At 46.7% G+C, this 144,179-nt stretch overlaps 2 protein-coding genes across 4 annotated transcripts; one reads left to right on the top strand and one right to left on the bottom strand.

Annotated features, from left to right (window-relative positions):
* Positions 1-27,040: 27,040 nt before the first annotated feature.
* LOC137347218 (prolyl endopeptidase-like) lies at positions 27,041-64,867 on the top strand. Of its 3 annotated transcripts, none has more exons than XM_068011456.1 (15): positions 27,041-27,179; positions 28,318-28,392; positions 28,762-28,895; positions 29,796-29,926; positions 31,600-31,809; positions 33,308-33,429; positions 36,223-36,328; positions 42,631-42,822; positions 42,916-43,113; positions 45,855-45,958; positions 47,312-47,448; positions 49,666-49,760; positions 57,980-58,111; positions 61,461-61,617; positions 63,424-64,867. In XM_068011456.1, the coding sequence occupies exons 1-15, from the start codon at positions 27,138-27,140 to the stop codon at positions 63,713-63,715; spliced, it is 2,127 nt and encodes a 708-aa protein (XP_067867557.1). In that variant the 5' UTR covers positions 27,041-27,137; the 3' UTR covers positions 63,716-64,867. The 3 variants fall into 3 exon arrangements, with proteins under 3 accessions (XP_067867557.1, XP_067867558.1, XP_067867559.1); XM_068011457.1 differs by having other exon boundaries at positions 27,084-27,179; positions 28,257-28,392; XM_068011458.1 differs by having other exon boundaries at positions 27,098-27,179; positions 28,253-28,392.
* A 10,339-nt stretch (positions 64,868-75,206) lies between these two features.
* On the bottom strand, positions 75,207-127,546 carry LOC137346988 (protein lin-28 homolog A-like). Its single transcript, XM_068010970.1, has 4 exons — positions 127,516-127,546; positions 127,157-127,329; positions 82,392-82,576; positions 75,207-75,579 (listed from the first exon to the last, which is right to left on the bottom strand). The coding sequence occupies exons 1-4, from the start codon at positions 127,544-127,546 to the stop codon at positions 75,207-75,209; spliced, it is 762 nt and encodes a 253-aa protein (XP_067867071.1).
* Positions 127,547-144,179: the final 16,633 nt, after the last annotated feature.

Raw genomic sequence — 144,179 nt, 5'->3', positions numbered from 1 at the left:
AACAACTATAAGAAGGCATCTACTCACAGAAACTCGTCCAATGAATCCATACTCACTGTACACACTGACAATTTATTGCAGAAATCTATAACGTTCTTTGAAAAAAACTTTGTGACACCTAACTCTGTTTTCCTGATTCCCTCAGGCCTCCTCTACCTATTAGGCTCAAACAATCGCTCCAAGTGGAATAAATCTAATCCTTTCGCTAATTATAAAGATCTCAATGATATATCTCGATGGCAATGCTTTTCCAGAGTAAATTGCTCCATTCTTCTCAGACTATCCTTAAACAAGACATCCAAGTGACCTTTCTCTAAATCTGCTATTTCCTAATTTATTTCCAATGACAAAGTGTATTGCTGCTTTGAGTTCATGTGTTGATAGACATATTGGTGCCTTATGTACTGGAATACATAATTGATGGGAGCAGAGAATGGCACAGAATTTGAACTGGGCACTAAAGGACCATATCCCACAGCTTGGAACACAGTCTGAGCCCTGCACACACAGCGATACAGACATATACACAGAGACACACATACACCACACAAACAGACACAGATACATGAGGTCTGGGTTTCACCTCTGGAGTGTGCAGAACTAGATATATTTAACATAACACACACTCAAATGCATACACAGACCAAGGCTTCTTATGTTTATAATGACTAGTAGTCAATGAAAAGTGATAATTACAGAAGTTATTGTATTTAGTAAGTGCAATTACATGATCAGAAGTACTATGTTATTCAAAGTTTATGTTATTTTGCTATACTTCAGATGTGAAACCCAGAGGTTATGTGTGTGTATACGTGTGTGTGTGTATACATATGTGGGTGTATACATGTATGGGTGTATACGTGTGTGGGTATATTCGTGTGTGGGTGTATACATGTATGGGTGTGTATGTGCAGATGGGTATATTCGTGGGTGTATATGTGTGTTGTTACGACCTCAATGAGACCATTAACATTAAAATACGAGATATGAACCCCCAGACCAATTAAAAAAATTACACAATAAGATTTCACATTTTAAGACTTTTATTATAACAACTAAACTAAAAGAAATTGCCATTCATTAAATAGTGCTTTGTAAGTAGCTGATACCCCATATTACAAAGAAAGGTATTTTCTCATTAAAATACTGAAAACCTCACACCACACTTATACGTTACACGGTCCTTTTCGATGGTGAAATGTTTTGCAGTCAAAAGTCTCAAACTCCTCCCTGTAGCAATGGGTTGGATCTCCCAGACCTTTTCAAAGATCAATGTTTTCTTCGCTCACTTCTCCAAGCACTTCCGGCCTGAATGTCTGTGAATAAGGTGATTCCTGCTGATCCTGCTGGTCTTCTGCTTCTCCACAAGCTTCAACTTTCAAAATGGGCTCAAGTCTTCACAACCTTTTGCTGTATCTGGCTTCCGAGAACAGGTATTCCCTCCCTCTCTCTCGAGGCCACCGCTGCTGGTTGTCTTCTTTACAGCCTGCTCTGAGGCTGCAACCACTAGGTTCCCTTATACACAACCATACGAATTAGGAGCAGGAGTAGGCCACTCGGCCCCTCGAGCCTGCTCCGCCATTCAACAAGATCATGGCTGACCCAATTGTAGCCTCGACTCCACATTCCCGCCTACCCCCAAAAACCTTTCACCCCCACACACCCTCCCCATGCTTATCAAGAATCTATCTACCTCTGCCTTAAAAATATTTAAAGACTCTGCTTCCACTGCCTTTTGAGGAAGAGAGTTCCAAAGACTCATGACCCTCTGAGAGAAAAAAATACTCCTCATCTCTTATAGCCTGTCTGCCTTCAGAAAATCTGTTAAATTTATTAAATTTATCTGGACTCTAAAGTCAATAGCTTATTGTCCTGTTCCAATATGCAAAGTCTAGAAGTCTGGTTTCACAGAGCCACCTGGGCCTTTCATTGTTCCCAGGTGTTAACAGCTGCTTGGTACATTTGCATCTTCAGAATCACTGACCCCTTGTTTACAACCTAAAGGTCTGGGAGGGTGAAACCCATTGTTCTTCAGATGTTACCCCTGCAGTCTCTGTTTTTTCAAAGAAAGTCTTTGATCTATGTTCTCTGTTGCCTGGTAACCAAGATTTCTGTCTTGTCCTTTAGCAGAGTGAATGTGAGGTCTTTCTGGACTCCACCTTAACCTTTATAAATCACAATTTTTAAACACAATCATGTTACAAAATCCAACGTTCATGACAGTGTGTCTGTATTAGTGCATATATGCATGTATTGCAGGTCTGTGAGTATATGGGTGTGCATGTGTGTGCACAGGTGTGTCTTTGTGTATATATCTCCCTATATGTGCCAAGGCTGTCAGAATGTGTGTGTGGGTGTAGAGGTGGGGAGAGAGGGGGAAGAGAAATCCAGTTTTGTTCCTGGGATTCCCCTAACAGACTCCATTGACTGAAAAGCCCCTACAGTCCCATGGGGAACATTAATTGCAGACACACAACGACCTGTTAAAATCAGTACTCTTAGTGAGTTGTCATGCGCATCTCCCAGAGAGACACCCAGACCTACACACTTGCACAATTAAAGTCACTATGAATAACATGATTGTTCTGATCTTAAGGTGGCACTTACTAAATAAATAACACTTGTAATTATAGCTTGTCATTTTAAATATAGGAGGACCTGGTGTGACTCAGCTCAGCCTGAATGTTGCTGATGATGTTCAACGTTTGTTTGGTGCACTCCAGGTCATGTAAGTGTGTATGTGTGTCTGTGCCTGCGTTTGGGAATGTGTTTGTATGTGTGTGTTTGTATGTGTGTGTCTGTGTGTGTTCCTGTGTCTGTGTGTGTGTTTGGGTATGTGTATGTCTGTGTACATGTGTCTGTTTCTGTGTCTGTGTGTGTGTGTTTGGGTATGTGCTTGTATGTGTGTCTGTGTGTGTGCCTGTGCTTGTGTGTGTGTTTGGGTATGTGTATGTGTGTCTGTGTTTGTGTGTGTGTTTGGGTATGTGTATGTCTGTGTACATGTGTCTGTTTCTGTGTCTGTGTGTGTGTGTTTGGGTATGTGCTTGTATGTGTGTCTGTGTGTGTGCCTGTGCTTGTGTGTGTGTTTGGGTATGTGTATGTGTGTCTGTGTTTGTGTGTGTGTTTGGGTATGTGTATGCATGTGTGTCTGTGTGTGTGTGACTGTGTGTATTTCTCTCTACATAATTACCCGGGCTGTCTGAGTGTGTCTCGCTGTGTCTCTCTCTCGTTCTATGTATATATATACATATATATAGCCAGGGCTATATATGACATATGACAGCCCGGGCTGTCAGTGTGTGTGCGTTTATGTGTGTCTCTGTGTGTATATTATATAAATATATATTTCCCCCTTTATGTGCAAGGGCTGTCAGAGTATGTCTCTCCATGTATCTCTCTCTCTGATGTATGTATATATTTGCCAGAGCTGTCAAAGTGTGTGTGTGTGTTTATGTGTGTGTCCCTCTCTGTGTATATATATCTCTCCCTCTATATGTGCCAGGGCTGTCAGAGTATCAAGCTGTGGATGTGGTTCTGTTAGTGCCCAGTACAAATTTTCTATCAATCTCTGCTTCCAGCAATGAACTGGGTCATTCAATTGACAATCAGATGATGCACAGAAACACTGAGGTTCAGAATCTTCCTCTTTGACAAACTGGTGTTGATCTGTTACCCTCACTGCGGGGAACGCAGTGGTTCACAAAGAAAGGCCATCATCACCTTCTCAGGGCATCGAGGGATGGGCAATAAATGTCAGCCATGCCTACATCCAAATTAACACGTTATAAAAAGCCTGAGAATAGTTTATTGAGAGGACAGAGTGGGAGGTATACTTGGAGAATGAGGTGAATAGTTGTTGCTGCATTTGTTGGTTTCTACCTGATGCAACTTTGATGATTAGTTTAATTTCCTTATTCATCGTTTTGTGTTTTCAAAATGTAAAAGTGTTTCAAACTGCCTGCACAGGCGGAACTGATAATGAAACAAAAGGCCGACAGGTGGAGTCACAGTGACCGTAAGAGAAGCAGCAGAGTTCCTGTAATGAGGAAGTTGTTCACCAATGTTACTGTCAATAAAATTACACCATGTAGAAAATAGACACTGGGAAATTCCAACTGGTGAGAGGGGTCGGTGATTGAAGTGGGGGCGGGGGGGGTGGGTCAGTCAGTCAGGTGGGGTCAATAAGACAGTGAGGAGTAATTCAGTGAGGGGTGTCTGAGGGGGGCTCAGTAAGGAGGCATCAGTGATTGAGATGGAGGGTGGTCAGTGAGGGGAGTCAGTGAAGGGGGAGTCAGTGAGGAGGAGGGTCAGTGAGGGGGGGAGTCAGTGAAGGGGGGGGGTTAGTGAAGGGAGATCACTAAGGTGAGGTCAGCAAGAGGGGGTCAGAGAAGGGCGTCAGAGAGGCTGGGTCAGTGTATATACCCAATTCCCTTTTGAATGCTTCTATTGAATCTGATCCTTTCAGGCCGTGCATTCCAGATCACAATAACCTGTTGTGTGTAAAGATAATTTCCCTCCTGTGGCCTCTGGTTCTTTTGCCAATTCCTTTAAATCCGTGTCCTCTAGTTACCACCCATTCAGCCACTGGGAAAAGTTTCTCCTCATTTACTTTATCAAAACCTTTCAGCATTGGGACACGTCTATCAAATCTCCCCTGAACCTTCTCTGAATCTCCCCGAACTTTCTCTGCGCCAAAGGAAAAAATATTTATTTTTTCGTTGTTAATGAAATGTTGTGTGGAGCGTGAACATCGGTGTTGATCTGCTGACACAAATGGCCAGTTTCTGAGCAATAGATTTTATATTGCCCTATCTCAACGCACACGAATGGGCGGCACTGACACCAGGTGAACTCTGAGGCACCGCTGCCACCTGTAGGCAGGAGGGTAAAGACTTCAACTGGAGCCAGTCCGAATCACCTGTGGGAGTCGCAGCACAACTCCAGTCACAGTCTCCAGGGGAGAGAGAATAGCAACGATGTGGAAGGAAAATCATTTCTTCCCAAACACACACACACAGCAATGCTGTGAGAACGCAATATTGGTCGCATCAAAATCACCGCTTGTTAATTTTAGGCCAATTTAAATCATTTCAGACAACAAAGACTTAAACTGTCTACAGTTAAACCTGGAGCTTTTTTTCTCTAGAAAAGGGAAGGAAAGGTGGCCTGATAGAGGTCTTTAATATTCTGAAAGTGTTTAATGACATAGATATAGAAAATATGTTTCTACTTGTAGGGAAGTCCAGAATGAGGGGCCATACCTATAAAATAATGCATCCAATTGGGAATTCAGGGTAGTAGAATTCAGAGAGTAGTTCAAACACAGAACTTGCTGCCACAAGAATTAGTTGAGGTGAAGAGCACAGATGCATTGATGGGGAAGCTAGAAAAGTATATGAGAGAGAAAGGAATAGAAGGATGTGGTGATAAGGTGAGATGAAGTAGGGTGGGAGGAGGCTTGTGTGGAGCATAAACCCCAGCATAAAGCTGTTGGGCCAAATGGCCTGTTTCTATGCTGTAAATTCTATGTAATTCGATGAACTGGGAGTGATAAATGGTACAACAGCGCCATATATTGGTACAAGTGCATTACTACTTGTTACTGCAAAGTGTCAGACTTCCTGTGCCCATAACGTCGGGATTTTACTGATCTCCCGACGTCAGGAGAGGAAAATCCAGCCCAAGGTGTGCTGGAGAGCACTGCAAACATTGGTGTAGGTTATCGGTGGAGGTAAATCTGGCAGCCAGGTGGAGAAATGAAGTGGCATCACCATCAGTCTGAACCTCTGCCCATTCAGAGCTTCAACTTAATTGCCAGGGAGGTGGCAGCGCAGCAAGAGCCTACCTCAGTTAGACCTCACTTGTGAGCTGGGGCATGTACCTTGGGATTGGGTTGTGCTGGGTGATGTTTCCATAGCAATGTTGCGAGGGAACGAATGTTGTGGGGAACATGATGCAAAGGGATGCCCAGTCAGCAGTCAGGACATTGTATTCAGTTTAAGCACTTGGGTCTCATGATCTTTTGGAGCAATAGTTAAATTTTCCCCAGCTGCCACAAGTGGGAATTCCAATGGGAATTACCCCATCCCAGGTATCTGGAAAGATTTACGGACAGATACCAGGCAGGTCAATGCTGCCCGGAAGTCGCTTTGTGCCCATCCAATGAGATTCGCAGATTTACATATTCAGACATTTGTAAATACTTTCCATAGGGAGATAATTCATGCTTGTGGAACTTTTTCTTCCAATAACAATCTCTGAAACCTCCTCCAGCCCTACACCCCTCCCTATCTCTGAAACCTCGGCCAGGACTACACCCCTCCCTATCTCTGAAACGTCCTCCAGTCCTACACCCCTCCATATCTCTGAAACGTCCTCCAGCCCCTACACCCCTCCCTATCTCTGAAACCTCCTCCAGAACGACACCCCTCCCTATCTCTGAAACCTCCTCCAGCCCCTACACCCCTCCCTATCTCTGAAACCTCCTCCAGCCCTATATCCCTCCCTATCTCTGAAACCTCCTCCAGAACGACACCCCTCCCTATCTCTGAAACCTCCTCCAGTCCCTACAGCCCTCCCTATCTCTGAAACCTCCTCCAGTACTATACCCCTCCCTATCTCTGAAACCTCCTCCAGTACTACGCCCCTCCCTATCTCTGAAACCTCCTCCAGTCCTGCACCCCTCCCTATCTCTGAAACGTCCTCCAGCCCCTACATCCCTCCCTATCTCTGAAACCTCCTCCAGCCCCTACACCCCTCCCTATCTCTGAAACCTCCTCCAGTCCTACACCCCTCCCTATCTCTGAAACCTCCTCCAGCCCCTACACCCCTCCCTATCACTGAAACCTCCTCCAGCCCTACACCCCTCCCTATCTCTGAAACCTCCTCCAGTCCTACACCCCTCCCTATCTCTGAAACTTCCTCCAGCCCTACACCCCTCCCTATCTCTGAAACCTCCTCCAGCCCCTACACCCCTCCCTATCTCTGAAACCTCCTCCAGCCCTACACCCCTCCCTAACTCTGAAACCTCTTCCAGTCCTACACCCCTCCCTAACTCTGAAACCTCCTACAGCCCCGACACCCCTCCCTATCTCTGAAACTTCCTCCAGCCCTGCACCCCTCCCTATCTCTGAAACCTCCTCCAGTCCTGCACCACTCCCTATCTCTGAAACCTCCTCCAGTCCTGCACCCCTCCCTGTCTCTGAAACCTCCTCCAGCCCTGCACCCCTCCCTATCTCTGAAACCTCCTCCAGTCCTACACCCCTCCCTATCTCTGAAACTTGCTCCAGCCCTGCACCCCTCCCTGTCTCTGAACCCTCCTCCAGCCCTGCACCCCTCCATATCTCTGAAACCTCCTCCAGCCCTGCATCCCTCCCTATCTCTGAAACCTCCTCCAGCCCCTACACCCCTCCCTATCTCTGAAACATCCTCCATCCCTGCACCCCTCCCTATCTCTGAAACCTCGGCCAGTACTACACCCCTCCCTATCTCTGAAACTTGCACCAGTACTACACCCCTCCCTATCTCTGAAACTTCCTCCAGTACTACACCCCTCCATATCTCTGAAACCTCCTCCAGTCCTACACCCCTCCCTATCTCTGAAACCTCCTCCAGCCCTTACATCCCTCCCTATCTCTGAAACGTCCTCAAGCCCCTACACCCCTCCCTATCTCTGAAACCTCCTCCAGCCCGACACCCCTCCCTATCTCTGAAGCCTCCTCCAGCCCAACATCCCTCCCTATCTCTGAAACCTCCTCCAGTCCCTACACCCCTCCCTATCTCTGAAACCTCCTCCAGTACTATACCCCTCCCTATCTCTGAAACCTCCTCCAGTACTACACCCCTCCCTATCTCTGAAACCTCCTCCAGTACTACGCCCCTCCCTATCTCTGAAACCTCCTCCAGTACTACGCCCCTCCCGATCTCTGAAACCTCCTCCAGTCCCTACACCCCTCCCTATCTCTGAAACCTCCTCCAGTACTATACCCCTCCCTATCTCTGAAACCTCCTCCAGCACTACACCCCTCCCTATCTCTGAAACCTCCTCCAGTACTACGCCCCTCCCTATCTCTGAAACCTCCTCCAGTACTACGCCCCTCCCTATCTCTGAAACCTCCTCCAGTAATACACCCCTCCCTATCTCTGAAACCTCCTCCAGCCCTACACCCCTCCCTATCTCTGAAACCTCCTCCAGTCGCTACACCCCTCCATATCTCTGAAACCTCCTCCAGCCCCTACACCCCTCCCTATCTCTGAAACCTCCTCCAGCCCTACAGCCATCCCTATCTCTGAAACCTCCTCCAGCACTACACCCCTCCCTATCTCTGAAACCTCCTCCAGTACTACGCCCCTCCCTATCTCTGAAACCTCCTCCAGCCCCTACACCCCTCCCTATCTCTGAAACCTCCTCCAGCCCTAAACCCCTCCCTATCTCTGAAACCTCCTCCAGCCCTACACCCCTCCCTATCTCTGAAACCTCCTCCAGTCGCTACACCCCTCCATATCTCTGAAACCTCCTCCAGCCCCTACACCCCTCCCTATCTCTGAAACCTCCTCCAGCCCTACAGCCCTCCCTATCTCTGAAACCTCCTCCAGCCCTACACCCCGCCCTATCTCTGAAACCTCCTCCAGCCCCACACCCCTCCCTATCTCTGAAACCTCGGCCAGTACTACACCCCTCCCTATCTCTGAAACCTCCTCCAGTCCTACACCCCTCCATATCTCTGAAACGTCCTCCAGCCCCTACACCCCTCCCTATCTCTGAAACCTCCTCCAGCCCTATATCCCTCCCTATCTCTGAAACCTCCTCCAGCCCTGCATCCCTCCCTATCTCTGAAACCTCCTCCAGCCCCTACACCCCTCCCTATCTCTGAAACATCCTCCATCCCTGCACCCCTCCCTATCTCTGAAACCTCGGCCAGTACTACACCCCTCCCTATCTCTGAAACTTCCACCAGTACTACACCCCTCCCTATCTCTGAAACTTCCTCCAGTACTACACCCCTCCATATCTCTGAAACCTCCTCCAGTCCTACACCCCTCCCTATCTCTGAAACCTCCTCCAGCCCTTACATCCCTCCCTATCTCTGAAACGTCCTCAAGCCCCTACACCCCTCCCTATCTCTGAAACTTCCTCCAGCCCGACACCCCTCCCTATCTCTGAAACCTCCTCCAGCCCAACACCCCTCCCTATCTCTGAAACCTCCTCCAGTCCCTACACCCCTCCCTATCTCTGAAACCTCCTCCAGTACTATACCCCTCCCTATCTCTGAAACCTCCTCCAGTACTACGCCCCTCCCTATCTCTGAAACCTCCTCCAGTACTACGCCCCTCCCTATCTCTGAAACCTCCTCCAGTCCCTACACCCCTCCCTATCTCTGAAACCTCCTCCAGTACTATACCCCTCCCTATCTCTGAAACCTCCTCCAGCACTACACCCCTCCCTATCTCTGAAACCTCCTCCAGTACTACGCCCCTCCCTATCTCTGAAACCTCCTCCAGTACTACGCCCCTCCCTATCTCTGAAACCTCCTCCAGTAATACACCCCTCCCTATCTCTGAAACCTCCTCCAGCCCTACACCCCTCCCTATCTCTGAAACCTCCTCCAGTCGCTACACCCCTCCATATCTCTGAAACCTCCTCCAGCCCCTACACCCCTCCCTATCTCTGAAACCTCCTACAGCCCTACAGCCCTCCCTATCTCTGAAACCTCCTCCAGCACTACACCCCTCCCTATCTCTGAAACCTCCTCCAGTACTACGCCCCTCCCTATCTCTGAAACCTCCTCCAGTCCCTACACCCCTCCCTATCTCTGAAACCTCCTCCAGCCCTAAACCCCTCCCTATCTCTGAAACCTCCTCCAGCCCTACACCCCTCCCTATCTCTGAAACCTCCTCCAGTCGCTACACCCCTCCATATCTCTGAAACCTCCTCCAGCCCCTACACCCCTCCCTATCTCTGAAACCTCCTCCAGCCCTACAGCCCTCCCTATCTCTGAAACCTCCTCCAGCCCTACACCCCGCCCTATCTCTGAAACCTCCTCCAGCCCCACACCCCTCCCTATCTCTGAAACCTCGGCCAGTACTACACCCCTCCCTATCTCTGAAACCTCCTCCAGTCCTACACCCCTCCATATCTCTGAAACGTCCTCCAGCCCCTACACCCCTCCCTATCTCTGAAACCTCCTCCAGCCCTATATCCCTCCCTATCTCTGAAACCTCCTCCAGAACGACACCCCTCCCTATCTCTGAAACCTCCTCCAGTCCCTACAGCCCTCCCTATCTCTGAAACCTCCTCCAGTACTATACCCCTCCCTATCTCTGAAACCTCCTCCAGTACTACGCCCCTCCCTATCTCTGAAACCTCCTCCAGTCCTGCACCCCTCCCTATCTCTGAAACCTCCTCCAGCCCCTACATCCCTCCCTATCTCTGAAACGTCCTCCAGCCCCTACACCCCTCCCTATCTCTGAAACCTCCTCCAGCCCTATACCCCTCCCTATCTCTGAAACCTCCTCCAGAACGACACCCCTCCCTATCTCTGAAACCTCCTCCAGTCCCTACACCCCTCCCTATCTCTGAAACCTCCTCCAGCCCCTACACCCCTCCCTATCTCTGAAAAATCCTCCAGCCCTATACCCCTCCGTATCTCTGAAACCTCCTCCAGAACGACACCCCTCCCTATCTCTGAAACCTCCTCCAGTCCCTACACCCCTCCCTATCTCTGAAACCTCCTCCAGCCCCTACACCCCTCCCTATCTCTGAAACATCCTCCAGAACGACACCCCTCCCTATCTCTGAAACCTCCTCCAGCCCTACAGCACTCCCTATCTCTGAAACCTCCTCCAGCCCTACACCCCGCCCTATCTCTGAAACCTCCTCCAGCCCCTACACCCCTCCCTATCTCTGAAACCTCCTCCAGCCCCTACACCCCTCCCTATCTCTGAAACCTCCTCCAGTCCTACACCCCTCCCTATCTCTGAAACCTCCTCCAGCCCCTACACCCCTCCCTATCTCTGAAACCTCTTCCAGCCCTACACCCCTCCCTATCTCTGAAACCTCCTCCAGTCCTACACCCCTCCCTATCTCTGAAACTTCCTCCAGCCCTACACCCCTCCCTATCTCTGAAACCTCCTCCAGCCCCGACACCCCTCCCTATCTCTGAAACCTCTTCCAGCCCTACACCCCTCCCTAACTCTGAAACCTCTTCCAGTCCTACACCCCTCCCTATCTCTGAAACCTCCTACAGCCCCTACACCCCTCCCTATCTCTGAAACTTCCTCCAGCCCTGCACCCCTCCCTATCTCTGAAACCTCCTCCAGTCCTGCACCACTCCCTGTCTCTGAAACCTCCTCCAGTCCTGCACCCCTCCCTGTCTCTGAAACCTCCTCCAGCCATGCACCCCTCCCTATCTCTGAAACCTCCTCCAGTCCTACACCCTTCCCTATCTCTGAAACTTGCTCCAGCCCTGCACCCCTCCCTGTCTCTGAAACCTCCTCCAGCCCTGCACCCCTCCATATCTCTGAAACCTCCTCCAGCCCTGCATCCCTCCCTATCTCTGAAACCTCCTCCAGCCCCGACACCCCTCCCTATCTCTGAAACCTCCTCCAGCCCTACACCCCTCCCTAACTCTGAAACCTCTTCCAGTCCTACACCCCTCCCTATCTCTGAAACCTCCTACAGCCCCTACACCCCTCCCTATCTCTGAAACTTCCTCCAGCCCTGCACCCCTCCCTATCTCTGAAACCTCCTCCAGTCCTGCACCACTCCCTGTCTCTGAAACCTCCTCCAGTCCTGCACCCCTCCCTGTCTCTGAAACCTCCTCCAGCCCTGCACCCCTCCCTATCTCTGAAACCTCCTCCAGTCCTACACCCCTCCCTATCTCTGAAACTTGCTCCAGCCCTGCACCCCTCCCTGTCTCTGAAACCTCCTCCAGCCCTGCACCCCTCCCTATCTCTGAAACCTCCTCCAGCCCTGCACCCCTCCCTGTCTCTGAAACCTCCTCCAGCCCTGCATCCCTCCCTATCTCTGAAACCTCCTCCAGCCCCTACACCCCTCCCTATCTCTGAAACATCCTCCATCCCTGCACCCCTCCCTATCTCTGAAACCTCGGCCAGTACTACACCCCTCCCTATCTCTGAAACCTCCTCCAGTACTACACCCCTCCCTATCTCTGAAACTTCCTCCAGTACTACACCCCTCCCTATCTCTGAAACTTCCTCCAGTCCTACACCACTCCCTATCTCTGAAACCTCCTCCAGCCCTTACATCCCTCCCTATCTCTGAAACGTCCTCAAGCCCCTACACCCCTCCCTATCTCTGAAACCTCCTCCAGCCCGACACCCCTCCCTATCTCTGAAACCTCCTCCAGCCCTGCATCCCTCCCTATCTCTGAAACCTCCTCTAGCCCCTGCACCCCTCCCTATCTCTGAAACATCCTCCATCCCTGCACCCCTCCCTATCTCTGAAACCTCGGCCAGTACTACACCCCTCCCTATCTCTGAAACCTCCTCCAGTACTACACCCCTCCCTATCTCTGAAACTTCCTCCAGTACTACTCCCCTCCATATCTCTGAAACCTCCTCCAGTCCTACACCCCTCCCTGTCTCTGAAACCTCCTCCAGCCCTTACATCCCTCCCTATCTCTGAAACGTCCTCAAGCCCCTACACCCCTCCCTATCTCTGAAACCTCCTCCAGTCGCTACACCCCTCCATATCTCTGAAACCTCCTCCAGCCCCTACACCCCTCCCTATCTCTGAAACCTCCTCCAGCCCTACAGCCCTCCCTATCTCTGAAACCTCCTCCAGCCCTACACCCCGCCCTATCTCTGAAACCTCCTCCAGCCCTACACCCCTCACTATCTGAAACCTCGGCCAGTACTACACCCCTCCCTATCTCTGAAACCTCCTCCAGTCCTACACCCCTCCATATCTCTGAAACGTCCTCCAGCCCCTACACCCCTCCCTATCTCTGAAACCTCCTCCAGCCCTATATCCCTCCCTATCTCTGAAACCTCCTCCAGAACGACACCCCTCCCTATCTCTGAAACCTCCTCCAGTCCCTACAGCCCTCCCTATCTCTGAAACCTCCTCCAGTACTATACCCCTCCCTATCTCTGAAACCTCCTCCAGTACTACGCCCCTCCCTATCTCTGAAACCTCCTCCAGTCCTGCACCCCTCCCTATCTCTGAAACCTCCTCCAGCCCCTACATCCCTCCCTATCTCTGAAACCTCCTCCAGCCCGACACCCCTCCCCTATCTCTGAAACCTCCTCCAGAACGACACCCCTCCCTATCTCTGAAACCTTCTCCAGTCCCTACAGCCCTCCCTATCTCTGAAACCTCCTCCAGCCCCTACACCCCTCCCTATCTCTGAAACATCCTCCAGCCCTACAGCCCTCCCTATCTCTGAAACCTCCTCCAGCCCTACACCACTCCCTATCTCTGAAACCTCCTCCAGCCCTACACCCCGCCCTATCTCTGAAACCTCCTCCAGCCCCTACACCCCTCCCTATCTCTGAAACCTCCTCCAGCCCCTACACCCCTCCCTATCTCTGAAACCTCCTCCAGTCCTACACCCCTCCCTATCTCTGAAACCTCCTCCAGCCCCTACACCCCTCCCTATCTCTGAAACCTCCTCCAGCCCTACACCCCTCCCTATCTCTGAAACCTCCTCCAGTCCTACACCCCTCCCTATCTCTGAAACTTCCTCCAGCCCTACACCCCTCCCTATCTCTGAAACCTCCTCCAACCCCTACACCCCTCCATATCTCTGAAACCTCCTCCAGCCCTACACCCCTCCCTAACTCTGAAGCCTCTTCCAGTCCTACACCCCTCCCTATCTCTGAAACCTCCTACAGCCCCTACACCCCTCCCTATCTCTGAAACTTCCTCCAGCCCTGCACCCCTCCCTATCTCTGAAACCTCCTCCAGTCCTGCACCACTCCCTGTCTCTGAAACCTCCTCCAGTCCTGCACCCCTCCCTGTCTCTGAAACCTCCTCCAGCCCTGCACCCCTCCCTATCTCTGAAACCTCCTCCAGTCCTACACCCCTCCCTATCTCTGAAACTTGCTCCAGCCCTGCACCCCTCCCTGTCTCTGAAACCTCCTCCAGCCCTGCACACCTCCATATCTCTGAAACCTCCTCCAGCCCTGCATCCCTCCCTATCTCTGAAACCTCCTCCAGCCCCTACACCCCTCCCTATCTCTGAAACATCCTCCATCCCTGCACCCCTCCCTATCTCTGAAACCTCGGCCAGTACTACACCCCTCCCTATCTCTGAAACCTCCTCCAGTACTACACCCCTCCCTATCTCTGAAACTTCCTCCAGTACTACACCCCTCCCTATCTCTGAAACTTCCTCCAGTCCTACACCCCTCCCTATCTCTGAAACCTCCTCCAGCCCTTACATCCCTCCCTATCTCTGAAACGTCCTCCAGCCCTTACATCCCTCCCTATCTCTGAAACGTCCTCAAGCCCCTACACCCCTCCCTATCTCTGAAACCTCCTCCAGCCCGACACCCCTCCCTATCTCTGAAACCTCCTCCAGCCCAACACCCCTCCCTATCTCTGAAACCTCCTCCAGTCCCTACACCCCTCCCTATCTCTGAAACCTCCTCCAGTACTATACCCCTCCCTATCTCTGAAACCTCCTCCAGTACTACACCCCTCCCTATCTCTGAAACCTCCTCCAGTACTACGCCCCTCCCTATCTCTGAAACCTCCTCCAGTACTACGCCCCTCCCTATCTCTGAAACCTCCTCCAGCCCAACACCCCTCCCTATCTCTGAAACCTCCTCCAGTCCTACACCCCTCCCTATCTCTGAAACTTGCTCCTGCCCTGCACCCCTCCCTGTCTCTGAAACCACCTCCAGCCCTGCACCCCTCCATATCTCTGAAACCTCCTCCAGCCCTGCATCCCTCCCTATCTCTGAAACCTCCTCCAGCCCCTACACCCCTCCCTTTCTCTGAAACATCCTCCATCCCTGCACCCCTCCCTATCTCTGAAACCTCGGCCAGTACTACACCCCTCCCTATCTCTGAAACCTCCTCCAGTACTACACCCCTCCCTATCTCTGAAACTTCCTCCAGTACTACACCCCTCCCTATCTCTGAAACTTCCTCCAGTCCTACACCCCTCCCTATCTCTGAAACCTCCTCCAGCCCTTACATCCCTCCCTATCTCTGAAACGTCCTCAAGCCCCTACACCCCTCCCTATCTCTGAAACCTCCTCAGCCCGACACCCCTCCCTATCTCTGAAACCTCCTCCAGCCCCTACACCCCTCCCTATCTCTGAAACATCCTCCATCCCTGCACCCCTCCCTATCTCTGAAACCTCGGCCAGTACTACACCCCTCCCTATCTCTGAAACCTCCTCCAGTACTACACCCCTCCCTATCTCTGAAACCTCCTCCAGTACTACGCCCCTCCCTATCTCTGAAACCTCCTCCAGTCCCTACACCCCTCCCTATCTCTGAAACCTCCTCCAGCCCTTACATCCCTCCCTATCTCTGAAACGTCCTCAAGCCACTACACCCCTCCCTATCTCTGAAACCTCCTCCAGTCGCTACACCCCTCCATATCTCTGAAACCTCCTCCAACCCCTACACCCCTCCCTATCTCTGAAACCTCCTCCAGCCCTACAGCCCTCCCTATCTCTGAAACCTCCTCCAGCCCTACACCCCGCCCTATCTCTGAAACCTCCTCCAGCCCTACACCCCTCACTATCTGAAACCTCGGCCAGTACTACACCCCTCCCTATCTCTGAAACCTCCTCCAGTCCTACACCCCTCCATATCTCTGAAACGTCCTCCAGCCCCTACACCCCTCCCTATCTCTGAAACCTCCTCCAGCCCTATATCCCTCCCTATCTCTGAAACCTCCTCCAGAACGACACCCCTCCCTATCTCTGAAACCTCCTCCAGTCCCTCCAGCCCTCCCTATCTCTGAAACCTCCTCCAGTACTATACCCCTCCCTATCTCTGAAACCTCCTCCAGTACTACGCCCCTCCCTTTCTCTGAAACCTCCTCCAGTCCTGCACCCCTCCCGATCTCTGAAACCTCCTCCAGCCCCTACATCCCTCCCTATCTCTGAAACGTCCTCCAGCCCCTACACCCCTCCCTATCTCTGAAACCTCCTCCAGCCCGACACCCCTCCCTATCTCTGAAACCTCCTCCAGAACGACACCCCTCCCTATCTCTGAAACCTCCTCCAGCCCTACACCACTCCCTATCTCTGAAACCTCCTCCAGCCCTACACCCCGCCCTATCTCTGAAACCTCCTCCAGCCCCTACACCCCTCCCTATCTCTGAAACCTCCTCCAGCCCCTACACCCCTCCCTATCTCTGAAACCTCCTCCAGTCCTACACCCCTCCCTATCTCTGAAACCTCCTCCAGCCCCTACACCCCTCCCTATCTCTGAAACCTCCTCCAGCCCTACACCCCTCCCTATCTCTGAAACCTCCTCCAGTCCTACACCCCTCCCTATCTCTGAAACTTCCTCCAGCCCTACACCCCTCCCTATCTCTGAAACCTCCTCCAACCCCTACACCCCTCCATATCTCTGAAACCTCCTCCAGCCCTACACCCCTCCCTAACTCTGAAACCTCTTCCAGTCCTACACCCCTCCCTATCTCTGAAACCTCCTACAGCCCCTACACCCCTCCCTATCTCTGAAACTTCCTCCAGCCCTGCACCCCTCCCTATCTCTGAAACCTCCTCCAGTCCTGCACCACTCCCTGTCTCTGAAACCTCCTCCAGTCCTGCACCCCTCCCTGTCTCTGAAACCTCCTCCAGCCCTGCACCCCTCCCTGTCTCTGAAACCTCCTCCAGTCCTACACCCCTCCCTATCTCTGAAACTTGCTCCAGCCCTGCACCCCTCCCTGTCTCTGAAACCTCCTCCAGCCCTGCACCCCTCCATATCTCTGAAACCTCCTCCAGCCCTGCATCCCTCCCTATCTCTGAAACCTCCTCCAGCCCCTACACCCCTCCCTATCTCTGAAACATCCTCCATCCCTGCACCCCTCCCTATCTCTGAAACCTCGGCCAGTACTACACCCCTCCCTATCTCTGAAACCTCCTCCAGTACTACACCCCTCCCTATCTCTGAAACTTCCTCCAGTACTACACCCCTCCCTATCTCTGAAACTTCCTCCAGTCCTACATCCCTCCCTATCTCTGAAACGTCTTCCAGCCCCTACACCCCTCCCTATCTCTGAAACCTCCTCCAGCCCGACACCCCTCCCTATCTCTGAAACCTCCTCCAGCCCTGCATCCCTCCCTATCTCTGAAACCTCCTCCAGCCCCTACACCCCTCCCTATCTCTGAAACATCCTCCATCCCTGCACCCCTCCCTATCTCTGAAACCTCGGCCAGTACTACACCCCTCCCTATCTCTGAAACCTCCTCCAGTACTACACCCCTCCCTATCTCTGAAACTTCCTCCAGTACTACTCCCCTCCATATCTCTGAAACCTCCTCCAGTCCTACACCCCTCCCTATCTCTGAAACCTCCTCCAGCCCTTACATCCCTCCCTATCTCTGAAACGTCCTCAAGCCCCTACACCCCTCCCTATCTCTGAAACCTCCTCCAGCCCGACACCCCTCCCTATCTCTGAAACCTCCTCCAGCCCAACACCCCTCCCTATCTCTGAAACCTCCTCCAGTCCCTACACCCCTCCCTATCTCTGAAACCTCCTCCAGTACTATACCCCTCCCTATCTCTGAAACCTCCTCCAGTACTACACCCCTCCCTATCTCTGAAACCTCCTCCAGTACTACGCCCCTCCCTATCTCTGAAACCTCCTCCAGTACTACGCCCCTCCCTATCTCTGAAACCTCCTCCAGCCCAACACCCCTCCCTATCTCTGAAACCTCCTCCAGTCCCTACACCCCTCCCTATCTCTGAAACCTCCTCCAGTACTATACCCCTCCCTATCTCTGAAACCTCCTCCAGCCCCTATACCCCTCCCTATCTCTGAAACCTCCTCCAGCCCTACACCCCTCCCTATCTCTGAAACCTCCTCCAGTCGCTACAGCCCTCCCTATCTCTGAAACCTCCTCCAGCCCTACACCCCGCCCTATCTCTGAAACCTCCTCCAGCCCTACACCCCTCCCTATCTCTGAAACCTCCTCCAACCCCTACACACCTCCCTATCTCTGAAACCTCCTCCAGTCCTACACCCCTCCCTATCTCTGAAACCTCCTCCAGCCCCTACACCCCTCCCTATCTCTGAAACCTCCTCCATCCCCGACACCCCTCCCTATCTTTGAAACTTCCTCCATCCCCTACACCCCTCCCTATCTCTGAAACCTCCTCCAGCCCCTACACCCCTCCCTATCTCTGAAACCTCCTCCAGCCCTGCACCCCTCCCTATCTCTGAAACCTTCTCCTGTCCTGCACCCCTCCCTATCTCGGAAACTTCCTCTAGCCCTGCACCCCTCCCTATCTCTGAAACCTCCTCCAGCCCCTACACCCCTCCCTATCTCTGAAACCTCCTACAGCCCCTACACCCCTCCCTATCTCTGAAACTTCCTACAGCCCTGCACCCCTCCCTATCTCTGAAACCTCCTCCAGCCCCTACACCCCTCCCTATCTCTGAAACCTCCTACAGCCCCTACACCCCTCCCTATCTCTGAAACTTCCTCCAGCCCTGCACCCCTCCCTATCTCTGAAACCTCCTCCAGCCCTGCACCCCTCCCTATCTCTGAAACCTCCTCCAGCCCTGCACCCCTCCCTATCTCTGAAACCTCCTCCAGTCCTGCACCCCTCCCTATCTCTGAAACCTCCTCCAGTCCTGCACCCCTCCCTATCTCTGAAACCTCCTCCAGCCCTGCACCCCTCCCTATCTCTGAATCCTCCTCCAGTCCTGCACCCCTCCCTATCTCTGAAACCTCCTCCAGCCCTGCACCCCTCCCTATCTCTGAAACCTCCTCCAGCCCTGCACCCTCCCTATCTCTGAAACCTCCTCCAGTCCTGCACTCCTCCCTATCTCTGAAACCTCCTCCAGTCCTACACCCCTCCCTATCTCTGAAACCTCCTCCAGCCCCTATACCCCTCCCTATCTCTGAAACCTCCTCCATCCCCTACACCCCTTCCTATCTCTGAAACCTCCTCCAGCCCTTACACCCCTCCCTATCTCTGAAACCTCCTCCAGCCCTGCACCCCTCCCTATCTCTGAAACCTCCTCCAGCCCTGCACCCCTCCCTATCTCTGAAACCTCCTCCAGTCCTGCACCCCTCCCTATCTCTGAAACCTCCTCCAGTCCCTACACCCCTCCCTATCTCTGAAACCTCCTCCAACCCCTACACCCCTCCCGATCTCTGAAACCTCCTCCAACCCCTACACCCCTCCCTTTCTCTGAAACCTCCTCCAGCCCCTACAACCCTCCAAGATGTTTGTGCTCCTCTAAATTTGGCTTTCTGCACATCCCCGATTTCAACTGCTCCATCATTGGTGGCAGTACCTCCAGCTGAGGAATCCCTAAGCTCTAGAGCTCCCTCCCTAAACCTCGTCCGCTCTCTACCTCCTTCTTCTCCTTTAAGACACTCCTTAAAACCTGCAACTTTGACCAAATATTTGTCCTCATGTCCTCTTATGTGGCTCAGTGAAACATTTTGTCTGATATTGCTCATGTGATGTGGCTTGGGACGTTGAAGGTGATATATAAATGTTGTTGTTTGTATTTTCAGCCCCACTGTACCCCAATCGTGAACTAATAGCTGTGACGGTCAGAAGCAGCATCACTGATTCAACAAAAAGAGGTTTGGAGGCTGGATTTCCAAGAGACAGCACAACTCCACATCCGCCATAGCTTCAGCTAAGGAGCTGTGCGAATCCTGGGGAAAATGGCATAATCAACATTTATGCCAATTTCCTGTAGTTTTTATGACAACAGAGTGGGCAAAACCACCATCCCCCATGGAACTGCACCCCATAATAGCGCCTGTTACTTTAAATCAATAAAAGCAGCCAAATAACACATCTTGTTCTCAGATATCACAAGTTTCAAAGACCCGCATTTTCGTGATCCTGACTGCAGACTGCTAATTAAGGAGAAAAATTGGAATTCTGAATCCTGAGAGTGAGGATTTTGGGCCTGGTGCGGCTAAAATTACTGTGTGGAATTGTGGAGTCACCTGCTGATCCACATACATCGTGGCAAAGCACACTGACACTCTAGCACATTTGTGAGCGATAGGTGAGGCTTCAAGCTCTGCTGCAGAGACTAGACTGATGCTCCCAGTGCAGGACTGAGAAAGTGCTGAACTGTCAAGAGTGCTGTCTTTTGGATGAGACATTAACCCAAGGCCCCATCTGCCCTCTCAGGTGGATGTAAAAGATCCCATGGCACTATTTCAAATAAGAGCAGGGGAGTTCTCCCTGGTGTCCTGCTAAATATTTATCACTCAATCAAAATCATTAAAATAGATTATCTGGTCATTATCACATTGCTGTTTGCGGGAGCTTGCTGTGGGCAAATTGGCTGCTGTGTTTCCTACATTACAATAGTGACTACTTCAAAAGTACTTCATTGGTTGTAAAGTTTTTGGGTGTCCTGAAGATGTGAAAGGCACTATATAAAGTTTTTCTTTCTGTTTGGTTTGATTTTATTTGCAGTTAATTACATCATCGAAGGACGACTTCTAACAAAGGTGAGGCATTAAATGGGGTGAAAGTAGAGAGCTAGACTGAGCATGTGTACCATTGGGAGACTGTGAAACCAACCGTCTGCAGCTTACAGGCCTGATAATGATCAGCATATTCAGGCAAACTACTGTAATGCAGCTTTCGGCCACTTGATGTTAGCAAATCGCAATAAAATATCTGGCTATTGCAGGTGGGTCGGCATCGGGAATCACTGTTGAGACTGGTCCAGAGCAACTTATCAGGTTCGGCCCCATGGCCTGTACAGAGCTTATTGATCTCTATCACATGGCACCTCTGGTAGTCTCAATGGACAGAATTGAATGAACCGCCCAGAGGCAATTTTGAAGGCAGGCGGGCAGGGAATTTCTCAAATGAACATGTCAGGGCTTTAACCCGACGTGTTCCCGCATCCACGGGATCGTGCTGAAGGCAAGTTCATGCCTGCATCGGCTTTCCACCCAGCAGCCAATTGAGACCAATTAAATATTTAATTAACAGGAAAGCACCAAGTGATTTGAGATCTTATCAGCGATGCATGGGACCCACTTTGTTTCAGTACCTCAGCACCTCCGCTGAGGCAGCTCCACAGCAGGAAGGCATTGTTCATTGAATCGAACAAGCTGGTTGAAGTGTAAAGAGGGGAGGCAGCAGGGCTGATCAATTACATGGGATAAGACCCTGCGATGAGGGGTACCTTGTCTGTAATGGCTGCTGTTGTAGGTGTTGTGGGGTGTTTAAGTTAAGATGCCGTGGCAGAATGATCTGCCTGCTCAGCATGGGCTGAGCAGAGCAGTGCCTTGAAGGGTGTTAGCAGACATGGGATCCACTTACCCAGTGGTTGGCTAGACCTCTGAGGAGGAACAGTGTAGCGACCAGAACTTGCAGCTGCAGTGATCAGAGCGCAGCAGACGTGTTGCCTGAGGGGCAGGAGACTGACGAACATGCACCACTCGCCAGTGGGTACTTTGGCCAAGGGTCAGCTTTCTAGATCTTTCGGAACAACAGTGACGCAGAAGGCTACGCCTCTCTCACCAGTTGGTCACTGACATATGCAAACTACTGCAGGAGGATATCTTGCTCCAAGGAGCAGGTGGCAATCCAGTGCCCATTGCAGTGACGGTCACAGTCGCCTTGAAATTTTATGCCACCGGCTCATTTCAGGGTGTGGCTGCGGACATTTGTAGAATTTCGCAGTCAGCTGTACATTCATTCATAGCGCAGGTGACTGATGTCCATTATGCGAGGGCTTCTAACCATATCACTTCACTGGGCCAGTCAGGCCCAGACTGCCGTGGGTTTTGCTTCTATCACAGGTTTACCTCTGGTGTGGGGGTGGGTAGACTGCACTCATGTGGCCATCAAGACTCGTTGGAGCGATCAAGGGCATTTGTTAATAGGAAGGGCTTCCACTTCCTCAACGTTCAGCTTGTTTGCAACCACCACAAGGAAATCATCCTGGCAGTTGCCACAACTCTCTCATCTTGAGGCAATCTTACCAACCCCAAATACCCTCCATGGGGGCCTCTGGGTGACAAGGGATATCCCTTGAAGGCATAGCTCTTGACACCAGTGCAAAACCCATCTGTGGAATCTGAGGAGAGGTATAATTGCAGCCATGCCTCCACACGGGCAACTATTGAGTGTGTAATAGGGCTCCTAAAGGTGAATTTCCAATGCCTTGATAATCTGGAGGAGCACTGCAATACAGGCCATCATAGGTGTTGTACATTGTGGTGGTTTCCTGCGTGTTGCAAAACATGGCAATGCAGAGAGGTGAGGATCTTGATGCCCATTAAGGCCAAGAGCCATGGCCATCCTCTTGAGGAGGAGGAGGAGAATGAAGAGGGTAAACAGGTAGAGCCGCAGAGGTATCTCAGGTAGATACATAAGGAAAGCCCTCATCCATGCCAGGTTCACATCAGAAGAATTGCATTGGAAGAATTGCATCTTGCCAATTTTTACTTCCCTGTTGGCTGCGGACTTTAAGACATTGTCATGACCGGGTCTGTCTGCCAGACCAATCAAATAAACATGTCCCATTACACGGTCAGACTCTGTCCCTGTCTCTTAATGACACCACAGTGCACGTAACCCCACAAGAAAATGCATCACAAGGAAAGGCACGACACTGATGAATTTTGCTACAAGCAATATTTCATTCATTTGGAGCAGTGAACATGAACACTCCATTACACAATGGCACCCAGGTGAGACCCAGAGTGAGTCTAAAGCCATTTATAACATCTTTTCCTCGAGCTTCTATGTGGTGCTTCCGCTGTGGACGAGGCCAATGTGGAGGCAGCCTGCTGTTGTCCATGCTCGGACCAAAGAGATGCCCGTGGCTGCCATCCTCAGGATCGCGGTAGACAGCCCCTCCTTCATCTGTGCAGGGGCAGCCATAGTCATGAGGCAAAAGGCAGCGTGTGTCTCTGTCAGCGGGGCCAGGGGCTGGCCAATGACAGTGCGGTGCCTTGAGGAAGCCCCCCATCACCCTAGGCCTAACTGTCCCAGCCCTTTCAGGGCACACCAGCACTTGACTGCCAGTGAGGAGCAGGAGAGACTGAATCCATAGCTTCACGTGCCATTATTGCAACGGTATTGACAATGCTCCTGAGTGTTGCAGCCTCATCATTGAGGTCACTTCACGGCTCCTCCATACGATCGTTGGCCTGGCATATATGAGTCTCCATGTGGTTGAAGGTACTCATGCACTCATGTGACTGAGAGATGGCACCTCTCATGGCATGAATGGCCTCCTCTATCTTCTGCCCCAAGAGCACTCACAGCTTCAGAGAACTCTGCAAGATGAATGCACATCTCAAGTTGCTGCTCCGCAAGAACCCACTTAGTACATGACCCCTGGGGCTCTGTACCTCCAGTGAGCTGAATGTGCCTGCTGCTGTCCTCTGCCCTCAGCGGTGGTTTGCCCACAGCTTCAATTTCCTCCGTCACCTGCTCAGATCTGACATGCTCCTCACCTTATGCATAAATTCTTATTAATAATTGTGTATCCTCAGAAGTGCAGTATCTGTGCTGATGGAGGGTGCAGAGGTTTGCAGTGACGGTGAATCCTCAGGGAGGCATTCAACATCCAAGGCTTCCTCGTACATCTCCTCATGGTGCTCCTTTGGCACTGGCCCTGCAGTGATGCGATAACATATGTTAATGAGGATCCCATCTCTCCATGGATCCTTCTCACCATCTGCAGGACTTTAACAAAGATTTAACTCTACAAAAATCAACATAAAAGCTTTTCCTCCTGCTCCACACTCAAATGGTATAACCCATAATGCTTTTACCCTCTGCTGGGCACAGCCCCATCTTGCCCTCAGCTACTGGGAGCCCAGCTGACACTCAGGCCATCAACAGGGCCTTCTCTTCCTTTTGCATGAGCTGTGAGATAATGGCCAGCCCTCACCTGCTGTAACCCCTCTCCCGGGCATTGTGCGCTCTTTTTTCCTGAAAGCAGAAGAACAGGAGTTTCATGATGCTGGGGGTTCCCATTTGTCTCAGAGAAGCCATTGCATCATTTAGCACTTCATCATCTTTTAATGCCATTGTGTCATTCTCATTTATTCCATGAGTGGCAATGATGTTGAGGCATCCTTTGGTCACACAGTGCACTGAGGTGCTCGAGTGTCAGAGCTGGAATGACTTGTGTTTACTGTTTCTGTGGAGTAGAGGCTAACTGTGCTCACCACTCCCCCACTCTTCCCCCATGTACAGTTAAGGCTGGTCATCTTCCCGAACCTCAATCCAGAACCTTACAACCACACTTGGGTTGCTGATGTCCAAGCGTCACCTGCAGCAATACTGAACTCCTCCTCCCGCTGTCAGGGAATAATTTTTAAAAATTCTTTCATGGGATGTGGGCATGGCTCATCCCTAATTGCCCTTGACAACTGAGTGGCTTGCTAGTCCATTTCAGAGGGCAGTTAAGAGTCAACTATAGTGCTGTGGGTCTGGAGTCACACGTAGCCAGACCAGGATTTCCTTCCCTAAAGGACATGAGTGAACCAGTTGGATTCTTAGGATAGTCAACAATTCCAGATTTTCTTTATTAACTGTTTTTTTTTAATTAATTAAATTCAAATTTCACCATCTGCTGTGGTGGGATCTGAACCCATATCCCCAGAGCATTGGCCTGGGCTCTGGATTACTAGTTCAGTGACATTACCACTACGCACCATCTTCCCAAATAAATAAAATCCTACAGGCTCTCACCGCCTCCAACATAGGGAGGAGTCATTGAATCTTGAGGCTATCCTTCCTCGCTGTGCTTCCATTCTGCGCCTCCCTTTCCTTGCTCACTCTCAGTCCTAACACAGTGAAAGGCCTTATTGGCGGGCGCCCTTTAAATCTGCCGACGACTTCCAGTTCCCGCCTCCGAATCCCGCCCGCCATCCCTAGTTGGACAATGAACGCAGTGGCAGCCTGTTAAATTGGCTACCTCACGTAAGATCCAACCGGCAGGTGAGCATCATACATAGTCGAGGTTGGGACCCGGCAATGGTTCCCTCCGTCTGTTAAAGACTAAGACTGCCCAATATCTCTGAGATTAGGAGAGAAAGAACAGTCAGGATTGCAACTCAATCCAGGGCAACACATCAGTGCAGTATGGAAAGAGTGCTGCACTGTCAGAGGTGCCGCCTTTCACATGAGATGTAAAACCAAGGCCCAATCTGTCTGTTCCAGTGATTCCGTTCACATAAAGAATTCCATGTTGCTTTTCCCAGGCAGGTACAGCATAGGTTAGGTCCAGAGTAAAGCTCCTAAACTATCTCATTAAACACTCTCAGGGCAGGTACAATGCAGATAGACACAGAGTAACATTCCCTCTACACCATCCTGATATGTGATATTCAGGTTTCCCCCCATTGCGTTAATGCAAATTTCCATCACCAGCCTGTGGCCTCAGTCAATTTCATGCCCCGAATGGCCTTCCTAATCGAGCGATGGCAAAAGCCTTCATTTTCTCAGCAAGAACCTGCATTTATTTAGTGCCTTTAACATAGAAAATAAACACAAGCCTTTTCACAGAGGTGGAATTTGTAAAAATGGACACTGAGCCAAAGAAGGATCTTGCCAGTTTGAATTTGAAGATTTTCCTTGGGAAGGATCTGGCATCTCAGTGGAAGTTGCTTAAGGTTCATTTTATACCCCTTTAATTAAAGGCACAGGGTCCGGTATGGATTTGATCCCCTTCACCCGATTTCCCTTCCTACGCTGCACCCAGCTCATTAGTTCCACCCAAGAGCAAAAGAAGGAAATCTGTGTCGGGATTAGTTTGGATGCAAAGTCTAAACAGCTCCACCCTGATAATAAATGTGCATTGTGACTGAAAGGGCAATGGTCATGGGGCAGGAGGCAGAGCGTAGTAGGTAGTGCAGGGGCAGGGAGCAGAGGATAGTGCAGGGACGGAGCAGAGGATAGTGCAGGGGACGGCAGAAAGCAGTGAGGGGCAGGGAGCAGAGGCCAGAGGGTAGTCCACGGACAGGGAGCAGAGGATATTGCAGGGGAAGGGAGCAGAGGCCAGAGGGTAGTCCACGGACAGGGAGCAGAGGATATTGCAGGGGAAGGGAGCAGATGCCAGAGGGTAGTCCACGGACAGGGAGCAGAGGATATTGCAGGGGCAGGGAGCAGAGGCCAGAGGGTAGTCCACGGACAGGGGGCAGAGGATATTGCAGGGGCAGGGAGCAGAGGCCAGAGGGTAGTTCACGGACAGGGAGCAGAGGATATTGCAGGGACAGGGGGCAGAGGCCAGTACAGGGACAGGGAGCAGAGGATATTGCAGGGACAGGGAGCAGAGGCCAGAGGGTAGTCCACGGACAGGGAGCAGAGGATATTGCAGGGACAGGGAGCAGAGGCCAGTACAGGGACAGGGAGCAGAGGCCAGAGGGTAGTCCACGGACAGGGAGCAGAGGATATTGCAGGGACAGGGGGCAGAGGCCAGTACAGGGACAGGGAGCAGAGGATATTGCAGGGACAGGGAGCAGAGGCCAGAGGATAGTCCACGGACAGGGGGCAGAGGATATTGCAGGGACAGGGGGCAGAGGCCAGTACAGGGACAGGGAGCAGAGGATATTGCAGGGGCAGGGAGCAGAGGATAGTGTAGGGACAGGGAGCAGAGGCCAGAGGATAGTCCACGGACAGGGGGCAGAGGCCAGAGGATAGTCCACGGACAGGGGGCAGAGGCCAGTGCAGGGACAGGGGGCAGAGGGTAGTGAAGGGGCCGGAGCTGAGTCTGTTGCTGGGCTGTGGGTTTGGGTCTGGATCTGTCTGCCTCTGGTGTCTGGGTCCGAAACTGTCTCTGGAGCCTGTGTCTGAATCGGTCTGTCTCTGACTCTGGTTCTGAGCCCCTGGGCGGGGACAGGCAGCCGCGGGCGGGGTTCGCTCCCGGAAGGCGGCAGTAAGCGGGGCGGGAGGAGGAGGAGCGGAGCCGGCAGCTAGCGCTTGGAGTTCGGCTGATTCCACATCAGAAGCGGACGGGATGGATCTCAAATACCCAGAACCGGAGAGAGACCTGAGCAGAGTGAGGGGGGAATTCGGCCGGGGGTGGGTGTCAGGGTCGGGGGAGAATGGGGTAAAATATAAAGACGGCTCAGTAATGAAACTGAAAGATGAGGAACAGTTTCACTTTCCATTCACTGTGCAGTCACTGAGCAGGAGGCATTAAATGTTACAGAATCAAACTGTAAACCTGAAACAGAATACACAGTAAAAGCTGGAAAACATCCAGCTGGTCAGTTAGCATTTAGGTTGAAAAGCCCACATCAGAATCTGGAGTGATGGGTCCACAGTGCACCGCAGCCTCACAGCTCCAGCGACCCGGGTTCAATTCTGGGTTCTGCCTGCGTGGGTTTCCTCCCACATGCCAAAAACTTGCAGGTTGATAGGTTAATTGGCCGTTATAAATTGCCCCTAGTATAGGTAGGTGGTAGGGGAATATAGGGACAGGTGGGGATGTGGTAGGAATATGGAGTTAGTGTAGGATTAGTATAAATGGGTGGTTGATGGTCAGCACAGACTCGGTGGGCTGAAGGGCCTGTTTCAGTGCTGTATATCTAATCTAATCTGACCCTGTCAGTTCTCTCCTGAGCTGCTGGATGTATTTGCAGCTCTCTCTCTCTGTTTGGTCTCTGGCTTTAATAACATTGAACACAAGGATGGAGTATATTTTCAAAACCTTTTAACATCCGAATTAAATCAGCAGACACAAGCACAAGGAACTTGTCCAAGAGAGTCAAGTGTTCAGACTGAATGAGCACGTGCACTTTAAAAATTGGAGAGAGTGCAATTTTGGGTTAATATCTAGAGAATGGTCACATGAATGAGACTCGACTGTGAAGTGTAGACAGTGGGTTGTAACTGTAACCAGTCTCTTCCTTACCTGTCCCATGTCAGCTCAGGGGGATTGGTTCAATCAGGGACTGGGTGAAGAAATCTGCATTAACCTAACTTTAATTTCATTACGATGTAGACTTTCATAGAATTACACAGAATCTACAGCACAGGGAACAAGGCCATTCGGCCCAGCTGGTCGATGCTGGTGATTAAACGGAACACAACTCTCCATGCACTCTAATTGTTGACTTCTTATCCCAGTCAGTGTGTTAAATGTTTCATGTAAGGATGCAAATGACCAAGATCCCCATTCCTGATTGCTCCAGGTGGATGATTACCATGGGATTAAAGTGCCCGATCCCTACGCCTGGCTCGAGGATCCCAACAGTGAGCAGACCAAGGTGAGAGATTACCCAGTAACTTATACACACACTCTCCTGGCTGTCTCAATTCTATCAATTCAATTGTGCAGGTGACACTTGTACCTATTATGCGTAGAATGTTTATGATGCTTCGAGTATGTGTATTGGGTATTGTATATGTGATGCGTAGAGTACATAAGGTTTGTAGAGTATATATGGTCCATAGAGTATATATGATGCATACATACATTACATTCTCTCAGGCCAGGTACAGAAGCTGGTTAAATGCCTCTACACTGAGCCAGCAATGTGCCTCAGTCCAGCCTCAAGAGTACCTTTACATTTCTCACACCAGTTGGAGGTGAGGATCAATTTTGTTTTTGTAATCCGCTCTTCTTTGCTTTTCAGGCATTTGTTGAAGTCCAGAACAAGCTAACGATGCCTTTCCTGGAAAAGTGCAGAGTCAGGAACAGACTCAAGGAGCGGATGACCGAACTGTTTGACTACCCAAAGTATAGCTGCCCTTGTAGGAAAGGGAAACGGTGAGGGTTGTACCAGGGGTATGTTGTCAGTCCTTGAGGTGATTTAATTGGCAACATTTTGGTTTGTTGGTCACGCTGAGGATCATAAGTAATGCTGGTGCTTTCTCACTGCGAAGTATGGGTAGTGTAGTGGTTGTGTTACTGGATTAGTAATCCAGAGAATGTAAGTTTAAATTCCACCATGGGTAGTTTGAAAATTTGAATCCAATTTTTCAAATCTCAAAATGTAAAAGAGACCCATCAGATTGTCACATTGCTGTTAAAAACCCAACTGGTTCCTTAATGTCCTTTAGTGAAGGAATCTTGCCATCCTTACCCAGCCTGCACCTATATAGGACTCCGTCTCATACGAATGTGACTGTTAACTGCCCTCTGAATTGGCCTAGCAAGACTTAGTCATATCAAACTGGTACAAATGCCTTCAGTGGTTCACGGAGAAGGTTCAGCACCATCTTTTCAGGGCAACTCAGAATGGGCAGTGAATGACCACATCCTGTGAAACAATTTTTAAAAAAGACATTTGGAGGCATAGATTGTAAGCAGATTAATGGTACTGAGTAGTTTCCGTGCTCTCTGAAGAAGCATACTTGGTCACCTGTTGTATTCCTTCCTCGACTGCACTGGGAGTGTCAGCCTAGATTGTGTGCTCAATTGCATAGAAGCGCAGAAAGATTTACAACACAGAAGAAGGCTATTCGGCCCATCATGTCCAAAAAAGAATTATCCAGCCTAATCCACTTTCAAGCCCCATAGGTTACAACATCCCAAGTGCATATCCTAGTATTCTACTGTCTAGGTACGGTGAAGGGAGGTAGCAGCAGCAAAGAAGGAAGATTAACAGGTAAGGCTGTTCTGAAGATGTAGCCAAGCCACGTTGAGTGTCAAATTCCTGTTTTTCAGGTATTTTTATTTCCACAACTCTGGGCTACAGAACCAGTATGTGCTGTATGTCCAGGATTCCCTGCACGGAGAGGCCCGTGTATTCCTGGATCCCAACAAGCTATCCGAGGATGGAACCGTGGCCTTGAAGAGTAGGTGGACTCTCATTCCTACTGCTGAATGTTACTCACCTTTAGGGGCAGGGGATCAGTTTTTCAATCAAATTTAAGTTTTTCAGTGCATTGTTTAATACTGGTGACTTTGGGGAGTTAATTGTGATTTTAGAAGGCGCTGCATTGGCAAGAGTCAGTTCCCATCTGGAGTACTGATTTCAGTTCTGGGCACAGGACCTCAGGAAGGATATACTGGCCTTCAAGGGGTTGCAGCACAGATTCACCAGAATGATACTGGGGCTAAAATGGTTAAATTATGAGAACAGGTTGCATAAACTTGGCGTGTTGTATTCCCTTGAGTTTAGAAGGTGAAGGAATGACCTGATAAAGGTATTTATGATGATGGAAGGGATTTGATGGATTAGATACGGACAAACTCTGGTGGGGGAAATCCAGAACAAAAGGGCATAATTAGAACCAGAGCATTGACAGTTGAAATCAGGAGGCACTTTTTCACACAAAGGGTAATAAAAATCCATAACTTGCTTCCCTAAAAGGCTGTGGATTTTGGAAGTCAGTTGGAGCTTTCAAGGCTGATCCATAGATTTTTGTTAGGTAAAGATGTCAAGGGATATGGAGCAAAGGTGTGCACATGGAGGGGATGTGCAGATCAGCCATGATCTAATTGAATGGCGAACAGGCTCAAGGGGCTGAATGGCCGCCTTCTGTTCCTGTGCTTGTATGCAGCTGACGTTACTTGGAGATTTGAGGGAATTTATGGTTCACGTCGGCTGCACATGAGGCCTTGTCTGCAGCACAGAGCCTTGCAAAATCTACTGCTCTTTGGGAACCAAATTCATTTTGGACGGTTGTACAAAACTCCCATTGAAGTTAATGGGGAAGAAAGTCAGGCCGGGTGGAAAATGGGCTACTGGTTCATCATTGCATGTTTTACACAATTGGCCAACACCTATTTACACCCCTGTGCAGCTGTCGAAAGTTAGTAACCTGAGGTTTTTAAATAATGTCTATCCAGTATATTTGCTTTACAGAGAAGGTTAAGGGGAGACCCTAATGGAGGTGTTTGAAATTGTGAGGGGTTTTCATAGAGCAAGTAGGGAGCAAATGTTTCCTCTGGCAAGTGGGTTGGTAACCAGAAGTCATAGATTTAATATAATTGACAAATGAGCTAGAGGGGAAATGAGGAGAATCTCTTTCACACAGAGGGCTGTTAGGATTTGGAATACACTTCCTGAAAAAGTGGTGGAATCAGATTCCACAGGAATTTCAAAAGGCAATTGGACGTGTACTTGAAAAAAATTAATTCGTAGGATCATAGGGAAAAAGCTGAGGAGTGTGACTAAATTGAACAGCTCTTTCAAAGAGCCAGCACAGGCATGATGGGCCGAATGGCCTACTTCTGTGCGGGAAGAGTCTACAATTCTATACTATGATTTAGTAAAACTGAGATTGATAGATGTTTGTTAGGCAAGGGTATTAAGGGTTACAGAACCAAGGCAGGTAAATGGTGATCAGCCATGATCTAGTGGAATGGCAGAATAGACTCGAGGGGCTGAATGGCCTACCCCTGTTCCTATGATGGAATAAAATCTTGCTGCGGGGAGCAGGTAATTTCCCCAATTTCGCGGTAGACTTGAGGCCAACCATAACAAGCCTGCCCTGACTTCTGACCTCTGGTTTTGTACACTTAGTGCTGGCATTCTCCGATGATGATGAGTACTTAGCATATGGACTCAGCAAAAGTGGCTCTGACTGGATCACGATCAAATTCCTGAAGGTTGAGGGTCCTGAAGATCTGCCAGACACACTGGAAAAGGTGAAGTTCAGCTGCCTGTCCTGGACTCACGACGGAAAAGGTGTCTTCTATAACCGCTACCCAGAGCAAGAGGGCAGCACAGATGGTATGTGGTGGGGTTGGGGTCCCTGTGTTAAACGTGCAATGGTTGCACTGTGAGGCTTTGGTATAACAAACAACAACAACTTGCATTTATATGGCTCCTTTAATGTTGTAAAATGTCCCAATGTGTTTCACAGGAGCGATCATCAAACAATAAACTTGACATCAAGTCACATAAAGAGATATTAGGACAGGTGATCAAAAGCTTGGTCAAAGAAAGAAACACTTGCATTTGTATAGCACCCTTCATGACCTCCAGATGTCCCAAAGTGCTTTACAGCCAATGATGTACTTTTGAAGTGCATCATTGTTGAAACGTAGGAAATGCAGCAACCAATTTGCACACAGCAAGCTCCCACAAACAGCAATGAGATAACGGCCAGATCATTGTTTAGATGTTGGTTAAGGAATATTAGGATACTGGGGTGAACTTCCCTGTTCTTCAAAATAGTGCTGGGAGATCTGTTACGACTACCCTGACAGGGCAGACGGGGCTTCGGTTTAATGTCTCATCCGAAAGATGGCACCTCTGACAGTGCCGCACTCCCTCAGTACTATACTGAAGTGCCAGCCTAGATTTTGTGCGAAAATCCCTGGTTTAAAGGACCAACTTAAAGAGACAGAGAGGTTTGACCAAGCTTTTGGTCACCTGTCCTAATATATCCTTACATGCCCAGTGATAAATTTTGTTTGATAATCATTCCTGTGAAATGCCTTTGGACATTTTTACTGCATTAAAAGCACTGTATAAATACATGTTTCTGCTGTTGTAAGGACAGAATCAGGCTTTGTGTGATGCTAGTTGCAGTATAGCCCTTCGACCATGACTGCACAATAACAACAACAAATTGTTTATAGCACCTTTCACATAGAAAAATTACCCACGTGAAAAATGGCTCTTCTCCATCATTCGAATGAGACAGTAAACCGAGACCCCGTCTGCCCCCTCAGGTGGATGTAATAGATTCCGTGGCACTATTTTGAAGAAGAGCAGGGGAGTTCTCCCCAGTGTCCTGGCCAATATTTATCCCTCAATCAACATCTCACAAAAAAAATCAGATTATCTGGTCATTATCACATTGCTGTTTGTGGGAGCTTGCTGTGCGCATAATGGCTGCCATGTTTCCTACATTACAACGGTGACTACACTTCAAAAAAGTCTGTAAAGCACTTTGGAACACCCTGAAGTCATGAAAGGTGCCATATATTAATGCAAGCTCTTTTTAAAAAAAATCTTTGTTGTCTGTAATTATATTAATTGTTCATAACATGATTCCAGCATCATTTGTGCTCCCCCTCTGTTCTATCCTTTCAAACTTTATACATCTTGCAGCCCAATTGTTTTTGCTTTCACTCTGATTCATTTTTTCTTCCCATTAGCTATCACTTCTCTTTTCTAAAGAGATCCATCTGAATTTTTCTTTGACATACCTCAGTCTCTGTCATGCACAGTGTTTTAGTTATGTTTGATGCGTGACTTACGGACGACTCATCTTTTCCAGGCACTGAAACCACGTCCAACCTCCACCAGAAACTTTACTACCATGTGGTCGGCACTGACCAGTCAGCGGATATCCTGTGCGCAGAGTTCCCGGATAATCCCAAATGGACAGCTGGAGCCAAGGTAATTCATTAATGTCCGTAATGTGTCAGCTTGGCTCAGTAGGTACACTCTCTCACCTCTGAGACAGACGGCCATGATCTCAAGCCCCACTCTAGAAACTCTGGTCCATAATCCAGGCTGATGCTTCCAGTGAAGTACTGAGGGAGTGCTGCACTGTTGGACGTGCCATCTTTCAATTGTGCCATTGAACCGAGGCCCAGTCTGTTCACTCTGGTAGACATAGAAGATCCATGACATTATTTTGAAGGAAGAGACAAGCTTTTTCTGGTGACCAGTCAATATTCCCTTAACCATTGGATTAGCTGGTCATTTGTATCCTTTACTCCATGGGGCCATTTCAATTTAACAATAATTTCATGAGTAATTCATTAATAGTGAACTGCTTTGTTGTGGCAAAATGGTGTGTTCTGGCAATATATGAAGGCAAGTTGTTTTTACTTTATATTGTCACTGCTAAGGGCCATAAACAGGGATATGCACCAACATGTTGCACTGTGGACATTTGACAAAATTATTGACTCAGCCGTGGGCATGGGGGCAATTAATCTGTATATAAAGTGCTGAACTAACCTAATGTCATCAAAACACAATCTGATTTAAAACACATTTCTCCCTATAAATAAAGTAGCCAAGCATACGAACGTCAGTGGAGAGCAGCACAACTGTATTAGCTAGCTAGCAAGCAAAACAGTATTCAATGCCAATGCAAATTACTTTTGTTGACAGAATAGAGCTTCAGTTCATCAGTGTTCCCTGAAATCTAAGTTATCACATTTCAGCACTCAGCTGTAGAGTCCTTGGTTTACTGTTAATAATCATTTTTACAATCAATGCTAATCTTTTAAGTTTTGTAAAACTTTTATAGGCCATGTTTTAAACTTGGTGTGATGATAACTTTCGGAACCTGACAGAAACCAGTAATAACAACTTTTGTAGTTTTGTCTTTAAAACTCCTAACTTATCATAAAACTCAAATCAGTTTCCATCCTAGTCGATAGGAATGTGCACCCACCAGGAGCTGAGGAATCCCTCAAATTTTGGGGTGGTGGGAGAAATAAGGAAAAGGTGAAAAAAAAGTCTTTGAATCAGCCTAATTAAGCTGCAGATGCACTAGATTGGGATTTAATTTTCAACTTCATAACTTTAATTGCATTATTAGAACATCAAACCGTGGCCTGTTTTACTGACTTATACAGATGGGTAGAAGATTTTTTAAAAGCTACTTCTCTCTGAAATTCTCTTCCTGTCTGAAGTCACTAATTCTCTTTAGTAGAGTACAGTTCCATGGGAAACGGTTACTCTTCAGCATGTGGTTCAAGAATACAGCATTCATGCATGAGCCTTGACAGGGTACGCAGCCAAGGACACATCACCACTGAACAGAGCCTGCCCTGGCCCAACAACTACATGTGCATACTTCAAGCAGAGGTCATTACACATTTACCAGGAATACTTGCCAATTTTCCTTCCTTCACCCAAGGGCTTTAGCGCAACTACTCAAATGAAATGAGCTAATCATGGGGTTAATTTGGCACCTACCTGGTCAGTATGGCTAAGACAGTAGCTTTTCTGAGCGAGGTTACTTTTATAGCCTGGATGAATATCTTGTGAGTTGTGCTGAAGACAAAAACTTCCCCCATCCTAAATAAGAAAACAGAAGTTTTAATTCCCAGAGTTCACCTGTCTCCATTGGAGAGCTTTGTTTTGAGTTTTGGATTTTTTTTTGGAGCTTCATTTTGAACACTGCCCCTGCTCCCTGCCTCTCCCGTCTGTTCGCTGGCTGTGGGAGCGGCGAGCAGTCGGGAGCGGGAGAGGACAGCGGGATTGAGTAGCAAATAGACGGGCGCAGGAGGGAATGGGGAAGAGAAGTGGCAATTGAACCTGTGATCGGGGGAGGGAGTGGGTACTGTTGGAGGGATGGAGGCGGCAATCGCAGCCATTGAGGGGTGAGGGGGTTTGGGTTCAATTTGTTCTTTTTGTGTCAAATTGAGCAGTGCCATCTTTATTACTGGCAGCTGCCTGAGTCATCAGACTGCGACGTTTCATTCGATGAGGTTGTATTTGCGCATGTGCCAGTAATGCGCCAACTAGTTGCGTTGTCAGTAAACACAGCCTTTAAAATTACCAGTCATGGACCTCAAAGTTTTTACCATGGACACTGGTGTCCATGTGTGGACACATTGCTGACCCCCGCCCATAAATATAAGATAGTCAGTAATAAATCCAATGGGGAATTCAGGAGCGACATCTTTACCCAGAGAATGGTTAAAATGAGGAACTCACTGCTACATAAAATGGTTGAGGTGAATACTTTAGATGCACATAAGGGGAAACTAGATGTGTACATGAGAGAGAAAGGATAAGCTGAGGTGAAGAGGGATGAGAGGAGGCTCGTGTGGTATATAAACACCAGCATTGACCAGTTGGGCCGAATGGCCTGTTTCTGTGCTGTATGTAATTAATTTACCTAATTTTTGTGGGATCTTGCTGTGAGCAAATTGGCTGCTACTTTTACTTACAAAACAGTAACTACACTTCTAAAATAATTCACTGATTATGGACTGCCTGCTTTGAGCACAAACACTCCTCCGCACTCCAAGGGAACCGCCAGGAAATCCCTGGACAATTATAAAGAGGGTAATAATTCAGTATTATAGGACACCATCCATTTTCCCTCTCTGTTGTGGCCGGTACACCAGAAACATTCAGTCTGCCCCAATGGATGCTGCTGAAGGTTGATTATTTCCAGTTGGAATGGTCGAGCAGCTTTTAATTCTCTTTGTATTTGTTTAGGTTTCTGACGATGGTCGCTATGTAGGATTATATATTCGAGAAGGTTGTCAACCCAAGAACCGTGTCTGGTACTGTGATCTGCACCAGCTACCAAATGGCATAACCGGTAGGTACCTGCTTCTACCAGCCACTGGCCAAGCTGCAAGAACTAGTTACAGTGCCATCTCAGAGATGGAAAATCAGCTGGTGCAGTGAAACCCTTTCTATGCTCACACCTACTTCTGCACTCACAGTAACAGATGTTCAGGGATGTACTCAAAGTCAAAGATGAGGGAAGACCATTGACCCCACCCCTCTAGGACCATATCCACCCAGCCAGCATTTAACAGCATATGTCATAGGAACAGGTGGAGGCCATTCAGCCCCTCGGCCACTACTTGCACTCTAGTGATACTGTGCTCCATCCCCTCCAAGACCAATATATCCTTCCTGAGGTTCAATGCCCAAAACTGAACACTACACCAACTGGGGACTCTCCAAGGCTCTGTACAACTGAAGGATCACTTCCTCACTTCCAATCCCTATGACATAAAGGCCTACATCCCATTAGCCTACTTTTTTTCTCGTGATTTGTATACATGAACACCTAAATCCATTTCCTTCCCCAAAGCTCCTAATCCCTCACCATTAAGAATTTTTTTCAATTTGTTTTCTCCTATCCAAAGTGAACGACCTCACCCTTCCCCTCACTGAACGTCATCTGCCACAGTTTGATCCACTCACTGAGTCTGTATATGTCCCTCGGTAACTTCCTGCTTCATCCAAACAATCATTCTATTACTTTCACCTTTAGATTATTCTCAATGCTGATCTTTTGAGTAAAAAAAAAAATTCTTCTGAAAATTGCCTTTACGTTTACTTCTCCATAATCTAAATTTATCTCTTATTCTGCAGGCCTGACTGACCTCAAAGTAATTTTCTGGTTTCTCACTATTTTTTCTATTTGACAGTTTGGAGTAGATCAAGGGAAATTATTTCCTCTGGTGGGAGGAGTCCAGAACAAGGGGGCAGAACCTTAAAATTAGAGCTCGGCCATTCAGGGGTGATGTCATGAAGCAGTTCTTCACACAGTGGGTAGTGGAAATCTGTAACTCTATCCAGAAACCAGTTGAGGCGTTCCAAATTTCAAACTGAGATTGATAGATTTTCATTATGCAAGAGTAGTTGAGCGTTATGGAACCAAGGTGGTTGATGGAGTTAAGACATAGATCAGCTATGATTTAATTGAATGGCAGAACAGGTTTGAGGAGCTAAATGGCCTTCTCCTATTCCGATGTTCTGTCTCTCTGCACTGCTGGACTGGGATTCACGCCTCTAGACTAGGGTGAGCGGGGACCAGAATATGGGTCACAACTCTGCTTCCCCGTGTTTCTGCCCAATGTCACCTGTGTCTGATCTCCCATGGCCAGGGGCCAGCAGAACCCCAAAAATGAGTGCACTTCCCATCATTTGCACCATAGCAACACCACCTGGGATGCCCTTCGGCCTGATGTTGCCACCCCAAGTCAGGCCTCTGAAATGTGGCACAGCCAAACTCCGCCTCACTCTGAGAGAAGCTGAGAAACTGTCTAAAATATGTCCTAATGCCCAGAAGACGAGTTGTTCGACTGCAGGGAGTCAAGGAATTTATGGCAACGGGAACATATGCCGGGATTGTCTCCACCTTGGAGAGGGGCTGGGAGACGAGAAGGGACGGGTGGTAAAATGTCAGCAAAATGCATCGGGAGGGAAGCCTGATGTGTTTACGTCGTGAGCAGCCATTACTAGAGGCAGCCAGGCTGGCGGGAGGAGGTAGTGCTGGAACGCAGCAGGAAGTTATTTAAGCCTGTTAAACAGGCAATTAACTGCGATTTTACCAGGTTTTTTTCCATTTTATGAGGGGCGCACAGAATTAATGGAGCTTCAGAGCCTCGCCAGCTGTAACGAGATGGAAGCTCAGTGTTGGCTGCAGTCAGCAGCCATTATTGCGAGAGGTAGCTTGGCTTGGCAGAGCATGTGATGCTAAGTAGACAGCGGCAGTAAAAATCGGGAGCAAAGACAAACTTGGCTAGCACAGTGGAGGCGAAAGGGAGAGAGCAGTAGCCAGCGGGAATGGGCAGCAACACCCAGAGTGGCACCAGGATCATGAGGCTAGAAAGGGGCACGGAGGCGGAGGGCGCAGAAGGGCAGGTAACCAGCCTCTTGCACGCAGACGAGACTACCCACCAGAGAAGAGCTACCATCAGAGGCTCAGCTTCCTGCAAATGTGGGAGCAGCAGAGTTGCTGAAGACTACTCCTCTCCAGTGAGGCGGTCACAGTGCTGTATGCCATGATGGAAGAGAAGCTGAGACCTATGGGAAGGAGTGGGCACCCAATGCCCATGGCGTTGAATGTTGAATTTCTATGTCTCAGGATAATTCCAGGAATCCTTTGGAGATATCTGTGCGATCTCCCAGTCTACATTAAAATGGTCACCAATGCCATGTTCAAGAGGGCCAGCCAATACGTGCACTTTTGCACCGATTTGGATCATTAGGCTGAGAGGGCTTAAAAAAAAAAGGCTTCGGAGCCATCGCTGGATTCTCCCAGGTACAGGGTGTCATCGACTGCATGCACGTGGCCATCAAGGGTCCCACAGACAAGGCAGCAGTGTTCATCAACAGGAAGGATTTCCACTCACTCAATGTGCACCTGGCCTGCGATCACTGCATTTGGATCCTTTGGGTCTGTGCAAGATTCCCAGGAAACTGCCATAAGGTCTACAAACTAAGGCAGTCCTAGGTGCCCGACATTTTTAGAACCACCACCCACCCCCGCCCCCCCCCCACCCCCCGTGTGCCTTCAAGGATGGATACTGGTTTCCGATTAAAGAGATGCCTACTTATCTGTGTGAGGACCCAAGCACAGATGCAAAGGAGAGATACAACCACTGCCACAGGACAACACTTGTGACCATTCAGCAGGCTGTAGGCCTTCTTAAGATATGGTTCAATGCCTGGATAGATCTGGTCCTTCACTGTCACTGGATCAAAATCCTGGAACTCCTTTCCTAACAGCACTGTGGGTGTACTTACACCCCAAGGACTGCAGCGGTTCAAGAAGGCAGATCACCACCACCTTCTCAAGGGCAATTAGGGATGGGCAATAAATTCTGGCATAGCCAGCAACGCCCACATCCCCCGAATGAATAAAAAAAAGGTGCGGGAGCCGCCTCTATCTCCGTGGCTTGTGAGGCACTGGTATGCCCGTCAGAGGGAACAAGGACCCAGTGTCCATGCCAGGAGCGCCCTGAGAGGAGCCCCCAGATGTTGCAGACAGCTGTTCCTCTACCCTTTCAGGGCACACTTGGCCCTCCCCACTCACCTGATGAGTCTGATGACATGGCAGTGACTCCAGGCATCTCGTCCCACTCTCGCCCACCCTTAGAGCTCATGGAGGTGGCAATGGCATGCTGGTTTGCACACATCTCCAGCATCACCTGCGTGGTTTGCTGGATGTGGCTCTCCATGAGGGTCACCAGTCTCAATTGAGGAAGCCATGCGTTCCCATGCCAAAGTCATGGCTGTGCTCATGGCCTGGATGGACTCCTCCATCATCCGTGCATGGGTGCGCTTCTGGAAGCTCTGCCAGATGTTCATGCACCCTCATGCTGCAGCTGCAGCATCTGCCGCTTTGTTGATGATTCCAGAGGCATGTCATCAGCCTGAAGCTCAGCATCACCATGGCCTCCCACAGTCCTCTGAGTGTGAGCGGCCTCAACTGTCACTGCCTCCATCAGCTGCTCAGGCTCGTCTGTGCTGTGCTCACCAGATTATGACCCCATTGCTACTCATGCGCGACTACCCACTGATGTGAGAGAGTATCTGCACTGTTGGAGGGTGCGGGGGAACGATGTGACGGTGCACGCTCCGAGGTCTCCTCCTCCTCAGAGGTGGGTGTGGTGCTATCACACAGATTCGGCAGCTGGCTGCTCTTGTCCGTGACCTGCTAGTGGGGATAGAGAAGATTGATGAGAGGGCTCTGCACTTTCCAACTGACTACTCATCATCTGGAGCTCTATGTGAGCAGTGGTGCACACGAGCACGATGCTTTGTGCTCGCCAGAGAGCCTCTTGGGCCTGACCATTAGGCCACTCACTGTCTCAGGGCTCCACACCCATCTCACCATCCGCGATTGCCTTGGCTGTCTCCATTCCTCCTAGCTCCAATGCCTCTTCCTCCATAGATGTGAGGATGGCTGTGTAGGGCATGCCGCCTCAGATTCTTGATCTTTCCCTCACATTGTGAGTCTCTTCTCCTGCAAGCTCATAAAATCCCAGTTACTCACCTATCAAAGACAAGCACAAGGCCTATGTTAGTGGCAGCCTAACAATCCGTCATGGTGCCTCGGGTATGCCTCTTGCAAGCGGCCAATCAACACTGGCTGTGCAGGAGTCACCTCTGCCTGACCGGTGTCCTGCACAGAGAGACTAACATGCGTCTGACAGCCAATGCTGATCCTGTGTATCTCCACTAACTGGGTGGGTTAACCCCATTTCCAGTCTCATCTTCATCTTCAGTCACATTTAAGGCTGCAGGTTTAATATGCACTGCACTCACCTTGCCAGAATGCACCAGGTCATTGGCCCTCTTTCGGCACTGCAGCCAGGTACAGGGACAACCCCACTGCTGCTGACCTCCTCTGCTATCCCCATCCAGCCTGCTTGGTTTGGTGAGCTGGTCTCCTCCTGCCGTCTCAAGAGGGCAGGACTTTCCTCTGTACCCTTACAGCCTGGAGGAGCACCTCTAGGGAGACATCAGTGAAACATGGAGCAATCCTTGATCTACCTTTCGGCCTTGTCATGAATATGTGCTGCTGTCAGGACTCCCTGGCTGTTCCCGTTGAGGTTGCTGCACGTACAAGTACAGCTGGCTGCATTTTAATAGATGGCACGAGCGTTGCTTGAGCCAGAACTTCTCCCCGCCAGCAACACCTAAGTAACTGGCTCCCCCGCCTGACGGCCGTTCATTTTCTGGCCCTGAAAATATCGCATTCGGAACTCCCACCCCCCCCCCCACCCCCCCACTCCCCAGCCGCACTCCCACCCCACCCCCCACTCCCCAGCCGCACTCCCACCCCACTCCCCACCCCCCAGCCGCACTCCCACCCCAGCCCCCACTCCCCAGCCGCACTCCCACCCCAGCCCCCACTCCCCAGCCGCACTCCCACCCCACCCCCCACTCCCCGCCCCACCCCCCCACTCCCCAGCCGCACTCCCACCCACCCGCCACTCCCACCCCAGCCCCCACTCCCCAGCCGCACTCCCTCCCCACTCCCCACCCCCCAGCCGCACTCCCACCCGCCCCCCACTCCCACCCCAGCCCCCACTCCCCAGCCGCACCCCCACCCCAGCCCCCACTCCGCAGCCACACTCCCACCCCACCCCCCACTCCCCAGCTGCACCCCCACCCCAGCCCCCACTCCCCAGCCACACTCCCACCCCACCCACTTTCAGTCCTGACGTCGGGATCTGGTTGTTGCCGGTAAAATCACGGTCATAGAAACAAGAATAGGCCTTTCAGCTCCTCGAGCCTGTTCTGCAATTCAGTGAAATCATGGCTGAACTGTACCTTAACTGCATTTGCTTTGTAAAATTTGTGTCAGTGCTGCAGTTTGAATCACTTCATTTACAGTTTGAGTGCTCATTTCCCAATCTCCGTTCCTTTTCCCATTAAGTCCAGTTTATCCATCACCCCAGAGCTTGCTGACCTACTTTGGATCCTCAATTTTAAAATTCTCAACCTAGTGTTCAACTCCCTCCTTGGCCTCAGTCCTCCTTATCTATGTAACTCCTCCAGCCCTATAACCCTGACAGATCTCTGTGCTCCCTGAATTCTGGCATCTTGTACACCCCAATTTTCATCGCTCCACCATTGACAGCCATCCTTCAACTGCCCAGGCTCTGAGTTCTGGAATTCCCTCCCAAAAGCTCTCCACCTCTCCACCCACTTCTCCACCTCCCCCTCCACCTCCCTCTCTACCTCCCTCTCCACCTCCCTCTCCACCTCCATCTCCATCTCTCCACCTCTCTCTCCACCTCCATCTCCACTTCTCCACCTCCCCCTCCACCTCTCTCTCTACCTCCCTCTCCACCTCCATCTCCACCTCTCCACCTCCCTCTCCACCTCCATCTCCATCTCTCCACTCTCCACCTCCCTCGCCTCCTTTAAGATGCTCCTTAACATCCATGTCTTTAACCAAGGTTTTGGTCACATGTTCCAATATCTCCTTTTTTGGCTCGGTGTCAAATTCTGTTTGATAACACTCCTGTGAAGTGCCTTGGGATGTTATAATACGTTACAGGTGCTATTTAACTGCTGGTGCTATTGTTGCTTGTAATTTGGTCATTCTCAAGCCTCAAATAACTCCTGACATAATTTTTTTTACAGGCCTCTTGCCCTGGGTTAAACTGATTGACAACTTTGACGCAGAGTACACCTACATCACCAATGAAGGACCTGTGTTCTCGTTCAGAACTAACCTCGATGCCCCTCGCTACCGAGTCCTCAACATTAACCTGGAGCAGTCAGCTCCTTCGCAATGGAAGCAGCTCATTCCCCAGCACCAGAAGGATGTCTTGGGTAAGACATGACCTTTGTCTTTTTGGGGCAGCGTAGAAACCTGACAGTTTGTAAGAGGAATGTCTTATCAAACCTCACTCCTCTGCGTTTCAGATTGGGCAACCTGCGTCAATTACAAATACCTGGTCGTGAATTACTTAAAGGATGTGAAGGACATCCTCCAGCTGTACGATCTCGCCACTGGAACCTTCCTCAAAGACCTCCCATTAGATGTTGGCAGCATCGGCGGATACAGCGGGCGGAAGAAGAACACGGAAATCTTCTACCAGTTCACCTCCTATTTGACACCAGGTATTAGAGTCCATGGGCTTCCCTAGAGAGGCAGTGGGAGGGAGGGGGGGTGCGAGGTGGGCACGAAAGTACCGGTGCCAGCCAGTGTGTCAGTTTCGAGATGCTGTTTCCAGCACCGGCAATGTTCACCAGGTGGGACAGCGATCTCACTTGCCTCCACATTAAGGCCAATGAAAGTACTTAAAAAGCTTGTTACGAGTTTGTTAGAATTGGAGGGTGGAATTTTGAGGGGGTCGCATGGGTTAGACACGCTGTCTGTTGCAGATCAGCTGAAGGGAGGTGGGTACAGAATGGGGAGCCAGTCATGGCTGGCCCAGGGAATCACCCTGGCCCCTTAAAAGGGACAGTGGGGTAATGGGGGACTTGGCATTTGGGAAGGAGGTACCTTTGGCGCTGCGCAGGTGGCGGGGAGAATGGGCACCCAGCACTCAGGCATTTAACGGGGTCATCGCTCCTGGCATCATGGGGGCAGAAGAGCAAGGAAGGGGCAAGGCTGCCAAGGGCAATTGTGCAGCCACCTGTCCAAAATGAAGGCTGTAGCTGGCAATGGGGGCACAACCATCAGATTTTGGGCCCAGTGGTGATGAGGGGCAACACCCTCCTCAGAAATGGTGGATCCCCTGAGCAGCAGGAGGGCACAGGAGGGGAAAAAGAGTCAGGAAGGACACGGTGGCCATAGCAGCAGCACAGGATGTACCACTGAAGACAGAGCTACCTGGAGGTGACTCAGACCCAGTGTCGCAGGAGACTGCAACTCTCCAGGCAGATGGTCACAAACATCTGTGACCTCGTTGCCGAAGACCTTGCACCTCATAACACTGGTCACCATGCCCTGCCAGTGGCCATCGAAGTCACTGTGGCCTTAAACTTCTTTGTTTCTGGCTCCTTCCAAGGATCAACTGTGGACCTTGGTGGCATCTTGCAAAGGTCAGCAGACACTGCACCTCGCAGGTCACTGATGCCCTCTTTCCCAGAACTGAATAGTACGTTAATTTCATTAACAGATGCAGCCTCGCAGGGTCAGAGGGCAGTGCGTTTCTCCACCATTGCTGGATCCCCCCAGGTGCAGGGCATCATCGATTGTATCCGTGTGGGCATCAAGGCACCAGATTAGATTCATTCATCCAATGCATCCACTATCTCTGCAGCCACTTCCTTTAAGACCCTCTGATGCAGGCCATCAGGTCCGGGGGCTTGTTGGCCTTTAGTCCCATTAGTATTCCCATTACTTTTTCCTCTAGTGACAGTGATTGTTTTAAGTTCCTCCCTCCCTTTTTCCTCCTGATTTTCTACTATTCTTGGGATGCTTTTTGTGTCTTGTACTGTGAAGACAGATACAAAATACTTGTTCAAAGCCTCGGCTATTTCATCGTTTCCCATTATTAATTCCCCAGTCTCACCCTCTAATGCTCACTTTAGCTACTCTTTTCCTTTTGATATATTGTAGAAGCTTCAACTATCTGTTTTTTATATTTCTTGCTAGTTTTCTCTCATACTCCAATTTCTCCCTCTTATTTTTTTAGTCATCCTTTGCTGGTTTCTAAACTTTTCCCAGTCATCTGGCCTACCTCTACTCTTTGCAGCATTGTGGAAGGCTTCGGCACAATGGGCAGATTTATCCCTCCGGACAGCCAGCAGCCTTCATGGGGAGTCTAAATCAAACCTACACTTCATCTGGCCCACCTACATGCCCGTCTCCACTGCTCTAATCAAACAGGCAACCTGTCTCCATATCAATTAACGTCTCACCCACGTGAAATTCATGTCTTTAATCAGTTTCCCACCAGAGACCTCACTGGCTTCAGGTCGACAACCCAGCCGCCTGCAGCTTAAAATTGCAGTTCATGGGATTGGGTCAAGTCAGTCTCCCGCTTCATTTTAACTTCCCCCATTTAAAATCCCCCCTCCCCAATCCGTTTCACAATTTTAGGCATGTGGGGCTGGATTTTGAAGCCTCCCTCCCAAGCAGAAATAGGACAGTCATGCCCCGAAAATCATCAGGAAAGCCGAACCTCCCGTCCTGTCTTGCCATCACAGTGGCCACGACAATCCTTCCTCGAGCCTACCTCTGGGAGGTCAGAGCAACAACCCCTCTGAGTCAGGCAGTTAAAGCACGGGGTCCTGTAATGTGCATTGTGCATGGATTGCTATTTTAACAGAGTAAGAAAAAAAGACTCGCGTGTCTGTCGCACGTTACATGACCTCAGGATGTCCCAAAGCGCTTTATTGCCCTTAAAATCCTTTTGAGGTTTAGTCACTGTTGTAATGTAGGAAATGCAGCAGCTCATTTGTGCACAGCAAGATCCCACAAACAGCAATGCAGTAATTGACCAGAAAATCTGTTTCAATGATGTTGGTTGAGAGATAAATATTGGCCAGAACACTGGGAGAAATCCCTGCTCTTCTTCAAATAATACCATGGAATCTTTTACTTCCACCTGAGAGGGCAAACAGGGCCTCAGTTCAGGACCTCATCTGAAAGGTGGTACCTCCAACAATGCAGTGCTTCTTCTGGACTACACTAGAAGTGTCAGCCCAGACACAATCTTCTGACTAGTCAAAGATGATCCCACAGGTAAGTCTGTGTTTTTATTTTTGTGGGTTTGGGAGAAGCAGGAATGCCAGCAATGCCCACATCCTGAGAATGAATAACAACAAAACAAAAGAGTAATCAGTGACAGAGCATATCGTGAAGCGAGGACCATGAAAATCGTTCAAATTGATTTTGCCTTCTCTACCAGGAATCATCTACCACTGTGACCTGACTAAAGAGATTCTGGAACCCAAGGTTTTCAGGGAGGTGGAGATCAAAGGATTCAACTTCTCTGAATATCAGACGGTTCAGGTGAGGCACTAATGTAATGGGATCAAGACACAGGTTGCCGGTGACTGATATGAGGGGGAAATGCTGTATGTTCAAAGCAGGTCCATCAATCATGGGTCTGACACAGTCTGATGAAGGATCGCAGATGAAAATGCCGTCCTCTTTCAGATGTGCACTGACCTGCTGAGAAGTTGCAATGGTTTTATTTGCAAATATTGATAGGATCGATAAGTTTGAATTGAATTAATTCTTCTAAGTCTTGTGGGTGTCCAGTTTGCATCAATGACCTTGGGGTCTTTGGCCTCTCGGGAGTCCTTCACATCACAAAGACAAGCTCAGAGGGTAGAAAGGCCTTGCATTTATATAGCACCTTTCACAACCTCAGGATGTCCCAAAGTGCTTTACAATCAATTAAGTTCTTTTTTGAAGTGTAGTCACTGTTGTAATGTAGGAAATGCAGCATCCAATTTGCACACAGCAAATTCCCACGAACAGCAATGTGATAATGACCAGATTATCTGTTTCAGTGATGTTGGTTGAGAGATAAATATTGGCCAGGACACTGGGGAGAAATCCCCTTCAGACATTGGTGTGTGATCTGTTCTTTGAATATATATAAAAACAGATTGGAGCCAGTGAAAATGGTGGGGTCGGGGCAGACTCAGAATTCTAGCACTCTCTCACTGGACACCAATGTTAAATCCAGATAGCCAGGAGGATTCAGAAGCACCTGAGGAACTGAAAATTTGCTCCAATTCAGAGAAACGGTTCCAGCTCAAGTGGCTTAATCATTAGATTGATAGTCTACCGAGCTGTACGACCAGAATGGCCCAGGTTTTATGCATGATCTTTGCTGGGCTAGCTGATTTCAGCCCTGGAAATAATTGGGTTCTACAGCTGGTTTCAGTGCCCCTAGGTCCGGACGGAATGGAATCGACCGGAGTTCCTGTGTCTGTTCTTTGTCCATTGACCTCCTCGGCATAGGGAAAAATGAGCTGGATGAAACCAGGATCAAGCTCAGCTCTGATTCCCCCAACAGTTGAAGAGCCTGTCAGCACCCATTTGGGGGAATTTTGGCAAGAATGTAAAGCGGGCGATTTCAGATAGACCGCTCGTCATATACTTTCAGCAATTTCCTTTTCATTCTTGTGGATTTTCACCTGAAGGATGGCCAAAGTCTGGGAGAGACTCTACCACCTGCTGAACTATAGCCTGGCAAAGAGTTGGAACCTTAAGGAGAAGAAGGGCAATACAGGGAAGGGTTAAAGTTACTGGCAATGAGTTACGCATAGCTGTTGACCTATGTAGGTGGTTAATGATTGGTTTGTTATATTTTGCTGCTATTACCACTGATGTTACATTTTTGTCTTGAAGGTTTTTTACCCAAGTAAAGACGGGACTAAGATCCCAATGTTTATTGTCCACAAGAAAGGTATCAAACGAGATGGTTCCCACCCAGTATTCTTGCATGGCTATGGAGGATTCAACAACTCGCTAACTCCGTATTATAAGTAAGTTACAGGCAGTACTGAACTGTTTGCAACTAAGCTGAGCATAGAGACAGCATATGGACTCCCTTTTCAACGTGGGGCCATCTGTGCAGCAGGTACTTCAGTGTGCTGTCCCTTTAAGAGACAGTGAGAAATAATTTGAATCCACAATAAACTGTTATATTGTTATTGGGTGCCTGAGATAAAGTAGTGATATTGGTTTTGACATTAAAGTAAATAAGAAATAGATTTTCTGTTCTGGCTTTGGAGTGGGCACAGTGCAGATTTGCCAGAATGACACCAGGGTTTTAAAGGGTTAAATTATGAGGGCACGATGCATAAACCTAGCTTGCATTGCCTGGAGTTTAGAGCTTTGAGGGGTGATCTAATCGAGGTACTAAAATGATTAAAGGATTCAATAGGGTAGATAGACAGTAACCAATCCCTTTTATGGGAGAATTCAGAACAAGTGAGCATAACCTTAAAATTAGATCTAGGCCATTCAGGAATGAAATCAGGAAGCATTTGTTCACATTAAGGTTAGTAGAAATCTGGGATTCTCTCCTCCAAAAGGCTGTCACTGCTGGGGGCCATTTGGAACTTTCAAGATTGAAATTGATAGATATTGTTGGGTAAGAGTATCAAGGGATCTGGAGCAAATGGGGAAATGGAGTTCAGATACAGATCAGCTACAATCTATTCTAATTGAATAGTGGGACAGAATTGAGGGGCTGAGTGACCTCCTGCTGTCCAATGATCCTGTGCCTGGGTGTATTGGGCCGATGGTTCACAGGCAAGAGGGAAATCAGGTGGGGGGACGCTCTGACATGGATAAGGAAGTCTGCTCAATTTATTTCAAAGGGTAGAAAATCAAGCATGCTCCCACACAACAACAACTTTGATTTATATAGCACCTTTAACATAGTAGAATATCCGATTGAATACACCATCCCAGCACATTCTTCCTCACGGAGGTGGTTGGGGGGTGAGGAGGGGCATCCATGGCTTGCGAACCGAAACAAGGATTCTTCCCCCTCCGGACCGAGGGCCACTGAGACCAGCTGTGGAGCCCCATTAGTGCACTATTTAAAGAAGAGCAGGGACGTTCTCCCCAGTGTCCTGGACAATATTTATCCCTCAAGCAACATCTCCACAAACTGATTATCTGGTCATTTATCTCATTGCTGTTTGGGGGAGCTTGTAGTGCGCTAATTGGTTGCCATGTTTCCTACATTACAGGCTGGATTTTCCCGAGGAAGGTCAAGTCCCACTGCTGGGGCTGAAAGCGGGAGCTGAGCCCACACATGCGGGCGGCGGACCCCGGGGTGCCATTTTGCCACAGGTGGCCAATTAACAAGCGGCCGGCGTCCAATTGAGAACAGTGCCCCCACCCCCTGCCAGAGCAGCCGACCAAATCAGAGGGCCGGCAGCTCAGCAGCCTTGGTTTCTTTGAGGAAGCTGGGCCAGACAGGCAGGCCCTGGCGATCAGTGGGGTGGGGAGGAGTGCAGGTAATATTTCCGGCAGCGCCGCTGTGGGCGTGGGGTAGACCATTGCCAGGGGGCCCCTTGGTGGACCATGGAGTGCCCGTCGAGGAGGACCCCCTCAGGAACCCACTGGGAGTCTGCCAGGGTTTACCAGGCAGTCTCTCCAGGTGGTAGCAGCCCCTCCTGACACTGGTGAAATGTCGGCGGGGGCAGGAGGTGGCCCTTAATTGGACAATTAATTATCTTAATTGGTCACCTGGTGGGACCCTGGGGTGCCATTTTGCCACCGTGGCCCTGAGGTTCCCACCCCTGGCAATATGCCATGGCAGTGGGAAGACATCGGGCTCCGCTTCCATCGCCTTCCCCCACTATATTGCCAGCCCATCTCCAAAGGGCTGGGAAAAATCAGCCCTACATCTGTGATTGCATTTCAGTAACACTGCATTTGGCTGTGAAATGCTTTGGAGTTTCCTGAGGTCTGAAAGGTGAGACAGAAATGCAAGGTTTTTTTTTAATCACCCATTAATGGACCAGTACTTGAATTGAAAACAGTAGAAAATTATTTCAGGCATCAGTTGTGGTTATTGTAAGCACAACACATTCAAATTCCGACTAAGGTACTTATCTATGAAAGTCTGGGCTTGTGCCCAATCACCGGAGGCAGTTCAAACCACTGTTATCGATTGTAGAATTATTCTGGTGGGTTTAATTAACCCTTTCCTACCTTCTTACCACCACCTGCTCTCTTTCCAGCGTTGCATACCTGATTTTTGTCAGGCACCTGGGTGGGATCCTTGCTGTAGCCAATATACGAGGAGGAGGAGAGTACGGAGAAACCTGGCATCAAGGTAAGAGATTCCCGAGAATCTGTCCTTCATCTTAGATTCACTTCACGTAATTCTGTATCTTGCAACTTGGTACGGTAGTATCGTGGTTATGTTACTGCACAGAGACCTGGACAGATAATTCAGAGAACTCGAGTTCAGATCCAACTGTGACAGTTAGAGAATTTGAATTCAGTTAAAAAAAAATTTGGTATCAGTAAAAGTGACCATGAAGCTGCCAGATTGATGTAAAAACTCAGCTGGTTCACTTCTTCTTAGCAGTCCCTCAGGATCGAGGGTGACTTGCTTCCACTCCATCTGAGATGGCTGATAAGATGCCATATGAGGGACAGGTAGTGCTTGAAGGGTCAGGTAGATGAGTAGTTTGGAGGTTTGTGCACTCCCTCCGACGCCTCGACTTCGCCTCCTCGTGTTTCAGATGAAGTCCCTCGAGGTGCACGATGCCTTCCTGAATGAGCTTTCTCCACCTAGGATGGTCACGAGCCAGGGGCTCTCATGAGTCATCAGGACTGCTTTGGGGATATCTCTAAAGTGTTTCCGCTGTCCTCCTGGGAGTCTGGTGTCAGGCATGCGAACATGTCCCGACCAGCAGAGCTGGTTTTGAGTGATTAGCGCCCCAATGCTGGGTAGGTTGGCTTGGGAGATAAACGCCTGCTACCCGACCCGAACCCAACAGGACCCAACGACATATGTTGGGTTCGGGTCAGGTCGCACTTCCGGCATTCGGGCTCGGGTCGGGTCGGGCAGGATCAGACACGCTCTGTCACAACCTCAGTTAAGTGACTTTAATGTTAATTTACTTTATGGACTTTAAAGGTGGTTTTGCTACAGTTATTTTAAGCTTGTGCGGGTAAGGAACAAAGTGAAAAAGGTAAGTTAACTGATGGTTGGGTCGGGTCGGGTGCGGGAAAAAATGGATTAACTCGGGCAAGGTTCTGTCGGGCTCGGGTCGGGTCTCTATTGCAGACCCGAGCAGGCCTTTATTGGGAGAGGATGCTGCTGTAGGACCACCTTACCAGCCAATGAATTTGTAGGGTTTTGCAGAGGCAGCTCTGGTGGTACTTCTCCAGTGCTTTGAGATGCCTGGGGTAGATTGTCCAAGTCTCTGAAGCATATGGCAGCACAGGAATCACTAGTTTACTAATGTTCTTTGAGGAAGGAAACCTACTGTCCTTAGCTGGTCTGGGCCTATATGTGACTCCTGTTTTGCAGCAATGTGGTTGTATCTTAACTGCCCTCTGAAATGGCCTAAAAAGGCACTTCTTAGTAGCAAACCACTACAAACAATGGTTCAAGAAGTAGGCCCACCACCATCACCATCTGAAGGCAACAAGAGAAGGGCAATAAATGCTGGCCTTGCCAGCGACATCACATTCTAAGAAAAGACCTAAAACTGGGGAATATCAGGAGAATATCCATTCCTTTTAAGAGTTTTCAGTGTAAGAACAATGTGACCATTCCTGATTGGTTCCATAAGATCGCTACCTTGTTCACTGCATTTGGTTTCTTGTCAACATGTATGTCAATGAGAACATCAGCTGCAACATGACATAAACACTTTGCCAAATTTGCCTGGTCATCTCAAAAAGCTTTGCAAAATTTCTTCAGACATTTTTCTGTGGCTTTGATTTGTTGCAAAGTGTTTGTTATGTTTTCCTGATCCAAACCTTATCTTAAATGGGTCCCGGTACATAGGAAATTCCAGTTAGCCAAAATCTTTCATATGGATATATTACTTGTGTCAATAATTGAAAATCTGTCTTTTATGGCAATCAAATTCTGTCTCTTAATTTCCATCTTTAAAAATGTAAACCACAGGCATTTTCAGCCTCTTTACTGTTCCTCAGTTATAAAGGAATGAATGTTGAGATTGTAATGTGAACTGATCTTCACACCTCTCACTCAATCTTAGGAACTTCTGGAGAGGTGAGTCAGGAATCAAATAGCCTGTTCCAGACCTTGGTCAAGAACTCATCATGTGGGTCTGTCACAGGCGAACACCCGCCAACTTGCCTCACTTGGAGCTCTTCCGTTCTTTTTGTTTATTTGTTCTTGGGATGTGAGCATCACTGACAAGGCAGACATCTATTTCTCCTCCCTGGGTGCCCGGAGAAGGTGGTGATGGGCCTTCTCCTTGAACCACTGCAGAATTTGTGATAATATGGCTCCCATAATGCCATTAGGTAGGGAATTCCAGGATTTTAACCCAGCTATGATGAAGGAACGGCCATGTATGGCCATGTTGGGGTGATGTGTAATTTGGAGGAGATGGTGTTCTCACAACATTGCTGTTTCCACCCACCCTACCACATAGCCCACCAGTATGACATCCCATGTATCCATCCATCCATGATGTTCTGCTCTTGGGGCTGGTCCCAACTCAAAAAACAAAGAACAAAGAAAATTACAGCACAGGAACAGGCCCTTCGGCCCTCCAAGCCTGCGCCGATCCAGATCCTCTATCTAAACATGTCGCCTATTTTCTAAGGGTCTGTATCTCTTTTCTTCATGCCCATTCATGTATCTGTCTAGATACATCTTAAAAGACGCCATCGTGCCCGCATCTACCACCTCCGCTGGCAACGCGTTCCAGGCACCCACCACCCTCTGCGTAAAGAACTTTCCACGCATATCCCCCCTAAACTTTTCCCCTTTCACTTTGAACTCGTGTCCTCTAGTAATTGAATCCCCCACTCTGGGGAAAAAGCCTCTTGCTATCCACCCTGTCTATACCTCTCATGATTTTGTACACCTCAATCAGGTCCCCCCTCAACCTCCGTCTTTCTAACGAAAATAATCCTAATCTACTCAACCTCTCTTCATAGCTAGCGCCCTCCATACCAGGCAACATCCTGGTGAACCTCCTCTGCACCCTCTCCAAAGCATCCACATCCTTTTGGTAATGTGGCGACCAGAACTGCACGCAGTATTCCAAATGTGGCCGAACCAAAGCCCTATACAACTGTAACATGACCTGCCAACTCTTGTACTCAATACCCCGTCCGATGAAGGAAAGCATGCCGTATGCCTTCTTGACCACTCTATTGACCTGCGTTGCCACCTTCAGGGAACAGTGGACCTGGACATCAATTTTCCCCAGGACTTTTCCATTTACTGTATAGTTCACTCTTGAATTGGATCTTCCAAAATGCATCACCTCGCATTTGCCCTGATTGAACTCCATCTGCCATTTCTCTGCCCAACTCTCCAATCTATCTATATTCTGCTGTATTCTCTGACAGTCCCCTTCACTATCTGCTACTCCACCAATCTTAGTGTCATCTGCAAACTTGCTAATCAGACCACCTATACTTTCCTCCAAATCATTTATGTATATCACAAACAACAGTGGTCCCAGCACGGACCCCTGTGGAACACCACTGGTCACACGTCTCCATTTTGAGAAACTCCCTTCTACTGCTACTCTCTGTCTCCTGTTGCCCAGCCAGTTCTTTATCCATCTAGCTAGTACACCTTGGACCCCATGCGCCTTCACTTTCTCCATCAGCCTGCCATGGGGAACCTTATCAAACGCCTTACTGAAGTCCATGTATATGACATCGACAGCACTTCCCTCATCAATCAACTTTGTCACTTCCTCAAAGAATTCTATTAAGTTGGTAAGACATGACCTTCCCTGCACAAAACCATGTTGCCTATCACTGATAAGCCCATTTTCTTCCAAATGGGAATAGATCCTATCCCTCAGTATCTTCTCCAGCAGCTTCCCTACCACTGACATCAGGCTCACCGGTCTATAATTACCTGGATTATCCCTGCTACCCTTCTTAAACAAGGGGACAACATTAGCAATTCTCCAGTTCTCTGGGACCTCACCCGTGTTTAAGGATGCTGCAAAGATATCTGTTAAGGCCCCAGCTATTTCCTTTCTCGCTTCCCACAGTAACCTGGGATAGATCCCATCCGGACCTGGGGACTTGTCCACCTTAATGCCTTTTAGAATACCCAACACTTCCTCCCTCCTTATGCCGACTTGACCTAGAGTAATCAAACATCTGTTTCTAACCTCAACATCCGTCATGTCCCTCTCCTCGGTGAATACCGATGCAAAGTACTCGTTTAGAATCTCACCCATTTTCTCTGAGTCCAAGCATAACATTCCTCCTTTGTCCTTTAGTGGGCCAATCCTTTCTCTAGTTACCCTCTTTCTCCTCATATATGAATAAAAGGCTTTGGGATTTTCTTTAACCCTGTTTGCTATAGATATTTCATGACCCCTTTTAGCCCTCTTAATTCCTCGTTTCAGATTGGTCCTACATTCCCGATATTCTTTCAAAGCTTCGTCTTTCATCAGCCGCCTAGACCTTATGTATGCTTCCTTTTTCCTCTTAGCTAGTCTCACAATTTCACCTGTCATCCATGGTTCCCTAATCTTGCCATTTCTATCCCTCATTTTCACAGGAACATGTCTCTCCTGCACGCTAATCAACCTCTCTTTAAAAGCCTCCCACATATCACATGTGGATTTACCTTCAAACAGCTGCTCCCAATCTACATTCCCCAGCTCCTGCCGAATTTTGGTATAGTTGGCCTTCCCCCAATTTAGCACTCTTCCTTTAGGACCACTCTCGTCTTTGTCCATGAGTATTTTAAAGCTTACGGAATTGTGATCACTATTCCCAAAGTAGTCCCCTATTGAAACTTCAAACACCTGGCCGGGCTCATTCCCCAACACCAGGTCCAGTATGGCCCCTTCCCGAGTTGGACTATTTACATACTGCTCTAGAAAACCCTCCTGGATGCTCCTTACAAATTCTGCTCCATCTAGACCTCTAACACTAAGTGAATCCCAGTCAATGTTGGGAAAATTAAAATCTCCTATCACCACCACCCTGTTGCTCCTACATCTTTCCATAATCTGTTTACATATTTGTACCTCTATCTCACGCTCGCTGTTGGGAGGCCTGTAGTACAGCCCCAACATTGTTACCGCACCCTTCCTATTTCTGAGTTCTGTCCATATTGCCTCACTGCTCGAGTCCTCCATAGTGCCCTCCTTCAGCACAGCTGTGATATCCTCTTTGACCAAGAATGCAACTCCTCCACCCCTTTTACCTCCCTCTCTATCCCGCCTGAAGCATCGATATCCTGGGATATTTAGTTGCCAATCATGCCCTTCCCTCAACCAAGTCTCAGTAATAGCAATAACATCATACTCCCAGGTACTAATCCAAGCCCTAAGTTCATCTGCCTTACCTACTACACTTCTTGCATTAAAACAAATGCACCTCAGACCACCAGTCCCTTTACATTCATCATCTGCTCCCTGCCTGCTCTTCCCCTTAGTCACACTGACTTCATTATCTAGTTCCTTACAGGTTTTTGTTACTACCTCCTTACTGTCAACTGACCTCCTCAATTGGTTCCCATCCCCCTGCCACATTAGTTTAAACCCTCCCCAACAGCGTTAGCAAAAGCACCCCCAAGGACATTGGTTCCAGTCCGGCCCAGGTGTAGACCGTCCAATTTGTAATAGTCCCACCTCCCCCAGAACCGGTTCCAATGTCCCAAAAATCTGAACCCCTCCTTCCTGCACCATCTCTCAAGCCACGCATTCATCCTGACTATTCTTTCATTTTTACTCTGACTATCACGTGGCACTGGTAGCAATCCTGAGATTACTACCTCTGAGGTCCTACTTTTTAATAAAAGCAAAATACTGCGGATGCTGGAAATCTGAAACAAAAACAAGAAATGCTGGATTCACTCAGCAGGTCTGGCAGCATCTGTGGAAAGAGAAGCAGAGTTAACGTTTCGGGTCAGTGACCCTTCTTCGGAACTGCAGCACTGACCCGAAACGTTAACTCTGCTTCTCTTTCCACAGATGCTGCCAGACCTGCTGAGTGAATCCAGCATTTCTTGTTTTTGTTCCTACTTTTTAACTTGGCTCCTAACTCCCTAAACTCTGCTAGTAGGACCTCATCCCGTTTTTTACCTATATCATTGGTGCCTATGTGCACAACGACAACTGGCTGTTCACCCTCCCCCTTTAGAATGTTCTGCAGCCGATCTGAGACATCCCTGACCCGTGCACCTGGGAGGCAACATACCATTTGGGAGCCTCGTTTTCGATCTACTCCCCTTACAATCGAATCCCCGATTACTATAGCCCTTCCACTCTTTTTCCCGCCCTTCTGAACAGCAGAGCCAGCCACGGTGCCATGAACCTGGCTACTGCTGCCTTCCCCTGGTGAGCCATCTCCCTCAACAGTATCCAAAATGGTATACTTGTTTTGGATGGAGATGACCGCAGGGGACTCCTGCGCTGCCTTCCTGCTCTTTCTCTGCCTTTTGGTCACCCATTCCCTTTCTCCCTCAGCAATCCTAATCTTCGGTGTGACCAATTCACTAAACGTGCTATCCACGACCTCCTCAGCATCGCGCATGCTCCAAAGTGAGTCCATCCGCAGCTCGAGAGCCGTCATGCGGTCTAACAAGAGCTGCAGTTGGACACACTTCCTGCACGTGAAGGAGTCAGGGACATCAGCTGTGTCCCTGAGCTCCCACATTGAGCAAGAGGAGCATAACACGGGTCTGAGATCTGCTGCCATTTTTAATCTTAAACTTAACTTAGTTAAATGAAAAAGGAACGAAAAGTTTTTACCAATCACGATAAAACCAGAGAAATTGAATAAGCCTTACCTTATATACACCCCACCGAGTCCTTTTTTTTGGTTCGAGGAGGAGGGCAGGTGGGAGACACTACAAGTGTGGTGTCTCGGGTTCAGAAACCGCCCAAATATATAGTGTTTTACTTACCCAGCAGCCCCCTGGCCTCCGCCGAAAACAAAAGGAAATTAAGTTTACTTTCAAACTGACCTTCCCAGCTGCTCACTCGCCCGCACTCTCTGCTCCCGAAAAAGCTGCTGCAATGAAAGGAAAGTTATTTTAAACCGCCCAAATATATAGTGTTTTACTTACCCAGCAGCCCCCTGGCCTCCGCCGAAAACAAAAGGAAATTAAGTTTACTTTCAAACTGACCTTCCCAGCTGCTCACTCGCCCGCACTCTCTGCTCCCGAAAAAGCTGCTGCAATGAAAGGAAAGTTATTTTAAACCGCCCAAATATATAGTGTTTTACTTACCCAGCAGCCCCCTGGCCTCCACCGAAAACAAAAGGAAATTAAGTTTACTTTCAAACTGACCTTCCCAGCTGCTCACTCGCCCGCACTCTCTGCTCCCGAAAAAGCTGCTGCAATGAAAGGAAAGTTATTTTAAACCGCCCAAATATATAGTGTTTTACTTACCCAGCAGCCCCCTGGCCTCCGCCGAAAACAAAAGGAAATTAAGTTTACTTTCAAACTGACCTTCCCAGCTGCTCACTCGCCCGCAGTCTCTGCTCCCGAAAAAGCTGCTGCAATGAAAGGAAAGTTATTTTAAACCGCCCAAATATATAGTGTTTTACTTACCCAGCAGCCCTCTGGCCTCCGCCGAAAACAAAAGGAAATTAAGTTTACTTTCAAACTGACCTTCCCAGCTGCTCACTCGCCCGCACTCTCTGCTCCCGAAAAAGCTGCTGCAATGAAAGGAAAGTTATTTTAAACCGCCCAAATATATAGTGTTTTACTTACCCAGCAGCCCCCTGGCCTCCGCCGAAAACAAAAGGAAATTAAGTTTACTTTCAAACTGACCTTCCCAGCTGCTCACTCGCCCGCACTCTCTGCTCCCGAAAAAGCTGCTGCAATGAAAGGCAAGTCTCACACATGAGATTCCTGATCCACTTATTAAGGAAAAATAGCTCAGCTGGTCTCCCATAGTCTTCCTCATGATTTTTTATCTTTGGAGTACCTGCCCTCAGGGTGGGTTGCATTCAAGGATACAGAGTCCCCCTACACTTTCCGATGGGAGTAAGAATACGCTCACACTATTGGGATACAAGTCTCTCTGGTGGACGTCAGTCCAGAATTCAGAGCTGGTGCTACAGTCTCCACTCGCTGAGGCTTCCTGGAGTGAGACTTGAAGCCAACCCTTTAGACTCAAGAGGCAGGAATACTTCCCCTCAGCCAGTGGTCACTCTGGCCGGATACAGGTCCCCCGCAAGATGTCAACCCAGAATTTAGAGATCAAATTCTAGTCTCCACAAGTTGTGACTGGCCGGACTGAGGGCCCGAACCCCTTACCATGTAACTTAGAAGTGGAACCAATATCACTGAGTCTTGCTGCCATCCCACATAAAACCTGTTTTGTTTTTCATTCTTTGCAGCTGGGATTCTGGGTAAGAAGCAGACCTGTTTCGATGATTACCAGTGTGCAGCTCAGTACCTGATCCAGGAGGGATTCACTTGCAAAGAGAAACTCACCATCAATGGAGGCTCCAACGGGGGCCTGCTCGTTGGTAGGGAGTCCCAGTCAGATATTGATTAAGTAAAACGAGTGTGTGAGTCGCAATAATATTTAATATGCAGTATCACTGGTATCTTGCACAAAGAAAGTCTTGAGCTTCATTGGAACAACAAAGGAGGCCAAGTGGAAATGGGCTAGAAGCTCGGGGTTAAGCTTGTGCACTGAACGAAGGTGTTCTGCTGCAGATCAATCACCCAATCTGTGTTTGGTCTCCCCAGCATAGAGGGGACCAGAGCAGCTCGGGTCATTCTCCTTAGAGCAGAGAAGGTTAAGAAGAGATTTGATGTCGGTGTTCAAAATCATGAAGGGTTTGATAGAGTAAATAAGGAGAAACTGTTTCCATTGGAAGAAGGGTCAGTAATCAGAGGACACAATTTAAGGTGATTGTCAAAAGAACTAGAGGTGACATGAGGAAACTTTTTTTTAGCAACATAGGAACAGGACTAGGCCATTCAGCCCATCGAGCCTGCTCCGCCATTCAAATACGATCATGGCTGATCATCTACTTTTTACAGAGTTGTTGTGATTTGGAATGCACAGTCTGAAAAGGTGGTGGAAGCAGGTTCAATAATAATTTTCAAAAGGGAATTGGATAGATACTTGAAGGGAAAAAATGTTCAGGGTGATTGGGAAAGAGCAGGGGAGTAGGTCTAATTGGATAGCTCTTTCAAAGAGGCAGCACAGGCAGAACAGGCTAAATGGTCTCCTTCTGCGCTGTATTAGTCTATGAATCTATAAGTAATTAATCAGCTGTAAAATGCTTAGGGGCATCGTGAGGTCATGAAAATCACTATAAAAATGCAAGTCTTTCTTGCTTTGAGCTCTGCTATGCCATAGACATCTTGTGCAGTTGTGGCTTGATCTATTTGACAAAAGGGGGTTTAATATATTAATATCTGTGAATGCAAGTTCATTGGTGTCAAGTAGTGTCCTTGATAGCTGACTGAATGTAGTAATTTTTAGACTCAAAGGTAATACTTCATACTTAATGATAGAGATCTGCCACATAGGAGATTAGTCAGCAAATTAAAGCACATGGGATTGGGGGTAATATACTAGCATGGATTGAAGATTGGGTAACAGGCAGAAAACAGAGTAGGAATAGTTTAGTTTAGTTTAGAGATACAGCACTGAAACAGGCCCTTCGGCCCACCGAGTCTGTGCCGACCATCAACCACCCATTTATACTAATCCTACACTAATCCCATATTACTACCACATCCCCACCTGTCCCTATATTTCCCTACCACCTACCTGTACTAGGGTCAATTTATAATGGCCAATTTACCTACCAACCTGCAAGTCATTCTCAGGTTGGCAGGCTGTGACCAGTGGGGTACCACAAAGACCAGTGCTTGGGCCCCAGCTGTTAACAATCTTTATCAGTGATTTGGATGTGGGGACCAATTTTAATATTTCCAAGTTTGCGGATGACACAAAACTTGGTGGGAATGTGAGTTGGGAGGAGGATGCAAAGAGGCTTCATGGGGATTTAGACAGGCTGAGTGAGTGGGAAAGAACATGGCAGATGGATTATAATGTGGATAACTGTGAGGTTATCCACTGTGGTAGGAGGAACGGAGGTGCAGAGTATTTCTTAAATGGTGAGAGATTGGAAAGTGTTGATGTCCAAAGGGACCTGGGTGTCCTTGTTGATAAGTCACTGAAAGCTAACATGCAGGTGCAGCAAGCGATTAGGAAGGCAAATTGTATGTTAGCCTTTATCGCAAGAGGATTTGAATACAGGAGCAAAGAAGTCTTGCTTCAATTGTATAGAGCGTTGGTGAGGCTGCACCTGGAATATTGTGTGCAGTTCTGGTCCCCTTGCCTGAGGACGGACATATTTGCCATAGAAGGAGGATTCCTGGGATGGTGGGATTGTCCTATGAGGAGAGATTTAGGAGACTGGGCCTGTATTCTCTGGTGTTTAGAAGAATGAGAGGCGATCTCATAGAAACTTACAAAATTCTTAAAGGGATAGACAGGGTAGATGTAGAATGGCGATGGGGTCTAGAACCAGGGGACACAATCTCAGAATAAAGGGCACACAATTTAGGACTGAGATGAGGAGAAACTTCTTCACTCAGAGGGTGGTGAATCTTTGGAATTCTCTGCCCCAGAGGATGATGGAAGCTCAGTCACGGAGTAAGTTCAAGACAGAGATCAATAGATTTCTAGTTGCTAATGACATCAAGGGATATGGGAATAGCATGGGAATATGGCATTGAGGTAGATGATCAGCCATGAATTAGAATGAAGGAGCAGGCTCGAAGGGCTGAATGGCCTACTCCTGTTTCTACGTTCCAACTAAACAAACTGTCTTGGAAATGATCCATTCGGTCCAGCAAGCAATCAAGTACCAATCCTAGTCAATGTAGAACTTGGTGATTCCAGGAGGCCATGGCAGAGATACAGTTGCCAGCTTTAGCAGCTCTGGGTTAGCGCGAGGGGGGCAAGAAAAGCAGCTCCTGATTGCTGTCAACTGACTCCTGCTGTATGTGAGGATTTTGGCAAGATCAGGATTGGGGTCAGTTGTAATACTCCAATTTGTGCACAGTAAAGTCTCACAAACAGCAATGAGATAAATGACCAGCTAATCTGTTTTTTAGCAATGGTTGAAGGTTAAATATTGGCCCAGGACACCAGGAATAACTCCCCTGTTCTTCTTCAAGATAGTGTCATATGATCTTTTGCATCCACCTGAGAGGGCAGACTGGTCCTCAGTCTAACATCTTACCTGAAAACAGCAACTCCAAGAGTGCAGCATTCCCTCAGTACTGCTCTGGAGCATCAGCCTAGATTTTGTTCTTAAGTCCCTGGAGTGGGACTTGAACCCACAACCTGCTGACTGTAAGATCAGTAGATTTAAGTCTGAGGTTATCATATTGATGCTGGATGGTGCTGAGATTAGTACCTATTGAATAGCAGTCATGGGGGCACAATGCAGAGAAGAGGCACAAAACCAATCCCTAATGTTAGTGGACACAGTTATGGCGACAGGTGAGAGAAACTTTTTATGATAGGAGACCTTATAGAGATATGTAGAAGATCAAATGGAGTAAGAATTGTTAATCCTGAGTATCATTACAAGTTCAGTACAAGGGGGACATACTTAGTAACTGGCAAAAGGCAATTAGAACACTAATGTCAGGAAACACTTCACACAAAATATGATTATTACCTGGAATAGTCCTGGGTCGGGACTCATTTGAGAAGCAAATACGAGCTGTGATGGGCAGACAGTAGGTTTCTATGGAAGGAAGGGTTAGATGGGTCGAATGGCCTCCTTCAGCTCTTCAGTGATATATAAGCACTTTGTGATTGCCGTATCTCTCCTACAGGTGCATGTGTGAACCAGCGACCTGACCTGTTCGGCTGCGCAGTGGTTGAAGTCGGCGTGATGGACATGCTCAAGTTTCACAAGTTTACCATCGGACATGCCTGGACTTCCGATTACGGCTGTTCTGATAAAAAGGAGCAGTTCGATTGGCTGATCAAGTGAGTGAGCTCTGGGAGCAGCTCGTGTTACAGTCCTGGTATCTCAGATACACATTTTTATTTATTTATTTTATTTAGAGATACAGCACTGAAACAGGCCCTTCGGCCCACTGAGTCTGGGCTGACCAACAACCACCCATTTATACTAACCCTACAGCAATCCCATATGCCCTACCACCTATCTACACGAGGGACAATTTACAATGGCCAATTTACCTATCACCTGCAAGTCTTTGGCGGTGGGAGGAAACCGGAGCACCCGGCGAAAACCCACGCAGACACAGGGAGAACTTGCAAACTCCGCACAGGCAGTACCCAGAATTGAACCCGGGTCCCTGGAGCTGTGAGGCTGCAGTGCTAACCACTGCGCCTCCCATGTGCTATCCACTATAAGGAACTGTCTTAAACTCCACTACTATTATTGGAGCCTTTCAGGGAATTTTAGGGGAGTACAGTTTTACTGGCATTGCCTGCAGAGTCTCATCGACAGGTTTGCGGCTGCCTGCAATGAATTTGGCCTAACCATCAGCCTCAAGAAAACGAACATCATGGGGCAGGACGTCAGAAATGCTCCACCATCAATATTGGCGACCACGCTCTGGAAGTGGTTCAAGAGTTCACCTACCTAGGCTCAACTATCACCAGTAACCTGTCTCGAGATGCAGAAATCAACAAGCGCATGGGTAAGGCTTCCACTGCTCTGTCCAGACTGGCCAAGAGAGTGTGGGAAAATGGCGCACTGACACAGAACATAAAAGTCCGAGTGTATCAGGCCTGTGTCCTCAGTACCTTGCTCAATGGCAGCGAGGCCTGGACAACATATGTCAGCCAAGAGCGACATCTCAATTCATTCCATCTTCGCTGCCTCCAGAGAATACTTGGCATCAGGTGGCAGGACCATATCTCCAACACAGTAGTCCTCGAGGCGGCCAACACCCCCAGCTTATACACACTACTGAGTCAGCGGCGCTTGAGATGGCTTGGCCATGTGAGCCGCATGGAAGATGGCAGGATCCCCAAAGACACATTGTACAGTGAGCTCGCCACTGGTATCAGACCCACCGGCCGTCCATGTCTCCACTTTAAAGACGTCTGCAAACGCGACATGAAATCCTGTGACATTGATCACAAGTCGTGGGAGTCAGTTGCCAGCGTTTGCCAGAGCTGGCGGGCAGCCATAAAGACAGGGCTAAAATGTGGCGAGTCGAAGAGACTTAGTAGTTGGCAGGAAAAAAGACAGAGGCGCAAGGGGAGAGCCAACTGTGCAACAGCCCCGACAAACAAATTTCTATGCAGCACCTGTGGAAGAGCCTGTCACTCTAGAATTGGCCTTTATAGCCACTCCAGGCGCTGCTTCACAAACCACGGACCACCTCTAGGCGCGTATCCATTGTCTCTCGAGATAAGGAGGCCCAAAAAGAAAAAAAAAAGAAAAGCGGGTACAGGTCCATGGGCACAGATTCTCACTGGGGTACAAATCCATGGGTACTTACTCTTACTGGGGTGCAGTTCCACGGGCACTGACTGTCCTCTAGGAACCTTACCCAAATGTCATTTATCATGGGTGACCCTGGACAGTGAGTTTCATCATGATAGAGATGGTCAGAGTTAACCTGATCCTATTCCCTGCCCCTCACTCCCACCCCACCATCTGCACGTCTGCACTTTCCAAGAGGAACCCTGGCTGACTTTTTAACCATCTTCTTCTCCCATTTGGCACTGAGGCCAATTATGGAGCTGTTACCAAATAAAGGGGCAGAGGGGGAGTGGGAATCTTTTAACAATAATGATTATTTTTCCTCCCAGGTACTCTCCACTCCACAATATCAAGGTACCAGAGGGAGGTGTCCAGTACCCAGCTATGTTGCTGCTGACCGCTGATCATGATGACCGAGTGGTGCCCCTTCACTCTCTCAAGTACATCGCAACTGTGCAGCACATAGTGGGGCACAGCCCCAATCAGAAAAACCCTCTCCTGATCCGGATCGATACCAAATCCGGGCACGGGGCCGGAAAGCCCACCACCAAAGTGATCGAGGAAGAGTCCGACATCCTCGCCTTCATTGCTGAAAACCTGCAACTGGACTGGGTGGAGTGAGGGAGGTCTATCCGAATCCAAAATAGAATCAGCGTTAAATACTGCTGTTAAGAAGCAGACTGAAACACTTATTTGTTCTAGTTCATTTTCTCCCTCTTCGTTCTGTGCTTTGTCTCCTGGGCTGGGTTTTGATTGTCTGAGGGGGCTGCAGAGGAATTTTCCCTGGTGTTGACCCTGGGTTTTTTGCCTCTCCCAGGGGATTACATGGCTGCGGGGGTAGGTGGGAGGTGTCTAGTTGCATTGGTTTGGCCAATATGAGAGTAGAGCAGGCTTGATGGACCAGTTGGTCTATTCCTGCCCACCATTCTTATATGTTCATACGCTCCGGTTGAGAAGGCAGGTGGGACTCTGGTATTGCTATTTGGACCTGCAATTTTCTGCACCCTTGATAATGTACACTTTAGGTCCCATGATCCTGCACTCTGGAATTCCATTCCCAAATCCTTTGCAAATCCCCCCAAACCCGAGCTTTGCTACGTATCTGTCCTCCTTTGAAAAACCTGCCTGAAACTTGGCTGTTTGACCATGGTTTCAGTCTCTTCCTTTAAATTGTCTCCTGCTACCCAGTGTGTGTAAAGCACTTTGGAATGTTTGATTCTGTGCAGAATGATATATAAAAATACATTTTGCACACCAGTGGTTTCCACTGGTTGTTGATAGATTTAATCAAAGTAATAGGTTGATTCATCATATAAAGCAAGTTGCAGCCCTGTCTACCCTCTTGGATGGACGTTAAAGATCCCATAATACTCTTTGAAGAGCAGAGGACTTCTACCCAGTCTCCTAGTCAATATTTATCCCTCAAACAACATCACTAAAAAAGGCGAGCTGGTCATTTAATTTGATTGCTGTTTGTGGGAGCTTGCTGTGCACAAATTTGCTGTCACGATTCCTACATTATTACAGTGACTATGCTTCAAAAGTACTTCATTGGTTGTGAAGTATTTGGGATGTTCTGAAGTTGTGAAAGACACTATATAAATGCAGATCTTCCTTTCTGTCTTTATTGGAGTATTCACTCAAAGACTGAGTTCTATCCTCTTGGACCTTTGCTAACAGTTGTAATAATGATGCTGATTCAGAAAGCTTGTAGACAGTAATCATCTTTCTGCCATTCTCTGGCTAAAGAATGAAATAAACAGACACACGGCATTGAATTTTTCTTTTCTAAAATAGCCATGAATGGTGGAAACCTATATGGAACAGATTGCCCAGGGAGACACAGGAGATGGGGATATCAGCTGATCGAAGAGGGAACCATATACATGGCAAAAGAAAGGGACAGCGGAGCCATGAGAGGTATAACCAAGTATGGTATGTTTCAATCTTTAGGACTAGACCAGTGGACTACACAAAACTATTTGAAGAGCAGGGAGGTTTCCTGTTGTCTTGGCCAATATTTATCCTTTAACCAACATAATCAACTAAAAAAAAATTATCTAGTCACTATCTCATTTCTGTTCGTAGGAGCTTGTTGGGTGTAACTTTGCTACAAAAAAAAAGTACTTCTTTGGCTGTAAAGCACTTTAGGACATTGAGATTATGGAAGTGTTAAATAAATGCAAATCCTTTCTTTCACTACACCATTAATGCCAGAGTGAGGATTTTAGGTTAATGAAATCCATGTCTCATATATTGTAAACACAAGATGAAAAAAAATACCAACAAGAAAATGTACGCAAAACACAATCCTTTTTTAATCCAATTTTTATTTCAAGTCACGTTATAATTCACTTATTGAAAATGTGTTACAGTTCTGGATTGTTCCCTGGCTCTCAATGGGCCCTCACACAGCCTTAGTGTATCACGGTTATAACAGTGGTTATAACCCATTGAGGCTGCATTGCTTTGGTTACTAGCAGTAAACGATGCTACATTCTCCTGTCACTTCTTCCTGTACAATCTCAATTACATCCTTTGGTTTATCCATCGATCTGTAAACAATGTCTTAAAAATGTGTTTTTAAAAAAAGTAAACACGATATATATAAATATCACATTTTTAGGAGAATAAGTAACAAATTCTAGTGGATGTCTAGGTAACTATACTGATACATACAAGACAAGCACAAAAAAAAGTGTTCACATCTGTCTTATTCACAGGAGCAACTAGAAAGAGATTGGGGAGAAACCCAAGGAAATTGTATATTTCTCTGGTGAGTTCCACTCTTTAGTCACAGTAACATATTAAACCTATTCTGAGGTAGCTCTGTATAGTTATTCAAATTGAAAAGTGTACACAATTTATGCACACTCTTGTCACTTCACTATATAAATGGCATGAAACATTGGTTTTCTGAAGCACAGCCTGTGACTTGGGGAGACAAATGAACACTAAAAGAGTTCAAATGTTTCATGCCTTTCTATCACACCTACACTAAACACATTTCTACTTATTGCATAATATAGCATTGTATACATCCACACAATGGACACTGTAGACAGACACGAAGGGAATGCAACAGCAGTTGGACTAGTAAGCCCCCAATGAGGTAAGGGATTATCCTAGTTGTTCCAGACACCTGCAGTGTGATCCACATCTATCACCAGATTGTGTAGATTATTGACCAGCCCTGTATCATTACACATTCCCATCTAGCTTTGCTCTCTATTCCTTCCTTTATGCCTTTGTATAGCTAGTATTATGTTCTCGGAATTGTTGGCTGTGTTTGATATGTATTTCGGAAACAAAAAAAAAATTGGACCATAGCTCCATATTATGTGAGCTCTTGACCAGCTCTATATCCTATAGATCTTAGTTAGTTCCATATGCAACAGATCTTGGCTAGCTTTACATCCTACAGATTGTGGCTAGCTCTATCGAATAGATCTTGGCTGGTTCTGCACCTGATAGCATTTACCAACAGCCTACATTCTATAGGTTATTCACAGGCCTCTCACTGAGAGCAGCCTCAGGTGTTGACATTTTAAGGTTCCCTGTGTATTTTACTCACTAGCAGTAAAGTGTGACATCACCTTTTAGAGAATAAAAGCTGTTAATTTCACCACAAACATGGCTGTGTGCAGTCAGTGGGAAACATTGAATTTTCTAACCAGCCCCTACCTTGGTAGAAGCATTTCTAAGCTCAGCATGTCACCCAGCTGAAGGCTTCCCCCAGGACACAGGGGAGATCTCCATTCACAGCACATTGGCAGAAGCCGAGGAACAGGATACCTGCTTCCCTGCACCATCCTCTCCCTCAACAGATGGTCAATAATGTGGGGAGACCCAACTGAAGAAAAAAAGAATTAAAAAAAAGATACAATAGGAAGTGTTATTTCTTTTACCTGATTTCATGTCCTTATAAGAGGAAGAATGAGTTGCTTTTTTACCTTTTAATGATGGACTCTGTGCTGATTATGGTGTGAAACGATTGCTGGAAATGAGAATCTTTGCAGGTTATTGCCTCAAGTGTTAGCACAAGAAGTGAGAGTAAAGTTATGGGTAGGGAGTAACTCTCCCTTTACTCAATGTACCTTGTCAACTTTGGGAGAACACTGTAGTGTGACCGTAAAGCTTACCGTCATATTGATTCCCACCGAGCTTTGTTCTCATTTCTTTCCTCAATGCTGTTGTGTGGCTAGCACTATATTCTAGGGATTGTTGGCTGTGTATATGTATTTTGAAAACTTAAGTAGCATATGGATCATAAGAGGTCTGGATACCTCCATATTCTATAGGTTCATTGTTGGCTGTATATCATATAGACTCCTGGCTATCTCTACATCCTTTAGATTTCAGCCACTTCTGTAGCCTATAGATCTTGGATAGCTGTATATCAAATAGATCTTGGTCAGGTATGTATGCTATAGATTGTGCTTAGTTCTATATCCCATCGATTATGGCTGGCTTCATAATCCTATGGATCTCTGCTAGCTGTTTGTCTTGTAGATCTCAGCTAGCTCTATATTCTGTAGATCTTGGCTAACTTTGTATCCTATAGATTTTCACATCATTCCTGGTTAGCCCACCAAGCACCTGACTGGCCTCTCAAAGTGAGATTGCCCATCTATTATGTAACTTCTTGAATGTACACTCATTCTCATTGTGAACTATGTGAGCCTGTCCAAATTAATTTCCCTTTGTATCCTTACAGGCATCAATTAGAGAGCACTTTCATTTTATTAACCTGTCTCAGCTCCATTCAAACCCTCTTAATCAGGGCACATGTTTAAATCAGAAAGAAAATAGCCAAAGAGTGACCTCTTCTTAGAGCGTTTGACAGGATTGATACTGAAAGGTTGGTTCCCCTGGCTGGGGAGTCTAGAACTAGAGGTCATAGTCTCAGGATAAGAAGTTGATATTTAGGATTGATGAGAAATTTCTTCACTCAGAGTTGTGAATCTTTGGAATTCCCTACTCAAGAGAGAGCTGGATGCTCAGTCATTGAGTATGTTCAAAACAGACTGATGAATTTTTGGACACTAAGGGAATCAATGGATATGGGAATAGGGTGGGAAAGCGGAGTTGAGGTAGATCAGCTATGAATGGCGGAGCAGGCTTGAGGGACCGTATGGTCTACTCCTGCTGCAATTTCATCTGTTCTGATGTCCTTGCCAAAGCCATCAAACAAAGCAAATATGAAACCAGGAGCCGCAAGGGTGCACAGTAAGATCCTGAGCACGGAAGTGGATAAGATAGGCTGTTCAGACACATCAAGGACCAAAAGAATGGAATATCTTAAATTACAACTATGTTACAACTGTTCTTTTTCACAATGGATAATTAATTAACTTTAAATCCAAAAATTTTGAAATTTTAATTGCGAGGCAATTAACTTGTGACACGAGCTAACTTCACCTTGATTTATTTTCTGGCTGCTTTAAGAAAATTCTAGGATTTAAAAACTTTCCCTTGGAGTTTAAAATAATTCAGATTGCAGGAGACCGAAAGCAAATTTTGTTTGACAGTGAGGAATCAGATCTCACACTTGGATCAATGTTTACTGTCCATTAATCCACTGCAGGATGTCCCTGGCTGTTGCACTCCCTCTAAATACAGGCCCATTCAACACAATGAGATCAACATTATTTTTCAAAATGGTCATTAATCACTTTTGAGAAGTTACAGACCAGCAGATAGATATAGTTTTGTCTGGTCTGAAAAACTATCAAAAAACTACCATCATACAAAAAATACTGAGAGGTAGATCCAGTTTTCACCAGAATTGTACCATTGCAGTTCGGTTATAGATCAAAACACTACTACCAAAATGAAACAGCTTCATACAGTCCCTGAGTAGAGCTTTTCATCCTGAGTTACTTGATTGCAGTTATACATTACAATATATAAAAATACAAAAACAATATATTAAAACAGTCTGCAAGCACTGTATGAGCGCACACTGATATCAGCATACAGACTTAAACATTACTTTTTTTTTTAAAACACAAGATTTCCAGTTTTCACAGCCCCTCACTTCACTCTCTCCTGCCCTGTTCTGGCTTTGACCCAGAAGATCTGTTTCTGTGTGTTTGAAGATTTCCAGACATCCACAGTCTGGTTCCTAAAACATAGGTTTGCACTGTTCCATGTTTGTCTGCGTCTTATAGTGTGATGGAGATTGAGCTACGGTTAGCAGTGAAATACCAACAGTTTCACGAATGGGAGAGGTAATGCCCTGCTCTCACCCCACTGTCCCACCTCCTGTCGTGTTGTATACCTTTGGGAAAGAGAATTGGCCATTTCTGGCTCATGTATTGATTTTACAATTATTTCCTCTGCAGGTGAAAGATTTCCAAAATAAAACTCTTTAGCAGTTGACAGAAAGCTTCAATCTGATTGGTACAGTGTTCCATTGGCACAGCATAATATGGGCAGTGTTCTAATGGTTTATTGGCACCAGAGTCCATACACACAACTTTCCACTGATTCCACGTTCCACGGGCACAGCATTCCATTGGCATGGGGTTCCAAAGTTACCCATCAAATCAACTCAATGTGAATGTGAAACGTGTGGAAAAAATGGCTATTGTATCATATAAAAGGAAAGGATTCTGCTTTCATAAGATACAAAGTGACATGTAACCAGTTAGGGGTTTGTACTCCTTTCAGGAATGTTGACGAGTCCCCTCCAACCCCTGTCCCCTCCTTCATAGCAGGCCTTGTGAAACTGGGAGTTGTTCTATTCAGGTATTGGTTTGGTCTGGTGCTGTTGCCGACCTGCCGCAATGTGACAGGGTCTCTGAGCCCCACACAGGTGTGCTTTGATGATTGCATGAACTGTAACTAGGCCATCCTGTAACAATCTCAATGGATTTTATCATCAGAGCATGCATGTCAGGGAGACTAGGCCAGCTGGTCTGGATCTTTGACAGGTCTCTCCTCAATTCCACAGCATGAGGTGCATCTATAACTGAGAAATTAAAAATCAACAGTACTGTATCATTATTGAGAAATAAGAATCACTCCATTGTGTTGGGTGAAGTTGGTCTTCTTTCCCCACTTCAGTAGGACCAGTGTGCAGTCCAATTAGTGGGGGCACTCACTGATTGGGGAGGCGTTCACTAAGTGAGGGGGGTGCTCATTGGGTGAGGGTGGCTCGACTGGTGAGTCTGGCTACAGCTGATGGAGTGGAGGAGAGGAAGAGTAGGAATTTGCCATAGTGGGAAATTGTGCAAAGGTAGCAGTTTAGTGTATTCTTGCATTCAGTGTAGAACTACCTCCAACTGTCCCAACAAACCCCACTCTTATACAAACACACACACAAACTCAAGAATTGCAGATCATTGCCAGATTGCAAACAAGAGTTCCAATTATAATTCCGTGGTCAAGACAAGGGCAGATGTCAAGGAAGCACGAGGGGGGATTTCGGCTCAAACTCAAAATGAGAGGATGGACTTGCTGATCCTGACCCTGCTCTCTTGTAAAGGTTGAAACTACAACTTGGTGCCTGTTGATGATAGGGAGGAGTCCTTGAGATATGATTGTACTTAGATCCACTAGAGGAACTCATTATCACAGCTGTCAGTTTGTAAATTCTACCTGATTTACCAATGAAACAAAATCCTTCTACATGGATAATAGGCTCGGGGCAACTCAATCTCTCTTCAACTGCATTGATAAATATCCTGCAAACATTTAATTGCAAAAAAAAAGATAGATGTCTGTTTGGACTCAACCAAAATATCCAGCAAGTGAGCAGCACTATTACCTTGTTGAGAAACATCTGTGCAGTCTCAATCCCTGGAGCTGCAAGTTGTAGAATCGCAGCTCCAGGGAAGGAAAAACTAACAAGATAAGGCAACTCAAGCTTATTGGGACAAAATTTTTCCAGTATGGGGCACAAAAGAATGAAATTCACAAGCACCCAGGGGTTATAGTTGGCCTTGTACTCCATTAGCCGACAGCAGCTTGAGTGTGACAAGTACAAGGCTAGAAACAGCAATACTGGCTTGTTCCTTCCTCCTTAGCCCAGCTGGACTGCAGCCAGATGTCACTCCCTTACAGCTGCCCAGCTATTGCCCTTTTACTACTGTCTAGCTGTGGTCTAAGTCACTCCGGTTTACAGTTTGATTAAATTTGCCTGCTCTTTCTTGAAATCCTCAAGATCAAAATTCCCTTGGGAGAAGGTACAATCTGGGTAAAGGAGAGGCAACTTAAAACTTAATATCCATGAAGTAGCTGATCCTATCATGCAAAAGTGAAGAGTAAAACTTAAGTGTGTCATCTAAATTTGGTTTAAAGTCGGAAAATAGAACCTCAGTGACAAGGGGAGCCTTTGCAACATTTAGAAATGGCAATGAGTGGAGCCGGGAATGTTGAATATCAGGAATGGTGTGATGTAATACCTGCAGAGGGGCCCCCATGGCTCATAGACTGAATAAATGATGCAGTGTGGTACTGAGTCAGAAACCAGGTGAGTTACTGGCTCGATCTCCAACTGTGCTGAGATACACTAGAGCCCCATCAACTCTGCCAGTTTCCTATTATTGGATAAATCTCCTAGAGCAAAGACAAGAAGAGTGGGAGCCAGGAATCAGAGGGTTTCTCCCCACGCTGGGGATTCCTGCATCAGCTAAGAGTTAAGACTGGTACATTGGAGAGATACAACTGTTCCGGCCTTCAAAAGAGTACAAGAGATGCCCAGCTCAGAGGGGCAGAGGCTCCAACCAGGAAAGTGAGCACCACCAATTGGGTTTGGGGTCCAGGCCAGGAAGAGGGGCTCAAAGGAAGCTCTGGGAGGTGGGACCTATGCCCCCCAACCCCACAATGGTGGATGAGCACCATGTGCCTTAACCTTGGGGCAGGTGAGCATTGGAGCCCTGGCACTCATGGTTGCTCCTTCAGCATTGACCCTGCAAAATCCCACAGGTCAGCACTGGAGGGGCATGACCTCAGGATGACCACTGAGGTCCTGGCCCATGGATCTTTGGGGCCGATCTGTATCGTGCAATCTTTAAATAATGGTGGGGTTGGTTCCCAGCTCTAGCACTCCTGGTGCAGATGGCAGAAGACTGGGCAGGTGCCTGCAATGGGCAGAGTGTGTGCAGCTGAACTCGCAACAGCTTGCCTTGCGACAAATCTCTGCACCTGGTCACATTTACGGATGTCGGCTTTTTATTTTAACTGAATTCAAATTCTACCCTATTTAGGCCAGGTTTAACTTAGCGCAGGTAATGCCGTGATCATTTTAGCACGGGTAATGCCCTGATCATTTTAGGCCTAGAGTACACGAGCAGGGATGTTAAGGCATCGAACTGTATAAAACACTAGTTAGTCCTCAACTTGATTACTGCATACAGTAGTTCTGACCACCACATTACAGGAATGATGTGATCGAGCTAGAGATGGTAGAGAGATTTATGAGGATGTTGACATGGATTAGAGAATTTTAGCTATGAGGAAAGATTGGACAGGCTGGTGTCGTTTTCATTGGAACAGTGGAGGCCCAAAGGGAGATTTAATTGAGGTACATAAAATTATGAGGGGCCTAGATAGAGTGAAGCGTAAGGACCCATTTAAAAGATTTGAAAGATTTAAAGGAATTGGTGAAGGATTAGAGGAGAGTTGAGGAGAAATCTTTTCACCCAGAGAGTGGTGGGGGTTTGGAACGCACTGCCTGAAAAATGTGGGGGGGGGGGGGGGGGGGTGGAGAAAGAGAGGCAGAAATCCTCTCAACATTTAAAAAACATTTGGATTGCACGTGAAGTGCCACAACCTACAGGGCTACAGACCAAGAGCTGGAAAGTGGGATTAGGCTGGATAGCTCTTTATCAGCTGGCACAGACACAATGGGGCCAAATGGCCTCCTCCTGTGCTGTACATTCTCTATTCTATTTTACTGGACTCGGTATCCAGTAGAACATGAGTTCAAATTCCACCTTGGCAGTTAGAGAATTTGAATTCAGTTAAAATAAAAAGCTGACATCCATAAACGTGACCATGAAGCAGTTGGATTGTCCTTCAAAACCCAACTGGTTCACTAATGTCCCTTTAGGGAAGGAAACCTGCCGTCCTTACCCAGTCTGGGCCTTTATGTGACTCAATGTGGTTGACCTTAACTGCCCTTCTGAAGTGGCCTAGCAAGCCATTCGTCCCAGTAACCAGGGATGAGCAATAAATGTTGGTCATGCCAACGATGCCTGAATGATAGTCGGTGGGTGACTGACACAGGGTGGGGATTTATTTGGCAGTTTATTGTGCCATAATATCAAACACAGTGATGTTATTATAGTGCAGTGGAGTGCTGTTGCTTAGCAGATTAAATTTCCAGAAATGCCAACATTGATTTCTTCACCAATGTTATCTTTCAATGAAGACAATTCCCTGCACCATCCATCAACAAGGAAGGTGGTGACTACTGGTGAATATTCTACACACAGCAAAGAACCCGAGCTGTCAGACAGGGTCTTTGATTTTATATAAAACAGCTACATAATCCCAGAGCAAATGCACAAAACTTTGTGCTGAGAGATACTGGTCAGGACTGGTCTCCCGCATGCATGAAACTCCTCCATCTGTTATTTAACAGAAATTTAAAGTAACCAAGCCAGAACCTTTGCAGACAAAGCATTTTCATACAAACCCACTTACACTTTCACCATTCATATCAGTATGAATCAGTGATTGAAAATGGGAGAAAAATATACATTCTTACCACTGATCAGATTATCTTCTGACTGTAGTAGAAGGTTCATCTCATGGTAGGTTTCCCATGATTTTGGATCATGCCCCACCAGTGAGCACCAGGTTTGGGTGTCCATGTTTTATCTGTAACAGGCCATTCATACTGAGCCTTTTCTCTTGTGGATCAGCAATTCTTCATCTCAATGCAGGCTCAGGAAACAGTGCTTCTGAGGAACACGAGATGGATTAAGTGGGATGGAAGCTGATCTAGGGAGCTTGTAGGGCCAATTGGCTTAGTTCTTTGCAAAGTAAAATTGGACAAGTATCATTAGTTATAACTGCTAGGATTTTAGGAAGTCAGGCTAGATGGACTTGTGGTTTCTCCAAGCTTTGAGATTTTCTACGTATCTATGTAAAGCTAGTCTAATGTAGATTATAGTAGCTCGTCAGGGCTGTTGCAGATATACGGACACAAGAAATACTGCAGCTTTGGTGGGAAATTATCCAAATCTGTCACCACCTGACGGACAAGTCTAGATTCAGACATCATTATTTCCATTTTTTAGGCTCGGAGAACTTTGGTTGTGCTACCAGTATGAGAGTGTTGTTGAGTTAACTTTTATTATGACTAGTCAACAGTAGAAAGTCAGATCTTTCAGATATGGGAGGAATTAAAAGCTTTCCCACCTGACGAGATGACATCAATAATCTCCAGTTAAAGTGGAAAATGATCGTCCCAGATGTGAAACCTGTCAATTTTTTTTTTGTGGAGGGGTTTGGGGGGGGGGGGGGGGGGTGGGGGGGGTGGTGCAGCTATGTATTCAAAGTGTTTAAGGGCACGTCACTGGTTCCTCATCATCTCACCTGGTGTTAGGTGAATTAAAGGCTGACTTGTGTAGGGGGAGAATACGGTATTGCATAGATCATGGACCAGAGATGAAGGAATTTCAATACCTTTGTTGGATGGTCAACATTCAGAATTCAATGCTAGTCAGTCTTCAGAATAGTTAATGCAGTGGTTGTCAAGCCATTGTTGATGATACTGAGAAAAAGGACTTGAAAAGGGGCAAGGAATTGGGTCTTGTATCAGAGGAAAGATAGACCTCTTGTTCTCGATTCTTTGGAAAAATGGACCTAAAATAAAGACATTACAGGAATTAAGATGAGCCTCTGAAGATTTTGGTCGTGGAGGTGGGGGGGGTGGGGGGTTGTCACAAAGGAGTCCGTTGTCTAAAAAAGGTTTCAGTGTGCCTCAGTTAGCTGAAGATTTATCCAAATCCTATTCATAATCAGAATGAGTAGAAGTTGGATTCATGATGAAGTCCTTAGATTGTTTTGGAGAACTGCTGGATCTTGACCTTGGCTGCGTGGGTGAACCTGAGGTAGTTTCATATCCTGAGTTGGTTCCTGGCGCTGACAGGCGTCAGGTCTTTTTTCTTTTCTGCAAACTCGAGCCTTGCCTGCTCGGCTCCTCAACGAACTCTTGCAGGGCGCTGTCGTAACTCTCCGGAAGCAGCTTTTCTAAGTGCTCCCCCGTCTCCTCCAGGAGTAGGGCAGTGCTGTGCTCTCCTCCCATTTCTTGTGGTGTGGTGGGTGAGGGGGAGGACGTCAAGGGCCCCGTCGCTGGTTTGCTTTCCTGCCTTCCCTGAGAACTGGCTGATTGCTGCTGCTGGGCAGCTTTAATTGTGCAGTTGGCCACCATGTGGCCGATGCTTTGGCAATAATGGCACTTTTTAGGCTGGGGGGCGAGTTTACATTCCTTGGCGTGATGATCCAAACCGCCACAGTTATAGCATCTAAAATAAAAGCACAAACACAAGGATTAATGCATCTAAGCCTGAAGTTTCCATTCGGTTACGCTGTTTTATTTTCAGTGCAACTCACCTGAGATCAGCCAATCGCAGAACTCTAAGCGCAATTTACTTAGTGTAAACTGAGTTTCTGCGATCTTTTGCGGTAGTTTAAAAAACATCACGCTAAAAGCCAATCCTGCCAACACTCCCAGTTCGATTAATAGCATGGGGAGGTTCTGCTGATCGCCTCCGTTTGCTGTTAAAGTTAAGCTGGTTCTATTGGACTCAAGGCATGTTTTGAAAACTTTTGAGTGTAGCTTTTTATAATTTACTATGAAACTGACTACTGTACCCCAATACAACTGGCAAATAGTTCTGTATAATTATTTAAATTATCTTCAGGTATCTGAAATCAGATTACTCATAGGTGGTGAATTGGCATTGTGATTAAAATGCTTATACGTTTTGTGATAAAATCCATTTTAAGCTGGATTAATCAAATCGCACCCCAAGTTACTTAAATATATCGAGGAATATACTGAAAACAATTTTTTTTTTACCTTCTGTTCGAAAGGTAGTACGATTGCGCTAATTTTTAACGTTCAGCAATATGCAAATGAATAAGTTGAATCTTGAGGAAAACATGCTTTGGAATCTTGTACATCAACCCAAGAGGGCAGACAGAGTTCGTTTTAATATCACATCCAAAAGTGCTGCACTCCCTCAGCACTGCCCCTCCGACAGTGCTGCACTCCCTCAGTACTGCCCTTCAACAATGCGGAGTCCATCAGTAAAGAAGTCTGGTACAAACAAGCCTGCAACAACACTGCTGGTCCTTCATCTCAAATTCTGATTTTTTTTTTAAATCATGTAGATGTGCAGACAGCTGCAATAGAGCTGGGAAGGCATAAAGCTCATCAAAAAGGGAATACAGGCTCATTAATACAGCATGCCACACAAGGATTGCCATGGCACTGTTGTTGAGTGGACTTTAACAGTAGGGGGCAATGTCCCACCGTTAACAGCAGCTCCTTCCAAAAGCCTGTTAACATGCTTCCACATCTCACCACCTGCTTTTATTTCCTTTTACTGACTGTTTGTGGCTATTACTGAGACTTGACAGTAGTTGCTTTGTTTTGTGTGCTTGTACAAAACTCCATGATGCAGTGTCCACATTTCAGGTCCTGTACACACAACAGCAGTGTAAGAAGCAGCTTGTCACTCACATTCAGATTTCTGTTCACTCACAACTGCACTCATTTACTTATCAAGTTTTAAAAAATTCATTCATGGAATGTGGGGTTCACTGGCTAAGTCAGCATTTATTGCCCATCCTTAATTGCCCTTGAACTGAGTGGCTTGCAACGCCATCTCAGAGGGCACTTAAGAGTCAACCACATTGCTGTGGATTTGGAGTCACATGTCGGCCAGACCAAGTAAAAACAGCAGATTTCCTTCCCTAAAGGACATTAGTGAACCAGATGGGTTTTTACAACAATCAGCAATGGTTTCCTGGTCACCATTAGACTAGCTTTTTAACTTCAGATTTATTAATTCAATTCAAATTTCACAATCTGCCATGATGGCATTCAAACCCATGTCCCCAGACCATTAGCTTGGGCCTCTGGCTACTAGTCCAGTAACATTACCACGACGTCACTGCCTCCCCGAGCACATTCTGTTCCTGATTGTATTTCCAACACTGCATCCTTTCCAGATATACTCAACTGCACCCACATATGTACACACAGGCACTGTGTCAGCTGTGGTTCAGTTGGTAGCACTTCAGCCTCTGAGTCAGGCAAGTTCTAGGTTCAATTCCTGCTCCAGGACTTGAGCATAAAAATTAAGGGACACTCTGGTATAGTACTGAGAGAATGCTGCACTGTTGGAGGTGCTGTCTTTTGGGTGAGATGTTAAACCAAGGTGAATGTAAAAGATCCCATGGCACTATTACAAAGAAGAGCAGGTGAGTTCTCCCCAGTGTTCTGGCCAATATTTATCCCTCAATCAACATCACACAAACAGATTATGTGGCCATCATCATCTTGCTGTTTGTGGGAGTTTGCTGTGTGCAAATTGGCTGCTGCATTTCCTACATTACAACAGTGACTGCACTTTAAAAAGTACTTCCATTGGCTGTAAAGCACTTTGATGAACTGTGGCTATGAAAATTGCTATATAAATGCAAGTTTTCAAATATGAAAATTGTCTGTATGGTTGATGGTGAGGAAGAAAGCTGTAGACTGCAGGAAGATATCAATGGACTGGTCAGGTGGGCAAAATAGTGGCAAATGGAACTCAATCCGGAGAAGCGTGTGGTAATGCATTTGAGGCCAAACAAGGCAAGAGAATACACAATGAATGGTAGGATTCTGAAAAGTGTAGAGGGACCTCACAGCATATGTCTACAGATCCCTAAAGGTAGCAGGACAGGTCGATAAAGTGGGCAAGGCAGCTAATGGGATACTTTCCTTTATTGACCAAGGCCGAGAGTATAAGAGCAGGAAGGTTATGCTAGAACTGTACAAAACACTAGCTGGACTGCAGCTAGATGAGTACTGCATACAGTTCTGATCACCGCATTACAGGGAGAATGTGATCGCACTAGAGAGGGTACAGAGGAGATTTATGAGGATGTTGCAAGGAATGGAGAATTTTAGCTATGAGAAAAGATTGGACAGGCTCAGTTTGTTTTCTTTGGAACAGAGGAGGCTGAGGGGAGATTTAATTGAGTTGTATAAAATTATTAATCACCTGGATAGAGTAGATAGGAAGCACCTATTTCCAATAATCAGGGAGCATTGGAGCAATTGATGGAATGAATAGAGGGAGTTGAGGAAGAATGTTTTAGCCCAGAGGGTGGTGGGGGTCTGGAACTCACGGCCCGAGAGGGCGGTAGAGGAAGAACCCCTCATTGCATCAAAAAAGCACTTGGATATGCACTTGAAGTGCCATTACCTGCAGGGCAATGGACCAACAGCTGGAAAGTGGGATTAGACGAGATAGCTCTTTTTTTGGCTGGCATGGATACAATGGGCTGAATGGCCTCCTTCTGTGCTGTAAATCTTTCTATGTTTCTATATTTCAATAAATGCAAGATTTTTTTTCATGTATGCATATATTCAGAGAGATACGCACATGTATATAAAAATCACCCATCTACTCATACAAAAAACTATCCTACACATTCTGATATATACGCATATTTACCATACAGGCTCATACATGTTCACATACTCAGATACATACATTCACACTTTGAGACACAGCCACACACACACACAAGTGCTGTGCAGATGGTGCCTAGGTTACCTGCTCAAGTCTCTGGAGTGGGACTTGAACCTACAACCTTCCAACTCAGGCAACAGTACTACCCACGGAACCATAGCTGAAATCTGGGCATGCACGATGAGAATTTTTATGAAAACAGATTTTGAAATGATTCTCAGCCATACACATTATGTTTAACACAGTGAGCTGTGTAAGCTCTGCACTGCATATTACTTCTTGAATCTGAATTGCAACAATGCATTGTTCTCTGTGGCTTAGTGTTATTGGGGAGAAAGGTCTCTTATTATATCTACATTAATCACCAAGGGACGGCAGCAATGCCTAAATCATTAACTGCAGGCCCCAGACTAGGAAGGGAGAATCAGCCATGGTTCTTGCTCCAAGTTGGTATCTACTGCTGGTAAGTACAGGTGTGTGGACATGGGGTGCAGACAGGTTTGACCTGGGCTACAGTGCTGCTAATGGTCAGATTCCATCCCTAAACTGCCTGTCTGAACTCACACGAAAACTTGCTGAGACAGTGCAGGTAGGGTTAGGAACATAGGAACAGGATGAGGCTATTTAGCCCCTCAGTTCTGTTCCATCATTCTATTAGATCATTGCTGATCTGTATCTCAACCCCATATGTCCACCTTTGCTCCCTATCACTTGATAGCCTTACACAATAAAAATTTATCAATTTTCAGTCTTGAAAGCTTCAATTGACCCCTAGCCTCTGCAGCCTTTTGGGTGGGAGAACTGCAGATTTCCTTTGTGTGAAAAGTGCTTCCTGACATCACATCTGACTGGCCCAGCTGTAAATAAGATTATGTCTCCTCATCCTCGATTCACCCCACCAGAGGAAATAGTTTCCCTGTTTCTACCCTAGCGAATCCTTTTTATCATTTTAAACACCTTGGCCCAATCACCCTTCAAACCCCAGAGACATGAGCACAAAATTGGATGAAACATTAAACTGAGGCCCCGTCTGCCCTATCAGGAGGAAGTAAAGTATCCCATGGCACTCTTTCAAAGAAGAGCAGTGGAGTTCTGCCTGGTGGCCTGGCCAATATTTATCCCTGAACCAATGTCACTGAGAAAGCAGATCAATTAGTCAGTATCTTGTGGCTGTTTCTGGAACTTTGCTATGCGGAAGTCAGATGCTGTGTTTCCTACATCATAACACTGACTACACTTCAAAAGTACTTTATTGACTGTAAAGCACAGTTCCTTGTGACCCGATAAGATCCCCTCTATTACAAAAAACTCAAGCAGAAAACAGAATGGACCACAGAGGGAGGAAGCAAAGCAGCAACGAAATGGCATTCCAGAATGGGCATCTGACGCATAAAACGTCCCGAGCTCATGAAAGGCGCCATTTAAACGTACATCTTTCTTTTCTAATTTCCACAATGATTGGCATGTCGGGTGACTAATGCCAGGGGTGTGGGGGCGGAGCAGTTGGAGGTGGGCAGTCGTGTGGTGAAACCTCCCACAAAGGCTTCCAGTGCCCAGAGGACTGACAACAGCAGGAGCCAATGGCTTCTCTGGAGGTAGGCAGGAAATTAGAAGGGAAAACATTCCAGTTCCTTGTGATCCGATAAGATCCCTTCTATTACAAAAAAAAACTCAAGCGGAAAACAGAATGGACCACAGAGGGAGGAAGCAAAGCAGCAACGAAATGGCATTCCAGAATGGGCATCTGATTTTAATCACCACCTCCTGACCTTTGAAGGCAACTAAATAAGTGATGCAGAATAAATAATTCATGAGGCTCAATTGGTAAATAAACACAATGGAGGCCGAGGCTCAATTAATCAATGTCATTGGTCTCAATCACCATGGAAATATTAAATGAAAATCAATCACAAAATAACGGGGGAATAAGGTCACATGGGCTCTTCCCAAACAAATGACACACCCTCAGGGAGTTTACCATCCTCACCGCTCACTATCTTATTTTTGCTGAGCCCTCAAACTATTGCGATACACTCTCCATCTCTGTCTCTCCATCTCTCTTTCCCATCTCTATCTGTCCTTTTCTCTTTCTGTCTGCATTTATATAGCACCTTTAACAAAGTAAAATGTCATTAGGCACTTCACAGGAGCATTATCAAATAAAATTTGACACTGAGCCACATAAAGAAATATCAAGGCAGATGACCAATAACTTGTCAAAGAATTAGGTTCTTAAAAGGAGGAAAGGGAGGTGGAGAGGCAGAGAGAGATAAAGGGAGGGAATTCCAGAGCTTAGAGCCTTGGCAGCTGAAGGTACAGCTGTCAATGCTGGAGTGATTAAAAAGCGGAGGCGTGCAAGAGGTCAGAACTGGAGGAACGCAGAGATCTCTGAGGGTTTTGGGGATGGAGGAGGTTACAGAGATATGGTGGGACAAAGGTCATGGAGGAATTTGAAAACAAGGATGAGAATTTTAAAATCGAGACATTGCCAGACCAGGAGTCAATGTAAGTCAGCGAGCGCAGGAGTGTTGGGTGAACAAGACTTGATGCAAGTTAGGGTAGAGGCGGCAGAGTTTTTGATGAGCTTACTTTTATGGAGGGTGGAAGATGGGCAGCTGGTTAGGAGAGAATTGGAATATTAGAGTCTGGAGGTAACAGAGGCATGGATGAGGATTTCAACAGTGAATGAGCCGAGACAGGAGTGGAGTCAGGTGATGCTACGGAAGTGAAAATAGGAGGACTTAGTGACAGCACTGACACATGATCGGAGTTTCAACCTGGGGTTAAATACAACACCGGGTTGTGAAGAGTCTGGTTCAGTCTCAGACAGTTACCAGGAAGAAGGATGGAGTCGGTGGGTTAGGGAACCAAGTTTATGGCAGGGATCAAAGACATTGGCTTCAATCTTTCTTTCCCTCCCTCTGTGTCTGTGTCTAGTCTTTGTCTAACTGTGCATGTGTCTCTCTTTATCTCTCTCCCTCTTCTCTGTCCAGTATTCTGTAATTGACCCAAGTTGTTGCAATATTTAACAACTCATTTAGACTCAGCTAGTGTCAGAGCCAGTGTCACAACTCGTTCTTCCAGATTGTGCTGTGGGGCTGGTTTCGGCCACCCCTGTGGATTTCACATTAGGAGACACTAGCTGAAGCTTCAGAAAATCTCTGTACTAGCCCTTACTCTCATTGGTTGGCATCATTACAGCCTGTGTAATCGACTCCAACCTTTATGTTGTGCTCCTGAGGCCCTGTCTGCCATCTCAGGTGGATGTAGAAAGGTTTTGAAATTGCCTGACCAAATATGGAATTGGAAATCTTTCAGACATTTATGGGGAATGGGGCATCGCCCTCCCCCAGAAATTATGTGCAGGGAAGACGAATTTCTCTTCACGCTCCAACCCCGTTCCTTCTCCCTCTTTTCTCCCCATTCCCCATTTGGGATGAGTACTATGTTAAAGGTGATATCTAACTACAAGTTGTTGTTGTTAACGCACTCTCTCCAGCCCCAAGTTGTAATGTACTGTTGTTCAAGGGCCAGAGGTTGGATTGCGACCGGTTGCTGCCAAGAACCTCCCAGTCCCAGCTCACCTGTCTCCCTTGGGCCTTCGCTTTTGCACGTTCTTCCCTTTCGGCCTCCTTTCACTCCCAATGCAGGAGGTGCCACCCGGGCCTGTTACCCGTATTGATTCCAAACCTTTGGAAGATTTCTTAAACGTAAACTCCACCGGCTCTCCCTCTTTCAAACTGCGGAAGCCTTCCATATGCAGCTTGCTCTGAAAAACATTGCACAGACAAAGCGTCACGAAAAGTGCTAACACTTGGAGTTAAATCAAAAGCACCAAAGCTCCCATTGGTTTTAATTAATCTCAAAGCAATTCAAAATTACCCTTGATTGAAAATAGTAAGGAACATGGTACAGGCGAGAGTGTAATACTCACTTCCCCAGCAGGATCCCACTTCCATTGTGAGAGTCAGTAGGTGGGCCTGAACCCCACTCTCAGTGCCTGGACACTAGGATTCAGTACTTTACTATGTTACCTCAGTTTACAATGATTGCACATTGGTTACAAATGCCACCAATACTCCCAATTCCTGGTATACAATATAACCAGGTATAACAGTGAAAAATTAAAGTACTTTGGGGAAATATCAAACCCACAGCATCAACAATGATGCATTAACTAGAACCATAGGCTGGAATTTTACCAGCCCCCTGGAGACGGGCTGGGAGTTGGGAGGGCTGATAAAACGGCGGTTGAAGGCATTGGGAGGGAAACCAACATCCTTCCGCCGCCACAGCATATTCCCAGAAGTGGGAACGGCGGCGGCACGGCCACCTGCTGACCTGGGGCGGTGGCCAATTAATTCGGCAACATGGAGGCGACCTCTCCTTCACCCCGCAGCCTCAGCAGTGGCCACCTGTATTGGTGGCGCTGCCAAGATTGGTGAGCTGTCAGCCCCTCTGAATGGGCTGGCAGCTCAGAGAGGCAGGCAGCCTTCCTCAATTGCACAATGGTCCTGATGGTGGCCTCTTAATTGGCCACCATCGATAATGTCACCTCTGGGGTCCCGTCATCCATCCGCACAGGCTCGGGAACACACTTACGGTCCTGGTGGCAGGACTTCAATCTTGCTGATAAAATTCCAGCCATCATGGGGCGGCACAGTGGTTAGCACCGCAGCCTCACAGCTCCAGGACCGGAGTTCGGTTCTGGGTACTGCCTGTGCAGAGTTTGCAAGTTCTCCCTGTGACCACGTGGGTTTCCGCCGGGTGCTCCGGTTTCCTCCCACAGCCAAAGACTTGCAGGTTGATAGGTAAGTTGGCATTTGTAAATTGCCCCTAGTGTAGGTGGGTGGTAGGAGAATTGAGGGAAGGTGGGGATGTGGTAGGGGAATACGGGGTTAATGTAGGATTAGTATAAATGGGTGCTTGTTGGTCGGCACAGACTCGGTGGGCCGAAGGGCCTGTTTCAGTGCTGTATCTCTGTATGACTATGTCCCAGTCACACTGTATTGGCCACTATTGAGCTTGGAGGGGTGGAGTAGGGGGAGGGAGTCAGAGCTTCAGAACAGGGTTGCCAACTCTGGTTGGACATATTCCTGGACACTTCATGATCACATGACCTGCCACCAACTGCCCACTCTCACCATTGGCCATCCAACTTGTCAATCCTCATAATGGCCCGCCTTCCCACGGCCAACTGGAAAGTGAACAGACCCCTCATTAACAGATTGGATGAATCTTAACTGTCAGTCACGCAGCCTTTTCTCCCCATCTCCAATATTGTTATAAGAATTCAACAAAAGTGTTTCAAGAGAAATGTAATGTCCCTATGATGTTGCTACTGGGTTTGCTTGAAGCTGTGCCCAGGAGATTATCTTGAATTCCTGGAGACTTCAGGACAACCCTGGAAGGTTGGCAACCCTAACTTCATCCATACAAAGTCAAATGTATAAACAGAGAGCTGCTCACACTCAGCTGCCCCAATTACCATTGAGGTTCAAGCCCCCGTGCACACCCACCCACCCAGCCTTCAGTTCCCTCTCTAGCTTTCTCCCTAAATTGCTGAGCCCAAGCTCACTGGTGTCCTTCATAACCTCACCCAAGGGGGGAGTTGTCACAGGTGGCCGGCCAGGCTGGTGAGTGTTGGGAAAACCATGGAAGGCTTCTCGGCAGAGCTTTCTCATGTCCACATGCAGCGTCAACAGACATGTACACACGTACAGACTCACACACATGTATACGCACCCACGCACATTTTCCACCAAGGATTGCAACCAGAAGTAAACCTGCCCTATTTTTCTCATGACTACCAAGGAAGGTCAACTGTAGGAAGCCCCTCCCTTCCTCTCCTGTCTCACTTGAGATCAGCTAACTCTGCATAGATGCTGAACTGAACTTGGGAGAGGTGCTGCTTATGACCCTATCAAGCCCGATATTACATTTATCCACTGAACCAGTGAACACAGCTTACATTAGAAAACAGGGCAGAACAAATCAGAGGGTTTCATGTGTGGCTATCAGCTAAAATCTATTGGCACAGGCACGATGTGCTGAATGGCCTCCTGTGCTGTATACTTCTGGAAATCATATAGCGCAGATCGCTGGAGGTTTTTGATTGTTTACTGCAGCAGATGTCCTCTGCAATGGGAAGGAGTGAGGATCTGTTTCAAATGGTCTTGCCTATAATGGCAGACAGATAGTGACAGCACTGTCATGTGCTATAGGTACAAAGCATAGGAATAGGAGGAGGCCATTCAGCCCCTTGAGCTTGTTCCCCATTCAATTAGATTATGGTTTACCTGCCTCAACTCCACTTACTCCATATTCTTTGCTCCATAGCCCTTGAGACCCTTACCCAAAAACAATCAATATCAGTCTTCAAAGCTCCAAGTGACCCTAGCATCCAAAACCCTTTGAGAAGGACATTGCCAGATTTCCACCTTTGCTTGAAAAAAATGCCTCCTGCTTTCACTCCTGAGCGGTCTTGGTCTAATTTTTGGATTGGGGCCCTTTGTTTGCATTTCCCACTGGAGGAAATAGTTTCTTCGTATTTATCCTATTAAATCCTTTTGTCATTTTAAACACCTTGATTAGATCACCTCTCAGACTCCAGAGACTTGAGCACAAAATCCAGGCTGACACATCCAATGCAGTACTGAGGAACTGCTGCACTGCTGGAGGTGCCGGCTTTTGGATGTCATATTAAACAGAGGCCCCCTCTGCACTCTCAGGTGGATTAAAAGATGCCATGGCCACTATTGGAAAAGCAGCAGTGGAGCTCTTCCCTGGTGTCCTGGCCAATATTATTAAAAACAGAGTATCTGGTCGTTATCACATTACTGTTTGCGGGATCTTGCTGTGCGTAAATTAGCTGCCTCGTTTCCTACATTACAACAGTGACTACACTTCAAATAGTACTTCATTGACAACTTCAGGGCATCCTCACAGCTAAAGGTGCTATGTAAATGCGAGACTGTATTTCTCGCTTGCTTTCTCTCCTGAAGGGAATAGCAAGCAAACCATTACAACACATCAATACCAAGCCCTCGGTGTGACTGACTGAGGTGTAACTCTATCCTCTTTATGGGTCAGGGTAAAAGAGGACAGCAGTCAGTAGCCGTGGCTTTGGTGAGTTTGCTGTAAGGTACCCGAGACAGTGCCCAGCGACGGAAGAACAGACAGCCACCTCAACTGGAAGTGTCCTTGCAGCCAGCGCCAGTCCCACCCACCATTTGATCCTGTTCCCTAACACAGCCTACCCATGCAGCATGGTGGTGCCCATTACCAGTCTCAAACGCACCATGGGGGAAGGCCCATTGCTAGGAGCACAAGTCGCAATTCGTAGCTGTTTCCCGTTGGCACCAGATTTGTGGGGCTCATGGCACAAAACCCCTCCCCCACCAATGCAGGCAGCTCCAGAACATTCCACTGATTCTGCAGGAGCTGAGAGTGCCATAAATGAAAGCCTGATAATTACGGTGGGGTCTGCCCTGAAAGCCAGGAGGGACCATCAGTGCGTCAAATCGCATGATCACAGGATCTTGAGTAAGGGGCACACCAAGGGTACAGGAGCTCCCACCCACACAGTACACAAGACATAACCCAAATTGTCTGTTCATTTCATAGATAAAGAAAATTGCCTCTGGGTTCTTGTTTTTCTCCCTCTAATTGGCACAATTCTAAAAAGTAAAGTAAAATGACTCCAAAATAATGGGAAATTTTACTGCAGTAAATCCTATTCACTCCAAGCTTAAACTGTCATTCTCCTGGAGGGCATCCTTTTCCTTATCTACCTCTGAGCCGCTTCGGACAGCCACAATCTGCATAAAGTCCGATAGAAAGAATAAACAAACAGGAAACAAAGAGCCAGCCTCAGGGAGCCACAGGGAAGAGGCTACTTGTCTCCACATCTTAAACCCTGAGGCCCAATTTATCACGCAGGGATCTCACATCCCCACACTCCTCTGAGCTACACTTACCACCCCCTGCACCCCCTGCCACCACAGACAATTCACTGACTGCTTTAAATAAGTACATCTGGTCAATCCTGTGAACTGACAACTGGACATTCAAGATGGGCTGGCCATTGCCGACACTTTCTTTGGGGGAGGGGAAGAATTGAGATAAATGGTTTCAGGATTCAGATACAAAAGAATTAATTTCTTTTCTGTTTACATATTAAAGTGTAAACTAATCCTAAATATATCTATATATTTACCTAAATATATCTATATATATGAGAGAGGGGGATGGGTAGATAAATAGAAGGAATAAAAGGTATAAAAACCTCCATTTATTTCACATTTTTAATGTAGAAAAATGTCCCAAAGCACTTCACAAGAGTGTAGCCAGACAGAAATGGACACGGAGCCAAAAGCCATTAGGACAGGTGACCAATTGAAAGGGTAAGGCCACAGAGGGATTTGAACAGAAAGTGGAGAATTTTTAAAAACGGGAGTGCTGAAGGACCGGGATCCAATGTAGGTCAGTGAGCACAGGGGTGATGGGTGAACAGACCTGGTGTGAAGATGGAAGTTCAGAAACAGAGTTAGCAGAAAATTGTGAGCTGAAAATCTGAAATAAGCTTTTCCTAGCATGCACAGCTGGTGGGTACTGGTCTGGCACTGTATAACACTGCAGTAAAGTAATGGTGATTACAGCTCTGTCACTGTACAAGACTTAGTTACAGTACTGGTGGGTTCAAATCGGTAACAGTATAAGACTAGGGTACAGTACTAGTAGATACAGGCCTGTCACTGTATATCAGTACTGGTGGGTACAGACCAGTCACTGTATAACACTGGGGTACAGTAGTGGTGGGTACAGGTGTGGCATTGGGGAAATGAGAGAAATTTGAGGGGTTTAATCAAAAGGATAAACAGGGCATCGCAGATTAAATCTTAAACTTCTTTCCTGTAACCAATAAACCCAACATTAAAGTAATGAGCCTCGGCAAACCTGCCTGGCAAAGTGGAAATTCTGTATTTTAAGGGATCATCCACACATCAGGAAGGGAATGAGAAAAAAAATCCATGAATTAGTAAACCGATTAATTGTGAAATGCTAATTCATTCCAAGGCAAGGCTGTGTGCAGATGCTTTTGTCCCCAGACTGTGTCCAGGTGTGTGAGACCCCAGGGCTGTGCCCAGATGCTCGCGAGCTGGGTCCAGTCAGTGTGCCGGACCTTAGACCTGTCAGTGTTCAAACCTATAATTGTATCAACTAAACCTCCAATAATGTTTAGCTTCACTGATGCTATTTCAAAAGAATCTAACTCTATAGAACCTGCAAATTAGAAACGGCTGTAACAAGATCGATCTGCTAAAGCTACAGAATATTTAGTCAGGCTCTCATAACAGGAATCATAAACACTGCCTCAATCACACAATTCTATTTAAAGAGTTGATATGGATCAGTAGCCCATTCAGATCGGGCATTGTGCTGGCCTTTAATGCTACTCTCTCTTTGCTTTATCCTTGGTTCAAAATTACTGAAATTATACAATCCTAACACAAAGGCTAAGCCAGTGAAGCAGCTCAAAACGCTGCATAATTTTGGGTGTGACAAGAGGGAGGGGAAGAGGCAAAAGTAGCGGGAGACTTCTGAAGAGAGAAAAAGTGAAATATAAATAGGAGAGGGTAAACAAAGAAGAAAAATGAGGAGCAGAGATAAGAGATTATGATGGGGCGAGAAAGGGAGGTGGAAAAGGGGAGAGAGAAAACTGCAGGACATTTTAAAATATACAACAATCTGGCTATTATTTTCTCTTCACTCTTGGGTTGTGGGTATCACTGACAAGGCTGGCAAATATTGGCCATCCCTAGTTGTCCTGAAAAGAAGGTAGTGTGCCATGTTCAGAACAGATGTATAGCAATTTCATACAACTGAGCAGCTTGCTTGGCCACTTCAGAGAGTCAATGATGTTGGTGTGGGAATGGAATCACATATAGGTCCAGACTGGCCAAGGACAGTAGGTTCCCGACCCTAAAGGAACATTAGTGAATCAGTTAGGTATTTATAGCAAGTCAACAGCTTCAAGGCCACATTTACCAATATCAGAATTTTATTTCTAGAGGAAATTGATCAATAATTAGGGATAGAGGAGAAGGGATTGATCAATAAACAGGGTTAGAGAAGAGGGGATTGATCAATTATCAATGATAAAGGAGAGGGGATTGATTAATACCCAGTGATAATTGTGGCGATCGTGTTGGGATGTTCACTACATCTGAATTAGATGATAAATTATTGCAGCAAAGTTCTGATGGTCTTTTCATGTCCGAAACACAGGCTACTGCCTCATCGAAACCATTAAATCATAGCAAACTCCCTTCTCCAATTTAGGATAAATGGACCAGATTGTTATGTTTAGAAAGAATATTCCCAGAAAATGAGAGGGAAGGAGAGCAGGGAAATGTAACATGACAGAGATAGAGGACATGGAGAGTGGGAGAATGAGCAGGGATAAGGTTTGGGAGAAATGGAGAAAGAGAGAGAGAGAGAGAGATCCAGCCTGAAATACATCAGATTGCCCCCATTACATAAGCACATGATGAAGAGAAGAGGTAGGGGTTGTATAAATTGCGCTGTGATCACTGGTGCATTCAAAATTACTTTAATAGACCTATAGGAAGACGGCATTAGCATATGGCCAGTGATTGAATTGTTCAGCAGCTGCTCTGCAGACTGGGCTGCATTGCAAGCCCCCTTTCACACAACACATTAGATTGCCGTTGAAATCAATCACCTCACAATTAACGGCGCGTATTTCCTCACTATGAAAACAGCTGGATGGGACATGGAGCCCAAGGGAGAACTGAGCTTCAGCAGTAAAGTGGGACCTGGGGCATATACTAGAGCACTAAACAGGACTATTTACATACAACAGCTTTATAATATACAAGACCATTTACATACAGTTTTATAAACACACAGGACTGCTCACGTAAACCACTTCTAAAACATCTCAACTATCCTAATTTACCTACTTTTTAATGTACAGGATCATACACATATTACAATATACTGTACCATCTTCAGACACTACTTTTGCATTGTACAGGGCCATCAATATACACCAGCTTTTTAAATATATATAACCAATATGTTTCAGCTTTCTAACATACAGGACCATCCTCATATACCAGCATTGGAATAACAAAAACAACTTGCATTTATAAAGCGCTTTAATGTAGTGAAACATCCCAAAGTACTTTACAAGAGCATTGGCAAACAAATTTGCCATCAAGCCACATAAGGAGATATGAGGGCAAGTCAAAGTTTGGTTAAAGAGGTAGATTTTAAGTAGTGTCTTGAAGAGAGAGAGAGGCAGTGAGGTTTAGGGAGGGAATTCCAGAGCTTAGGGCCTAGGCAGCTGAAGGCACGGCCACCGATGATGGAATTATTAAAATCAGGGATGCTCAAGAGTCCAGATTTGGATGAGCACAGAGCTCCTTGGGAGTTGTAGGGCTGGATGAGGTTACAGAGTTAGCGAGGAGCAAGGCCATGAAGAGATGTGAAAAGAAGAATGAAAATTCTTTTTAAAAAGAGGTGTTGCTGGATTAGGAGCCAATGTAGGTCAGTGAACACAGGAGTTTTGGGTGAAGAGGACTTAGTGTGAGTTAGGACATGGGCAGCAGAGTTTTGGATGAGCTGAAGTTTACAGAAGCTGGAAGGTGGGAGGTCAGCCAGGAGGGTGCTGGAATACGGTAGTCTAGCGGTAACAAAGGCATGGATGAGAGTATCAGCAACAGGTGGGTTGAGGCAGGGTGGAGTCAGGCGATGTTAGAGTTGAAAATAGGTAGCCTTCGTGATGGCACTGATGTAGAAGATCATCCACATCCGCCAACTTGATAACGTGCAGAACAATCCTCAAATACCAGCTTTATTTTTTTTTTATAGAGATACAGCACTGAAACAGGCCCTTTGGCCCACCGACTGTGTGCCGACCATCAACCACCCATTTATACTAATCCTACATTAATCCCATATTCCTACCACATCCCCACCTTCCCTCAATTCTCCTACCACCTACCTACACTAGGGGCAATTTACAATGGCCAATTTACCTATCAACCTGCAAGTCTTTGGCTGAGAGGGGAAACCGGAGCACCCGGCGGAAACCCACGTGGTCACAGGGAAAACTTGCAAACTCCGCACAGACAGTACCCAGAATCGAACCCGGGTCGCTGGAGCTGTGAGGCTGCGGTGTTAACAGTTTGATAATATATAGAATAGCCAATATACACCTGCTTTATAACGTACAGGACCATTCACAAATACCAACTTTATAATAGAAATATAGAAAATAGCAGGAGTAGGCCATTTGGCCCTTCAAGCCTGCTCCGCCATTCATTATGATCATGGCTGATCATCCAACTCAGTAACCTGTTCCAGCTTTCGCCCATACCCTTTGATCCCTTTAGACCCAAGAGCTATATCTAACTCCTTTTTGAAAACATACAATGTTTTGGCCTCACCTGCTTTCTGTGGTAGTGAATTTCACAGACTCACCACTCTGAGTGAAGAAATTTCTCCTCATCTCAGTCCTGAAAAGTTTACCCCGTATCCTTGGACTATGACCCCTGGTTCTGGACTCCCCCACCATCGGGAACATCCTTCCTGCATCTACCCTGTCAAGTCCTGTTAGAATTTTACAGGTTTCTATGGAGATCCTTCCTCACTCTTCTGAACTCCAGCGAATATAATCCTAACCGACTCAGTCTCTCCTCATATGTCAGTCCAGCCATCCCAGGAATCAGTCTGGTAAACCTTCGCTGCACTCCCCCTAAAGCAAGAACATCCTTCCTCAGATAAGGAGACCAAAACTGCACATAATATTCCAGGTGTGGTATCATCAAGGCCCTGTATAATTGCAGCTAGACATCCCTGCTCCGGTACTCGAATCCTCTCGCCATGAAGGCCAACATACCATTTGCCTTTTTTTACCGCCTGTTGCACCTGTATGCTTACCTTCAGCGACTGGGGTATGAGAACACCCAAGTCTCACTGCATATTCCCCTCTCAGTTTATAGCCACACAGATAATAATCTGCCTTCCTGTTTTTGCTACCAAAGTGGATAACCTCACATTTATGCATATTATACTGCATCTGCCATGCATTAGCCCACTCACTCAACTTATCCAAGTCACCCTGAAGACTCTCTCCATCCTCCTCACAACTCACCCTCCCACCCAGTTTTGTGTCATCTGCAAATTTGGAGATATTACATTTGGTTCCCTCATCTAAATCATTAATATATATTATGAATATCTGGGGTCCTAGCACCGATCCCTGTGGTACCCCACTAGTCACTGCCTGCCATTCGGAAAAAGACCCTTTTATCCCTACTCTGTTTCCTGTCCGCCAACCAATTTTCTATCCATCGCAATACACTACCCCCAATATCACGCGTTTTAATTTTACACGCTAATCTCTTATGTGGGACTTTGTCGAAAGCCTTCTGAAAGTCCAAATAAACCACATCCACTGGCTCCCCCTCATCAACTCTACTAGTTACATCCTCAAAGAATTCTAGTAGATTTGTCAAGCATGATTTCCCTTTCGTAAATCCATGCTGACTCTGTCCAATTCTACCACTGTTCTCTAAGTGCTCTGCTATAAAATCTTTGATAATGGACTGTAGAATTTTCCCCACTACCAACGTCAGGCTGACTGGTCGAGAATTCCCTGCTTTCTCTCTACCTCCCTTTTTAAATAGTGGGGTTACATTAGCTACCCTCCAATCTGTTGAAACTGTTCCAGAGTCGATAGAATCTTGGAAGATGACCACCAATGCATCCACTATTTCTAGGGCCACTTCCTTAAGTACTCTGGGATGCATACCATCAGGCCCTGGGGATTTATCGGCCTTCAATCCAATCAATTCTCTCAACACCATTTCTCTATTAATACTGATTTATTTCAGCTCCTCTGTCTCACTAAGCCCTGTGTTGCCCAACATTTCTGGTATGATATTTGTGTCCTCCTTTGTGAAGACAGAACCAAAGTATGCATTTAGTTGGTCAGCCATTTCTTTATACCCCATAATAAATTCCCCTGTTTCTGACTGTAAGGGACCTACATTTGTCTTCACAAATCTTTTTCTCTTCACATACCTATAGAAACTTTTACAGTCAGTTTTTATGTTCCCCGCAAGCTTGCTCTTGTACTCTATTTTCCCCTTCTTAATCAATCCCTTGATCCTCCTTTGCTGAATTCTAAACTGCTCCCAATCCTCAGGTCTGTTGTTTTTCCTGGCAAATTTATATGCCTTATCCTTGGATCTAATGCTATCTCTAACTTCCCTTGTAAGCCATGGTTTGGCTACCTTTCCCGTTTTACTTTTGCTGCGCTGCCAATACACGAGCTTCATGCTCTACCAGACCATCCATATACACCAGCTTTACAATATACGGCACCACCAATACACACAAGCTTTATAGTAGAAAAGACTATCCACATACAACACTTATAATATACAGGAGCATCCACATACACCATTATTAAATACAAGGAAATCCACATAGTCTTATGTTATAAATGTGGTTTATCAATGTGCACCAGCTTTATACTATACAGGATCACCAATATACATATAGTAAAACGAGTAGGTTATTTAGCTCCAAGCCTGTTCTGTCATTCAATGAGACATGGCTGATTTGTGACCTAGCTCCTTATACCTGACTGTTTCATATCCCTTAATACCTTTCATTAACAAAAAATCTAACAATCTCAGTTTTAAAATTAACCATTAATCGAGAATCAATTGCCATTTGCAGACACAATTTCTAAACTTTTACCAAACTTTGTGTCTAGATGTGTTTCCTAATTTCACTCCTGGCTCTAATTTGTTGACAGTGCTCCATAGTCTTAGACAGCCCAACCAGGAAATAGGGTAGATAAGGAGAAAACATCTGTTCCCCTTAATATCTTGAAAACTTCAATCAAATCACTCATTAATCTTTTAAATTCCAGGGAATTCACCACTAGTTTGGGTAATCTCTCCTTGCAACTTAACCTCAAAGTCCAGGTATCATTCTGGTAAACCAATACTCCACTCTCTCCAAGGCCAATATATCCTACCCAAGGTTTGGTGCCTAGAACTGCTCATAGCACTCCAGGTATGGCCAAACCAGCCTGCAGCACTACTCCACCCCCTTGTATTCCAGATATAAAAGGCCAGCTTTCCATTAGACTTTTAAAAATTATTTTCCATATCTATTCATGACAGCTTAATGATCCAGGTACTGGTGTTATACTCCAGAAAGCTTGTTGGGGAAGAATTATGCTGAAGCCAAAAAGATTACGAACATGCTCAAACCTTCACTCAGTTTCAATAAGTGTCTCCTTATATATACACTCAAGTAAGACCCTAATTAATACTCTCCACCTGCTTATGATCAAACACAATTTACAGATTCCCTTTTTCTTTAAAATAACATTTAAGAGTTTAACATGCACAAACATTTCAAAACAAATCAAAATAAATTCCATATTCAGTACAAAGCATTACTTTGCAAGATGCCCTCCTCTAGGATCCCTAACAATTTATTTGTTTTACAAAAAGAAATACTTGTACAAGCTGATGATTAGCATGTATCCATTTAATTTTGGAGATTTCCTTTCTCTCCAGCATTTGTTTCAACCAGCAAGGTTAATCTGTAACCTTTTATCACACACACTTTTTGTAGAGTGTTCATTATCTCACAAGGAACAATTATCTACATAATATTCAATGGCTATCCTATCTCCAGTACGCCCCTTGTACAGAATCTCACCCAAGATCTTTGGCAAATAGAACCCTTATCCACTGCCTCCATAGCTAAAGAACTTTTAACAACCCTTTTTATTTCCTTGGCTTCCCAAAGTATAGAAAAACATTTCCCATTTTCATCCATCAAATATTTTATGAAACCAGCTACACTCCAAAAACCATCAGCAAGATTAGCATGTGAAGCATCACTAAAAATGATTAGTTTCATATTCTTTGGGTCACCTAAGAATGGGAACTTAAGTATGCATTTCTCCAGATTAAATTTTTTTAAATATTTTATTTGCCCTTCAAACAATTCTCAACTTTTAGGTGTTTCATCGTAGTATTTAACTCCAGCACATCAAAATGAACATCAGGTCTAGTCTGACTACACAACCAGTTTAATTGATCAATCAAGCTTTGCAACTGCTCCGTCCCTTTAGGTAAATCTTTCTGTGATGACCCAGCATAATTAACCAGGATGGGAGTAACACTCTCTAAATAGAATTGTTGATTTAAAGTTATTCCAGACCTACTCTGATTAATATCTAAACCAATATATTTAAAAGCCCCACAACTTGACTCCCAATCTTAAATTCTACTTTAATCTTATTAATAACACATTTTTCAAATTCTGCAGTATCATCCCACAAGAAATCAATGTGCATCATGAAGATACCTGAAAGTTTCCCTTTATGACGATAAAACTTTGCAGAATCTGCTTTTAGTTGAATACAACCAATCTTCAGCAATTTTCAGATTTCACTGAGAAATATCACACCCTGGAAGCATCATGAAGGCCATAGACACATTTGTTGACTTTCCATAGTTTTCCTTCTGCATCTACTGCTTCTTTTGGCTGTTTCAGAAACACTTCTCTCTGAAAAGTATCACCCTGCAGAAATGCAGCTTTTATGTCAATTGATATCCACTCCCATGAAAATGTGGCCAAAAGAGCTTAAAAAGATCTTCAAGATTACTTTTCCAACTGTGGGAGAATCCATCCGAACATCTGCATCATCCAGTCATTCTTCAAAACCCCTCACAACTAGCCTCGCTTTAGCCTAAGTTTTACATGGAATTATAACTCATAGGGACTTCAATCTGTTGTCATCACCAAACCTAAAGCAAGTGGTACTTTTATACTCCTTAACCTTGCATTGATCCTCACTACTGAGTGAATCCAGTTAACATTTTAACCAATCTACTCCACATAATGTCAATTTGCAAGCATTATCTATAACAGCATAGTTGAATAAATCTGCAACTAACACATTCATCACAGGACTAAAATTCCTTGTGACTAGTACAATCTATTCAGATTCATCATCTTCCTCTAGTGCCTCAAAATGATATGTATCACGTCTCCACTTTGGGCAGTTCATTGCATAATGATAGGTCGAGTCACACCTGAAGCACCTATTAACTGTTCCTTGGGCATTCCTGGGATTCATTTGCCTATTATTGCTGTTCCAATTCTATCTTCTACTGTAATAGCCAGACCTGCTAAAGGTGCTTTCATCCTCATTTCTCCTGTCTTTAACTTTTCCATTGTACTGGTGCCTGCATCCAGTATCTGGATCATTTCAAAAGCTGGCAATCATTGAGTGCTCCATTCTTTGTGTCACCACAGTTCTACCAAGGCTGCAGGAAATGATTGTTGCCCCAAATTTTTTTCTTTAAGGCAGCAGACATCTGGTCCAACAGGGAGTCTTTTTCTGAGAACTGAACCACAGTTGGAACCAGGAACCTGTCCATATGTGATCTAGCAGTTTAAATGCTAGCACTGAACCAGGGATCTGAGAATCATAGTCATTTACAGCACAGAAGGAGGCTATTCTGCCCATTGAGTCCATGCCAGCTCTCCACGGAGCTATTCAGTTAGTCCCACACCCCCCTTCGATCCCTGTAGCCCTGCAAGTTTATTTCCTTCCAGTGGCCATCCAATTTCCTTTTGAAGTCATTGATTGTCTACGCTCCCACCACTCTTGTGGACAGCGAGTTCCAGGTCATTACCACCCACCGAGTAAAACAGTTCTTCCTCAAATTCCCCCTGCATCTCTTGCCCAAAACTTTCAATTGGTGTCCCCTAGTCCTTGCACCATTAGTTAATGGGAAGTTTTTCCTAATCTAACTTATCTAAGCCCGTCATAATCTTGTACACTTCAATTAAATCTCCCCTCAATTTCATTTGTTCTAAAGAGAACAACCCGAGCTTTTCCAACCTAACCTTGTAAATAAAAATCCCCCATCCCTGGAACCATTCAGATAAACCTCCTCCTCAGCACCCTCTCAAGAACCCTCACATCCTTCCAAAAGTGTGGTGACTAGAACTGGATGGAATACTCCAGTTGGGGCCTAACCAGACCAAATATTTCCACAATGTTCTATACAGTCTGTTAAAGTCTATGATATATTCCTCCATTGAATAAACATCTGTTTTCCAAAATCTATCAAAGTCTGACCATGCCTCATAGGCATTTAATAAATTATCTTACAATTCTTGAAAGAGATTTACAACAGAAGATGTAAACTTTCATCAGTATCCAATTGACAAGCATCCAGTTCACAAAATACTTGATTTTTGATTTTACTTTTGGTAGGAAGTGACAATGCCATTGCCCTAGCTTGTTTCCTGTTTCGTAGGGACATAACCAGTGGAAACATATCCACTTCATTCGTCCACTGGTCATATGGTTCAGACTCAGAACATTGGAGAGTAATCATACCCTGACAACTTACACTTGCTTTCTGCTATTTTCCACAATAGCCACTGGGATTTTGGTTTTCTATGCAATTTATTTTTCTTAATTTCCAACCTTCAACTTTAGGCTACCCTCCTCTGCTACCATGTTATATTCCAGAAAACTTGTTGTGGAAGGATTATGCTGGAGCCAATCTTTACTCAGTCTTGCACTTATTTTACATAGAAGATTACAAACATGCAGCTCCTCACTCAAACCTTTACCCAGTTTCACTAATGTCTCCTTATACTCAAGACAGACCCTAATTAACACCCTCCACTTGCATATGATGAAACACAATTAACAACCTGGACCCCAAATCTCTTTGAACCTCCACTATTTCTAGCTTTTACCCCATTTAGAAAACACTCTGATCTATACATTTTAGATCTATGGTAGATGACCTCACATTTGCCTATATTGAAACCATTTTGCTGCAGATTTGCCCATTCACTTAATCTATCAATATCGCTTCACAATTGTATGCTCGCATTGACACTGCGTACAATGCCACCTATCTTTATGCCATCAGTAAACTTGGGTATGTGGCTATCACATCATCCAAGTCATTCATAAATACAGTGAATAGTTGAGGACCCAACACAGATCCCTGTAGGACACCACTAGCCACATCCTGCCAATTAGAGTACCTGCCCATTTTTGCTACTGTCTGTCTCCTGCCAGTCAGCCAATTTCCTTACTAGGTCAATAATTTGCCTTCAGTTCCATAAGCTGGATGGCAGTGGGGGGAGTGGGATGTTGTGAGGGTGCAGATGGATCACTGCCCACATTGGCACCAGCTCTTGGCCCCCCTGAAATCGGCCCCAATCGGTGCACAACCAACTTTGAGAAAGATACATAAAGTTCATGAGGTATCACCAGGCCAGAAATGGTTTCTATAATAACAGGCAAGTTACCACAGAACTGAGTTCCTTTATCAGAAACAATGGGATAAATATGGAGGGATCTTCTTCTTTGGCCTCCTTGTCTCGAGAGACAATGGCTAAGCGCCTGGAGGTGGTCAGTGGTTTGTAAAGCAGCGCCTGGAGTGGCTATAAAGGCCAATTCTAGAGTGACAGACTCTTCCACAGGTGCTGCAGATAAAATTGGTTGTCGGGGCTGTTACACAGTTGGCTCTCTCCTTGCGCTTCTGTCTTTTTTCCTGCCAACAGCCAAGTCTCTTCGACTCGCCACTCTTTAGCCCTGCCTTTATGGTTGCCCGCCAGCTCTGGCGATCACTGGCAACTGACGCCCACGACTTGTGGTCAATGTCACAGGACTTCATGTCACATTTGCAGACGTCTTTAAAGCGGAGACATGGACGGCCGGTGGGTCTGATACCAGTGACGGGCTCGCTGTACAATGTGTCCTTGGGGATCCTGCCATCTTCCATGCGGCTCACATGGCCAAGGGATCAGAAGCATCATTAAGGAGATGCTATTAGAATGATAGAAACTTGCAGCATAAAATAAGGCCACTTGACCCATCGTGCCTGTGCTGGCTCTTTAAAAGGGCAGTTATGCTTAATCCCACCTCTCGCTTTTTGTCCATAGCCCTGTAAGCTCGTCATCCTCAAGTACCTGTTCAACTTCCGTTATCTTTTCAGGCACAGCATTCCAGATCCCAACAACTATCTGATTGAAAGAATTTCTCCTCATACCTCTTTTGATCTTCTGCCACTGATTTTGAATCTATGACCTTTACTTATTGACCCAGTCGCCAGAGCAAATAATTTTTCCCTACTCCATCAAAAGCTCTCATCATCTGAAAACATCCATTAGGATGCCTTATATCCTTCTCTGCTCCAAGGAGAACAGTCCTAATGTTTCCAACCTTTCATCATAACTGAAGTCCCTCATCATGGTAACATCCTGGCAGACATCCTCTGTACCCTTTCTAAGGTTTCTACATCTTTCCAGAAGTGTGGTGCCCAGAATCGTCCACAATACACCAGCAGAAGCCTAACTAGTGATTTATAAAGTCCTAGCATGATCTATTTGCTTTAATATTCTATTCTTTTATAAAGAAAGACATACATTTATAGAACACCTTTCACAGCCACCAGGCATCTCAAAGCACTTTGCAGCCAATGAAGTACTTTGAAGTGTAGTCATTAAAGCAATGTAGGATCACAGCAGTCAATTTGTGCACAGCAAGCTCCCACTAACAGCAATGCGATAATAACCAGATAACCTGTTTTTGTGATGTTGATTGAGGATTAAATATTGGCCAGGACACCAGGGAGAATTCCCCTGCTCTTCTTCAAGATAATGATATTAGATCTATTACGTCCAGCTGAGGGGGCAGTAGGGCCTCCAGTGTCAGCCTTGATTTGGGTGCTCGAGTCCTGGAGTGGGACTTGAAGCTCAAACTTTCTAACTCAGAGGGGAGAGGGCTACCAACTGAGCTATGGCTGACACACAACCCAAGTAATCCATATGCTTTTTTAACACCTTTAAGGATTTGTGTATATGGACAAAGTCTCTCTACTCATCTACACTTTTCTAAACCACGCCAATTATAGTATTTCCATATTTATCTTCTCAAAGTGCACCACTTTATACTTCACCGCACTGAACTCCATCTGCCATGCTTCTGCCCATTTCACCATCTTGTCCTGAAGACTATAACTATCCTCATCAATATCTCCTGTTTTGCCAAGTTTTATATCATGTATAAACTTTATAATGCTGCTCCCAACACCCAAGTTTAGGCTGTTTATAAAAATAGTAACTTTCTCCTAAACTAATTTATTGAAAGCTCAGTGATTAATGGATCACTTGTACCTCCGAAACATCACCTGCATGTAATCTGAGTCAAACTTGATCACTCAGAAGCCAGGGATCCCAATTTGTATCTAAAAAAGAAAAAGACTGCGCTTTTCACAATCTCTGGGCATCCAAAAGTGCTTTACAAGTAATGAAATACTTTTGGAATATAATCATTGTTGTATTGAAAGAAACACGGAAGCCAATTTGCACACAACAAACTTCCACAAACAACAATGTGTCAATGACCAGAAAATCTGTTTTAGTGATATTGGTTGAGGGATAAATATTGGCCATGACACCAGGGACAACTACCCACTCTTCTTCAAAATAATGCTTTTACATTCACTTGAGTGTGCAGATGGGGCCTCGGTTCTGTCTCATCTGAAAGATGGCACTTATGACAATACAGCATTCCTTCAGTGCTGCACTGGGCACATCAGCCTAGATTTTGTGCTAAAATTCTTGGAGCAGGACGTGAACGCATGACGTTCAAACTCAAGACGCAAGTGTTACCATTGGAATCACTGGGTTGCCCAGCCCCCACACACGGTGCTATGTAGTCTGCTCATTCCAAACTTCACTGAGTGGAGTTCCTTGACATTGCTTTTATACTATGCTAATGCCATCATTTTTATAGCCCTCGTCTTACACAGTTAATGCTGGTGCTTCTCCAATTCTGGCCTCTTGTGCGTCTCTAATCTTATTCACGTCACCATTGGTGCCCATGCCTTCTGCTGCCAAGGCCCCAAACTCTGGAATTCTCTCCCTTAACCTTTCCACCTCTCTCCCCTCTGTTCTGATGCTCCTTAAACCTCTTTGACCCTGCTTCAAGTCACCTGTCCTAATATCTTCCTGTTTGGCTCATTGTCAAATATTGTTTGATAACACTGCTGAGAACTGCCAGGGAACATTTCACTATGTTAAAGGGGCTATATAAATGCAAGTTGTTGTATCTGGCATGTTTACCTTTGGTCTGGCTTCCGGTGACACCAGATTATTCACCACAATCCAGTGACACCAAGACAATATAAAAACTCAAGGTATCAAGAGTATGTCACAAGGCATTGTCAAAAATACACACCTCTTTTATGGTCTCCAGCTGTGCATCAGGAGCTGCAGTAATACGGATTCCAGGTTGGCACCCTATCAATATTCCAATCTCCCCCCACCTCCACGTTCAGTTGGTGTTAGAGTGGTGGATACAGATTCAATCATAGCCTCCAAGAGGGAATTAGATAAATACTTAGAGAAGGAATTGCAGAGACATGGGGAAACTGTGAAGGAGTGGGACTAACTGGATTGCTCTTCAAAAGAGCCAGTCCAGATTCAATGGGCCGAATGTTCTCCTTCTGCGCTCTACTATTTTATGATTCTATAACCCTCCAGGATTTAAAGTCTAACCTCCAGGACACTATCCATCCTATGATTCTATCAGGGAAAAGGTGGGGGGTAGGACTAGGTGAGTTGCTCTTGCAGAGAGCTGGCATGGACACAATGGGCCGAATATCCTCCTTCTGTGCTGTAACCATTCTATGATTCTATACTGCAAACAAAAACCCAGGGGGAAAAAAATCATAGGGACATTAAAAGCAATTGGGTTTTTTCATTGAATACTTTCACGTATTAATCAGCAAAAATATTAGGAGTCGAAAAAAGGTTATTTAACCAGGTGAGACGGTTGGGGGCAGGAAGTCTTGCAATGAAACCTCCAGGAATATGCCCAACCCAAGCTGGTGAACCTATGCACAGTCCTGTTCTCTCCCCCAACTGGGTTCCTCGCCCGCAATGCCCCACTTCACAATGGGGCAGCTGAGATTTGTTACTGGTCTCATTCTAATACAGGGATGTCCTAATGTTTCAAACGGGGATGAAATAGCCAATTGATCAATAGCCAGTTGCCAGCCTGCTTTCTGTTGAAGGTACTGGAAAAATAATTCGGCCGCAGTGCAAAATGAGCGGCTGATTCAATACTGCATGTTTGACGCTACTGCCCCAGACAAGTTTCTCCCCCAATCTGCCTCCATAAATCATCCCAACATCGCACATTTTTAGTAGTAAAACTGCCACCTGCATGCGTCCATTCATTTTTCAGTGCCTCCGCACGAAGATTTTTCACTTTTCCTCCCCACTGGAAATCAGGAATCTCAGGGACATTCACCCCACCCTCCCACTTCTCCTTCACCAACAGCTCCTTTGAGAGACAAGAACCAGTGGCTTTACAGAGATCCCAACAAATAGGAGGAGGGGGAGGGGTGGAGCAAATTAATTCACAAGTAAAACAAAAAAAAACAATTAACCGGTTTAAAGTGACTATTTCTCCGCAATCACCAACCCAGGCACGATCTTTTAAAAATCCTCCTGCTGGTTACAAGGTTTTTAAGTTTTGGGAGGAGATTTGAACCCATCTTCAATTAAAGTTATGTGTCAGTGAATGTAATGCAACCTGAAACTGATCAACCTAATTACTTATCAATGGGGGCCTCCCACCTCTGGGAGGAGCCCCGAACAGCACTGCACCTCCCCCAACGCCGCATTCTCATCCCATTCAAACTCTCTGAATGCAATTCCCAGGCTAAGGATGTCCCCTTTGGATAAATAGGGATATCCAGTGACCAAGGTGTTGGGTGGTCTGGCAGAGGCCACCCTCAGCCTGCTCTGTGTTTGGGCCCACAAGATAAGAACAAAGTAGTGGTCAGTCCCGACTGGTCATTGCCGCCACATTCTTGAAGTGCCTGCACCATCAGGTCAGATTAGAAGTGGACGATCAGTGATTTCATCAAAGGCAGCCTGGGAACGGAAGACTGAGATAATTAATCTCTGATGGAGGTTCATCCCAAGCAGCTCTGTAACACAGGAGTCTGTGCTCTACGGGCTGTTCCCAGGGACGCACACCAAGACAAACATCAACTGCTGCTGGAGGACTATCAATTCGGTGAAAGACGCCCTTTGGTCTGCCCGAAACTTGCTGGTCTTCCAGCGCAAAGAGTTGTCCACCACCGAATGTTGCAGACTGGCACATTCTGAGGTCCAGGACTACGTGCTGAGGGACGCACTAAAGCTTGGGGCAGCCGCAGCAAAGGCTCAATGGGGTAAGACCACAGTGTAAGGTCCCCCCACCAAGCTGCACTGAGGGGCTTGATCCATGGGAAACCCCTCGAACTGTATCGGAGAAATTTTGTGTGCTGTAAATGTAAAAATGTATATGGCATGACAATGAAATGGAAGGGTTGTGAGGCAACTCATGACAGTATTGAAGGAAACTGATCACTTTTGCACTGTTTGTATTTTTTGACTTGATGCTGTTTGAAACTGTTTGGGAATGTAATTTTTTCAGATTTTTATGAATAAAGTATATTTTGGAAATAAAAAAAAAATCAATCTCTGATGGAAGGTTCTTCATTGCTCATTGTATTTTGTTCCTGGGCTGCCCATTTGCCTGTGGTTCAAAAACTCAAAATGTAAGCGAGGGGAGGGAAATAAAAATCACAATCAAAATTAAAGAGGGAGATTTGATAGAGGTGTTCAAAATCATGAGGGGTTTTGATAAGAGTAAATAAGGAAAAACTGTTTCCAGTGGGACACGGGTCAGTACCAGAGAACACAGATTTAGCATGATTGGTAAAAGAACCAGAGGTGGCATGAGGGAACTTTTTTTTTTAAATCAATGAGTTGTTAGGATCTGGAATGCACGGCCTGAAAGGGTGGTGGAAGCAGATTCAATTGTAACTTTCAAAAGGGAATTGGATAAATACTTGAAGGGAAAAAAATTGCAGGGCTGTGGAGAAAGAGCAGGGGAGTGGAACTAATTGGATAGCACTACCAAAGAGCCAGCAGAGACATGATGGGCCGAATGGTCTCCTTCTGTGCTGTATCATTCTGAGATTCTAATCACGTGGCAATGTGCCATTATACACAATGCAATCTTCTGGCAACATAGCACAAGGAATAGCTTCACTCAGTTTCTTTATCCTTCGCTGCTTACTGAATAAAGACTGCTTCATCATTCTCCAGGTTTCCCCCCTCCCCTCATAAGAGTACAAAGTCCCCAACCTATCTTCACCCCCACCCCCCCCCCCCCCCCCCCAAATACCTTTAGAGTACTGTGTTCAGTTCTGTGCACGGCATATCACAAAGGATATCTTGGCCTTGGAGAGGGTGCAGTGCAGAATGATACCAGGGCTCAAAGGCTTAAATTATGAGGCTTTTATTCCCTTGAGTTTAGGAAATTAAGGGGTGATCCAACTGAGGTGTTTTAGATGACTAAAGGAGTTGATAGGGTAGATAAAGAGAAACTATTTCCTTTCGTAGGGGAGTCCAGAACAAGGGGGGCATAACCTTAAAATTAGAGCTTGGCCATTCAGGGGCGATGCAAGAAGCACCTCTTCACACAGAGGGTAGTGGAAATCTGGAAAACTCTTCCCCTAAAATGTTGTTGAAGCAGGGGGAGGTCAACAGAAAATTTCAAAACTGAGGTTGATACATTTTTGTTGGATAAGAGCATTAAGAAATACAAAACCAAGGAGGGTAGATGGAGTTAAGATACACACCAGTCACAATCCAACTCAATGATGGAACAGGTTCCAGTGGCTGATTGGCTTCCTCCTATTCCTATGCTTCCCCAAGCAGGCTTACTTCAAACATGAACCTGGACGTGCAGAGTCCATAGCCAAACCTCCCCTGCGCTTGCTCAGTTTCCTGAAAAGCAGTCCTCGAGCAAAAGGCCAAGGCTACACTCCAGGAGAACATAAAGTGGGAAATTAACCTTTACATTTATTTGCTGTATTGGGACCAAGAAAGAAAGGAACTTGCATCGGCTAGTTTTTTCAGCCAGCGCAGACATGATGGGCTGAATAGCCTCCTTCTGTGCCATAATTTTTTGATGATTCTATGATATTTTGCATCACCTGTTGCACCCATCAGAAACAGGCTAATGCACTTCATATAGAAAAAAATACATTGGGCATTGTGAATAAATACAGGAGTCCATTTTCACACAGCAAACTCCCACAAACAGCAACAAAATGAATGGTCAGGTAGTGTGAGTTATCATTTTTTGCTGGTGTTGGTTGTGGGAAGAATATTGTTCAGAATACCTGGAGAATCTTGACTAGGACACCTCTTTGCTCTTCTTCCAACATGCTGGGAATAATCAACATCCATCTGAACTGGCAGACAGGGTCTTGGCTTAACATATGGTCCAAAACCTCTGACACTGCAACACTCCACTTGGATCTTGTCCTCCAGTCTCTGGAGTGGGGCTTAAACCCACACCTGCTGACTCAGAGGCGAGAGAATGCTTCCCACTGAGCTGAAACCAACATGCATTGATTGGCAGTGCATCTATCTCGAGTCATCAACAGCACTTGCAATTGACTGGTGTAACTATCCCGAAAATTTTTCATGTGTCTCGGGATGTGCTATTGGGCAAATAACTTCTGTGGTCTGCAGATCGAGCTGCCAGAGTACTTAAGTCATTATGCAATTGCACTCCCTGGGCTGTCCACTTAGTGCCATCATAGTATGGGGGGAATTGCAACCTAACTCACCCAGTGAGAAATTGATGTGATCGCATCAACTGCCCAATTTTAATTTCCATCAATGTGAAACCGGCAGCTGATCCAACCAGGTGAGTTTGGCTCAGGGCACTTTAGGTTAAACTAAACCTTTAAGTGTCAGCATGGCTCTGTGGGAAGCACTCTTTGCTCCGAGTCAGTAGATTGTAGGTTCAAGCTGAACTCCAGACACTTAAGCATATAATCTAGGCTGGCACGCCCAGTGCAGTACTAAATGAGGTGCTGCATTGTCGGAGGTGCCGTCTTTCGGATAAGACGTTAAACCAAGGTCCCGTCTGCTCTCTTGGGTGGATTTAAAATATCCCTTGGCACTATTTCAAAAACAGCAGGGAGTTCTCCTTGGTATTCTGTGCCAATATTTCTCCCTCAACCAACATCACAAAAAAAGATTAACTGGTCATTTATTTCATTGCTGTTTTGGGGACTTTGCTGTGGGGAAAATCGTTTTCCTACAAAATGGCCGTGACCACACTTCAAAAGTAATTAATTTGAATGACTATATTTGAGGTGACAGAAGAAAGGCCAAAAAACTCTCAACAGAAATGAACACATAGCATCCGTACTGGTCCCTTGCAGCAGACAAGATACAGGGCAATAAGTTCTGGAATCATCGAATCATGAGACAGTCATTCAATCAAGCTCACCATCTCCAACAAGAGAGAGTCTAACCACCAACCCTTGACATTCAACAGCTTTACCATTGCCAAATCTCCCACCATTAACATCCTGCAGGGTAGGGGTTCACCACTGACCAGAAACTTAATGGGACCAGACACATAAATACAATGGCTAGAAGAGCAGGTCAGAAGCTGGGTATCCTGTAGCAAGTGACTCATCTCCTGACTGCCCAAAACCTTTCCACCATCGACAAGGCACAAGTCAGGAGTCTGAATGAATACTCTCCATTTGCCCGGATGTGTGTAGCTGCAACAACATTCAAGATGTTCAACACCATCCAGGACAAAGCAACTTGCTTAACTAACACCCCACGTACCACAGTAAAATTCATTGCCTCCAACACCAGCACACTATGGGTACAGTGTGTATCATCTACAAGATGTACTGCATTAACTCGCCAAAGCTTCTTCAACAGCACTCATAAACTCATGACTTGAACAGCCGAGAAAGACAAGGGCAGCAGAAGCATGGGAACACCATCACCTCCAAGTCACACACCATCCTCACTTGGGAAATATATCACCATTCCTTCAGTGTTGCTGGATCAAAATCCTGGAACTTCATCGCTAACAGCACTGTGGGTATACCAACACCACACGGGCTGCAGTAGTTGAAGGCAGCGGCTCACCACCACCTTCTCAAGGGCAGTTAGTGATGGGTAATAAATGCTGGCCTTGCCAAAGAAGCTCACATCCCATGAATGAATAATTTAAAAGAAGCATTATGAACCATTTTATCACAGCTCTTCAGTGGTCCATGAGCCTTAAGCATGTCCCCAGACTCTAACCTCCATCCCTCTGCTCACTGCCATCTATTAATGTGCCTCAACATTCAGTTAAGTGTAGCAACAATCACATTCAATTGCTCTGAGCATTACTGTACAATGGGCACTCTAGAGAAACAGTGGGCTGGAGGAAAAATAGAATAAAGTTACACAGGTGTGGGGTGTTATGGGGGAGGGGAATATACAATATCATAATATAAGAGTTTACAGTAATTCCTGCTTAATACCAGCCAAGTAATAGAAGTTTATTACATAACACACTATATAATCTATATGTTATACAATACATTCTGTGAAATCTTATAATTTGGTGCGGACAGCAGATTTCAATTTGAATCTGTCCACAACTCGCCAATGGTCAGTCGGGTCCAAGTCAAAATCTGGTTTATATGTGGACTTCCTGCCCAACTTCAAGCTGTCACAATTTTTGTTCACACTTTTGCTTCAAAATTTAACATTGAAACTGCCTGTGTAACCAATTAGAATGGAAATCCCGTATGTAAACAGTTATCGGTAACCATGTACTTGCAAGCTCTGGCCATTAAGTGACTAGGTGGAGCTAGTTCTCTCAAGTTACTCTCTAAACTCCTTTGCCATCTTTTATGTCAAAATAACTTAAATACAACTATAAAAATTATATAAATTATTACAGCACTCTCAGAAGGTCATGGGTTCAAGTCCCATTTCAGAGACTTGAGCACAAAGTATAGGTTGATGCTCCTAGTGCAGTACTGCAGGAGCATTGCACTGTTGGAGGTGTTGACTTTCAGATAGAGTCATAGAGAGATACAGCACTGAAACAGGCCCTTCGGCCCACCAAGTCTGTGCTGACCAACAACCACCCATTTATACTAATCCTACATTAATCCCCATATTCCCTACCACATCCCCACCATTCTCCTACCACCTATCTACACTAGGGGCAATTTACAATGGCCAATTTACCTATCAACCTGCAAGTCTTTGGCTGTGGGAGGAAACCGGAGCACCCGGCAAAAACCCACGCGGTCATAGGGAGAACTTGCAAACTCCGCACAGGCAGTACCCAGAATCGAACCCAGGTCGCTGGAGCTGTGAGGCTGCGGTGCTAACCATTGCGCCACTGTGCTGCCCCACTGAGACTTTAAACCAAGGTCCCATCTACCCTATCAGGTGAACATAAAAGATCCCATGGCACTATTTCGAAGACGAGCAGGGTCCGGCCAGTATTTATTCCTCAACTAACATCACTAATTATCTGGCCATTATCTCATAGCTGTCTGTGGGAGCTCGCTTTGTGCAAATTGGCTGCCGCGTTTCCTACATTCCAACAGTGACTACACCTTAGAAAAGTACTTCATTGGTATTAAAGTGCTTTGGGATGTCCTGAAGTTGTGAAAGGCGCTATAGAAATACAAGTCTTTCTTTCTCAATGGACTATTGACAATACCACAGCCAATGTGCTAGTATATTATGTAGCATATACCACAATAATACAGGTTACTGTAATTATTCCCTTTCATAGTACGATGATTGCATTTATATAGCAGCTTCAAAGTAGTAAACATCACGGGGGCATCATAGTAACATGCTAAAAGGACCATTCCATTAAGACTAACCAACTTACTGTACCATGTGGCCTCTTTCAGGACCCCACCTGGTCCATTTACATTACCAACTGCAGAATTACTATTCCTGCTCCCTCAGCTACACTCCCAAGTATAAATTACCTGGCCTGCAGATAATTAAAGGCATTATAGGCTCATGAAACTGTAGGTCTACAAACCAGACAGTAGACTATAGCCTCTAGTTACAACCAACTACACAGGGGGAGCTGACACCAGACAATTCCACGCTTTCAATCTAACCCAGATGCTACAGAGATTGGCACCTGATGATTACCATGAGAACCAACTCCTTGTAGAACCCATCTGTTACAGAACCTGCTCCTTATAGAAATAGCTTATCAAACTCGACCATTATAGAAAACGCTCATTACGGAACCCGACCATTATGGAACACGACCATTATGGAACACGACCATTATGGAAACCACCCATTATAAAAACCATTCTTTATTGAACCTGCCCATCAATGAACCTGCCTGGTATACAACCTGCCTGTTACAGAACCTTCCTGTTATCGAGCCAGCTCGTTATATATCATTAATCTGTTTAAGTACGCTCACACAGATATGCACATACACGCTCAAACTCAAACAGAAATAATCACACATACACTGACACATATTCATTCACAGACACATACATACGCAAACTCAGACACACACTCACAAGCACACTAAAACAGGCAAACAGTTGCACCGGCACACGCAGATTCACAGACCACAAACAAAAACAGACACACATACACACACACATATATTCATTCAGAAACACACCGACAAATCCACTCAAACACAGGCTGACAGACACACACTCACACTGACACACATATTCACACTCACTCAATTACACAGGAGCTCTTTCAAGAATACACAAAGATACAGCTCTTTCCCGTAGTATGACAGGGTCAGAGGTTAAAGACGGGAATTCGATGTGAAGCAGTGCAACATTCTTTCAAAGAAAAGGTCGCAGAAATCACTGAGAAAGTTTTCCGCTCCTGTTCCTCCTCACGCTAGAATTCAGCTTCAGGCTCCTATGAGCTGCTTGGGGGCAGCATTGATGCCAATGGATCCACTACCCTGATATTTACTCTAATCTCTGTTTAAAGCGACGCCACTTCCTCCGGGAATCTGCTGGACAAGGCAGCTTTCAAAACACATTCAAATCAACGGTACTTAACCCCTGCTCTATTCCAGAGACTCGAGCGCCATAATCCAGGCTGACAGTCCGAGTGCAGTACTGAGGATGTGCTGCACTGCTGGACTTGCCGTCTTTCGAATGAGTCTTAACCTGAGGCCCCCTCTGCCCTCTCAGGTGGAAAGGAAAAGATCCCATGAGACTATTTCGAAGAAGTGCATGGGAGTTCTCCTGGTATTTATTCCTCAACCAACAACACAAAGAAAACAGATCATCTGATCATTATTCCATTGCTATTTGTGGGATCTTGTTCTGTGCAATGTTGTCTGCCAATTTTCCTAAACTACAGCAGTGACAACACTACAAAAATACTTCATTTGCTGTAAAGCAGTTTGGGATGTCCTGAGGTCATGAAAGGTGCTATATAAATGCAAGTTTTTCTTTCTTATTCTTATTTCGTTATTTCTTATGTCAACTCCACTCTATCTGGTCATTCACTAATTCACTGATGTCCTGTGCCAGCTTGATCATCTCAGGATACCACCACCCCATCTCCGCCCAGTCAAAATCTTTTGGCCCAATAGTCCTTCAGGGCCAAGGTCACCCGCACAAACCACAAGCTGCTGCTGTCGACGTGTAGTATTTGTACAGGGGCACTCTGTGGAGTGGGCGGGGGGGAGGGGGAGGGTAATGTCAGCCTGTCCTGCAGAATGATGGCTATCACTTTAAACATCTACGTATGCTAATTGCACCAAGCAGGGAAGTATCTGAATGAGTTTACAACAGGAACAGTCCTGAATGGGTTGTCAGCGGGGAGTGGCGGTGAGGGGAAGGCTTTTATCCATTCTGTCCTCAATTCAATTGGGACAGGATTTGATTCTTGGAAGATTGCTAACTGTAGATCCCACTGTTGTTGATGGGTTCTATTGCAGTGGCTGGAATCCACTTCAAAACAACAGCAATCACTTGCATTTCTATAGCACCTTAAATGTAGTAAAGCGACCCAACGCGCTTCATTGGAGCACGATCAAAGTCTGACAACGAGCTTTATAAGGAGATATTAGGACAGACTCGACAAACGTGTGTGGAGCAACCACAGCCTCAGAGCACAGACCAAACTCATTGACAAAGCCATTGTCCTCACCACCCTTCTGTATGGCGCCAAGTCATGGGTCCTATACTGCCGTCATGTACGCTTTCTAGAGCACTTCCATCAGTGCTGCCTCCGCAGCATCCTCAAGATCCACTGGCAGGACCACATCACAAACATTGAAGTCCTGGAAACAGCCAACATCACCAGCATCGAGGTCATCCTCCTGCAAAGCCAACTGTGTTGGGCAGGTCACGTTGCCCGGATGGACGACAGGCGCCTGCCCAAGATCGTGTTGTATCGAGAGCTGACCACTGGTAAAAGGAACAGAGGGGCCCCATGCAAACATTTCAAGGACTTCCTGAAGTCGTGTCTCTCTGTGTGCCACATTGACCATCGCCAGTGGGAAGCGCAGGCCTTAGATTGTGATGACTGGAGATGCTACATCAGGAGGGCTACAGACACCTTCGAGACTGAGCGAAGAAAGAGCATGAAAGAGAAAAGGAGGGGAAGGATAGATCCAGTTGCCCCCAGCAGCGACTACACCTTCACTTGTACCCGCTGTGGGAGAATCAGACGCTCACGGATAGGCCTGACTAGCCACCAGCGGACCTGCAACCGATGACTACAACCTTCCCAAAATCTTCATCTGCGAAGAAATGCCAAGACAGGACAGGTGACCCAAAACTTGTTCAAAGAGGTAGGTTTTAAGCAGCATCTTAAAGGAGGAGCGAGAGGTGGAGAGGATTAAGGAGGGAATTCCAGAGCTTAAGTCTAGGCAGCTGTAGGCACAGCCTGTGTATTATATTGTGCTTGCGCCAGCTCTCCAAAAGAGCTTTCTAATTAGTCCCACTCCCTGCCTTTTTCCCAGAGCCCTGCAAATTTTTCCATTTTTAAATATATATTCAAATCTCTTTTGCAAGTTATTATTGAATCTGCTTCCACCACCCCTTCAGGCAGTGCATTCCCGGTCACAACAATCCACTGTGTAAAAACAAACCTCATTACCGCCCGGCTCTTTTGCCAATTATCTTAAATCTGTGCCCTCTGATCATCATCCTTCCTGCCACTGCAAACAGTTTCTCCCTACTTGCTCTAAATCAGAACCCCTCATAATTTTGAGCACGTTCGATTTGGGTGTAGGGTTCAGTTGTGCTCAGCTCCTTGCTCCATGAATCAGATTGCCTGCCTCCCATGCAAAATACATGCCAGTCTGTGACAGACACTGTGCCCAATGCAGCAGTAACCTTCACAACACCCCACCTTGTGTTTTTGACAACATGTTTCCATTTGTCAGGGGGGAGTCCAAATCTAGTCGCCTATAATATAAGTGCCTGGAGCTTCTGCTCAATTGCACTGGGTTTTCTGGCGCAATTCAGCCAGAATTGGCAGAAAAGATTGTAAAATTTTAAGCGCAATTTGCATTCAGTATAACTCGAGTTTCCATGATCTTTGACGGTCATTTAAAAATCATGCAGGAAGCAGGCCTCACCCACAAATTTGGCCATAACCCCCCAGGTTAATTAACCACATTGCCCTTGTTTGCAGGTCTTCAAGGAGGCTTAAAAATTAAGCTGGTTCTTTTGGATGTAGGGACACCAAAAGATAAGTTTCAAAAGCTTTTAAATGTGATCTTTGTCTTGATTTACTAAGAAACTGAATAATGCACCCAAGTATAAAAAACAAGATTTTTATATTTTTTAAAGTAAATTTCAGTAATTTAAAAAGGAAATACTGCAGATGTTGGATTCAGTCATTTAAAATAGGATATTCAGAGGTGATGGATTGACACTGATTAAAAATGCTTATATTTTTGATAAAACTATTTTCAGCTGTTTTAATCAAACTTCACAAAGTTACTACTTTTAAATATAAGGAAATATTTTTAAAGTAAAATATTTTTTCTGTAAAAAGTTTACATTTGAAAAAGCTGCCTGATTGCACTGGCTCAGGGTAAATTTTCTTTTCTGCAATATGCAAATGTATTTGAATGGAAACTCAAGGAATAAAACAATTTTCAAAATGGGCACAAATTGCACTGGAATTGGCAATTCTGCCCAAAGTGGAAAATCCACTCCAATCGAAAAGGGAAATTCAGGAGAAATGTCTTCACCCAAACTGTTGAGAATGTGGAACTTGCTACCACAGGGAGACGGTAGTTCAATTAAGTAGCATAGATAGATTTAGAGGGAAACTATGAGAGAGAAAGGAATAGATGGATGGGTTGATGATAGGATTAGATGAGGAGGGGTGGAAGGAGGCCTGTGTGGAGCATAAACACCAGCACAAACCAGTTAGGCCAAATGGCCTCTTTCTGTGCCGTAAATTCGATGCGGAATGCATATTGGAGTGAGTCTTTAGCCGAGCGATAACCTAACCCACCTCTGAGTCAGAAGGTTTGAACCCCACTCCAGACAGTGGTGAGTGGAGTCTGGAGCTCCGGCTCACAAAGCTGGGTTAACACCCAGCGGGACTCACGTCCGGGGAGTGTTCGTGGCCTCTCCCTCATCATATGGGTGGCTGAAGCCCATAAAATCCTCCCACTGTACAGGACCAATCCCCCCTATCGGCTGGGTTAAAGATGGTTATAGGCCATGGAAGGTTTGTTCATGTTGCAGCTTGTCAGACTGTTAATCAGCCTAGGAATTCTTCCTCTACTTTACAGTGTTCTCCAAAGGGAAGTGTGTGAACATACAAAAACAACCTTTGCAGGTTGTTGAAGAAGCTGCATATGCCTGAAAGAACGACAATGCCCCTTTAATTATTAATACCCCACTTCTGGTTCCTCTTTCCTGTGGGGAACGCATCCCAGGTGGAATGTGTTGCGAGGATCATTTGCAGAGATCAGTCCTGGAGACCTCACTGTTTGATAATTAATCCTTCTCGAGGGTCTCTATTATCGCCCCTCCCCCCCCCCCCATGCAAACTGAGCAGCAGGTGGGGGAGGGGGGTCAAATGCCAAACTGAATTTGCAATCCTTTTCTTCCCTTATCTTCCTGCTACGTGGCCCCATCCTTCTCTGCTAATCCTTTTGTTCACACTCCATTTTGTTTGCTTCCATTTCTCACTCTCCTTTCTTGTCCTTCTATTCTCTCTCTCTCTCATTCATTCTTTCTTAACATTTATTTTCCTTCACTCTTCCCTCCTTTTAGATTGTGAGCTCGATGCCCTCTTTTCCCTCCAGCCTGTGCTGAAGTTATAGCAGGCGGCTACTTGGCTAATCATTCCGATACTGTTGCTCGCTGTCCATCAGATTTCTCTGCTCCAGTTGCATCTTGTTGCTTTTTATTGGCACAGAATTTTATCTGACTTTCTACCAACACACTGCTGTAGCTACGCTGGGTTTTACACTGCAGTTCTGATGAAGTCGCAGTAGCAGAAAGTCCAAGGGAAGCTGCTGCACATGAGCTCATCCAAACATCTGCTGCCTGTATCCTAACTTGCGGCTGTCCACCCATCACCTCTGTGCTCACTAACCTACATTGGCTTCTAGTCCAGCAAGGTCTAGGTTTTAAAATTCTGATCCCCATATTTAAATCCCTCCATGGTCTCATCCTTCCCTATTGCTGTAACCTCCTCGGAGATCTCTGTGCTCCTCCAGTTCTAACCTCCGCGTATCATCACTTCATCATTGACAGCTGTGCCTTTAGTTGTCATGCCCCTGAGATCTGGAATTCCCTCCCTAAACCTCTCCACCTCTCTCTCCACCTTTAAGTCGCTCCTTAAAACTTACCTCTTTGAGCAAGCTTTTGTGCGCCTGTCTAAATATCTATTTATGAGGCTGGATATCAAATTAACACATATGTGAAGTGCATTTAGACATTTTACTATTTTAAAGGCGCTATATTGTTGTTGTTGTTCTTTTTGAAAGGTATGAACAAGGACATTTGACCTCCTTCATGCGCAGCACCTTTATCCAGTGAGTCTGGCTGACACTCCTGTGCAGTACGGAGGGATCACTGAATTTATCAGAGGGCCACTACTGAGACAACGTTGCACTGCTGGAGGGTCAGTACTGAGAGAGCGCTGAACTGGCGAGCCGCAGTACTGAGCAAGTCCTGCAACTGTGGAAGGGTTAGTACTGAAAGAGTTCTGCCCCACTGGAGGGTCAGTACTGAGGGAGTGTGGTAATGTTGGAGGGTCAGTACGAGGGAACGTTGCACTGTGGAAAGGTCAGTACTGAAAGAATGCTGCACTGTGGAAGGGTCAACACAGAAAGTGCTGCACTATCAGAGGGTCAGAACTGAGAAAGTATTGCACTGTCGTGGGTCAGTACTGAGGGAGTGCTGCACTGTGAAAAGGTCAGGACTGAGGGAGTGCTGCACTGTGAAAAGGTCAGGACTGAGGGAGTGCTGCACTGTGAAAAGGTCAGGACTGAGGGAGTGCTGCACTGTGAAAAGGTCAGGACTGAGGGAGTGCTGCACTGTCGGAGGGTCAGTACTGAAGAAGAAATATTGGGCGATTGTGATAAAGGGACGGCAGTAATCATGGGTGATTTTAATCTCCATATAAACTGGAAAAATCAGATTGGCAATAGTATCCTGGATGAGGAGTTCATAGAATACTTTCAAGATACTTTCTTAGAGCAGCACGTTATGGAACCAACCAGAGAGCAGATTATATTAGACTGTGACAGGATTAATTGCTGACCTCAGAGTAAAGGCACCTCTAGGTAACAGCGACCATAATATGATTGAATTTTACATCCAGTTTGAAAGAGAGGGGAGTGGGTCTAAGACTAGTATTTTAAACTTAAATAAGGGCAACTACGTGGGCATGAAAGCTGAGCTAGCTGAAGTGAACTGGGTTACTAGGCTAGGAGATAAGATCAATAAAAAAGCAGTGGCAGACATTCAAGAGGATATTTCAGAATACTCAGGATAAGTACATTTCTAGTATAAAGAAAAATTCTAAGGGGAGGACCCACCATCCGTGGTCAACTAAAGAAGTTAAAGGAAGCATCAAACTTAAGGAAAAGGCATATGATTGCAAAGATGAATGGCAGGTCAAATGATTGGTCAGAATATAAAGAACAGCGGAGAATGACGAAAAGGTTAATTAGGAGAAAGAAATTAGAGTACGAGAGGAAGCTAGCTAGAAATGTAAAAACAGACAGCAAGAATTTCTACAGGTATTTAAAAAGGAAAAAAGTAAAGTGATTGCTGGTACTCTGGAGAGTGAGAATGTGGAGCCAATAGTAAATAATAAGGAAATGGCAGATGAAATGAACAAATATTTTGCTTCTGTCTTCACTATAGAGGATACAAAAAACATTCCAGTAACAACTGTAAATCAGGAGGTGGAAGGAAAAGAGGAACCTGATGAAATTGCAATCACCAGGGAAGCGGTACTGACCAAACTGATGGAGCTGCGGGCTGACAAGTCCCCGGGTCCTGATGGGCTTCATCCTAGGGTCTTAAAAGAGGTGGCTAATGAGATAGTAGATACGTTGGTGTTAATTTTTCAAAATTTGCTAGATTCTAGAAAGGTTCCATCAGACTGGAAAGTAGCAAATAGAACACCTCTATTCAAGAAGGGGGTGGTGGGGGTAGGCAGAAAACAGGTATCTAAAGGCCAGTTAGCTTGACGTCTGTTGTGAGGAAGGTGTTAGAATCGATCATTAAAGAGGCTATAGCTGGGCACTTAGAAAAACTCAAGGTAATCAGGAATAGTCAGCAGTGTTTTGTGAAAGGGAAATCATGTTTAACCCATTTATTGGAGTTCTTTGAAGGAGTAATATGTGCTGTGGACAAAGGGGAGCCCGTTGACATACTGTACTTGGATTTCCAAAAGGCATTTGACAAGGTGTCACATAAAAGCTTATTGTGCAAAGTAGGAGCTCATGGAACACATTGGCTGAAGGGGTGGTAGAGGCAGGAACCCTCACAACATTTAAGAAGTATTTAGATGAGCACTTGAAGTGCCATAGCATACAAGGCAACAGGCCAAGTGCTGGAAAATGGGATTAAAATAGATAGGTGCTTGATGGCCGGCCCGGACATGATGGGCTGAAGGGCCTGTTTCTGTGCTGTACAACTCTATGACTCTATGGTGTAGAGGGTGACATATTAGCATGGATTAAAGGTTGGCTGGCTGGCAGAAAGAGAGTATGCAGTCATAGAGATATACAGCACTGAAACAGGCCCTTCAGCCCACTGAGTCAGTGCCGACCAACAACCACCCATTTATACTAATCCTACATTAATCTCATATTCCCTAGCACATCCCCACCATTCTCCTACCCCCTACCTACGCTAGGGGCAATTTACAATGGCCAATTTACTTATCAACCTGCAAGTCTTTGGCTATGGGAGGAAACGGAGCACCCGGCGGAAACCCACGCGATCACAGGGGGAACTTGCAAACTCCGCAGTACCCAGAACCGAACCCAGGTCGCTGGAGCTGTGAGGCTGCGATGCTAACCACTGCGCCACTGTACTGCCCAAAATGGGTCCTTTTCTGATTGGCAGGATGTGACAAGTGGAGGCCCTCCACAGGGGTCTGTGCTGGGGTCTCAACTTTTTACAATTTATATCAATGACTTAGATGAGGGGAGCGATGGCATGGTAGCTAAATTTGCAGATGGCACAATGATAGGTAGGATTGTGAAGATGACATAAGGAGGTTCCACACTGATATATATAGGTTGAGTGAGTGGGCAAAAATCTGGCAGATGGAGTACAATGTGGGAAAATGTGAAGTTGTTCACTTTGGCAGGAAGAATAAAAAAGCAGAGTATTACTTAAACAGAGAACGACTGCAGAATTCCGAGGTGCAGAGGGATCTAGGGGTTCTAGTGCATGAGTCACAAAAACTTAGTATGCAGGTACAGCAAGTGATAAAGAATGTTAATGGAATGCTATCCTTTATTACATGAGGAATTGAAAATGAAAGTAAGGATGTTATGCTTCAGTTATACAGGGCATTGGTGAGACCACATCTCGTATACTGTGTGCAGTTTTGGTCTCCTTATTTAAAGAAGGATGTAAACGCATTGGAGGCGGTTCAGAGGAGGTTTACTAGGTTGATACCTGGAATGAGCGGGTTGTCTTATGCGGAAAGGTTGGACAGACTGGGCTTGTTTTCACTGGAGTTTAGAAGAGTGAGGGGAAACTTGACTGAAGTTTATAAGATCCTGAATGGTCTTGACAAGGTGGATGTGGAAAGGATGTTTCCTCTTGTGGGAGAGTCCAGAACTAGGGGGCACTATTTAAAATTAGGGGCCGCCCTTTTAGGACAGAGATGAGGAGAAATTTTTTCTCTCAAAGGGTTGTGCAACTTTGGAACACTCTGCCTCAGAAGGTGATGGCGGTGGGGTCATTGAATATTTTTAAGGCAGAGGTAGATAGATTCTTGTTAGGCAAGGGAATCAAAGGTTATTGGGTGTAGATGGAAGTGTGGAATTCAAGACACAAACAGATGAGCCATGATCTTATTGAATGATGGAGCAGGATAGAGGGGCCGAATGGCCTACTTCTCTTAATTCGTATATTGGTATGTATGTTCATATGACAGAGTGCTGCTCTGTGGAAGGCTCAGTACTGACAGAGTGCTACACTATCAGAGGATCAGTACTGAGAGAGCGCTGCACTGTCGGAGGGTCTCTACTGATGGAGCACTGCACTGTCGAAGGGTCTGTACTGAGGGAGCACTGCACTGTCGAAGGGTCTGTACTGAGGGAGCACTGCACTGTCGAAGGGTCTGTACTGAGGGAGTGCTCTGGCAGAGGATGAAGACTGAGCGTACTGCACTGTCTTTCAGATGAAACATTAAACAGAGGCTGCTTCTACCATCTTGGGTGAATGTAACAGCTCGTACACCCACTATTTTTAAGAGGGAAGTTCTCCCTGGTGTCCTGGCCAACATTTATCCCTCAACCAACATCACTAAAACAGATCATTTGGTGATTATCACAATGCTGTGTTTCCCACATTATAGCATTGATTACACTGTAAAATTAATTCAATGCCTGTGAAGAGTTTTGGGACGTCCTGAAGTCATGAAAAGGATGATAGAAATGCAAGTTTTTCCTTTCTTGAGAAGCTGCTTCACAGCAAGATTGAGTTTTCTATCAGGAGAGGAGCAGAGAACAGGACGTTGGGGGGGTGGGGGGGGGGGCGTTGGGGAAGATTGACAAGAGAAAGCACTCAGAGCGGATCCAACTTTAACAAACATCTTCAAAAGAAAACAAATAGGAGCTGGCATGGTGGTGTTGTTGTTTGATGTTGCAGAGCAGAGCATTTAGAGCAATAAATAAACCATTTGGGGCCTTCCTGGGAGAAGCAATCGCAACAAAGCTGACACCAAATGTTGTGTTTAGCAGTGAACAAGACCATGAAGTTAACAAGATGACAACTTCTGCAAGAATACTGTTCACAATTGCATAAACTTCCTCCAACAGCATTAAAACACCTTTTGCTGTTCGTGTATAAGCTTCCCAACTCTGGTCTGATATATTCCCAGAGGTTTCATCACATGATTTCGCAACTCCCCCAATCAAACATCCTTTCCCCCACACCCCTCCCCCACAACCACCTTCCCCCATCACCTCACACCCTCCCCCACACACCGACCTCCAATACTTTTGTAAATAAGAAATGAAGGTGTTCAAAGAAAGTGAAGAAAGCACATAATTTTTGAAACATTGCTATGATTTCTTTCTCCTGGATCTGCTCACAGCAATGTCCGGGAGATAAATCTTCAATTCTTGGAGACTCCAGGGCACCCCTGGAGAGTTGACAACCACATTGGTGCGGCAGTACACTGCACTGAGCAGAACAGCCACGTGCCGTGTCACAGAGCAATAGGGCGCAGGGGTCATAACTCACATGCTGGGACCTCAGCTTGTGCCCCTTACCCACCCCAAGCCCTGATGACCCAGCTACGAAATCCAGGCAACTCAGTCCTATTTGCCCTCATATTTCTTATTTGCTGGCTTGCCCTGTGTTGAATTCTGCAGACCGGGAGATTTGAAAAAAGGGTTTGCGTTGCCTCACATCCAATGTCCCCATTGGAAAATGTGGATAACAACTGAGGACAGTCTGTGATGCTTCTTGCAGTCCCCCTGCTACCCAGACTCACACCAAAAGCTACTCTTCTATTGAACATCTGATCCTGGGAAAGTCAACACACACCTGCATTTATGTATGAATAGAGCAGCCTATTTCAGCTGTGAAATGGACCCAACTATGTCACAATGTGCAGACGGTTGGCCAGTGAACAGACACAAAGTGCTAATGTCATGACGTCACATTATTGACTCACTACGGTGCATTGTCAATCCTGTCTATGTGCTAATATTGGGATGTCACTACCCGCATTGTGTGCATACCAGAACCATGTATTTACTGGGCCCAGGAAGACTCAGTCGGAAGACCAAGGTAAACAAAAACGGTCTTCTTCGAAATTATCTGGTGAAGTCAGCTTATGGTCCACACCAGCTATACAAAACTCAACTGGACCAGCCACATCAATTGCGCAGCTACTAGAGAACATCCGAGGCTGGATACTCTGCAGTGAGTGACTCACCTCCTGATACCCCAACTCCTCACCACCTACAAGGCACAAGGAATGTGATGGAATTCTCTCCTCTTGCCTGGATGGGAGTAGCTACAACAACAGCCAGGAAGCTCAACACCATCCAGGGCAAAGCAGTCTGCTTGATCAGCACTCTATCCACCAGCTTAAACGGTCAATCGCTCCACCAGTGGCGAACTGTGGCTACGGTGGGTACTATCTACAGGTTTCTTCAACAACACCTCCCACAACTCCACCACCTAGAAGGCGGTTGACAGCAGTTGCATGCGAACACTATCATCTCCAAGTTTCCTGCCAAGTCACACACCATCCTGCCTCGGACATACATCGCCCATCCCTTCATCGTCACTGGATCAATATCCTGGAACTCCCGAGCTAACAGCAACATGAGAGCCACCTTCACCACATGGACTGCAGCAGTTCAAGGCGGCGGCTCACCGTTACCTATTAAGGGGCAATGAGGGGATGGGCAATAAACAACAGCTTTGCCCAACATTGAATCCCAAACCCCAAGAGCTGACAATCTCTTGAGCAAGGCACCAAGGAGATTCTTCATAACAGTTATCCAGGAGAGGAGAGAAAATCCATCCAAATTCAATGACTGACTGGATTGTGCTAATTCAGCACCATTCGTGACTCCTCAGACACTGAAGCAGTCCGTGTAGAAATGCAGCAAGACCTGGACAATATCCAGGCTTAGGCTGATAAGTGGCAAGTAACATTCGCGCCACACAAGTGCCAGGCAATGACCATCTCCAACAAGAGAGAATCTAACCATCTCCCCTTGACATTCAACGGCATTACCATCGCTGAATCCCCCACTATCAACATCCTAGGGGCTACCATTGACCAAAAACTGAACTGGAGTAGCCATATAAATACCGTGGCTACAAGAGCAGGTCAGAGGCTAGGAATCCTGAGGCGAGTAACTCACCTCCTGACTCCCCAAAGCCTGTCCACTATCTACAAGGCACAAGTCAGGAGTGTGATGAAATACTCTCCACTTGCCTGGATGGGTGCAGCTCCAACAACACTCAAGAAGCTCGACATCATCCAGGACAAAGCAGCCCACTTAATTGGCACCCCATCTACAAACATTCACTCCTTCCACCACCAACGCACAGTAGCAGCAGTGTGTACCATCTGCAAGATGCACTGCAGCAATGCACCAAGGCTCCTTAGACAGCACCTTCCAAACCCGCGACCTCTACCAACTAGAAGGACAAGGGCAGCAAATACATGGGAACACCACCACCTGCAAGTTCCCCTCCAAGTCATACACCATCCTGACTTGGAACTATATCGCCGTTCCTGCACTGTCACTGGGTCAAAATCCTGGAACTTCCTTCCTAACAGCACTGTGGGTGTACCTACCCCACATGGACTGCAGCAGTTCAAGAAGGCAGCTCACCACCACCTTCTCAAGGGCAATTAGGGATGGGCATTAATGCTGGCCTGGCCAGTGATGCCCACATCCCATGAATGAATTTTTTAAAAATTGCTCCTTAGGTGCCAGACGTAGCTCAATGGGCAGCACTCTCACCTCTGAGTCAGAACATTGTAGGTTTAAGAACCACTCCAAAAACTTGAGCACATAATCTAGGCTGACACTCCAGTATAACATTGAAAGGCCACTGCATTAGAACAGTGTTTTGAAAATATTACATTGGCTGTGAAGCAATTAGGGATGTCCCGAGGTTGTGAAAGGTGTGCTGGAGGTGCAGGTCATTCTTTCTTAGAGCTGCGTAAACTCCAGCCTTTTCTGTGGCTGTTAGTCATAGTCATGCATCACAATAAAGGCCCTTCGGCCCATCGTGTCCATGCCAGCCATCAAGCACCTAACTATTCTAATCCCATTTTCCAGCACTTGGCCCGTAGCCTCGTATGCTATGGCGTCTCAAGTGCTCATCTAAATACTTCTTAAATGCTGTGAGGGTTCCTACCTCTACCACAGCTTCAGGCAGTGTGTTCCAGATTTCAACCACCTTCTGGGTGAAAATTATTTTCCTCAAATCCCCTCTAAACCTCCTGCCCCTTACCTTAAATCTATGCTCCTTGGTTATTGACCCCTCCGCTAAGGGAAAAAGTTTCTTCCTATCTAACCTATCAATGCCCCTCATAATGTTGTATACCTCAATCATGTCCCCCCTCAGCCTTTTCTGCTCTAAGGAAAACAACCCTAGCCTTTTTAGTCTCTCTTCATAGCTGAAATGCTCCAGCCCAGGCAACATCCTAGTGAATCTCCTCTGCACCCTCTCCAGTGCAATCACATCCTTCCTATACTGTGGTGCCCAGAACTGTACACAGTACTCCTGCTGTGGCCTAACTAGCATTTTATACAGCTCCATCATAACCCCCCTGCTCTTAAATTCTATGCCTCGGCTGATAAAGGCAAGTATCCCATATGCCTTCCTAACCACCTTATCTGCCAGTGCTGCTGTCTTCAGTGCTCTATGGACAAGGACACCAAGGTCCGTCTGACCTTCTGTACTTCCTAGGGTCCTACCATCCATTGTATATTCCCTTGCCTTGTTACTCCTCCCAAAATGCATCAGCTCACACTTCTCAGGATTAAATTCCATTTGCCACTGCTCCACCCATCTATATCGTCCTGTAATCTAAGGCTTTCCTCCTCACTATTTACTACACCGCCAATTTTCGTGTCATAAGCTATAGCCCAATCCTTGCTGATGATATTGCACAGGTTGAAATAAAGACAAAAAAAATCATCAGCCACTTATCTCATGCAAGCCATCATGGCTGAGCTCCAACATGCCCAGCCACCTCCCCTCCACACAACTCAATTGAGTTAAAATCCTCTGCTAATTGACTGGTTAAGTCTAAGAGTCTCACCCCTCATCCAGTTCTCAACAAGCACACATAGCTGAAATTTTTGCTCACACCAATTCCTCTCTCACTTAGTTAAAATATTTTTGAGTTTTTTTCCCCCTAAAACTAGCCTAATGTATTGTAACCTAATGAGGGAATATAGGAATCAGAGTAGCCCATTTCTAGCCTGTTCAAATAGATCATGGATGATCTGGATCTTAACTCTAATATACCCACCTTGGTCCTTGACATCCTTACCCAACAAAAACCTATTGTAGAATTACATAGAATCTACAGCATAGAAACAGATCATTCAGCGCAACTCGTCTACTTAAATGCATCAACGCTATTTGCCTCAACTAGCCCTTGTGGTAGTGAGTTCTTCCTGAAGTTCTGATTGGATTTATTGCTGACTATGTTGTATTTCTGGCCCCTAGTTGTGGTCTCTCTGTCGACTCTATCAAACTCCTTCATAATTTTAAAGACCTCTAATAGGTCACGCGCCAGCCTTCTCTTTCCAAGAGAAAAGGACCCCAGCCTGTTCTGCCTTTCCTGCTAAGTGTATCATCTCAGTTTTGGTGTCATCTTGTAAATCTTTTATTGCATCATTTACAGTGCCTCTATATCCTTTTTCTATAATTTGGAAACCAGAACTGTGCACAGCATCAATCTCAATTTTGGAAATTTGAATTGACCACCCCCGCCTCAATAATTTTTAGGGGAAAGATTTCCAGGCTCCCATTACCCTCTGTGTGAAGAAATGCTTCCTGGCATCACCCCTTATTGCCCTTGCAATAACTTAACAATTCACCACAGTTAAATCCCTCCAATTGCACATCATCATCTGGGGTCTCAACCGGAACCAGCTTGAAGAATTGGATTTTAAAATGTATAATACATAGGTCAACGTATTAAATCATTACTGTGACAATCAAAACCACATTAAACGCTGTCATTTTATTAAAAGTACGGCTAGTACCTTTTCTTGACATACTTTAAAAATACCACGAAGCGGAGTCTCTGAAGATCGATCAATCCGCGCACCGTATTTGCCAAATATTGGCACCAGGCGCTTTATAAGGTATTGTCTGTATTGGTATTTGCCTGCGCCGGGGAAACACACAGAACTGTCCTAACACGCAACAAAAACACATCTTATCCCATTTTCTATCAACCCAAAACTTAATGCTAACGACTTAAAACAAGGCAGCTGCGAATTTCCGAGAAATAGTTAGAATGGATCGTTCAGTTTATCTCAAGTGATGCCTATTTCTGGAAACTCGCTTAAAGAGTTCGAGGATTTTTATGAATGAAATGAATTTCCGGGTGACGTCACTGGCCGGTGTCATATACTAGCTCGGGATACCCTAAGCTAAATCCCCAAAGACTATCTTTTTTTTTTACTTTATTGAATACTCTGCATTAGAATTGAGTCAATCTGTGCCCAATCCGCAGCTCTTGGGATGATGATCCCACTCCGGGCTCCGGCATGAATCAGTCAGATTAATGTATTAAAAATCACCGCATTCAGCAAGTGAGAATCCTGCACCTCTCCCACTCAACGCCAGGGGATCAGGGGTCAAAGAACGGCGAAACAGGAGTCAGAGCAACTCCACAGAGAGGGAAAGAGAGGTACAAACATACACACACACAGCAAGTACATAGAACATAGAACAGCACAGTACAGGCCCTTCGGCCCACGATGTTGTGCCGAACATTTAACCTACTCTAATATCAAACAAACTACCTACCCTTCATTCTACTATCATCCATGTACCTATCCAAGAGTCGCTTAAATGTATCTGCTTCTACTACCACCGCTGGCAGCGCATTCCACGCACCCACCACTCTCTGTGTAAAGAACCTACCTCTGACATCTCCCCGAAACCTTCCTCCAATCACCTTAAAATTGTGCCCCCTGGTTCTCAGCATATTTCAAAAATATCTGATACAATCGTTCAGTTTCCCCACAACAGACCCTTGATAATGATTTTGGGGATATCACCGCTTAAGTCAAAATCAACGAAGTAAAACAATCCCCCAATTATTCCCATTCGCAAACGCTTGATTCCAGGAAGAGACACATTCTCCCCACGCAACCCTCTGTGCAGGAGTTAGCCTAAAGTTAATAGCCCAGTCATCGCCTTGTGGCAACACCTATCAACTGAATGTTCATATTGCCAGTAGTTGCACCCTCTGTGTTACCCAGACACCGCCAGACAGTCCCCCGTTCCATTTTCTAATTCCAAATCTCGCACTCTATTCGATCTTTTAATTTAAACTTTTTTTTCTCAGATCTCCAGATACAGCGAGAACAGGCACAAGAGTACAAGAAAATCTGTTCAGGGAGACCAGGATGATCAGGAATAGGGTGACCAGGGGCAGGGAGATCAGGAATAGGGAGACCAGGGGCAGGGAGATCAGGAATAGGGAGACCAGGGGCAATGATACCAGGAACAGGGAGACCAGGGGCAATGATACCAGGAACAGGGAGACCAGGGGCAATGATACCAGGAACAGGGAGACCAGGGGCAATGATACCAGGAACAGGGAGACCAGGGGCAATGATACCAGGAACAGGGAGACCAGGGGCAATGATACCAGGAACAGGGAGACCAGGGGCAGGGAGAGCAGGAACAGGGAGACCAGGGGCAATGATACCAGGAACAGGGAGACCAGGGGCAATGATACCAGGAACAGGGAGACCAGGGGCAGGGAGAGCAGGAACAGGGAGACCAGGGGCAATGATACCAGGAACAGGGAGACCAGGGGCAATGATACCAGGAACAGGGAGACCAGGGGCAATGATACCAGGAACAGGGAGACCAGGGGCAATGATACCAGGAACAGGGAGACCAGGGGCAATGATACCAGGAACAGGGAGACCAGGGGCAATGATACCAGGAACAGGGAGACCAGGGGCAATGATACCAGGAACAGGGAGACCAGGGGCAATGATACCAGGAACAGGGAGACCAGGGGCAGGGAGAGCAGGAACAGGGAGACCAGGGGCAATGATACCAGGAACAGGGAGACCAGGGGCAATGATACCAGGAACAGGGAGACCAGGGGCAATGATACCAGGAACAGGGAGACCAGGGGCAATGATACCAGGAACAGGGAGACCAGGGGCAATGATACCAGGAACAGGGAGACCAGGGGCAATGATACCAGGAACAGGGAGACCAGGGGCAATGATACCAGGAACAGGGAGACCAGGGGCAATGATACCAGGAACAGGGAGACCAGGGGCAATGATACCAGGAACAGGGAGACCAGGGGCAGGGAGATCAAGAATAGGGAGACCAGGGGAAGGGAGATCAGGAATAGGGAGACCAGGGGAAGGGAGATCAGGAATAGGGAGACCAGGGGAAGGGAGATCAGGGGAAGGGAGATCAGGAATAGGGAGATCAGGAATAGGGAGATCAGGAATAGGGAGACCAGGGGAAGGGAGATCAGGAATAGGGAGACCAGGGGCAGGGAGATCAGGAAAAGGGAGACCAGGGGCAGGAAGATCAGGAATAGGGAGACCAGGGGCAGGAAGATCAGGAATAGGGAGACCAGGGGCAGGAAGATCAGGAATAGGGAGACCAGGGGCAGGAAGATCAGGAATAGGGAGACCAGGGGCAGGAAGATCAGGAATAGGGAGACCAGGGGCAGGAAGATCAGGAATAGGGAGACCAGGGGCAGGAAGATCAGGAATAGGGAGACCAGGGGCAGGGAGACCAGGGATATTTAAAACGGAGACAAAAAGACCATGAACCGCATTCAAAGGGCTCCCACCATCAACCAGAACAAAGAGCCACAAGTGAGGAGGTATGGGTCTGATGATCTGATGTGGACGTACCTGATGGACAAAGACATCGATGGGAGATTCAAGGGGTGCTCCATCCCGGGCAGTCATGGAGAGGAAACCGAATCCCATCCGAACGTTGAACCATTTACACTGACCGGTCCCGAAAGAGACGGCCGTCTTGGGAGAGTCTACGGGCTCCTGATCAGCGCCTCTCCCAGAACCTGCTGCAGGCGAGAAATCATGAATGAAAATCCAGCATTTAATTAAAAGCAACCCTTAAGAGCCACAAACCGCATCTTTCTCACACACACGAGCACACAAAACCCTCCAGCCAGCCTCAAAACATCAGCATCTGAGAAACTAAAGAATTTGAAAAGGACTTTTAAAAATCCCCCAAATCGATACAGAACCTCCAAACTGCTGGTTAGAAACAGATCCCATTCCAGTGTCGTCCCCGCACCTCCGCTTCTTCCAATTGCACTGATTTATATTTTCTCTTCTTAATCCTCTCTCTCTCTCTGTCTCCCCCCACCCCCCCACCCCTCCCTCCCTCTCTCTCTCTACAGTAGACCTCTGGTTTTCAGTAGTAAATCCTCCAACATATAAAACGTGAAACTTGCTGCAGGTCCCGGGAGCCGCTTAAAGTGAAAGGGAAGAGGATGAGAGGGATGGGAGCTTTACAAAACATGTTCCCCTTTGAATGGAGGTGGGCGGTACGTAGGGCTGAAGAATAGAAGCGGATAAACAATAGGCTGGCCGAGCTTCCTCCCCTTCTCCACACACACACAGCCATAAAAGAAACGATTCAAAGGGAGAGAGGGAGTAAAATGACCATCCCCTCCTCCTTTCCAAAAAAAATAAAACCTTCGGCCATTTTGGCAAGCGGTGTTAATCCCGGGATAACTCCTGGGTCCCTTTGGCTGCCAACTATCCCGATTTGAGAGATGGGCAAATTGCTGGTGGCCTCCCTCCCGCCTTTGTAAATTTCGCCGAGATGTGTGTCAGTTACAGGTACTGAGTCTCACTCTCTCTCCACCTTGTGTGTTTCGCCTCCCTTCCATGTGCACATGATTCCCAATTAAAACCTTCCCCAGGATCGATAACTATCACAAATCACCCACTTCGATCCAGCAACCATCCCAAAACAGAAAATATACATTGTCTGCATTTAAAATGTGCCTTTTAAACACTAGACTCTTCCCTGCCCGCTTCTCGCAACATTTACTGAGATTCAGGGGTTTCAGTTCTAAACAACACAATCCGGTTGTGGAATCTGCTTCTGTTTTGTGTTTCTCCGCCATCAGGATAAGGGTCAGCAGCAAAGTTCTTTTTTTTTAAATAAACTGCAAGAGATTGAAAGGAGCTGAGCGAAAATTCGCGGAACCTTTGTTTATCGGTCACTTAACCCAGCTGCAATGTTTTACCGCACTGATAGCTCACAGGTTAGATACAACATTCAGAGAAAATTAGCTCGCCTGTCTCAGGTTACAGACACACACTCGCACTCACTCTCAAATACACTGGTCCAAAAGCACACACACTCTCTCACTTGATACTGGATTCTCGCTGATAATTCATATCCTAACCTAAGACTTGCCAATGACTGCCAGAAACTACCTGTCAATGAAATAATGAATGGGCGAGTTAAGAGAGGGGAAAGAGAGGGAGATTCTCATCCCGGCTAATTTTGCTGCAAGGTGGTCAAACTGGCCGGTCTGTCCCGGCCGAGGTCATTTGCAATTATGGCCCTCTTCACGGCACATTCCTTTTAGACCTCAGCTTCTCCCAGGCGCCGAGCAAATGTCTCGAAAAAGTTGGAATTCCAATTCTGTCTCAGCCTCACCTCGTCCAGGGTTTACAACCGTGTAAAGGGGAGCTCTGTAAACTGGGGAGAGGTTGATTGTGTCAGTGAATGTGTGTCTCTGTGTGTGGAGAGCGTGTGGTGTGTGTGTGTCAGAGATTTCACTCTCCTAAACAATGGAACAGAAAGAAAATCTTTGAGAGAAAAAATAGGATTGTAAAACATTGATCTAACTTCACATAACAATGACTTTGTTTAAAGATCCGATGAAAGAATTATGAAGAATTGTATCTCAGTTAAATGATCTATTTAAAACATAAAAATCAATCATCTCTCCAGAATGAAACCACATGGTAGAATGGTAGGAAGAATCCTGGATGATTTATTTACACACGTTGTGTTGTTCTCGAGTTTCTTTCATTCTATGCCTTGAGTTTACCGAGCGAATGTTGAGTTTGTGGGGAGGGGGGCTGATGTTTAATGGACACCGGGGTTTATCTAAGCTCAGTGCCCAGCTCCGGGCTATGGCATCATGGCCTTAAACAGCCCCTGACTCACTCGGGGTCAGTTAGAGAGATGAGTAAAAATCAATTATATAAAACATTTAAAAATAAATATGTCCCGGAAGAAATCATTATGGGAAACGAGAAAGAAAACACTTTAAAGAAACGAGGCGGATTTAAATAACCACAGATTGTGTTCTGGCCTCCAGTGAATCAGTTAGGGGGATATTGTAATGTTAATATCGCTAAGGACACGGGAGTTAAAGCAGGTTCTTTTGGGTTTAAAATTACAAGTTAAACAAATCCATTGGCGCCGAGATGTTTTACTGTTGATTTCAGTGCGACGAATGTTTAATAAAGGGAGGATTTTTTTAAAAACTGAGAGAATCGGGATTTTTTAAAAAACTGTCCAAAAATTCCTGTTGGGCATTGATCCGTGAAATGCTCATAGGTCGATTAAACCAAGAGTCCTGTTGGATCACAGGGTCCTGGTGTTATCTGGGGAACTTGCCCCGTTACAGATGGAAACGGGATTTAATACCTATTACTAAACATGGTTTTGTGTTCAAATCGATACACAAAGTGGTCGAATTAATGACAATCAGCGATCCGAATCGAACCACATTCACCTCCATATATCGACAGCCCTTATATTTAATTCTGCCTTTTCGCTGGGATCCTGAGGGCTGCGAGATATTTAAAGGTTCCGACCAGTGACCAATCACTGCAGGTCAAATCTTATCGGCTCATTCATTTCCTGTGGGTCCCAGGGCTGGACAATGGCAGGAATTAGGACTGTGCTGTTAAAGGACGGACACTGCATCCAGGCCGAGAATCCAGGGAAACAAACGTTGCATTCTCTCCCCACTTAATTACAAACAGACCATTGGGAGCCAGGAAAGGAACTGACCACAAACCACATCTCCCCAGAAAAACTGACCACAACCCCCAGCCCCAGAAAAACTGACCACAACCCCCACCACCAAAAAAACTGACCACAACCCCCAGCCCCAGAAAAACTGACCACAACCCCCACCCCCAGAAAAACTGACCACAACCCGCCTTGCCCGACAAAAACTGACCACAAACTCCCTCCCCAGAAAAACTGACCACGATGCCCACACCAGAAAAACTGATTACAACCCCCACCCCCAGAAAAATTGACCACAACCCCCACCGCAGAAAACCTGACCACAACCTCGTTCCCCAGAAAAACTGAACACAACTCCCACCCCCAGAAAAACTGACCATAACCCCCACTGCAGAAAAACTGACAAGCTCCCTCCCCAGAAAATTGACCACGACACCCAGCCCCAGAAAAACTGACCACAACCTCGTTCCCCAGAAAAACTGAGCACAACCCCCCTTGCCCCAAAAAACTGACTACAACCTGCCCTTGCCCCCAGAAAAAATGACCACAACCCCCACCCCCAGAAAAACTGACCACAACCACCATCCCAAGAAAAACTGACCACAACCCCCGCCCAGATAAACTGACCACAACCCCCGCCCAGATAAACTGACCACAACCCCCGCCCCCAGAAAAACTGACCACAACCCCCACCCCCAGAAAAACTGACCACAACCCCCACCCCCAGAAAAACTGACCACAACCCCCACCCCCAGAAAAACTGACCACAACCCCCCTCGCCCCTGAAAAACTGACTATAATCCCCACCCCCAGAAAAACTGACGACAACCCGAGAAAAACTGACCACAAGCCCCACCCCCAGAAAAATTGTCCATAAACCCCACCCCCCTAAAAATTGACCACAACCACATTTGCCCCAGTAAAACTGACCACAAGTCTCAACTCCAGAAAAACTGACCACAACCCCACCCCCAGAAAAACTGACCACAAGCCCCTCCCCAGAAAAATTGTCCATAAACCCCACCCCCCTAAAAATTGACCACAACCACATTTGCCCCAGTAAAACTGACCACAAGTCTCAACTCCAGAAAAACTGACCACAACCCCACCCCCAGAAAAACTGACCACAAGCCCCTCCCCAGAGAAACTGACCACAAGCCCCACCCTTTGAAAAACTGAGCACAAGCCCCCTCGCCCCTGAAAAACTGACCACAACCTCCATCCCCAGAAAAACTGACCACAACCAGCCTCGCCAATGAAATATTGACCATAACCCACCTCCACAGAAAAACTGACCACAACCCCCCCTTGCCCCCAGAAAAACTGACCACAACCCCACCCAGAACAACTGACCACAAAACCCTCCAGAAAAACTGACCATAAGCCCCACCCCCAGAAAAACTGACCATAAACCCCACCCTGCAAAAAACTGACCTTAACCCCCATCCCCAGAAAAACTGACCATAAATCCCACCCCGCAAAAAACTGACCTTAGCCCCCATCCCCAGAAAAACTGGCCACAAACCCCCATCCCCAGAAAAACTGACCACAACCCCACCCAGAACTGACCACAAACCCGCCACAGTAAAACTGACCACAACCTCCCTTGCTCGACAAAAATTGACCACAACCTCCCTCCCCGAAAAACTGAACACGATGCCCGCACCAGTAAAACTGACCACAACCCCCACCCCCAGAAAAACTGAACAACTCCCACCCCCAGAAAAACTGAACAACCACCACCCCAGAAAAACTGAACACAACACCCACCCCCAGAAAAACTGACCACACAGAGAGTAGTAGGGGCGTGGAACGCCCTGCCTGCAACAGTAGTAGACTCGCCAACTTTAAGGGCATTTAAGTGGTCATTGGATAGACATATGGATGTAAATGGAATAGTGTAGGTCAGATGATCGGCGCAACATCGAGGGCCGAAGGGCCTGTACTGCGCTGTAATATTCTAATTCTAAAAAAAAAACCCCCACCCCCAGAATAACCAAACATAACACCCACCACCAGAAAAACTGAACACAATGGCCACACCAGAAAAACTGACCACGATGCCCACACCCCCAGAAAAATTGACCACAACCTCCCTCCCCGAAAAACTGAACACGATGCCCACACCAGAAAAACTGACCACGATGCCCACACCAGAAAAACTGACCACAACCCCCACCCCCAGAAAAACTGAAGACAAACCACACTCTCAGAAAAACAGAACATAACACTCACCCCCAGAAAAACTGACCACAACCCCCACCCCCAGAAAAACCGAACATAACACCCACTCCCAGAAAAACTGAACACAATGGCCATACCAGAAAAACTGAACACAACCCCCACCCCCAGAAAAACCGAACATAACACCCACTCCCAGAAAAACTGACCACAACCACCATCCCGAGAAAAACTCACCACAACCCCCACCCAGATAAACTGACCACAACCCCCACCCCCAGAAAAACTGACCACAATCCCCCTCGCCCCTGAAAAACTGACTATAATCCCCACCCCCAGAAAAACTGAACACAACACCCACCCCCAGAAAAAGTGAACACGATGTCCACACCAGAAAAACTGACCACAACCCCCACCCCCAGAAAAACTGACCACAACCCCCACCCCCAGAAAAACTGACCACAACCCCCCTCGCCCCTGAAAAACTGACTATAATCCCCACCCCCAGAAAAACTGAACACAACTCCCACCCCCAGAAAAACTGACCACAACTCCCACCCCCAGAAAAACTGACCACAACCCCCACCCCCAGAAAAACTGACCACAATCCCCCTCGCCCCTGAAAAACTGACTATAATCCCCACCCCCAGAAAAACTGAACACAACACCCACCCCCAGAAAAAGTGACCACAACCCCCACCCCCAGAAAAACTGACCACAACCCCCCTCGCCCCTGAAAAACTGACTATAATCCCCACCCCCAGAAAAACTGAACACAACCCCCACCCCCAGAAAAACTGAACACAGCACCCACCCCCAGAAAAAGTGACCACAACCCCCACCCCCAGAAAAACTGAACACAACGCCCACCCCCAGAAAAATTGACCACAACCCCCACCCCACAAAAACTGAACACGTTGCCCACACCAGAAAAACTGACCACAACCCCCACCCGCAGAAAAACCGAACACAACACCCAGCCCCAGAAAAACTGAACACAACACCCACCCCCAGAAAAACTGAAAACGAAGCCCCCACCCCCAGAAAAACTGAACACGATGCCCACACCAGAAAAACTGACCACAACCCCCACCCCCAGAAAAACCGAACACAACACCCAGCCCCAGAAAAACTGAACACAACGCCCACCCCAAGAAAAACTGAACACGATGCCCACACCAGAAAAACTGACCACAACCCCCACTCCCAGAAAAATTGACCACAACCTCCCTCCCCAAAAAACTGAACACGATGCCCACACCAGAAAAACTGACCACAACACCCACCCCCAGAAAAACTGAACACAACTCCCACCCCCAGAAAAATTGACAACAACCCCCACCCCCAGAATAACTGAACACAACCCCCACCCCCAGAATAACTGAACACAACCCCCCTCTGCAGAAAAGCTGAACACGATGCCCACCCCCCAAAAAACTGACCACAACAACCATCCCCAGAAAAACTGACCACAACCCCGCTCACCCCTGAAAAACTGACCACAATCCCCCTCGCCCCTGAAATACAGACCATAACCTCCACACCCAGTAAAACTGACCACAACCCCCACCCCCAGTAAAACTGACCATAACCCCCACCCCCAGTAAAACTGACCACAACCGCCCTCTCCAGAAAAACTGACAACACCCATCCTCAGAAAAACTGACCACAACCTCCCACCCCAGAAAAAATGACCACAACCCCCACCCCCAGAAAAACTGACCACAATCCCCACCCCCAGAAAAACTGACCGCATCCCCCACTTGCCCGAGAAACTGACAAAACCCACTTCCAGAAAAATTGACCACGACGATACCCCCAGTAAAACTGACCACAACCTCCACGCCCAGTAAAACTGACCACAACCCCCACCCCCAGTAAAACTGACCATAACCCCCACCCCCAGAAAAACTGACCACAACCGCCCTCTCCAGAAAAACTGACAACACCCATCCTCAGAAAAACTGACCACAACCTCCCACCCCAGAAAAAATGACCACAACCCCCACCCCCAGAAAAACTGACCACAATCCCCACCCCCAGAAAAACTGACCGCAACCCCCACTTGCCCGAGAGAAACTGACAAAACCCACTTCCAGAAAAATTGACCACGACGATACCCCCAGAAAAAAATGACCACAACCTCCCACCCCAGAAGAAATGACCACAATCCCCACCCCCAGAAAAACTGACCACTGCAACCCATTGCCCCCAAAAAACTGACAACAACCCTCACCCCCAGAAAAACTGACCACAACCATCATCCTCAGGAAAAGTGACCACAACACCCTCCCCCGAAAAACTGACCACAACCCCCACCCCCAGAAAAACTGAACACAACACCCACCCACAGAAAAACTGAACAACTCCCACCCCCAGAAAAACTGACAACCCCCACCCCCAGAAAAACTGAACACAAACCACACTCTCAGAAAAACAGAACATAACACTCACCCCCAGAAAAACTGAACACAATGGCCAGACCAGAAAAACTGACCACAACCCCCACCCCCAGAAAAACCGAACATAACACCCACTCCCAGAAAAACTGAACACAATGGCCATACCAGAAAAACTGAACACAACCCCCACCCCCAAAAAATTGACCACAACCTCCCTCCCCGAAAAACCAAACACGATGCCCACACCAGAAGAACTGACCACAACCCCCACCCCCTGAAAAACTGAACACAACTCCCACCCCCAGAAAAACTGACCACAACCCCCACCCCCAGAAAAACTGACCACAACCACCATCCCGAGAAAAACTCACCACAACCCCCACCCAGATAAACTGACCACAACCCCCACCCCCAGAAAAACTGACCACAATCCCCCTCGCCCCTGAAAAACTGACTATAATCCCCACCCCCAGAAAAACTGAACACAACACCCACCCCCAGAAAAAGTGAACACGATGTCCACACCAGAAAAACTGACCACAACCCCCACCCCCAGAAAAACTGACCATAACGCCCACCCAGATAAACTGACCACAACCCCCACCCCCAGAAAAACTGACCACAACCCCCCTCGCCCCTGAAAAACTGACTATAATCCCCACCCCCAGAAAAACTGACCACAACCCCCACCCCCAGAAAAACTGAACACAGCACCCACCCCCAGAAAAAGTGACCACAGCCCCCACCCCCAGAAAAACTGAACACAACACCCACCCCCAGAAAAACTGAAAACGAAGCCCCCACCCCCAGAAAAACTGAACACGATGCCCACACCAGAAAAACTGACCACAACCCCCACCCCCAGAAAAACTGAACACGACGCCCACCCCAAGAAAAACTGAACACGATGCCCACACCAGAAAAACTGACCACAACCCCCACCCCCAGAAAAATTGACCACAACCTCCCTCCCCAAAAAACTGAAAACGAAGCCCCCACCCCCAGAAAAACTGAACACGATGCCCACACCAGAAAAACTGACCACAACCCCCACCCCCAGAAAAACTGAACACAACTCCAACCCCCAGAAAAACTGAACACAACTCCAACCCCCAGAAAAACCGCCCACAACCCCCACCCCCAGAAAAACCGCCCACAACTCCCACCCCCAGAAAAACCGACCACAACTCCCACCCCCAGAAAAACCGACCACAACTCCCACCCCCAGAAAAACCGACCACAACCCCCACCCCCAGAAAAACCGAACACAACACCCAGCCCCAGAAAAACTGAACACAACACCCACCCCCAGAAAAACTGAAAACGAAGCCCCCACCCCCAGAAAAACTGAACACGATGCCCACACCAGAAAAACTGACCACAACCCCCACCCCCAGAAAAACCGAACACCCACCCCCAGAAAAACTGAACACAACGCCCACCCCAAGAAAAACTGAACACGATGCCCACACCAGAAAAACTGACCACAACCCCCACCCCCAGAAAAATTGACCACAACCTCCCTCCCCAAAAAACTGAACACGATGCCCACACCAGAAAAACTGACCACGACGCCCACCCCCAGAAAAACTGAACACGACGCCCACCCCCAGAAAAACTGAACACAACTCCAACCCCCAGAAAAACTGAACACAACACCCACCCCCAGAAAAACTGCCCACAACACCCACCCCCAGAAAAACTGCCCACAACCCCCACCCCCAGAAAAACTGCCCACAACTCCCACCCCCAGAAAAACCTGCCCACAACTCCCACCCCCAGAAAAACCTGACCACAACTCCCACCCCCAGAAAAACCTGACCACAACTCCCACCCCCAGAAAACCTGACCACAACTCCCACCCCCAGAAAACCTGACCACAACTCCCACCCCCAGAAAACCTGACCACAACTCCCACCCCCAGAAAACCTGACCACAACTCCCACCCCCAGAAAACCTGACCACAACTCCCACCCCCAGAAAACCTGACCACAACTCCCACCCCCAGAAAACCTGACCACAACTCCCACCCCCAGAAAACCTGACCACAACTCCCACCCCCAGAAAACCTGACCACAACTCCCACCCCCAGAAAACCTGACCACAACTCCCACCCCCAGAAAACCTGACCACAACTCCCACCCCCAGAAAACCTGACCACAACTCCCACCCCCAGAAAACCTGACCACAACTCCCACCCCCAGAAAACCTGACCACAACTCCCACCCCCAGAAAACCTGACCACAACTCCCACCCCCAGAAAACCTGACCACAACTCCCACCCCCAGAAAACCTGACCACAACCCCGCTCGCCCCTGAAAAACTAACCACAATCCCCCTCGCCCCTGAAATACAGACCATAACCTCCACACCCAGTAAAACTGACCACAACCCCCACCCCCAGTACAACGGACCATAACCCCCACCCCCAGAAAAACTGACCACAACTCCCACCCCCAGAAAAACTGACCACAACCCCGCTCGCCCCTGAAAAACTAACCACAATCCCCCTCGCCCCAGAAATACAGACCATAACCTCCACGCCCAGTAAAACTGACCACAACCCCCACCCCCAGTAAAACTGACCATAACCCCCACCCCCAGTAAAACTGAACACGATGCCCACACCAGAAAAACTGAACACAACCCCCACCCCCAGAAAAACTGAACACAACTCCAACCCCCAGAAAAACTGAACACAACTCCAACCCCCAGAAAAACTGAACACAACTCCAACCCCCAGAAAAACTGAACACAACACCCACCCCCAGAAAAACCGCCCACAACCCCCACCCCCAGAAAAACCGCCCACAACCCCCACCCCCAGAAAAACCGACCACAACTCCCACCCCCAGAAAAACCGACCACAACTCCCACCCCCAGAAAAACCGACCACAACTCCCACCCCCAGAAAAACTGAACACAATGCCCACACCAGAAAAACTGAACACAACTCCCACCCCCAGAAAAATTGACAACAACCCCCACCCCCAGAATAACTGAACACAACCCCCACCCCCAGAATAACTGAACACAACCCCCACCCCCAGAATAACTGAACACAACCCCCCTCTGCAGAAAAGCTGAACACGATGCCCACACCAGAAAAACTGACCACAACCCCCACCCCCAGAAAATCTGACCACAAATCCCACCCCCCAAAAAACTGACCACAACAACCATCCCCAGAAAAACTGACCACAACCCCGCTCGCCCCTGAAAAACTGACCACAATCCCCCTCGCCCCTGAAATACAGACCACAACCCCCACCCCCAGAAAAACCGCCCACAACCCCCACCCCCAGAAAAACCGACCACAACTCCCACCCCCAGAAAAACCGACCACAACTCCCACCCCCAGAAAAACTGAACACAATGCCCACACCAGAAAAATTGACAACAACCCCCACCCCCAGAATAACTGAACACAACCCCCACCCCCAGAATAACTGAACACAACCCCCCTCTGCAGAAAAGCTGAACACGATGCCCACACCAGAAAAACTGACCACAACCCCCACCCCCAGAAAATCTGACCACAAATCCCACCCCCCAAAAAACTGACCACAACAACCATCCCCAGAAAAACTGACCACAACCCCGCTCGCCCCTGAAAAACTGACCACAATCCCCCTCGCCCCTGAAATACAGACCACAACCCCCACCCCCAGTAAAACTGACCACAACTCCCACCTCCAGAAAAACTGACCACAACCCCGCTCGCCCCTGAAAAACTAACCACAATCCCCCTCGCCCCAGAAATACAGACCATAACCTCCACGCCCAGTAAAACTGACCACAACCCCCACCCCCAGTAAAACTGACCATAACCCCCACCCCCCAAAAAACTGACCATAACCCCCACCCCCAGTAAAACTGACCATAACCCCCACCCCCAGTAAAACTGACCACAACCGCCCTCTCCAGAAAAACTGACAACACCCATCCTCAGAAAAACTGACCACAACCTCCCACCCCAGAAAAAATGACCACAACCCCCACCCCCAGAAAAACTGACCACAATCCCCACCCCCAGAAAAACTGACCGCAACCCCCACTTGCCCGAGAGAAACTGACAAAACCCACTTCCAGAAAAATTGACCACGACGATACCCCCAGAAAAACTGACCACAACCTCCCACCCCAGAAAAAATGACCACAATCCCCACCCCCAGAAAAACTGACCACTGCAACCCATTGCCCCCAAAAAACTGACAACAACCCTCACCCCCAGAAAAACTGACCACAACCATCATCCTCAGGAAAAGTGATCACAACCCCCACCCCCAGAAAAACTGACCACAATCCCCACCCCCGAAAAACTGACCACAACCCCCACCCCCCAGAAAATCTGACCACAACCCCCTTAACCCAGAAAACCTGACCACAACCCCCACTCCCAGAAAAACTGACCACAACCCCCTTACCCCAGAAAAACTGACCACAACCCCCACACCCCAGAAAAACTGACCACAACCCCCACACCCCAGAAAAACTGACCACAACCCCCACCCCTAGAAAAACTGATCACAACCCCCACCCCCAGAAAAACTGATCACAACCCCCACCCCCAGAAAAACTGATCACAACCCCCACCCCCAGAAAAACTGACCACAACCCCCACCCCCAGAAAAACTGACCACAACCCCCCACCCCCAGAGAAAAACTGACATGATCTTTACATTGTAACACTGCTGGTCTAACATCCAGTACTGTATGAGCAGGAATATCTTCCAACTAAATATTGGGAAGACTGATGCCATTGTCCTCAGTCCCTGCTACGGTCTCCATTCCCTAGTCACTGACTTCATCCCTCTCCCTGACAACTGTGTGAGACTGAGCCAGACTGTTCGCCACCCTAGTGTAATATTTGACCCCGAGATGAGCTTCCGACCACATTTTTGCACCGTCACTAAGACCACCTATTTCCACCTCCGTAACATCACCCAACTCTGCCCCTGCTTCAGCTCTTCTGGTGCTAAGACTTTCATCCTTGCGTTTGTTACCTCTAGGCTTGACTTTTCCAATGCACTCCTGGCTTGCTTCCCACATTCTCCCCTCCATAAAACCTGAGATCATCCAAAACTCTGCCGCTCATGTCCCGATTTGCATCAAGCCCCACTCACCATCACCTCTGTGCTCGTGGACCTACATTGTTGTTGTATTACACACCTTCCCCAAAAAAAACTGACCACAAGCCCCCAGAAAACTGAAACAACCCCCCAGACAACCCCAGAAAAAACAAATACAATGGAAGAGGGGAGAAGAAACAGCGAAAATATATATAGTTTCAGGAGAATTTACAACGCCAGGAGAGACAGTTATAATTAAGCACCTGGGAATTTAAATAAGGCCCCATGGATATAGAGTCAGAGTCGTACAGCATAGAAACAGGCCCTTCGGCCCACCACGTCCATGCCGACCATAATGCCTGTCTATACTAATCCCACCTGCCTGCATTAATTCCATATCCCTCTACGCCTTGCTCATTCAAGTACCTGTCCAGATGCCTCTTAAATGTCGCTACTGTTCCTGCCTCCACCACCTCCTCTGGCAGCTCATTCCAGATACCCACTATTCGTTGCGTGAAAAATTTACCCCTTTGATCCCCTTTAAACCTCCTCCCTCTCACCTTAAATCTCAGCCCTCTAGTTTTAGTCACCCCTACCATGGGAAACAGACTCTGGCTATCTACCCTATCTATGCCTCTCATAATTTTATATACCTCTATCATGTCCCCTCTCAGCCTCCTTCGCTCCAGGGAAAACAGACCCAGCCTATCCAATCTCTCTTTATAACTCAAGCCCTCCAAACCAGGCAACATCCTTGTGAATCTTTTCTGCACCCTCCCTAGCTTAATCACATCTTTCTTATAGTGTGGCGACCAGAACTGCATACAGTACTCCAAATGAGGCCTAACCAACATTATGTACAACTGTAACATGACATCCCAACTCTTGTACTCAATGCCTCGGCCGATGAAGGCAAGCATGCCATACGCCTTCTTCACCACCCTGTCTACCTGTGTTGCCACTTTGAGGGAACTATGTACTTGCACCCCAAGGTCTCTCTGCTCAAGAACACTCCCCAGGGCCCTGCCATTCACTGTATATGTCCTGCCCTGGTTTAACTTCCCAAAATGCATCACTTCACACTTGTCTGCATTAAATTCCATTTGCCACTCCCTTGCTCACTTTCCCAGCTGATCTATATCCTGTTGTAACCTTAGACAACCTTCTTCACTGTCCACTTTACCTCCAATTTTGGTGTCATCTGCAAACTTACTAATCATGCCCCTTACATTCACATCCAAGTCATTAATATATATGACAAACAACAGAGAGCCCAGCACCGATCCCTGCGGCACACCCCTGGTCACCGATATAGGGAAACGGATACTTTCAAAAATACAATTATCTTTAATTAAGTACCAACATCGCCATTTCTTACTGCGGGAAAGGATCAGTAAAATATTATTTTAGCAGCACAGCATCAGCAGCTGATTTTAACCCAACCCAGGGCTCGCATTTAACATGAAGTATTTCTGGATCCAGGGATTGCGGGGAGGGCCGCTAGCGCCTCCTGGTGGATTGCTTCAAAGTCTGTCCCACATGGCCTGGTCTGGGGCATCACAACCTGAACACATCGCATCGCATCACCGCTCCTGGTCCGCATACAGGATTTCAAACCTCTATTTTAAAATTCCCATGCGTTCCAATTGACAGCAAGTTTTTTTACACGCACACTGGGTGGCGGGTATTTATTTATGTGTATGTGTCTATATATATATATATATATGTGTGTATATATAATATATTTATATATTGCAACCGCAATTAGAAAATGCAAATTATCATAGTGGTCTTATTGTAGCTTGTGTATATATATATATATATATATAAATATAAATACTCCTAGCTACAATAAGATAGTTTTATGTTAAAGTGCAAATTTTAAAATGATGTTCTGTTTTAAGTGTAATAACCTAGCCAATGGAATGCGTTCTGCCTTGGACACAAGTCCTCAGTATCTAAACACACACCCACAAAAGCCAGTCTTTGAGCCGCTATCCCCCTCGAGATTTCCGATCGCTTGTTAACCAAATGACGACTTCTTGGTGTAGAGGGGCATTAGTACTGGGGCTTGCTTTGACTACTGGACGTGCAGTGAGACACGGTGGCCGTCTTCACACACACAGATGTGTGCATCCCACCTAACTTTATTTTTCTCCCTTCCCTCCTCCTATTTTCTTCACCAAAGGAGGGGAAGGCGTGTTATGTACAAGGGGAATGATCATAGAACCACAGGAGGCCATTCGGCCCATTGAGTCTGTGCCTGCTCTTTGAAAGAGCTATTCAATTGGTCCCACTCTCCTGCTCTTCTCCCTTAGGCTGGCAATCTTTTTTTTTCCCTTTTCATATATTTGTCCAATTCCTTTTTGAAATATTATTGAATCTGCTTCTGCTGCCCTTTCAGGCAGTGCATTCCAGATGACAACAACTCACTGCGTAAAAAGAATTCTCCTCATTTCCCCCCTGGATCTTTTGCCAATTATGTTACATCAATGTCCTCTGGTAGCTGACTCTTCTGCCAGCAGAAACAGTTCCTCCCTGTCTACACTATCAAAATCCTTCCAAATGTTGAATATCTCTATTAAATCGACGCTTAGCCTTCTCTGCTCTTTGGAGAACACACACACGATGTGTTGCATACAAGAGAGGACAATGAGAACACTCCCAGGACAAATACAACATGGGTTAGATACAGAGTAAAGCTCCCTCTACACTGTCCCATCACAACTGCAACTAGTGTACAGTATCCAATTCTGGTCATTGAGACACAAGGAGACAAATTGCAGTAAATTTGCATTTTGGGGGGGGGGGGAATTCGAACATTTTAAATGAAAATTAAATAAGGCAAAACAGGTGATACAAAGAGACAATACAACATCATCTTCACATCTCACACTATTTATCCTGCTTTTCTGACAATATTTTCAGCATCCTGCTTCTCGAGACTTTCTTTTCAAATTGCAAACTTTAAACTGCAGAAGTTTGCACCTTGTTATGCCTACCTTGTTTACTCCTGTGATACACCGATCTTGAAAGAAAAGGAGTATTTTTTTAAAAGTTCACTCCCAAGATACAGGCATCACTGGTTAGATCAGCATTTATTGCCCTTGAGCTAGGCCATTTCAGAGGGCAGTTAAGAGCCAACCGCACATTGTTGCGGGACAGGAGGCACAACCGGTAAGGACAGCAGATTTCCTTCCCTAAGGACATTAGCAACCCAGGTGGATTTTTACAACAATCTGGTAGATTCATGGTCACCATTACTGATACTAGCTTCTTATTCAAGATTTATTTAATTAACTGAATTTAAATTCCCCAGCTGCTGTGATAGGATTTGAACTCATGTCTCCAGATTACAGAAACATAATCACTATGATGCCATCGTCCATGCTGGAAGCACTCAGTAGCAATGTTCCCACTAATTTCCCTCCGCTGTGTGTCACCCGTTTCTTTCACAATGTGGTCCCTTTAGGATTGCCATGCAGCTCCCGTGCATGCGGACATCCTAAAGGGATTGCTGCTTGAGCATGGCCTGTTTGTCCCCTGCGTGAAAACATTCCCGATCACTGCACAGCCACGCACCTGCACAGCTTAGAGGGAACATTGCTTAGCAGGTCAGGCAGCAACATTGTAGAGAGTGGAGAAGTTACAAGTTCAGGTTGTGTTCCTTTCTTCAAAACCACACCCAAATCATTAGCCCCTCTGCTGTCTGCACAGATACTAACTGACCTGCTGAGTGTTTCCAGATTTTTCAGTTTGTGATGCTGGTTCCCAGAATCTGCGGTATTGCACCTTTTATGTTTATGGATTAGCCTAGCATTATTTAACATTTCACCCCCATTCTGACTTTAATGGGAATTCATTAACAGTTACCTGTGCAGCTAAAGTTCATTTTCATTCATTTCATTTTAACACAATTGCATGAAATGATTCATGATTTGGAATAGGTTCTTACCTGGCAGGGGAGAGACCAGGATCAGTGGCCTTTGATCCTGTTCCAGGTAAGCTTTTGAGTAAAATGGCTGTAACCAATTCTAGAGCTTCAGGCCAGGGTGTGCATAACACCGTTCGGGTGGTGGTGGAGGATAATGAAGGAGGTGCACCTGTTGACTGTACCTTCTTCATTAAGAAAATCCTTATTGATTTCTGTGGATTCTAAGCTGCCGACATCTTCTGCCTGCAGAACTTCCCCAGCAATGGTTATTTCGATGTGATATTCAAGAATGTGGCGGGATGCATCAAGT

This window comes from Heterodontus francisci, chromosome 31 (assembly GCF_036365525.1).
Source record: "Heterodontus francisci isolate sHetFra1 chromosome 31, sHetFra1.hap1, whole genome shotgun sequence".
Taxonomy (NCBI): Eukaryota; Metazoa; Chordata; class Chondrichthyes; order Heterodontiformes; family Heterodontidae; genus Heterodontus; species Heterodontus francisci.
The sequence above is the reverse complement of the archived record's forward strand: the minus strand, read 5'-3'. Positions and strand labels throughout refer to the sequence as shown.

Coding starts and splice junctions, on each gene's coding strand:
- LOC137347218 (XM_068011456.1), top strand. CDS start 27,138: ATGGATCTCAAATACCCAGAACCGGAGAGAGACCTGAGCAGA. Junction 28,896..29,795: donor CCTTGTAGGAAAGGGAAACG/GTGAGGGTTGTA, acceptor CCTGTTTTTCAG/GTATTTTTATTTCCACAACT. Junction 45,959..47,311: donor CTGAATATCAGACGGTTCAG/GTGAGGCACTAA, acceptor TTTGTCTTGAAG/GTTTTTTACCCAAGTAAAGA.
- LOC137346988 (XM_068010970.1), bottom strand. CDS start 127,546: ATGGGATCTGTTTCTAACCAGCAGTTTGGAG. Junction 127,330..127,515: donor TTCTAACCAGCAGTTTGGAG/GTTCTGTATCGA, acceptor TCTCGCCTGCAG/CAGGTTCTGGGAGAGGCGCT. Junction 75,580..82,391: donor CGAAGGCCCAAGGGAGACAG/GTGAGCTGGGAC, acceptor CTTTTATTTTAG/ATGCTATAACTGTGGCGGTT.